This window comes from Passer montanus, unplaced genomic scaffold (genome assembly GCF_014805655.1).
Source record: "Passer montanus isolate IOZ18808 unplaced genomic scaffold, ASM1480565v1 scaffold143, whole genome shotgun sequence".
NCBI lineage: Eukaryota > Metazoa > Chordata > Aves > Passeriformes > Passeridae > Passer > Passer montanus.
This window is the reverse complement of record NW_024361275.1, coordinates 400,502-539,244: the sequence shown is the minus strand read 5'-3', so window position 1 is coordinate 539,244 and position 138,743 is coordinate 400,502. Positions and strand designations below refer to the sequence as shown.

General features: G+C 53.9%; 6 protein-coding genes across 13 annotated transcripts; 1 reads left to right on the top strand and 5 right to left on the bottom strand.

Moving 5' to 3' along the window:
- Positions 1-20,463: 20,463 nt before the first annotated feature.
- DNAJB5 (DnaJ heat shock protein family (Hsp40) member B5) lies at positions 20,464-29,640 on the top strand. The gene is made up of 4 exons (XM_039700718.1): positions 20,464-20,738; positions 20,812-21,056; positions 23,285-23,883; positions 27,991-29,640. Exons 2-4 carry the CDS (start codon positions 20,846-20,848, stop codon positions 28,222-28,224), a joined length of 1,044 nt encoding a protein of 347 aa, XP_039556652.1. The 5' UTR covers positions 20,464-20,738; positions 20,812-20,845; the 3' UTR covers positions 28,225-29,640.
- Positions 29,641-36,356: 6,716 nt separating this feature from the next.
- LOC120498243 (valosin containing protein) lies at positions 36,357-58,876 on the bottom strand. The gene is made up of 17 exons (XM_039700746.1): positions 58,710-58,876; positions 53,879-53,990; positions 53,330-53,502; positions 51,433-51,575; positions 48,274-48,404; positions 46,453-46,584; positions 45,936-46,038; positions 44,078-44,211; positions 43,689-43,824; positions 42,587-42,699; positions 41,827-41,991; positions 41,597-41,719; positions 40,305-40,517; positions 38,703-39,011; positions 37,686-37,841; positions 37,206-37,360; positions 36,357-36,816 (listed from the first exon to the last, which is right to left on the bottom strand). Exons 1-17 carry the CDS (start codon positions 58,724-58,726, stop codon positions 36,711-36,713), a joined length of 2,421 nt encoding a protein of 806 aa, XP_039556680.1. The 5' UTR covers positions 58,727-58,876; the 3' UTR covers positions 36,357-36,710.
- Positions 58,877-60,515: 1,639 nt separating this feature from the next.
- Positions 60,516-70,120, bottom strand: FANCG (FA complementation group G). The gene is made up of 14 exons (XM_039700757.1): positions 70,084-70,120; positions 69,547-69,882; positions 68,440-68,571; positions 67,449-67,642; positions 66,690-66,843; positions 65,427-65,557; positions 64,926-65,072; positions 63,990-64,150; positions 63,708-63,774; positions 62,865-63,202; positions 62,669-62,724; positions 61,954-62,091; positions 61,015-61,147; positions 60,516-60,765 (listed from the first exon to the last, which is right to left on the bottom strand). The coding sequence occupies exons 1-14, from the start codon at positions 70,118-70,120 to the stop codon at positions 60,648-60,650; spliced, it is 2,142 nt and encodes a 713-aa protein (XP_039556691.1). The 3' UTR covers positions 60,516-60,647.
- Positions 70,121-73,713: 3,593 nt separating this feature from the next.
- Positions 73,714-87,693, bottom strand: PIGO (phosphatidylinositol glycan anchor biosynthesis class O). 4 transcript variants are annotated; one of them, XM_039700738.1, is made up of 12 exons: positions 87,199-87,693; positions 86,203-86,696; positions 84,070-84,213; positions 82,851-82,974; positions 81,721-81,880; positions 80,304-80,477; positions 76,915-78,484; positions 76,205-76,408; positions 75,731-75,933; positions 74,901-74,971; positions 74,191-74,307; positions 73,714-73,981 (listed from the first exon to the last, which is right to left on the bottom strand). In XM_039700738.1, the coding sequence occupies exons 2-12, from the start codon at positions 86,693-86,695 to the stop codon at positions 73,900-73,902; spliced, it is 3,342 nt and encodes a 1,113-aa protein (XP_039556672.1). In that variant the 5' UTR covers position 86,696; positions 87,199-87,693; the 3' UTR covers positions 73,714-73,899. The 4 variants fall into 4 exon arrangements, with proteins under 4 accessions (XP_039556672.1, XP_039556669.1, XP_039556670.1 ...); XM_039700735.1 differs by having other exon boundaries at positions 73,714-74,307; XM_039700736.1 differs by having other exon boundaries at positions 73,714-74,307; positions 76,205-76,336.
- A 147-nt stretch (positions 87,694-87,840) lies between these two features.
- Positions 87,841-94,844, bottom strand: STOML2 (stomatin like 2). Its single transcript, XM_039700745.1, has 10 exons — positions 94,725-94,844; positions 93,079-93,231; positions 92,703-92,802; positions 91,738-91,796; positions 91,393-91,494; positions 90,632-90,766; positions 89,364-89,508; positions 88,971-89,050; positions 88,648-88,776; positions 87,841-88,110 (listed from the first exon to the last, which is right to left on the bottom strand). Exons 1-10 carry the CDS (start codon positions 94,773-94,775, stop codon positions 87,979-87,981), a joined length of 1,086 nt encoding a protein of 361 aa, XP_039556679.1. The 5' UTR covers positions 94,776-94,844; the 3' UTR covers positions 87,841-87,978.
- A 916-nt stretch (positions 94,845-95,760) lies between these two features.
- Positions 95,761-134,263, bottom strand: FAM214B (family with sequence similarity 214 member B). 5 transcript variants are annotated; one of them, XM_039700743.1, is made up of 12 exons: positions 134,242-134,263; positions 127,813-127,909; positions 104,472-104,564; positions 104,115-104,312; positions 103,691-103,874; positions 100,862-102,115; positions 99,221-99,279; positions 98,811-98,907; positions 98,224-98,382; positions 97,779-97,847; positions 97,106-97,311; positions 95,761-96,803 (listed from the first exon to the last, which is right to left on the bottom strand). In XM_039700743.1, the coding sequence occupies exons 6-12, from the start codon at positions 101,948-101,950 to the stop codon at positions 96,650-96,652; spliced, it is 1,833 nt and encodes a 610-aa protein (XP_039556677.1). In that variant the 5' UTR covers positions 101,951-102,115; positions 103,691-103,874; positions 104,115-104,312; positions 104,472-104,564; positions 127,813-127,909; positions 134,242-134,263; the 3' UTR covers positions 95,761-96,649. The 5 variants fall into 5 exon arrangements, with proteins under 5 accessions (XP_039556677.1, XP_039556673.1, XP_039556676.1 ...); XM_039700739.1 differs by lacking the exon at positions 104,115-104,312; XM_039700742.1 differs by lacking the exons at positions 104,115-104,312; positions 127,813-127,909; positions 134,242-134,263 and adding an exon at positions 127,689-127,799.
- Positions 134,264-138,743: the final 4,480 nt, after the last annotated feature.

Below are 138,743 nucleotides of genomic sequence, written 5' to 3'. Positions count from 1 at the left end.
AAGTGAGGTGGGAAAGCTGAGAGGATTTGGGAGAACAGAATTGCGATGAGGAGATTGGATTACCCAGAAGTGATTCACCCACCCCAAATCAGGGTCCCTAAGGACACCAGGGCCCTCTGGGGACAGTTGAGGGAGGACTGGGGGTGAGTGGGCTGCGGAGAGGTACAAGGGGCCGTAAGAAGTGTGCGTGTCCCCGCAACAGAGGGGTGACCACGGGGTGTCGCCGCTGCTCCACGCCGGGAGCCGGCGGTGCCACCTGGGAACCCGCAGAAAGCATGCAGGGAGCAGGGATGCAGGGATGCAGGGAGGGGGGACGCAGGGATTCGTTTCAATACCCCGAAATAATTATGTAGGTTGTTTCGTGACCCCCTTCCCCTCCTGCGCCAAACCCAGCTCTGACTCCTACGTCTGCCTCACAGCACCTTCCTCCTCCCTGGTGATGTGCCCGTGGCTGGTGAATGGAGGACCACACCTGCTGCCTGGGGAGCTGGGAATGAGCCCGGGCAGCCCCAGGCTCCTGCAGGGATGGTCTCCATTCTCCGCAGCCCCCTGGAGGTGGGAGACACCGGCCTTTAGAGAAGAGAGATTGACTCAGGGCTCCCTCGGGTCTAAACATCCATTCCCCATGAGTTGCATGGGAAGGTAGAGCCCCCTCCTCTCCTTGTCCCCTGGGCACCACCTCCTCTGTTCAGAGCCACTGCACCCCCCAAATAGCTGCAGGGTCTGACCACACCCGGCACTGCAACCTGGCTGGGAAGGCTGTTCAAGAGACAGAAATGAAGCCGAGCTCTAGGTGTGCTGGCACGGGTAAGGACAGCAATGCCAACCAGCATCTGCTGGGACCAGTCACCTGCTGCTCAGATCCACAGGGCATCTGGAGGGAGCCAGAGGGCACCTGGGTGGGGAAATGACATCCCCTACCCAGTGGGTACCCAGCCCACAGCTGTTGGATGAGCTGCCCCAACAGGACACAACCCCACAGGCACTCCAACATGGGGAGGGTGTGCTCCTCTCCGAGGAAATGCACATGACCTATGCCACCCCCAGGAGCCCACTCAGGGCCTCTGCATGGTTTCCACGCTGTGTGCTGTGCCACCAGCTCCCACCACCCCCACGCTGCTGGCTTGGTAGCCCTGGCAGAGTGCAGGGCTGCCAGACACTCCCTCCTGTTCCCAGCACACTCTCTCCCACTTTCTCCTGCGCAGCACGGGGTGTCTGTGTGGTGCAAAGGGTGCAGAGGAGGCCCTGGGATGAGGGGGGGCACAGCACAGTGCCGAGCATGGCAAGCATCTTGTTCCCACAGCAGCGTCGCTGTGACTCATCCTGGCAACCCACACAGCACTCAGGCAGGGTGTCCAGGTCCTCTCCTGCCTCGGAGCAAGGCCATGGCAGAGCAATGCACTAACAGCACTGGTTGCCAGCATCCTCATTGTCCTGATCCTACTGCCCTGGCATTACAGTGGGACCGGGAGCTGGCCCCAGCCCTGGGCTTCCATGTTCCTCTCTGCACCCCACAGTCCCCCAAGCAGCTGCTACCAAGCACCTGCTGGTGTGGCAGGGACCATTGGGTGCCAAATGAAGCAGAGAGTGAAATTATTTGGGGTACAGTGAAGGGCAGGACCTGCCTTCCACGGTGGTGCAGCTGACACTGGAGCAGCTGCTCATGGCCCCTCTGGATAGAACACTGGGCAGTGCCATGTGTGTCCCTGTGTGCCCCAGCATTCCTCCTTGTGCCATATGTGTGCTGTGCACCCCAGTATCCCCTCTTCATTTAGGATGTGCCCCTGGACCCATAAGACAGCACACATAGTTCTCTTGGCTTACCCTCAAGTCGTGGGACACTGATAAGAAAGCATCCAGTGTGGGAGCTCAATGGGGCCAAGACATACCCTGGTGGCCAGGGAAAGAGGAAGTCAGACAGAGTACCTGGAAAGCAGGGATTTGGATCTGAGCCACTCCAGAAAATGAGCACTGTGCTTGGCACTGGCAGAGGCACCCAGCCCTCAGACGACTGGGGACACAGAGTTCCATCTGGGGTATCTGCCAACCCACGCAGCATCAATGGGGCCTTTCACTCCCCAGGAGCGGGGCCCAGGGCTCTGGCACCAAGGAAGGGAGTAATAAAGGGGGGAGGCACCTCGTGTTCAGCATGGAGAACCCCGTGACCCAGCAGGAAAATGATCCGGGGGCTGGAGTGACTGATCCGCGAGGAGCCGCACAAAACTATATCTGTCTTTCTTGGCTGAGTGATGACTAAGGGAAGGACAGGAGAGCAGTCTGCACACCGCCAGGCAGAGGAGGAATTATTTAGGCTGGAGCATGGGGGTGGAGGGATGGGGGCTGGGAGATGGGTGGAGGGAAGGTGGAAGCTAGGTGGGATGCTCTGGCAGTGCTCCCCCTCGCTGCCTGAGGGACACCAAGTACTGGTGAGAAACAGCTCAAGAGCTGGGGAACAGGAAGCTGCTGGCTCACTTTTGTGGAGAAAATACTTTCAGCCAAGGGAGTGTCCTGCCCTGGCTCCAGCCCCACAGCCAGGCTTGGAGACCAACCATCAGCACTGCAGGACAGACAGCATCTCCCACACATGGGATGCCATGCAGCAGCTGCTGCACAGGGTGGGTCCCAGAGGGTGGAGAAATGGTCCCACTACATGGCATCTGTTCTGTGCTCTCATGTAACCACCTGGCACACAGCAAAAATCAAAGGAAGGAGAAGGGAATGAAAAGGGGTTCATCATCCTCTGGGACCAATCCCTTCTCCCGGGAAGGAAGGGACCTCACCAAATAAGCTATTCCCAAAGCCAAAAGGTACCAAATCTATTTTGTGGGGCCATCTAGTGCTTGAGGAGCTGGCATCAGGATCAAGAGCGGGTGAAGTACTCAGAGCCACAACTTAAGCTAATACTTTGATTGGGCCACCCTGACTCATTCCCCTGAGGGTTGCCACCCTGCTCTCCACTTTGAAAAGATTTTTGCAGCATAACTGTGGTACAAATATCCCAACCCAGCTGACATGTGAAGCTGTGGGAGCCTGCAGGCTGCTCCATGCATGGGGGGCATGCCCAAGTGACCTTTGTGCCCTCCAGACCATCCAGCCCAGGAGGATGTTTGCTAAGGAAGTATTATTTTTAGGTCAGAAAGTCCCCGACACTTGCAACCAGGACTCCCATCAGTTGACCTTAATAGGCTACAAGAGCAGAACCACACCCCAGGATGGTGCAGAAAATTAAATTAAGGAAGAGGCTATAACCCAGCACGACTTCATGTCCATATATTCAGCAGGGCTTGTCAAATAATCCTAGCTTCTTCATTTGATGACTTTATAAATTCAGTGGCTAAAATACCATCATGGACATACCAGACTGCTGTCAGGTCATGCTGTCATGCCAGGGAAGCACTGGGCAATGCCAGGGGGAGCACTGGACAATGTTGTGGAAGCACCAGGCAATATCAGGGGAGAGCCAGGCAATATCAGGGGAGCAGAGAGCAATGCCAGGGGAGCACCAGGCAATGTCAGGTGAGTATCACAGGGCCAGTGACCTGCCAGGACCCGACCCTAGGGACTGCCACCCATCACTCCAGCTCCCACAGGCAGCAACAACTCTGTCACTGCCCAGCACCCTCTGAGATGGTCTATGTCCCTAGGCGGGCAGCAAGGTAGGAAAAAGAAGCCACAGCATCACCCTGGTTTCATCTCCCGTCTTCTCATCTTCAAAGCAGCCTGATGTCCTCTTCCAACACCCTCGGCGTAGCCTGGCAACGGCAGTACCAGCATAGAAACAGCTGTACTGGCATGGAAATGGTAGTACTGGCATGGCAACGCTGTGATAGGGAGATAAAAATGTCAGGCAGATCCCCTTTTCTGCTTCCCAGAGCAACAAAGCTGCCCTGTCTCCCTTGGATACCTCAGAAGGGTTCTGGGCACCAGGCATGATGAACCCTGCCAGCCTCATCTCCCTTCCCCATCGCCCCTCCCCACCGCCCAGCATTGTATGAGATGAGTTGCTGGGTCTCAGCCGAGGTCTCACAGTCCTTCAGGCATTCAGGGCATTCAGGGAGCCGGCAGATGCCCTTTGCGGGTCCCTTCGGGGGTAGAACCATGCCTCCCCACCTTCCCCCTTCCAGAGAAAACACCTGGTTTGAGGGGCACAAATCTGTAAGCCCTGAGAAGAGGGCTCCCGGCTTTTTTGGCTGCCAAGAGCATTCCCCCTACAACCAGTCCCTCTTGCTGTTCAGCGATACCCCTGCGGTGGGGAGGAAAGGCACACGGGACATTAGGACTGCCCTCCTCATCCCATCTGGATGAGGGGAAGTCTCCGCGGCGGCGGGCAGAGAGGGCAGCCCAAGCATCCCACTCTGCCGGGTAAGGAGATCCGGTGGGGCATCGGAAGTTACACAACCCTGCGCTATGCAGACAAGGCAGCGAGAGCTGCGGGGGCGCACGGCAGCCCCCGCAGTGAATTCCCTGACGTGGCAAACATCTCCCGAAGCCCCCTCCATGCCCACCTGCACACGCAGGCAGGAACCCACGCACATACGCAGGCAGGAGCCCACACGCCGGCACACGCCTGCCTCTAAAGGAAAAGCCGAGCCAGAGCCAGAGCTGAAATAGTGAATTGCCTCATTCATTCACCCTCTCCGGAAGCTTTGCCCGTACATGCAAACATACGCGCAGGCAGACATGTGTGGCAGACACGTGCGGCCATCCCTAGGTCCCCCAGGAATTCCGGCGCCACCAACCCCCCCTCCCCCCCCAGCCAACTTCTTCACCCCCCTCCCCAAACTGAAATATATTCTGTGCATGTCCTGCCAGGAGAACCCCAGCTCTGCAGGAGGACAACCCTGACTGAGGCAGATTCACGGCATGGTGGAGGGTCCCATATTCCCTGGGGGAGAAAATGCCCCAGGGAATATGGGACCATATCAATACAATCAATTTTTGGTCCCAAATCCAGAAACTCTCACACAGTACCTATTTCCTTAGCACACACAAAAGCAATCCTAGCCACACTTGTCCCCACAGTTCAGTCAAGACAGGGATGGTACTTAGCAAAAACCCTGACCATGGCCACACAGGTCACTTTACCAGAGCTGGACCTGGCAGAAGCTGTGCAGGGCCTGGCACACGCATGACCACATGTCACATATGTACATGGCAGGTGTGTGAACGCCCACTGACACCTCCACGTGGGATGGGCATGGACAGAAACCTCCATTACTAAGCTGAAAGGTCTGACCCCGGGGCTGTCATGCAGCAAACACTCCCCAGGCACACGGATGCCACAGGTGCCACAGCACACACCCTGGCACATGCAGTCTGTGCCCACATGAGCGTGCACATTCCTGACACACTCCATGATGCTCTGCTGACCCAGCACACACGGGGCACACACAGACATGGCCAGGCAGCAGTGGGGCAGTCATGCCTGCCTGTGCCTCAGCACAGCCCACTCTGCTGGCGTGTCCTCACGTAACTCCAGCCGAGTGTGGGACAAGCCACCGCACCAAGCTGGGAGTTGGAGCAGATTCAGCTCATTACTTTTCCTAGAATAACTTCAAGTCCCTTGAGGTGCCCAAGAAAACATCCCATCTCCACCTCCCTCGCACTCACTCAGCAGCACCAACCTGCAGTGCAGTGGTGGCAGCCACCACAGTGCGTGTGACATCCATGAGCACGTCATCGTGCCCTGGCATGAGACCCTTTCCCAACCCAGTCCCAGGTCACAGATCCTGACAGCCATGATGCTCAGTCATCATGACATATCCCCAATCCTATTCTCCCTCCCCTCATACAGGAGTGATGGATACTGATGCACCCACAGGTACCCCAGGACCTGCAGGACAGGCACCCAGCTCAGTTCCCCCCTCTAACTACACAGACATGTGCCAAAATCTCTCCTGGACAGGGAACATTTCCTGCAGTGGGTACTGTTGCCCACCCCAGAGAGACACAGGGATTCAGATCCTGCATGCCTCAAGGAAGCAAAAGCACCAGCACCTACTGTATGCCCTGTCCCTGCCCACCCCCTCAATGACTGCTCTTCCCATTTGACTTTGAGTATTCCTATTTTTCCTCAACCTTATCTAGAATTTGAGACCAAACATGGGGACTTGTATGTGCTCAGACTGCAGGTTTGTCCTGACCTAGCCTGCTGTCTCCCTTGCTGAACCTTCCTCCTCCACAAACACAGGTCATTCATGTCAGCTTGAGTGACACTTTATGAAGGTGTTTTGCCAAAGAAGAACCCTGCCACCATCACTGTGTGGCATAATCCTGGGTCCCCTCAGTGCATCTCGGCCTCTCTCCCCAGGCCCAGTACATTGAAACTTCTTTGGTTTTGTTCCTTTCCAGCAGCAGCAATTTCTCCTCTCCGCCTCCCTCCCACTCCCCATCCTCTGGGCTGTACTTTCAGTGCCACTGTCCTTACTGAAAGTTGAAACAAAGCAAGCAATCCATTTGGGACTGATTTTCTGAAGCATTAATTCTTCTATCCTGTTCTCATGTGGAGACGCTGCTGCTCTCCTCATTTACTCCATAATTACACAGCACTGTAACTTTTCCCTCTCCATTATTTCTCTCCCAGCAAAACAGAAGTGAGGGGTTGCGAAGTCTGCCTTTCACCCACCACCATCCCTGGCCAGGCTTGGATGCATTTTCTCTCTATGTACTTGATTCTTGGGTACATCAGCTTTATCTTGGGGTCTGGCACCATGTGCCAGGCTGAATCCTGTCTTCAGTTCTCACCATGGGAGATAGGACATGGCTTTGGGAATGAGAGTCCCAGCATTTCACACAACTGGGTCTGTGCAGGGCTTCCAGACACCTTTGCATCCCCAGGGATTTGGACTCTCTGGAGTCCCACTTCACAGGGCTGCTGGGAAGCACGGGTGGCTGCTGGGGAAGGGCCAAACCCCTGTCCTGTCCTTTGGCCTGGGCTGAGAGGAGAATGCAGGGCTTGCTCTGTTCTCAGGGTGTCCTCTCATGTCTGTGTTCAGACAAGGGGGACAAGCCATGGACAGCTCCAAGATCTGCCCCCAAACCTGAGTGATGGAGGTGATGAGCAGGAGCCACATTCCAAGCTGAGCAAGTGTGGAAGTTAGTGGACACCTTCAAGGCCACCTGGACAAGACCAATCTCCTTTCCCCAAGGAGCAGAGCAATGGATCCAGCAAAAACACATGCAGAGAGCAGCCACTACAGACATGTCTGCCAGGCAGGAGAGGATGACTGTGCTCAGCTCGTGATAGGCACCCAGGGAGACCAGATCCAACTGAAACCCCAAAGGACTACCCTCTGAATCAGAGGGACATGAGAAAGCTACTTGACATGCAGATGGCAACCTGTAACACACTGTTAACCACTCCCCATTTCATACACTGCCCCCACACCCTGCCCCATCCGCCCATCCTCTGTCTCCAAGCAAGAAACAGGCAGAGAGGAAAAGCCTCCTTGCCACAGCCTCCAGGCAGACCATTAGATGCTCAGCCAGCCCCTGCCAGCATCCTCAGCTCACTCACTAGCACACCCCCTCCCATTTCAGCATCAAGACTGGCTGGTGTCTTGGGTTCCTGGGGCAAAGCTCTAGGCAAGACTGTTCCCTGCCAGGAGCAGACAGTGACCTGGAGATCTGCAGAGCCATCCCACGACCAGCACAATGCCCCACAGCAAGTCCAAGAGGCACAAAACCCCAAGAGATCAGGTCAAGATGCCCAGAATCAGGCAGCTCCACATGTCTGCTTTTACTTCTGAAGACAAGACAGGGCCACCTCAGCATGCTCTAGCACTCCTGAGGGAGTGTTTAGGAGTCTTAACCCTGTCTTTCCTCCTCTGCCCAGGGTTAAAACTTTACCTGCCCACTATCCATAAGAAGATGAGATACTAAGGAAGCAGCAAAATCAGAGAGATTGTAGTTGAGGGCTGTGGGTAGACAGGTAACCAAACCACTACCACTGCAGCACCATCGGAATCATCTGCCCTCAAAAAACATCACCTGCATCCCTCTAGCACCACCTGCCATGGGGCCAGGGTAGACACAAGGAAGGAGGTTTGGTAGGCAATGGAGAACAGCCAAGATCAAAATAAAGGCAAACAAGCCTGTTCTTTCAGGAAACTCTCCTTGCAGACAATCCCTGTGATATTTTTATTTTTATTCTAGAGGTCACACATTTGGTAGCCCCACAGAGATATGAAGATTCCTACAGCAGTCAGATGGGCACCACTTGCTGTCCCGATGAACTGGTCACAGCTCATTTGGCATGTCAAGAATTAGATGCCAGGCAGATCTGCAAAGGATAGGCATCAGATGGACACACTTCCAGTAGGTGCAGCAGGGTTTGTCTCCAACCTGTGCTTCAGGTTGGAGAAGCTACCCACCTCCAGCTGTGACTTTCAGGGACAGCAGCCCTGCTGGAAGCACCTAGGAATGCCTCCGTCTTGGAAAGGATGTTTCAGGGCCAAAATTTACAAATGATGGAGTGGCTGGAGGGACTAGAACAGCTCAGTGTGCTTGACACCCGAACACAGAGCAGAAACAACTTGGTCAAAATGTAATTTGGAGAGAGAAAGACATTCCCAGGAGAAACCAAGTAAATAGCTTGGCCAAAATGTAACTTGGGAGGGACATGCCCAGGAGCAACCCAGTGCTGCAGGACAACTCTGCTGACGGAAGCAGGGCAAAGGCTGGAAGCTGAAACAGAGCCAACCCAAACTTCAGCAGGCGTCCTCCACGTGCAGATGGGTCCCCAGGGGTGACTGACACTATTTGGGTTCCCTAGCACAGCTGGCCTTCCTCCCAGGGAGATGTGGAGGTCAGAAGTGGGTGGCAAGAAGGATGACAGGGCTGTGGGGCTACTGCTGGCTCTCATCTATTATCATCCTGCCTGGCTGGGTAGCAGCACAACCAGAGTCAAGACAGTCCAGATCCTAGTCCCATGCCTGCAGCTGATTCCCACAGCAACTTGGGACAAATTGCCACATTCCAGCATGCCAAGCTAGGGTGGGGACACTGCCTTCCCTCTTTCAACTGCTTGCATTCAGGGCTGGCAGAAACGGCTCCAGGGGGGCTTTCCCTGCCCACACAATCTGCATGCCCAGTTTAGACCTCTGCGTTGGTGGTTCAGTGAGGGCTACAGCAGGCTAGGTCAGCACAAAACAAGGTGTCCAATCTGCTGAGTGGAACCTTCCTTTTCCCCGGGCTCTACCACAGAAAAAGCACTGCAGCATCCCCCATGCTGCCCTTTCCTCCCACTCACTCCTGCCTTCAGGATTTGGCCCCTCCAGCAGAGCATGAGCACAGGTGGGGACAGCAAGGGGCTGGAGAAGACCCAGTCCTCCCACGCTCTGCCACTCAGAGCCGCTCGCATCTCACCCGCGCACCTGACGTGGGTGGCAGGAGAGCCCCGCTGTGCTCATCCGAGGGGGCTGGCAAAGGTCAGCCCGGGAGATGGTCTCCAGCAAGGGCTGCCTGCCAACCACCCGCTGGGAACCACTCAAGAATAGCGGCAGGAAGGCAAAAAAGAAAGGAGAAAAAAAGAAGAAGAAGAAAAAAAATATGAAAAAGAAAAAATAACCCAGCTGGCAGCACAGACGCTGCCGGGAGAGGAAGCGGCAGGTTGAGACAAGGACATGGCTCATTATGCCACCCCCGCAGGTGCGGAGTGCCGAGCGGAGCGGCCGGCTCGGCTGCCGCCGGCGGCGCTGGCAGCGGGAGACAGCGGCCACCATCCTCATCCTCAGCCCCAGCCGGGGAGGACAAACCGAACACCGTCACTAGGGCTGAGAGCAGCTTCCACCCCCTTCCTCTGCACGCCCTGGGAGGCCAGTGGGGCTCTGACACGCAGCAGCACAAGGACACGGAAGATGCTGCTGGAACGAGCTCTTCTAGCGCCGCAACGACTGTCCTTGGTGGTTTGCAACGTCAGCCTGGACAAAGCCCCAGGCAGCACATGCTGACCTTGTGGCTGATCCTGCTTGCAGCACGAGACTGCTGGGGACCACTCCCCTCTGTTTTACCCCATGGTCAGAGCCAGGCAGACACAAGCCCATCACATGCTGAGGCTACCAACACAGCCAGGGAGCTGGTGAGAGCTGGTGGTTTCCCCAGAGGACAAGCCAAAGGTTGGATGAATCCCCAAGGATGCTAGTTATCAGGTATCCTGGACAGGGTTCCCCTGTATGGACAGCAGCCTCTGTAGGACATAAGAGCCCAGCCTGTCCTAGAAGGTGACCCACCAGCATCTCCTTAGAGATCCACCAAGTTCAGACCACAGCCAGGACAGCAGCAGGTAGGGAATGGAGCATTAATCCCACCATTAAAAAAGAAAAAAAGAAAAAAAAAATCTGAGCATGGATTTTATTTTTTTTCCTTGCAGCCTTTTCCTCCTGCTGCAGCTCAGGGTGCTGGAAAAGGCGGGTGACACCTCTGAGGATGGGAACAGGCAAGAAGGAGAGACAGCACCAAATGCGTGGGTGCTGCTCTTGCCGAGGAGAACAGAGCGCAAACCCTGCTGCTGCCAAGCCCAGTGTCCTCAGATGCATCTCCCCAGCTCACCCAGACACAGACACTGGAGCCTTCCCCATGCTGTACTGAGCAGGGGATTCTGAGCAGGACAAGGGAGCAGTGCAGCAAGGAGCCAGGGCCTTGCTCCTGCCCCATCTGCCCAGCCATGGGGAGATCCAGATGCAGAAGGAGGTGGAAGCAACCTGGGAAAGGTCTTTCTTGCAGTGGCATGGCACTCGGGTAGGTGGTTGCAGAGCTGAGTGGCACCTGCTCCAACCTTCAGACACCAGGTAATGATGTTTTAACAGCGAAACAGCCCAGAGTGTGGTTTCCCATCTCCCCATCACCTCTGGAGGTGAGGCACAAAGCATCAGGAAGGGCTGAAGCTCCAGGTGAACACAGCATGCTGCTCACGCCTGTAGTCTGGGGATTTCCTGCACCAGAACCAACATCAGTGGGCTCATCAGCCCTCGTGGATTTCTCTTTCCAGGAATTTGCTCATTGCCTTTTCATCCCAAACAATTTTTCTACATCTTCACCTAAGGCCACCATTTCCACAGATTAATCCCAAACTGCTTCAGGAAATGTCTTCATGTCCTGAAATGTCAGTGCATATTCTGACACAAGATGCCCAATTACATGAACTCAAGCAACCCCTCCCTGCTCACCTTCCTTCCCCCACCACACAGGATTTTATTATTCCCCATCATGCCTCCCTCAGTCATCTCTTCCCCCAGACGGAAGAGAGCCAGTTTATGTAATTGTTCCATCTATGGAAACGGCTTCATACCTTTAATTATTCCTGCCACCCCTCCCTGCACTTTCCCGGCGTGTCTTTAAAAGGGTGCGGATGTGCCAGCAGGGGAGACGGGCTGCGAAGGAGGCGCGGTTTTGGTTCAAACACCCCCTGCCCCCAGGAGGGGAGGCTGCGCTCCGCCCTGACCCCGCTCCTGCCCAGCGGGGCCGCAGCCAGCCCCTGGCCCGGAGCCCGTGTTTGTCCCCGGGCAGGCTGCACACCAAGCAGATCATTTGTGAGCACGGGCACGGCCAGCCCCAGCTCCCCCCAGCCCGGGGCCTCCGGCGCTCCCGGCGATGAAAAGCCAGAACAAAAGGCATTTTTGCAAGGCCGGGGCATGGGCAGGGCGCGGGACACGCAGCACGAGTCATCCCCCCCGAGCAGCACACGGCCAAACACACGGGCTGCAGTGCGGGCTGGCTCCGCACCGCCGAGACCCAGCCGATCCACGGGCACAGCGGAGAGAGCTCCGACCCTCCCGGCTCAGAGGGGCCCCAGACCGCACTGGGAATGAGGAGCCTGCCAGGGAGAGGCAAAGACTCCTGCCCAGGCAGGGCAGGGAGAGCAACGCTGTCATCAAGCCACGAGATGTGAACCGAAAGAGCCCTTTTCAAACACTCCACCGGTGAGGAAGCACACGGAGGTCACAAAAGGACAGACATCTCAACAGCCTCAGCCATTGACAGCAGCGCTCAGCTGCACCCACGAGCTGCAGCACCTGCACGGCCAGATGCTTCCCCCCTCGGTCCAGGACAGGTGTGCAGGCAGGATGCTGTCCCCGTGTTCCGCATTGACTCGACAGCATCAAGACATGGGTTTTCTTCTCAAGACAGGCAGATCTCCCAGGACAAAATCCAGGTCACTGGGTCCAGACAGCTCCTCCAACCGGGAGCCAGCTTGTTACCTGTCTAACCCACGCAGGGATGCTGGAGAGATCAAGGGGGAGACTGGCACGGCAAAAGCCCAAACACACGCCCAGCTGAAGGAGACATGTGACAGGGCTTTGCAGAGGGACAGTGCTGGCAGCGTGTGTGGCCCAGCTACCCAGCTTCCTGGCTAGCTGGCCACAGATGCTGCGGGGCTGGGATGCACTGATGTCAGAGCAGAAGCTGTTTTAAACACTGACACTGAGCCTCCCACTGGACCAGGGCTTTGGAGTACAGTGGCTTTTCCATGATGACAAGGCATAGCACAGTGTCAGCCCTCACAGTCTAAAGAGTCTCAGCCACTCTGCTTCATAAGGACCCTGGCCCCATCCCACTGGGTGTTTGATCTGGCTATGGCATTGTTCCTGGGGACCAGACACTCACCCATCACCCCATCAGACACCTCAGAGCGCCCCACAGAATCACAGAACCAGTTAGGGGAAGACCTTTGAGCTCATCGAGTCCAACCCATGACCAAACGCTACCCTGTAAAGCGGATCATGGACCAACAACCACATCCAGTCTCTCCTTCAACACCTCCAGGGCAGTTGACTCCACCTCCTGGAGTCCATGAATGGGGAGTCCATTCCAATGTCTAATCACCTCCCCTGTGAAAAAATGCTTCCTGTGTCCAACCTAAACCTCCTCTGGCACAGCTTGAGGCTTTGTCCTCCTCGCAGGTTGCCTGGGAGAAGAGACCAACCCCCATCTGGCTATGGCCTCCCGTCTGGGAGTTGCGGAGAGCGATAAGGTGCGCCCTGAGCCTCCATTTCTCCAAACACCCCCAGCTCCCTCAGCCAATTCTCACAGGACTTGTGTTCCAGACCCTTCACCTGCTCCACTGCCCTTCTCTGGACTCACTGCAGCACCTCAATGTCCTTTTTAAGCTCCTCAGGGACTTGCTGTCCCTCCTGCCCCACCAGTCCCACATGGAGCAGGGCACTCCTCATGCAGGACAGCGCTCCAGCACCTTCCAGACACCCTCTCCTCACAAACCCCACCCTGGATCCAGCCCAGCCGAGTGCTTCCAGGACCTTGAACCCCTTCAGCAGAGAAGGGCGATGGAGCTGGGAAGGGAGCGGGGCACGGCTCTGGTGAGGAGCAGCCGAGGGAGCGGGGCTGTTCAGCCTGGAGGAGCTCCCAGGGGAGCCTGGTCACCCTCTGCGGCAGGCGGGTGTAGCCAGGTGGGGCTCAGTCTCTCTTCGCCGGGAACAAGTGACAGGACAAGGGGACAAAGCCTCAGCCTGCGCCCGGAGAGGTTTTTGTTGGACATTTGGAAGAATTTCGTCACAGAAGGAGAGATTTGGCTTCGGGATGGGCTGCGCAGGGAGGGGGTGCAGTGACCATCCCTGAGGGTGCTCCTGGGCAGACAGCACCTGGCACTCAGCGCCGTGCTGGCCGATAGAGCGGTGTCCGGCCACAGGCTGGACTTGAGCTGCTCAGGACTCTTTTCCAACCGCATTCCCTCAGGGATCCTGCACCACCACAGCCCCGCTGCGCCGGGGCCCTGGGCGCTGCCAGGCCATGGGGGAAGGGGCACGGCCCTGCGCAGCGCCAGCCTCCGAGAGCGTGCTGGGTGCCCCGGCGCTGCCAGAACCACGCAGGGCCGGCCCGGGCCGGGCTCACGGCCCCGCTGCCGGGCTCACGGCCCCCGCTGCCGAGCCCCCGGGCCGCGGGCGGCGGGGGCGCGCACCCCCACGGCCCGAGGCGCGGCTCCGAGGTGACGTAACGCCTTTCCAGAAGATTCCCCCCGGGGATCCCGCCGCCGCCAGCGAGCGCCCGGCCAATCAGCGAGCGCCGGGAGGGCGGTGCTGGCTTGAACTGCCCAATGGAAGGCGGCGACCGGGAGGAACGGGGATGGGAGGGGGGAGAGGCGGGCCGGCGAGCTGCGGGAGCCCGCCTTTTCCCCGCCTCCCTTTGACGGTGCGGCCAATCAGCGCGGCGAGGCGCGGCGACGGGCAGCCCCCCGGGCCAACGGGGGCGTGGCGCGCTGGGACGGCCGCGGGGTGACAAGTTGTCGCCGTGGGGCGGGGAGGAGCCAGTCCCCGTGCCCCGCAGAGCCAAGCGGCTCGCTGAGGGGCGGGGAGGGGGGGGTCATGGCAGCCAGGCCTGCGTGTCGCTGTGGGGTGGGGCGGCACTCTGCGCCGTGCGGTGGCCGTGGGGGTCACCCCGGGGGTGACAGGGGTGACAAAGTGTCGCTCTGGGGTGGGGGCAGCGCCCCTGCCCGAGGGGTGACAGGGGCTCGCTGTGGGACTCAGTTTGGCAAGTTGTTGCCATGAAATTGGGGGTGGGTCGTCATTGCCCCTGCCCTGTGGGGTGGTAGGATATCCCTGTGGGGCTGGAGGGTCATTGCCCCTGCCCTGTGGGGTGGTAGGATATCCCTGTGGGGCTGGGGGGTCAGGGTTCCTGCCCTGTGGGGGGGTAGGATATCCCTGTGGGGCTGGGGGGTCAGTGTTCCTGCCCTGTGGGGTGGTAGGATATCCCTGTGGAGCTGGGGAGGGTCAGTGTCCCTGCCCCGAGCAGTGACAAGGTGTCACTGCAGGCCTGAGGTGAACAGTCCCTCGGCCCGAAGGGGTGACAGGGTGTCACAGTGGGGCTGAAGGTGATTTGCCCCTCTGCCCATGGGGTGACAGCATGTCCCTATAGGGCTGGGGGACCCTAGGGAAGGGGTGCTTGCCCCACTCCACCCATGGGGTGACAGTCTGTCCTGATCTGGGGGCTACACCTCTGCTTTATGAAGTGGCAGGGTGTCCCCAGGGGATGGCAGGATTGGCCTCTCTGCCCCAAGGGGGGACAGGGTTTTGCAGTGGGTCTGGGAGCTTAGCCCCTGTGCCCCTTCGTGGGTGGGGAGCAGAGGGTAGCCACCCTGTAGTGTCACCATGGGGTGACATGGAGTCTCTGTGGGGCTGAAGGTGGGGGAGGAAGGAGTTGGCATCTCCTGTGGGGTGTCAGGGTTTCTTGGTGGGGCTGTGGGTCAGGGTTAACTGGGCTGCCCTAGCTGGTGGCCGCGTGTCCCTGTGGGTCTGAAGAGTGTGTCAGGAAGGGGTTAATCCCCCGTGCCCCGTAACAGAGATGGTGTGTCCAGGTGGGGCAGGGAGAGAGAGGGTAAGACCCTGCAGTACAGCCTTGTGGAGCTGGAGAGGGTGGTGAGGTTAGGGTTAATCCCTCTCTCCTGTTTCACTTTGGACGGGATAATGTGCTCTGTTTGAGCTGTGTGGTGTGGCCTGGAAAGGGTCAGCACCCTTCCACCACTGTCCTGGGGGTACCTCTGTATCCCAGTGGGGCTGAACTGGCTGGTGAGAAAGTTGGTGACAGTAACACGGTTAGAGGGACCAGCACGGAAGGGGTTAACCCGTGTCCCCATTTGAGGTGACAGCGTCTCCTGGGAGGGCTGACCAGGAGGAAAGGGTTAACCTGCTTTCCTCTTGAGGCACTCAGTGGGTCCCAGTGGGGCTTGAGCATGGCGAGGGGTCACCCCTGGCCCCCTGTGGGTCTGTGCACTGGGGCTCAAGGCATGAGGGAACCCCTGTGTGCATGACAGCCCCTGAAAAGGATCGTGCCTCTGGGCTTGGGAGGGGGATAAACCCCATGCCCATGAAGTCAGATAAACCTCATGCCCATGGAGTCGGATAAACCCCATGCCCATGAAGTTCTTAGCCCCACAGTGGGGCTGGGTGGGGGGCTTGGGGTGGCAGTCTGTGCACTGGGGGGTTTCAACGCCATCCCCATGCCATTGTGAGCATCCTGGTGAGTCTGGAATTGGGGTACCCTACACGGGGAGGCAGCATGGGGGGCTTGACCCTATCTCCACTCAACTGTGAGCAGCCAGGTGTGGCTGGAAAGAGGGGAACCTCCTTGGGGAGACACTGTGAGGGGCTTGACCCCATCTCCACCCAAGAGCCAGCACCAGATAGGTCTGGAAAATGGGGGACCCTGTCGGGGGTGATGGCAGGTGGTACTTGACACCATCCCCACGCAGGAGACAGCACTCCTGCGGCTGTGGAGATACGGGACGCTCTCTGGGGAAATTGTGAGCGGGGGTCCTGGTCCGTGCCCACGCAGGAGGCGGCCGCCGGCGGGGCTGGCAGCGGGGGCTGTGCTGGCAGAGGCAGCGAGGGGAGGGTTAACCCCGTCCCCACGCAGGTGCCGGCACCCCAGTGGGGCTGTCGGTGGGGAGGGGGAGGCGGGCGGTGCGTGTGGGGGCTCGGGGAGGGGATGATTCATTGCGGGTAGTCATGACATTGCTGCCTGGTTGCCTGAGACTGCCATCCAGCACGGGCACGGGTGGCTGTGCCTGCCCCGGCGCGACAAGATCCCCAGCAGCTCCCTGACTGAGCCCGGGATACGCTACCATGCCGGCAATCCTGCTCTTCTGGAGCCGCGCCGAGAGGTATGCGCTGCCTCGGCAGCCGCGCCTCGCCGGAGCCACCCGGCTCGGAGCCCGCCGGGACTCCGGCCCCTGGGGACACGGCGGGATGGGGCTGTCGCCCGCCCGGCTGCTTCGCTTGCCGCGGGTGGGATGCAGGAGCTACCTGGTGATATCCCCAGTTCGGCTGCCTAGTTTCGGTGTAGAGCTTCTGGAGAGGATGCTCTCCGTGGCCTGCGAGTGACGGTGACAGACGAGGGGGACGCGGTGGCATTAGCTTTCCTTGGCGTGCCTGAAGGTGACTTCTCAGAAGTAGGTTTTGCGCCGTGGGCTCGGGGGACGCACCGTCCCCGTCCCGCTGCCCTGCCGCCACGGGGAGCCCCGGACGCCGGGCGGGAATGCGGCACTCGGATCCCTTCTGCCGGGGCACCGGTGCCGGGCACCGGTGAGGGGGACACAGGGACCCCCATGCATCCGAACGGGAAAAGCTGGGGAGGTGCACATTGGTTAACGTGACTTTTTTCCATATCAACGCCGCCCTACTTTTCTCCCTACCCGATTCGCCTGGCGGGTGCTCAGCCCTGGGCGTCAGCAGAGTCGTTTCTGGGGACACCGGGGGGCTCCTGGCTGCGCTCCCTGCGCTCCTTGGAGGGGGCTGCGTGGGGGACGTGACGGTACCAGGCGGCTGGGTGCCTTGTGGCAGCGGAGAAGAGGAACGCTGGAACTGACGGGTTAAGCAGAAGTGTCTTAATCTGTCGGTTTAACGAGAAAGCGTCAAGAAACCAATTAAAAGGAAAATTACGGCACGGCGAGTGACTCCATTGAAGGGTCTCTCCGTGCGCGGCTGGCAAGCGCACAAAGGACGGCAGCTCCCCGGCGGCACCGCGTCGACCGGAGGAGCCCTTTCGGAGCCATCCTGGGAGCGAGGTCAGAGCCCACCACGGCTGCCGGGCTGGCGAAGAGCTGCCCTTTGGGTGTGCCGGAGGAGGCGGAGGGGGGGACTCGCCAGCAGAGCATCCCTTGGCGGCGGCGGCATCCCCGGCACGAGCCAGCGCCTTCTGCCCCGCCGCCCTCCTCCCGCCCTCCGGTGCCTCCCGGCCGGGCACGCAGCACCTGCCGCCGCCTGCGGACAGCCGCGATGTTTAAAATAAAACTAGAGCCTTTAAAAATGACAGCTTGGACTATGAATGTGTTCGTAAAGTTTCGGTAAGTGGGTTTCCGCCTCTCGACCTTGTGTCCTCGTTAAACCATCAGTGCCTGAGCCTGGCATCCCGCGGTGACCTTGCACCTCGAGATGGAACAACAAAAAAATCTTGTGCCGTTGCCAGGGTGGGTTTGTTCCCTTAGATGACTGCCGAGCAGCGGGATTATGTCAAACGATCGCTATTCAGCTGGCGCGCTAGCCCAGCGGTTGCTCAGGCTGATGTCATGTGCGGGGCCGGCACAAAGATTTATTCTTTATTTAATTATTTTTTTTTCTTTTGGTGTGGTTGCAAGAGGAGGATGGAGGCTGGGCTGGCTCGGCAGGGCAGGGGAATGCCTGTGGTTTTAACCAAGGCAGAGTGGCCGTGGCTTATCTGGGGGCATCTGATTTGCACGGGTGATACCGGAATGCCTTTGACAGCCTGAAACCCCCCCCCCCCCGCCGCTCCCGAGGGGGTTAAATGGGAAGTCAGGAGAGGATGACTGAGCAGAAGGGGGAGAGGATCAGTGGCAAGGCGCAGCTGATCCCAGAGAGGTGGGAGGGAAGGAGGGAGGCTCTGCGGGGACAGAGTCGTGTTTTACCACCATTGTGCATGTGAGCTGAGCCTCGGGAGTGTGCCTTAACCCACCGGGTCACCCACCGGCACCTGGTCCTGTGTGGCACGGTAAACCGCGGCACCGGGAGGCATTTCGGTACAGAGATTCTCTTCCCCATGCCCCGCCAGACAAAGGGGTCCTTGGTCAGCTCAGAGATCCTCATCAGGCATCCCCACCCTGGCCAAAGACCTCTCGGTGGGCAAGAACAGAGATCTTGTGTGTGGCGACAGCATTTTGCATTTTTGGGATGTGTTTTCGTGGGAAGCGCTGTGGGGTTTTGGCCAGATGAGGGTGTCCCAGTGGTGCTGTCAGGTTGGGCTGCATGGGGTCAGAGCCAGACTCTGTGCTCTCTGGGCAGTGGCAGTTGAAGGTTTGTCAGCTCTGTGTTGCAGGAGCTGGGGTGTGATGGGGTTATCTTTAGCACTGCTTGGTTTGCTCTCGCTGTGGGAGGGTTGGCAACATCCAGACAGGGCCAAATTGTCATCTCAGTACTAGTCTCAGAGAGCCCCTGCCCTCCACTGGAGGCTGCTGTGGGGAGGTGGGCTGTTGGAGTGACCCTTGGTGTGGAGGGTGGACAGGATAGTTCATAGTTCTTAGTTTTCCTGCTGGTTGCTCACCCCAGGGTCTCCTGCAGCTTCCCCGCCACTTAGGGAGGGTAAATGGGGAGGTGGGTGTGGGCTGGGGGCAGAGCATCCCCCAGCACCTGCGTGGGCTGGGTGCTGCTGGCATCTCTGCATGCAGGAGCTGGTATAGAAATGTGCTGGCATCCGGGAGCTGCCACAGGAGACGCTGTCAGATGCTCTTTATGCCCCCAGGGACCTCCTCCTACTTCTTCTGTGCCTCCTGAGCTGTTGAACAGTGTTTGCAGATGCCCCCATCTCCCCTCACTGTGTCTTTAGGAGTGCCTTAGCCCCACTCCCCATGTGCAGCAAAGCTTCTCCTATGTGGCTGGAGGAAAAGAGAGCAGAAGTCGGTGGTTTGGATAGATGTGGCCAAATGTGGGACCAATTTCCAAGGTCCTGTAGCTGGTCATTGCCCAAGGCATGGCCCAAGGCAAGTGTTGGATGCTTGGTGTGGCTGCCAGACTCTTAGAGTAGCACCCAAGCATGGATCTTAGGGGAGCACAGTCACCCTTGACTGACCTGTGTGACCTCCAGTGGCAGCTCATGGATGGAGTAAGGATGGGGAGAACATCTGGTGGCTTGTATGATGGTGAAGAAAAGGGCCAAGGCTCACACCCCATGCCAAAATCCATCTGCTGGAGGGGCATAGTGGGTGGAGGTGGCTCAGGTGTGTTTGGAGCAAGTACAGGGTGAAACCTGGACTGTGGAGGGAGCAGGATGTGGGCAGTGGGAGTGCAGGTCTGCAAGGGCAGCACCTGGGAGAAGCAGGGTCAGCACTCAGTGTGAGAGGGGCCAGGCCAGACCCTGCTGTTCAGGGTGTCAAGTGTTTGCTGTCACATAACCGAAAGTCAAGGAGCAGTGGGAAAGATTCATGGAGACGCATGGGACTTGTTAGCTTTTGCCTGGAGGTGCAGCCCTGCCACCTCCCATGGCTGCTCCCTGGGTGGCTGTGACTCCAGCCGTGACTGGGGGATGAATTACGGCCACCGGGTTTTCCATGCCTTAGTATAGGCATGGGCACGGCCTCAGCCCCCGCGCGATGCAGCGAGTGAGCCCTGAGCTCCTGGCTCACTGCAAGATCCAGTTGGAGGCTCTCGGGGAGTGCAAGTCAGGCTAGAAAGTGTTGGGTTTTTTTTTTAAACAGAAAAAGAAAAAAGCCCTCCCACCATCACAAGATGTTTCTGTCTAACGGCTCCGTTCTCTCTCCGCTAAATACAAATTATGGCTCTGACAGCCGGAGGCGCTTATCTCCAGCTGAATGCCAATTGCTTTCAGGAACAAAATGTTTGAAGTTCCTTTAAGGTGAAGGCACAACTTGGTCCCTGCCACTGCTTTCAGCCTCCAAAACCTGCTGTCATCACCCTGACTTGGGTCTCAGGTCCCCAGCTGGGAGAGAAGCAGGCAAGGGGGTGGGCACAGGCTGGCGGCTACATTTGGACATAGCTCAGCCCTCCTGACTCAGCCGGGGGGGGACGGACAGGGACGTGGTCCTGGCCTGACGTTAGCAGTGGCGTGGCCCCTATAATAGCGTCGTGCCCCGACTTGAGCTCTCTCTCCCTGTCAGCCTCAGAGATGAGTCTGTCCATCCCAGCCGTGGGGCTCAGCGGGATAAAACCAGAGCTGGGATACATTCTGGCGCCGGGGCTCTGACCTCTGTTGGGAAGCGTGGACTTGAGCTGGCTCTGGTGCTGCTGGCCCGTGGGACACAGGGAGCATCGCCTCCGCGATAAGTGTGTGCCAGTCCCGTCCCCAGCTGCCCCTGTGTGAAACTCAGCTTACGAAGAGCTGTCTTTCTCCTTTCAGGAATAAGTACTCGGCTCCCGGCAGCGTCGCCGTCATGGGGAAGGACTATTACAAGATTTTGGGCATCCAGAGCGGTGCCAATGAAGATGAAATCAAGAAGGCCTATCGGAAAATGGCCCTGAAATATCACCCCGATAAGAATAAAGACCCCAATGCTGAGGAGAAGTTCAAGGAGATTGCAGAGGCTTATGACGTCCTGAGTGACCCCAAGAAACGAGCCGTGTACGACCAGTATGGGGAGGAAGGTAAGGGAATAAGCACTGCCCACTGGGAGGCAGGAATGTGGGGTCCAAATCAGTTTTAGAGGTGAGGGAGGGTTTTCACAGAGAGGTGTTTCATGCCTACTCCTGAAATGGGACTGGTTGCTAAAGAATCAGAGTGAAGGCTCCACAGGTGTCAGAAATCACCTCTCATCCTAATCCTCCCCAGGCTGCTTCACTTTTCCAGCAATTTGTCACTTTGCTTCATGGCGTGGCTGGGCTCCCCCTGCCCTCTGCCCCAAAACTGTGGGTGCCTGATGAGAAATGGAAGGAGCTCACCTCCTGGGTCATATCTGGGGTAATTTGTTAGCAGCTCTTGAAATGACCTAAATAACAGAGCAGAGACGTACTGCTTCTGCCCACGTTCCCCCTGCACTTGGGCACTGGTCCCACTGTCCTCCCTGGTACAGGCTGACCTACAGGATTCAAAGCTTTTCCCAATTTAAGTAATAGGCCCTTGTTTTGAAACCAAGTGGCTGCTGTTGTCTGGTGGTTGGCATGGAGGAGGAGGAGGAGGAGGAGAGCCGCTCCAACGCAGGCGGCCTTATTAGTCGATGATGGAAGAGTGCAACCCCATTCGAGGAGAGTGCTGAATAGCATCTGCATTAATCAGCCCAGGGCTTGGGTGCTTAAAAGAGCAGGAGGTCTGGCAGGAGCAGGCTGCTGGGTGGAAGAGACAGCTCCTCTCTCAGGCAGGTGCATCCCCTCAACAAGCCACCGGCAGGATTAAGCAGCAGTGGGTTAATTGTTGACCCGTTAGTTATGTCAGGGCTGTGATGGATGCACGGGCACAGTGATTTGCTGCCCTGTAAAATGAGAAGAGACTCTCTCAAGTGGGAAACCAGCTTTTCCCGGGAGGCCTCAGTGAAATCAGACCCTGCTCAGGCTGGCGTCATGGGATTAAAGGTGAAACCTCCTGGCTGTACAGTCTATTAGGAGTGGGGCTCACTGGGGATTTGGCAAAATCCCTGTCGCCTGCAGGCATCTAAAATAAGAGTGAATTAAGGAAGAGGGTAAGAGCTCCCTCACTGCCCCATCAAGTTAAAGACCATCTTCCCCCATGCCCCCACCATTGTTGAACCTCTCATGTTCCATGACCTTCCCCACACATTTTGTTTCCCTTTCTTTTTGGGGCACTGAAGATCAGCATTTTGAGGAGCTTCAGGGTCCCACATGCTGTGTTGGCAAGGTGAAGTGGGAAAGCCCCTTCAACCCACCCAGAATACTGACTTCAGCACTCAGAAGGGACTCCTACACTTGCCCTGCTGTGGAAAGGGCGTGGGGGGTTGGGACAAAGGACAGCCTGTCAGAAATAGTCCTTCACTGTCACTGGTGTGCCCTGAAAATAGTCCCTGAGCTAGGCTTGGCTTAACCCTTCCCAACCCTGCTGATCAAAAATAGCGTTGCAGAGCATGTGTGACCTCTTTGGGGGGCATTTGTCATGTGCCTTGACTCCTTGGGACTTGGGATGAGTTGCAGTGACGTCAGGCTCAGCCTGGGACCTGGCAGGGGAGTTTCCCATGGGAAAAGTTGCCAAATGATTCAAACCTGGAGCTTACCTGGCATTTTATACAGCCAATGTGCAGGGAGCTGCATGCCAGAGGTCTGCTCACCTCCACCTGCCTGTAGAATCATTGAGGGTGGAGAAGATCTCTAAGATCATTTAATGAAGCACTGCCATGTTAATCATTAAGCCACATCCTAAAGTGCCACATCCACACACCTTTTGAGCACTTCCAAGAATGATGACTCTATCATTGAGCACTTCCAAGAATGTTGACTCTATCACTTCCCTAGGCAGCCTGTTCCTGACCAACTTTTCTGTGAAGAAATTTTTCCTAATATCCAGTCTCAGAGACAAGGCTAAGGGGGCAGGAAGGAGCCTGCTCATGGGGAAAAATGGAGATGGGCTGATCAGGGTAGGTTTTAAATTAAAATTAGGTGAATAGGGTGGAAAGAATCAAAGAGGTCCTTCAGTGGGGATAGAGGGAATGAAGCCTGAATGGGTTCTGAGCTTGCAGGGTGTAGGAGTGGGACTGTGAGTCATGGGTGGAGATGGTGCCTTCACAGTGGTTGAGCTGGAGGTGATCTGCACACCCAGGAGAGGGTGGAAGGAGGAGGCAGAGGCCATTCTCCCACCTGGGCAGTGCAGGACTTGCAGACCATTCCCCCACAGGGAGCATTCATGTTTTCTCTTCCCCCTTCTCTTCCAGGTCTCAAAACTGGAGGTGGCTCTTCAGGTGGCTCAGGGAACACCTTCCACTACACCTTCCATGGAGACCCCCATGCCACCTTCGCATCCTTCTTCGGAGGCTCCAACCCTTTCGACATCTTCTTCGCCAGCAGCCGCTCCCGGATGTTCAATGGCTTTGACCAGGAAGACATGGATATGGATGATGACGACGACCCTTTCAGTGCCTTTGGCCGGTTTGGCTTCAACGGCATTAACGGGGTTCACCGGCGGCACCAGGAGTCCCTGCACACACGGAGGAAGGTCCAAGACCCACCTGTCATCCACGAGCTCAAGGTGTCCCTGGAAGAGATCTACCACGGATCCACCAAGAGAATGAAGATCACTCGCAGAAGGCTCAACGCTGATGGCCGGACCATGCGGACTGAGGACAAGATCCTAAACATTGTCATCAAACGGGGCTGGAAGGAGGGAACCAAAATCACATTCCCCAAGGAAGGGGATGCCACTCCAGACAACATCCCTGCAGACATCGTCTTCATCCTCAAGGACAAGCCTCACTCGCACTTCAAGAGGGACGGGACAAACGTGATCTACACGGCAAACATCAGTCTTAAAGAGGTGAGTACGGGTGGTAAATCCCATGGGGTGCGAGGTGGCAGTGGTTCATGGCCTTTGGGGCTAAGATGGGAGGCAGTCCTTCTCCTGCTCTGGATAGGAAAGACCAGGTAGGTCATAAGAAAGGAGCTGAGAGGCCAACTTGGTCTTGGCTTTGGAGGCACTTGACTTCATGCTGGGTGTGGGACACTGATGCTGCAGTCCCTGCTGAAGACACCTCACTTCTTGGGCCAATTCAGGTGGCTCATTTTATCCGTGTTTTTCCTTCTCCATGTGTCTTGTTTTTCGATTTTAGCATAGGGTATTCACATGTGGAACAAAGGGCACATCCTCTGTAGGAACAAGGGAGAACCCAGGTTGGGTGGCATCAGTCTGATTCCTGCTTTTCCTGTAGCTGAGCCTGCTGTGGCTTAGTTACTGCGTAGGGTTGCACCAGGTGCCTCTTCTCATGAGCAAAGAGCAGGATTATGTGGAGGAAAGTGATCACTTACCCTCCCTGAGTAGTGCTTTAGCTGTTTCCTTGATTCTGGCTTTCCTAGATAAGCAACCAAACAAATTAAATACCTAGGCAATGAGTAAAACTCAACACTTCCAGGCTGCCAGTCCTGGAGGTCACGGCAGGGCTGGTTGGATGCATCAGATCATCCAGCAATCTGCACGAAGGTGGGAGAGGAAAGGGAAGATTACCTCAGTACAAGATGTGCCGTTCGCCACTGCTGCTGTAAAACTACCTTTTAATAAATCCCAGCTGGCAGCTGCATTTAACGTTGACATTTTTGGCAGCTGCCATTTGCTGTTCCTTTCAGACGGTAGACGCTGTCTGTCTTCTTAATGAGCTGATTTTTTTTTTCCTTCCTGAAGGCAGATTTATGTTCTCAAATGCATTGAATAGAAATAAGCTCAATGGGCCAGACCTGAGGTAGGAAAACGTGATCTTGTGAAGTGTGCCAGGAAGTCAGGAGAGCTCTGTGATGGCTCTGCATCCCAGCTCCGGCTGTGACCGGGTGTACTGGGGGCAAAAAGCACGTGGGCCAGGCAGAGCTGGGCACTCCTGAAGCAAACTCAGCTCCACTTAACTTGCAAACTCAGGGATTTCCCTCACAGTGCAAAGTACAGAGGTTTATTCCTGCAGTAGCTGGTTCTCCTGGCCAATCCAGAAATACTCAGGAGAGACTGCCTTATTTATGGAGCAGTGCATGCCATATCTCAGATATTCCTTCTGTTCATTCCTTTTAGCTATAAAGTTAACCCTGACCTGGCTGTGCTGGTGCCCAGACCATGTTAGCGCAAGTTTGTGCACTAATCAGGCTGGAGGGACTCCTGCCTGGAGTTGGCTTTTAGCAGTAACTGGAGAAATGGGCTAGAGAAGTGCACCAGAAGTGTTGGACACCTGTAAGGTCCATGAGCAAGGCCTGCATGCTGGCAGGGGGATTGCACAATGCAGACACAAAGCAGAAAATTGATGGTCCAGGCAAATTCCTTATCTCTTTCAGCTGGAATTTCTGGTCTCTGACCTCCCCCAGCATAAGCCCAACAGGCTGGGCATCCTCATGGAGCTGCTGGTCTGGCTGTCTTCCCCAGCCTGCTGCTTGCCAGGGCAGTGTGATATTCTGCTGCATTTGTCTTCCAGGAAAAGAAGTTCCTTAAGTGCTCTGGAGCACGAGCAGATGCTGGGAGCTCTCCAATTCTGTATGCTACCACCTCAGTATGTGACAGAGCACAACTTCTCCATCTCCTCAGCCTTTGGCTGTAGCCTTAGGTCTCTCCTTGCACCTTCTGCCTTCCCAGGCTGCCTCTTCTAGCCTGAGTTTTAGTCTCTGTGTTGCCATGAGAGAACACGGTACCATGAGGAAAGCTGGCAGGTGATGGGTACTGGAGGGCCCTGCTGGGTGCCTGGCCAGGGCAGTGCAGGCATTTTGCCACCTGTCTGCTGCGGAATCATAGATGTAGGAGTGCTTTTCCAGGGATTCATTGTCTTCCTTCCAAAAATCAGAGGCGCGTGCCACATCAGGGAGCTGCGGGAGGGAGGAGGCACAACTCCACCAGCAGCTGCCTCTGCCGGGAGGCAGCGCTGCCGGCAGGGCGTCCTGCCCTCCTGGCTGCTGCCTAATGCCCGCCCTCGGCAGCATCCCGCTTTGCATCCTTTACCTGGCGTCACCTTCCTCGAAGCATCCGCGCCTGGGCTCATCCCGGCTGGGACGCGGCCGGTGGCGACGCCCTCCCCGGAGCGGAGGAGGACCCGCGGTGACCTAGATAAAGCTCTGCTCGCGCAGCACAGTGCACAAACCCAGGGTGATTTCATCCCCAGGGATAAACCAAGCCTCTTTCTAGGATGCGGGGTAGCTCCCACGGTTACTGGTGTTACTTCAGCAACCGTTTTCCCAAATGCCAGCAAAGTTGAGCAAGAAGAATGAAAAACAGGGACATAAGGCGGAGGAGCGATCGCCTCGGATTCTTGCGTCTTGGCTCTGGGAAGGAAACATTAAGATCCTGTCTGCCTTCGCTGTTACCGCCCGCTTCTGCTCACATCTCTGCCTGCTTTCCCCATCCACGTGTTCCTGCAGGGACTTCTTGTTCTCCTTTCTGTTTAGTGGCTGGAGGTGTCCTTTCTTGGCACGCGTGGGCACTTGCAGCCATGGCACACTGCACTGGGCACCAGCGAGCCGGAGGGCTTTGGCATCCTTGCCTGAATGCACAGCACAAACTCCTTGATGTGGGGAGATTGTCCTTTGTTTTCTCCTCAGCCTGCTGGAGATCAGCCAAGCACCTGCTGCTCACACAGAACTGGTGATGGTATCCTCCAGGCTGAAGACTTCATCCCTGGAGGACACCCTCTCCAGGAGGGGGCCCGTGCAGATGGGCCATGCAAAGGAGATAGGACCTTCTCCCCTGTTCTCTGCTCAGCAGAGACCCTGAACCAGCTCTGGCACAGATCCCACTGCAAAGCCTCTAGTTCAAAGCCTTGGTTCTGCTTGCAGAAGCCCCATCCATCATCTCAGAGCCAGTGGCCAGCATGAGATGTTTCTCCTGGTTCCTGTTGCTACTCTGCCTTTGGAGGCTTTTCCTGGCTGGGGGGAACGCAGAACATTCCCCCACCTACCCCGGAAACAGCAATTGCATCTTTCTCTGCTCCCCTTGCAGGGTGTTTTGGGAGGGCTGGGACCCCCAGGACCCAGTTCAGAGGGACAAACCTGTGCCAGCCCCCACATGGAAGCTCGAGGCTGTAGCTCAGCAAGCCCCCAGCCCCCACCCCCTTCCAGAAGCATCGTTCCGCAGTCCTCTCGCTCAGCTCTTGCTGAAAGCCTGGAGACGATCCTGCCCACATGTACGACAGAGCTGTCTGAGTTATTTAAGGACACAAGGATTTTCTTGCTGCATTCCTGCATCACGTGGCTTGCCAATGCAGGCCAGTGTGCGGCTGCTGCTGGGGGCTGGGGTGCAGCGGGGTGGCACCCCCACACCAGCTCCTGGCTGTGCAGTGGGATAGGAGATGGGAACCAGCCCCTCCAGCACCCCAGCTCCCAGGGAAGCTCAGTGCCATGGCCACACCATTGTGCCATGCTGGCGTAGCCTTGTGGGGACTGTCGGTGGCAGGGATGGGACATGGGACATGGACTGTGCTATAGATAACCCCAAGCACCGGGCAAAGCTGCCGTGCTCTGGAGGGTGACAGCTGATGGGCTGTGGCAGCATCCCATGATCTCAGCTGGATTTTCGGCTGCCTGAGGCTGGGCGACAGGGCTGGAAAGGAGCTAAATTTAGCCTGCGTTGTTGCTGTGGGTGGCTGGGCTCTTGCTGGTGGTGCCTTCTGGGCAGCCCAGCAGGTGGGGAGGGGAGTCCTTCCCCCGATGAGAGCTGGGGCACCCCTCTCCTGGGGCACCCCTCTCCTACACGGCTCCTGCAGCCCAGTTCATGGTGGTTGGACCAGGCTGGTGCCAGCAGAGAGCTGTGCTTGCACTGGTGAGCATCACCCAATGCTCTTGGGCAGCACCCAGAGGGAGCTGGGCAGTTCAACTGGGAGAGCAGCCAGTGGGGAGACAAGGGTGTGGCTGTCAGGATGCTTTGGGGTATCAGCCCCATCTGATGGCCTGTTCCTTCTTCCTTCCCCAGGCCTTGTGCGGCTGCACTGTGAACATTCCCACCATCGATGGACGGGTGATCCCGCTTCCCTGCAACGACATCATCAAGCCAGGGACAGTGAAGAGACTACGTGGGGAGGGGCTGCCCTTCCCCAAGGCCCCCAGCCAGCGAGGAGACTTGATCGTGGAGTTCAAAATCCGCTTCCCGGACAGAATAGCTCCCCAGACAAGACAGATCCTCAAGCAGCACCTCCCATGCTCCTAGAGCCCAGGGACTCTCCTCCAAAGCAGCAATACTCCAAACGCATGTGCCACAGCACCTGGCCTGCAACAGAGCCAAGGTGTCACAGCACTTTTAAATGCAAAAAAAAAAAATAAAAAAACAACCCCTCACACTACTTTTCTCCCCCAAAAAAACCCATCCGACCCACCCCCTATCCATCCTTCTTGGCTGGTTTTTTACTCCAGCAACGGGGAGACTCCTGTCTGCCACAGCTCTCCCGACTGCCAAACCTTTTCTTTCTCCCCAGAGGTCCATTTTTTTGCCTCGCAAGAGTGAGAGCCATGGGCCCTCTGCCCGGGGAGGTGCGTTGTGTTGTGGGTTTTTTATGTCACCTGCTTTTCAGGCCACTCTTCCCACAAGAAGCTGGACTTGTCGGGGTCCGGCGCTGTGTAAATAGGACTCCACAGGATCTGGCATCCCCGCTGCTGGTTTTTCTCTTCCCCTCTTTGACACTTGCTGCTGTTTGGGGTCCCGGCTGCACCGCGGTGCCGATCACTCCTGCCTGCGGTGGCCCCCCCAGTAGCTGGACAATTTCTCACCTTGGGGCCGCGGTTCCAACCGTGGTCCGCTCTCCTGTGCCAAGCCTACACCGAGCCTCGGCCGTGCCAAACAACGGAGCACGTGGGGATGGTCCATCCAGCCTCCTGCCCCTGCCCGGGGATGTCCCCAGTGCCCGTGGGCAGCGCTTGCCTGCACCTGCTGCCCGCAGGGCCCAGCCAGCAGGAGGAGGGGGGAAAGCCCAGGGTGGAGTTTTCTTTTTTCAGATGTGTTGAGTTTGCATTGCTGCTTTGATTTTTTAAATACATATATATAGAGCTCATTAGATAAACTTGGTAAGGGTTTTTCTCTGCCTGAATTGGGGATACTGGCCTGACGCACCCAGGCTTTTTTTGAAAGGGGGATGATTCAGCCACACGAACAGCAAACCCCCGGAGTGGGGTTGTGTGTGCGTGTAGCACTAATCTGGGTGCAAAAGCAGAGCCAAGCGTGAGCAGAGCTGTGGGTTTCACTAGTGTTTCAGGTCAAATTAAGGATTCTAATAAGAAGAGAGAGGCGTGTGTATATATTTTTCTACAGGGACAATTCATTCAGGAGGTGTTTCTGGACATCAGGATGGATCTGGGAGATGCATGAGGCAGTCCGTTTAGTGGCTCCATTTTCAAATACTGTATTTTTTTAAAACCTTTGGATTTCCATCAGGAGAATTTTTATATTTCTAACCTTTCTCAGCCCACTCTGCCTCATGCCATTTTTTTTCCCAGGAAAGGGCTGGTGTGGAGCTGGAGGCACATTCGACCTGGCTTTGTACAGCTCCTCTTTCACCACAGCACTGCCAAGAAAACCCCTGCCAAAATATTCCCCACCCCCCACCCTGGGAATCCTTTTTTTTTTTAATTCCTAAAAAAAAAAAAGTACTGACTTGAAGCGGGGTCCCTTGGGGTGGGGAGCTGTGTGTGGGGTGTCCGTGGGGCTGGGGGTGCAGCTGTACAGCATTACCTGTGGGGCGAGGAGACCTGTGAGGCACTGCTGAATCAATCACCCGCTTTGGCCAGAGAGGGGTGGCCACTGGTTCCCTCCATCCCTCCACTGGTCCCTGTGGAGTTTATTGTGGAGAAATGTGGTGGACAACATGAGCGAGAAGACAGGCCAGCGCGCAGATGCAAGCTGATTTGTTTTTCTCGGTTTCAACGAGACCTGAATGTTTTATAGTGGGGTTTTTTGTAATTTTCTTTTTTTTTTCCTTTTTTTTTTTTTTTTTTTTTTTTTTTTTTTTTTTTTTTGTAATGTCAGTATTGAGAGAAATAAAGAAGTATTTTGAAAAATACACTTTCTCAGTGTGTGTTGTGATGGGAGGTGCCAGGCTGGGCTCCAGCCCAGGGAAGAGGGCTCCGTGCCAGGGTCATTGCCACCACCACCCTGGCCAGGTGCCCTTGAGGCTGGCAGGGAGGGGAAGAAGAAATCTGTTTTGTTTTGGTACTTGTTGCACAGGACCTTCAGGGCCTGCTGATGTGGGGGAGGGGAATGAATACATGACTTGGGTCGCAGGATCCTCCCCACCTGCATGGCCTGAGTTGTGCTGACCACATTGCCAAGGATTGGGAGCAGTGCTGGTGAGGGGCTCTGTCCCCTCAGGGCTCTGGGATGGGCAGTGGGATAGCCAGTGAAGGGCTGCAGGGGGAGGCTGGAGAGAGCAGTGCCCATCTCTTCTCAGAAGGGCCTTGGGGCAGGGCGAGAGCCAGAGGCATTGCTGGCACCCATGGAAAGTCCTGCTGCTGCCAGGGAATGTTTGCACGTCAGGAGCTGTGCACAGGGACAGGAGATGAGAGCAAAACCCATGGGCCTTGTGGCCATCTCTCAAGTCCAGTGTGTGGCTCAAGTGGGTTTGATTTTGGGTGAGAATTGTCAATAAATTAAACTGGATGTTAATTGCCACGTAGCACTGCATACAGTTTCCATGGCCACTAATATGCCCATCACCATCACTGGGCACTTGCCTCGCTGAATTTGGGATCTGAACCCAGCTCTCCTTTGATTGCCGTGTTAATGAAGGATGAGTTTTGGTGAAACCAGCCAAGCCCAGCAGTGATAGAATCAGAGCTGGTTTCTACATGTGACACCACCACACATCATCTCTCCTGCCCTGAAAGACTCTCAGGACAGGTAAAGCCCAAGGTCATGAACTAAACAACTTCAAGGGACTTTAATAGGGCTGGTCCACAGACAGAGAGAACGATGTCATTGCAGAATCAAAGGATGATTTGGGTTGGAAGGAACCTTAAAGCTTGCCTGATTCCAACCCCATGCCATGGGCAGAGACACCTTCTCCTTGACCAGATTCCTCAAAGCCCCATCAAACCCAGCCTTGCACACTTCCAGTGACAGGGCATCCTGTGCCAGTGCTTTACACCCTGACAGTAAAGATTTTCTTCCTGATAGCCAATCTAAAACCCCCCTTTTTCACTTTGAAGGCATTATTCCTTGTCCTGGACTACATGCTCTTGTCAAAAACCTCTCCCCATCCCTCCTACAGGCTCTCTTTAGGCAGTGGAAGGGTTCAAGACTGATATCAAAAGACAGGAGGGGATGTGGTACTGGGAAGCAGGGCACCTTGTATGGTGGTTTCATCTGGGACAGAGTTCACTTTCTCCCCAGTAGCTGGTTTGGTGCTGTGGTTTGGATTCAGTAGAGAATAACACTGATAACACACTGATGTTTCAGCTGCTCTCAGCAGTGTTTACCCTAATTCGAGCCCTGGTCATTTTCCCATGCTCTGCCAGGGCATGGGAAACCAGGAGGGGGCATGGCCAGGAGAGCTGAGCCACACTGCCCAAAGGGATATTCCATGCCACAGAACACCATGGCCAGGGCATGAACTGTGGGGAGAAAGAGTGAGTGGCTGCATGGCACTTAGTGAAACCTCAACAGCCCTGCGTGGGCCCAGAGGATGAAGTAACAATAGATCTGAGCAGAGCTTGATAGAGCAGGTTTGTTATAAGCATTAGTTTAATAATTTCTGGTCACAAAGTTGTTCTGCCTGCACTCAAGTTCCTGTGCTTGAAGGAGCACCTTACTTTGTGTGTGTCCCCTGTTGTGACATTGATCCTCTGTGGGGCCTGGGTGAGCTGCTCTTTGCAGTAGTGATTTATAGTTGTCTCCATGTGCCACATCACCATTCCTGAAAGTTTCCAAGAAGATGTACAGATCTGGTGCCTAGGAACGTGATTTAGTGGTGAACTTGGGAGTGCTGGTTAAATTGTTTGACTCAATGACCTTAGAGGTCTTCTCCAACCTAAATATTCTGTGACATCTTTTAAATACTCCCACAGCCATGGCAGCCTGCTTCAATGCTTGACATCACATTCTACGAAGAAATTTATCCTAATATCCAGCTTAAACTTCCACTGGCACAACTTGAGGCTGTTTCTCTTGTCCTGTCACTCGCTATTTGGGAGAAGAGACTGACTACACTCGCCTTTCAGGTCACTGTAGAGAGTGATCAGGTCCCCTCTGAGCCTGTTTTTCTCCAGGATAAACACCCCCAGCTCCCTCAGCTGCTCCTCACAGGACTTGTGCTGCAGACCCTTCCCCAGCTCCTTGCCCTTCTCTGCACTCACTGCAGCACCTCAGTGTCTTTCTTTTACTGAGGGCCCCAGAACGGGACACAGCACTTGGAGTGTGGCCTCACCAGTGCCCAGCACAGAGGGGCAGTCCCTGCCCTGGTCCTGCTGGCCACACCATTGCTGATACATTCAGGATGTCCTTGGCCTTCTTGGCCACCTGGGCACGCCCTGGCTCATGTTCAGCCACTGTTGAGCAGCAGCCCCAGCTCCTTTCCCACTGGGCAGCGTTCCAGCCACGCTGTCCCAGCCTGGGGCACTGCCTGGGGTTGCTGTGACCCAAGGGCAGGACCCAGCACTGGGCCTGGCTGAACCTCACACAACTGGCCCTGGCCTGATCTATTGGCACAACAGAATCTCCATTTGTGAGACCAATCTGATACAAACCCTCAGCACTGCCATTCCCTCTGTATTTCGGGAGCCATCTGTTGGGAACTGTTCATAACTGCACCTTTGGCCTTTTTCCTTGGAGAGTTAAACTATGGCAGAAACATTTTCCTACATCTGCCTTCTTTCACAGAATCAGTCATAGAAAGGTTTGGGTTAAAAGGGATCTAAAAGCTCATCTCATTCCAAGCCCCCTGCCATGGACTGGAGCACTTTCCACTAGACCAGGCTCTCAAAGTCCCATTCAGCCAGGCCTTGAACATTGCTAAGGATGAGGCATCCATATCTGTAATTCCTTCCTGCCTTCCATCTTTGTGAGCCCTCGTTTCCCCTGGGCTGGTAACAGTAGGCATCCTTTAGGGAAGAGGGAGGAGATAGGGGCACCTGGTGGTTTTACCTGAGAGAATATGGAGGGGACACAAGAACGTGGGAAGGAAAACCTGCATACACCATAGAGAGACAGGTATGGGAATTGCAAAGGAAAACAATCACAAATGAGGGTTCTTCCAGAGTGTTTGCTGCCCAGTCTCCAGTGGGTAGTTTCCCAGGCAGAGTCAAGGTATAGTGCTCCTGATCCTATGGCAAGCATGAAGCTGTGTCAGGGGAGATTTAGGTTGAAAAGGTTTTTCACCCAGAGGGGTTGATGGGCTCTGGAACAGCTCCCCAGGGAAGTGGTTACAGCACCAAGCAAGGCAGAGTTCAGGAAGTGTTTGGACAATGCTCCCAGGCCCATGGTGTGTCCCTGGGGGCGTCCTGTGCAGGGCCAGGAGTTGGACTCAATGGTGGTGGTGGGTCTATTCCAACCCAGGGTGTTCTGTGATTCCATTTTTACAAGAAGTGAGCAGCAAATCCAACGGCTGGGACTAGGAGGGCCCTGCCTCTATCCTGCATCCTACTGTGACCCTAAAGCCATGGAGATGCACAGGGCAGAAAACACCCATATTTCTGGAGGGACAAAGGAACTTTTCGGGGTCCTGTGCTCTGGTAGGGAGCAGGGGCACAAGAAGCTGGGTGGGAGCATGGCCAGGAGAGCTGACCCAAACTGGCCAAAGGGATATTCCATGCCATGGAACACCACGGCCAGTGTATCAGCCAGGGGGGCTGTGGCAGGTGGGGTGAGAATGAGCAGCTGAGCAGCACTGATTCACCAGCTGGGTTCAAACCTCCACAGGTGGGGAAGCCCTTGGAGCAGGAACATCCATAGGGAAGCAACACATGTGGGGCAGGAAATGTCAGTGGGGAGGGCACATCCACAGTGCAGGGGATGTCCATGGAAGAGGGATGCCCTCAGGACCAGGATAGCCATGGGGAGAGGGCCCACATGGCCTGGAGGGCTCAAGGGGAAGGGATGTCCTGGGGGTCAGTGCTGCCAGTGGAGCAGGGATGCCCACAGCACATCCATGCCTGCCTGGAGCAGGATGAGGAGCTGCTGAGAGAAGTCACTTGTGGTCCCCTGGTGATTGGAGCACCTGCTGGGCCCAGAGGGGTTTTGGGTGGTGCAGGAGTCTCTTGGATCAGGGATCAGCCTCTAACCCCAACGCCATGGCCTGAGTGAGGTCTCCCACCCTGCATCAAGTCTGGCTGGACTGTGGCTCCCATCAAGTCCAATGGTCCTGATGGGGCCTGGCTGTAGGGGGTGAAGGGCTCTGGGGCCACAGGTGGAACACAGTGGGGCACAGGGGTCAGCAAAGCAAGGGGATGCCCTCAGCTTCCCCCTCACTAATCCCACAGTGTGCAGGGCATGCCTGAGCCAACACCATCTTCCCCTCTCCAGCACCTTTGGGAGCTGCCCAGTGTCCCAGCAAGGATCTGGGCAGGGAGGAGGGTGCTGCAGAAAGGCTCGTGCCCTGGCAGTGACTGACCAGGGTCTCTGCTGGAGGAGTCCTGAAAGGGGCAGGGCTGGGGCCAAACCCTTGACACCAACTGCTCGCCTGGGGCTGCTGAGGCTCACAGCTGTGAGTGCTGATCTGGGGGACACCCTCAGCCCTCCCACCAGGTCCACACAGCCTCAGAGCAGGGAAATATGCTCTTTGAAATCCTGTGTGTGCTGTCCCCTCACCGGGAGCTCTATGTAGCTCAGATGGCAGGGAAGAAAGGAGGTTTTCCAGTCCCTCTGCTGGATTAAATTAGCATTTGCAACTTGGAGAGGCAGTGGGGAAGATTTGGGCTGCCAGGAGCTGGGCCACCACCATCCCATGCCCTCCTTGTCCCAGCCTCCACAGCAGACAAAGATGCCAGGCTGGACCTGCCCCTCGACTTGCTGGGTGGTGTTGTCCCACTGGCAGAGAGGAAGAAGCCCCTTTCCAAGCTGTGGAAGGCTTTGAGGAGTCCTGGACAGCTCCTTTCCCAGGTGAAGCACCTGGGTCTGGTTCCCTGTGGCCAAAGCAAAGCTGGCATCTATCCCCGCAGAGCTCAGGGAGGAGAATCAATCCTGGAGCAGAAAGGTGATGTTTAACCCAGAACCGGGATGGAGTGAGGCAGGGGAAGCACCAGTCCTCCCAGCTTCAACCCTGCTGCTGCAAGTGTCCCCCCGGAGCCGGCAGGAGCGATTTCCCGGCAGAGGGGGTGAGGACAGGGACGGTGGTGCCGGCAGGAGCTCCCAAAGGGACAGCGCAGGAGCGGCCAGCGCGGCCCCGGGGGCTGCCCCGCTCCTGCCCCAGAGCGGGGTGTGCTGATTAAACGCAGCCTTCCCCATTTCATTGCCTTGCAGCACGGCTCGACCAGCCCCTTCTCACCACGCCCAGTCCTGTCCCTCTGCCATCACATCCTCTCCCCTTAAATACAGGTGGCTTGATGGATCCCTTTGAGATGTGCCAGGCTTTGGGACAGAAACCCCACAGCTCAGCCCCAAGGGCCCAGGGAAACATTCTGCCACACAAACTGCATTTCACCCTCCTTGCAGAAACCCTCAGTTCCTGCATTCCCTAAGAGCAGCTCTGTGCATTCTACTGCCTCAGACCAGCCTCTTGTCCTGCTCCTGCTCCCCAGGACTCCCCTGACATAAAACAACCAAGTACAGCAGTAGCACATTTTCAGTTCACAGAAGGGGAAAATAAAGGAAGCAGCAAGGCAGGGAGGCAGAACAGGTGAAAAGGAAGAAAAAACATGATCAGAACCCAACTACTGAGACTGGGTCACAACACAAGGCCAGCTTTCCAACAGAGATCCAAGACAAGCATCAGAAACTGGGATACAAGGTAACGTGTTGAAGGTCCTCTCTCCCCAACCACAGTGCTGTCACACTGTGCCACAACCCCAGAGACACCCCAAGTGCCCCTCATGCCTGGATGAGATGGGAATTCTTGGAGAGATCCTTTACTGCAAAGCCACAGCAGAAAGAGACCTGACAGCTCATGGCCAGCCTCAGAAGAGCCACAGCAGGTACCAGCTGCCAAGCTCTTCCTGCCAAGTCAGGGCTGGGCAGAGACACTGCCAAATCCATTTCTTCCATTAACAGAGCTAAGAGGTGTTAAGCATGAAGAGCAGCTCTGTCCACAGCAGGGGAACACACACACAGATGGGCTCTACTGGAGCAAGGAGTGCTCACACAGCACCAGACATGGGTTTAGGTAACGCCAGCACCACACAAACGAACTGTCAGGACCCTGCTAGAGTTTTGTGGGATTTTTATTAATTTTTTTTTATTATTTTTTGTGGGGTTTTATTTTTTTTTTAATACAGGCTAGCGTTGTACCCTTGCTAAAGCTGCTGATTCTGCCACATAAACTAGAACAGAAATTTCTCAGAAATTAAGTCAGTTCCCCTCCTTGTTAATTCACTGTCTGCCTCCCAACTGAACACCGCTCTGGATTTGTGTTTGCAGAAAACATTCCCTGTACAAAGTCTGACGTGCAGCTACACTGTTCTGACTGAGGAATGAAGAAGCCAAGAGTCCACTGAACATTGGATTTTTCCCTGTACAACGTGGCCTGATGTGGAGTTTGGTCCACTGGGGACAGCGAGTTAACCGTAGAGATCGTCGTCATTGTCTTCGCTGTACACGTTGCCCCCGCTGCCACCTCCTGTGCCTTGGCTGGGACCAGCGCCGCCCTGGTTGCCTGATGGGAACCTGCATGCAGCAGGACAGGAGAGAAGAGAAGCTGTTTAAAAGCCTCCTTGCAGCTCAATGCCATACCCTCCCTCTGTGCCAACCCCCATCGACAACTAAAATGGGCAAGAAGGAATGGGATGAAGCCTTAGGGAAGGTCTCATGGCTGCTGGCTGTCATCTGAGGTAAAGGAAAAAAGGGACTTCAGGTGTACCAACAGAGCAGCTACAACCAACCTGCAGCACAGTCTACACTTGCCATGCAGTGTCATGGTGTTCTGTGCTCAAGGCTGAATGGGAATGTGCAGTGCAAAAGAGGTTTGCTGCCCAGAACCCACCAGAAAGCTGCCCCAGTGCTGTGCTCGGGGGCTGGCTGAGCCACACTGCCCGGTCTTCACACCCCACAGGTACCTGAAGCTGCCAAAGCCACGGCTCTGCTGTAGGGTCTGTGCAAACATCTCATATTTCCTGATGTCGTTGTCACTGACAGAGCGGCGAGCAAAGCGCATGGCCTCCTCAAAGTGATCCCTGCGGATCTCAGGAACCGGATCATCCTCCTCCACCTCCTGCAGCAGGACAGAGGGGCCAGGTGAGCTGTGTGCCCAAGCTCCATGGGCCCACAGCTGCTCACAGCTTCCCCCCAGGTTAGGAGGCTCCCAACACTCTCCAAAGCGGGGGCTGGAGAGGTGTGCATGAGTCAGGGCTGCAGAAGGCACCTCCTGAGCAATGCTGACCATGAGGCATCCCAGGAGGGTCCTCAACCTCCCACAAGAAGAGAACAAAGTGCTCCAGCTCCACGCTCTGCACCAGAGCCCACTCATCCCCGAGGATGACAGAGGAACACATCACACCTCACGCATGTGGGTAGGGAGAGCTCGGTGTACCACTCACCATGGCAGAAGGGTTGGTTTGCCTCTCACGCTCTCGCCTGATCTCACTCTCGATGGATTCGCGGATGGCCAGTTTGCAGGCACGCTGGCAAATTTCTGTCAGGTCAGCCCCTGAGAAGCCGTTGGTCATCTTCGCCAGGAAATCCAGGTCAACATCCTAGAGAAGAATAAAAAAGGAAGAGAGGCCATCCTTTACACCTCATATCCTCAAGTGACAGAGAGGTGTCTTTACATCCCAGGGTATCAAGGTGCTGTCTTAACTATGGCCAATTTTGGAAAGATCAGCTGTTGAGATTCTTGTTTTCAGGAAAAGTTAACCACATACGAAAGCAGGCTACACTCCTCACACCCACCAAGAATCCACAAACTGGCTGTAAATGCCTCTGCACCTACAGATTTAGGGTATGACTTGCTCAGGTCTCAGCACGAGGAGTCAAGCAAAACACCATCAGACTGGAAATAGAGATGGGCAAAAGCAGACCAAGACAGCTGACCTCCTCCTCTACTCCCCCTCAGTTGAGAGGGCAGACAACTTACTGCTACCTCCTTTGAAACTAAGTAGGTAAGCTTGGCATAAAAAAGCTTGGGCTCCCACTTCATGTCTGTTTTTCTTTGATTAACTCTCAGCTGCACTATTGCCTCTTCCCAGGCAAGAGACACAGCTTTTGCCTATGACAGGGCTCAGCAACAACTCACTGTAACTGCTCCTCTTCAATTTATATTTTACACCCGTGTGTTCTATACTTTTTTTCCCCCAGAGTGCAAGAATCTTTTCCACCTCACCAAAATAGGCTTTTCTGATCCTGCACCACAAGCAGAACCCCATTATGTGACAAAGAGCTGCTGTGCCTGCAGACCAATTTCTGGCTTTGCTGATACCTAACCTCAGAGCTCCAGCTCCCTCTCCCATTCTACTACATGGATGAGGCTCCAGACCTCTGTGCTGTCCACAGCTTCTGAGAAACATAAGCAGCACACAGGAAACCCAAGCCAGTAGTAGTCAGGGTGCAGATTCTACCTTTGCAACTGGTGATTTCCTCAGGTTGGCTTTCAGGATTGCAACCCTGGACTTCTCGTCAGGCAGGGGGATGTAGATGAGCTGATCCAGGCGGCCGGGGCGCAGGATGGCTGGGTCAATGATGTCTGGCCTGTTGGTGGCACCGATGATGAAGACATTTTTCTTGGTGGACATGCCATCCATCTCAGTCAGGATCTGGTTGATGACACGATCTGCAGCGCCGCCGCCATCGCCGATATTCCCGCCTCGGGCCTTGGCAATGGAGTCCAGCTCATCAAAGAAGAGCACACATGGGGCTGCTTGGCGAGCCTGCAGAAAGCAGTGAGCACCATCATTACATGCTAATACTGCCCAACAAGGAGCACGCTGACTTCACACTAAGCCTTCCTCACCATTAACACAGCTCAGGAGTACCAGAAGCTCTTCACAAGCAGAACTTGAAAGAGCTGCTCCAGAGCAGTCTCTTACCACACAACCCCTCCATTAAATTCTCCTGAACAACTAGTTGGATTTCTCTGAAGTGGGAACATTGTGAACCAGGCAGAAATGCAGTAACTCCAATGCCTAGAGTGAAAAACTGAGCTGTTTTGCTGGACAAGAACCCTCCCTGCAACACCTTAAGATGTCAACTGGTTATACAGGCACTGAAGCAGGCAAGATATATCTAATGGAAAGGAGAAATCAAATTATTGTCTTCAGCTACCTAATGCAGTTATAGGGAGGTGGATTTTTATTCACAGTGTGCAGTGGATGGAGGAAAGACCCCAGGTACAAGGAGGTGCCTGCTGCAGCCCTCAGTCATGCACACCTCTCCAGCCTCTAGCCTGGAGGGTGTGGGAAGCCTCCTGACCTGGAGACACAGCTGTGAGCAGCTGAGAAAATCCCAGTAAGAAATAAAGAAAAAAAAATTGTTCACATTGAGAGCGCTCCAACACCAGCACACAGGCCCAGAGAGGTCAGGGATTCTCCACCCTTCACACATGCCCAGAAGTCAATGCACTGAGCTGATGAAATTTCAAAGTTACCTCCCTGCTCTGGACAAACAGCTGAACCGAACAGTCTCCGAGGTTCCCTCCCACCTAAATTTTTCTCCACTCTCCTGCCTACTTTTTTTTAGTAGCACCATCCCTCATCCAAGAGAAGGATTCACAGGATAATCCCTGTAGACACCTTCTGGGACAGGAGATGACACTGTGGGACAACTGAGCAGGAGTGAGCTCCTTTCTAAACTGTGTATATTGCAGGACAAGAACCCATAGGACATTCTGAAAATCTGTAGATGATTACAGTTAATGAGCTGTTAATCGAAGTTTCCAGTGGTGAGCAGCATATATGTGCCCTCCTAACCACAGCCTCCGCCAAAGGCACAGGGGAATTTATCACCCTCTGCTGACAGATGCAACTGCAGTCAGGGAAAAGAGTTTCAACAGCTACGTTGCTGAAGAGGATTAATTCCAACACCAGGAAAGAGCACCTTCTCTCAGTGCAAGTGGGGAAAACACAGAAGACACAAAAAAGAACCAGGAAGACAGATGCAGTGGAGACAAGGTTCTGGGGATACCTCAGCACAAAGACAGCACAGAGAGGAGGAGAAACACGTACCTTGTCAAAGATCTCGCGCACGTTGGCTTCAGACTCACCAAACCACATGGTGAGCAATTCTGGCCCCTTGATGGAAATGAAGTTTGCCTGGCATTCGTTGGCAATGGCTTTGGCCAGCAGTGTCTTACCACAGCCAGGTGGCCCATAGAAGAGAACCCCTTTTGATGGGGTCATGCCAAATTTGAGGAACTTGTCTGGGTGCTCCACAGGATACTGGAAGAGAAGAAAACAAAGACCTCCCATGATGAGTCACAACAGGCTACCTTGGAAGTACAGAATGCTTGTATGCATGTCAAGGGACCTTTAAAAGATCATCCAATCAAGACCTCTGCCACGGGAAGGGACATATTTCTCTGAGTCAGCTTTAGTTTTACCAGAAGCACACCTGAGATTAAACACAACATCCTGCCAGGTGCCACTGCAGTTTCTAAGTGGACACTGTCTTGGAAAGGTGCCTATAACAACCTATTTATCTCTAGAAACTAAGTACAGTTCAGTACCTTCCCAAGTACCAGTTTAGTACTTTCCAGCACACTTAACCTCAGCTTCACTCTGCCCTGCAGAAGCAAAATGGAACAGCTCATTACCTAACCTATTTGCTCTGCTCTCCAGAGACAGCAAGGTGCCTGATGTGAGCCTTTATCCTCAGCAACGAGGTCATATACAAGACAGGTGATGATTTTAACATCAGAAAATTTAGATTCTTTAGACTGAAAATTCAGATTCTTTTATTCACAGTCAGGAGGCTTCTACAGCGCCAGCTGAAAGCAAGAATGTATCCAGTCCAAAGTATGCCAGTGCAGACACCTGGAGTTTCCACAGATAATTTGCAATATCTTGTCATGTTCTTTCCTTTTGTAACGGGCTTCTCAATTACTTCTCACCTGTCCCTGTGCTAAGGCTGATGGGGAGCCCTACAGAAGCTCTCTGTATGAGCACCTTCATCCACTGCCTGGCAGATAAAGCTACCGTGTAGGATGATTCTCAGCAGTGGTCCCACTGCTGGTCTCCACTTAAGAGGCAGAACTGTGGCTGCTTCTGCATGTTGCACAACACCCACATAAAATGCCACTGCAGACTCAGCTCAGGAAAACATAATGCTGCTTCCCAGTGCCTTCCTCCCCAAGTTCATTAAGATGGAACAGCATGGTATTTACAGTCCATTACAAATAGATGCCATAAAGCCTCTACATTTATTCTGTTTGCAGCCCAAACAGGAAACTAAAAATATTCTAGATTTTATTATTATATTTTTTAGCAGGCTAAACAAAAAGTCTGTTGTAAAGCCTTACCTGTACAAGCTCCTGGAGTTCCCTCTTTACATCTTCTAGGCCACCAATATCTTCCCAGGTAACTTGTGGCACCTCCACCACAGTCTCCCGAAGAGCAGAAGGGTTGCTCTGGCTGAGAGCCCACTGTTGTTAGAAGAAATGGTATTATATTAATTCTAACATGTTACATTCTTTTGCTTCAGAGAAGCAATTAATTACAAGCAGAAGAACATGGAGCACTCCTGCATTACCCTGAAGTCATCCATGGTCACTGCCAGAGAGTTCATCACTTCAGCATCAATGGTTTCATCTTCTAGGTCTATGAGATCCATCTTCTTTCTGATTGCCTGAAGAGCAGCTTCTGAGCAAAGAGCAGCCAAGTCAGCACCAACATGGCCATGGGTCTCGTTTGCCACCTGAAAGCAGAGCACTGACCATGACTCACAGGGATACAAGCAAGGGCAACACGTGCTCTGGTCCCTCACTGGGAAGGGAGGAGAGCAACATGAGGGCTTTGCTGCACACTCAAGGCAAGTGCTAACACTCAGGTAAAGACACTGTGCCTTCTACTGCCTAGCAGAGATCCAATCTGCATCTGGAATTTAGAAAGGTAACCCTGAGGACTGCAGTTCTTCATTCAGGACAGAGATGACAGGAACCATCCAGCTTACAGGTGGCACAATGACACCACAATGCTCACACAGCGTGTGAGCTTTTTCAGGGCTGCTATATTTTTAAAGGCAATGACACAGCAAACAAACCCAGGACGACAGTGGCAAGGCACTTCCAGACTGGAATGATACATTTGTTTCACTTAGCCGTGCCATTCCTAACTAGTGAGTGAGGACTTTTGGTCACTGGTCAGAAGGCATCCCAGGAATTACCCATTCATACAGTTTCAGGCTGTCCTAATTGAGCCACTGCACTTGTAAAATCAAGCCTTAAGAATTTTTCCACTATGAAACAGAGCACTGGAAGTGAGACAAGCTTTCCTAATGGCACACTACTCACCTGCTCCAGATCCACATCATCGGCCAGTTTCATATTTTTTGTGTGGATCTGCAGGATCTCCAGGCGCCCGGTGGCATCGGGGATACCAATATCTACCTCTCTGTCAAAACGACCTGGGGAGTACAAGCACACGTTGAGCTGCTGATTCTGCACACCACAGGAGCTGCTGCCTTCCTCTGAATGAACAAAGTGATGTACTCCACAAAATACCAGAAAATGACAGAGTTTTGGGTTTGCCTGCAACATGTATCAGCACAGTAGAAGAGGCAGATCAATGGAGGGGGAAAGGTACCAGGCATTTAGGGAAAGTGAGACTAACAGTAGGACCTTGGGATTATACAGCACAAGAGGACTGAACATTTAGTTACTTTTTCTGAGCTACATTTTTGGGAAATAGGCTCTACTGAACCAACACACCATGAGACATTTTTGTTTATTTCTACCTTTGTGTCCTTGTTACAAGAGTCCAAAAATATTGAGACATTTTATTTTTTAGAACTTTCACAGCATTACCCAAGTGGTGAAACATACGAGGAAAACAGGGCATCACTGCAATATTCATTAAGATATGTACACCTCTATTTCTTTTCCAGCCACAGCTGTGCTTTCAAACAGCTCACTACACATTTAAGAGGCCAGTTTCCCCTGCACAGTTGATAGGTTTGCTATTACAGACTCTACCAACTGGTCACACACCAGACATTCATGTTTTGAATACCTGAGTCTCAGAAACTACTGTACTGTTCATTAATAAAAGAAACCCAAATCAGGTAATTCACAGCCTTCTGCAATCTAATGCATGAACATCCCCTTAGGCATTTCCTCCTTAAGTGTGTCCTGAAATAGCTTGACCTAATACAGGCTAGCACACTTTTCCCACTTCGAAGTATTATTTCTACACATTCACACCTAACATGGCACAGAAAACGACATCAAAGGCTGCAAGCCTGAAAAATAATTTCTAGCAAGGAGCTGGAAACAACTCAATAGTTTATGTAACACATGTTCAGCACGACTTTCTGCTCCATCCTTACGGGGCCCCTGAAGCATGGCCTGTCACAAAGTGAGTGACACACAGGGAAGAGAGGGCTGGGGCGGTTACCGAATCGCCGGAGCGCGGGGTCGATGCTGTTGGGTCTGTTGGTGGCTGCCATCACAATCACGTGTGCCCTCTGCTTCAGCCCGTCCATGAGGGTCAGCAGCTGAGACACGATGCGACGTTCCACCTCCCCGTGTGTCTGTGGGGACAGAAAGCAGCGCTGACACCAGCAGCTCTACAAGGAGCACGGCAGCCGGCACTGCATGGGAGCGGCAGATACAGCAGCCACAAGATGGTAACAAATATCCTGAACTGTATCTAACCCTCCTGGTGCCCAACTGAATTCAGGTGTTAAATAAATGCTGCTTTACTCTGCAGTGAAATGCAGAGACTCATGCCAGCTGCTACCAAAAAAAGTACATGCTAATTTACCTCCTACAGGTTCTCTTTACCTTCTCTCTCTTAGGAGCAATGGCATCCAATTCATCAATGAAGATGATGGCAGGAGCATTCTTCTCTGCTTCTTCAAAGGCTTTCCTCAGGTTGCTCTCAGACTCACCAGCCAACTTGCTCATGATCTCAGGACCTAAAAAACAGCAACGCTGTGCCACTCAGAAGAGAGGCAGCTAGCCCCAAAAACACGCAGCTGAATATTTTTAGTACAACATCCACATGGGACAAGCTATATTTCAAGCCAAAGCAAATACTATCAATCAAATTCACTAAATCTGCAGCTGAAAGGCAAGACCAGCATGCAGAATTAGTTTCTATCATTATTTTGGTGTTTCCAGTTTACTCTAAGAGAATGCAGCACTAGACAATGAGCGACCTTTAGCTGCCTCTTTCCTTACCCTATTTCACACTTGGTGAGCTTCTCTGTAATGTGCCACCACACACAGTTAATGCCAGTCCTAGCTTGCAAGAGAAGCAATCAAATTATAAGGTGATGAATTACCAGGATAGGGAAGGAAAAAGCTCTATGAAGCCATCTTTAGCTTACTTTACACATGTATACATTTACCTCTGTATCATCTTATAAACTAGTTTAAAAAAGTAAAAAAAACCAACCATAAACAAAAAAAACCCACAACCCCCATCTCCTCTCAAAGGTTAAATACAAAACTGAAGTGTGTAAGCACACTGGTCCCAAATGGATGGACAGCATTCCCCTGACATCTACAACTGCTGAACACTAGTGCAGGTTTAGAGATTTATTCTGTTTTACAGATTTTGCTATCATGCTGATGGCAGTGGTAAGGAAGAAAAAATATGCTTCTGAAGGATCCAAGAAAAATAAACCTGGCCCTCGGGCAGAGACAGCTGCCAGCTGCAGAGACACAGGTGTGGGCAGGTGCTCTGAGTACTTTATTACAGGTAACTCACCAGTTCTTATCAGCTCCATCTGCAGCACTGCCTGCAGCTCCAGATTGGGGCCAGCAGGCAGCGAAAGCATGGCTAACTCTGACAGCGTTATTTTTATTATGCAATAGATTCACAAGCATCTAAAGAAACGGCTGGTCCATTAGCATTCAGTGACAGCTTCCACACACTTGAGGAAGTATATGACGGGGTGACATGTGGCTAAAATTAGCCCATTTACATTCACTCTCTTGAGATAAAAGCAAGTCCCTAATCCTACTGCCGGTCAATGCTGTGCTGTGTTATACTGTCCTTTGCCTTCACTGTCACATGATTGAAACTGCAGAAGAAAAGCTGCATTCCTTCAGTAAAAACGCCCTCTTATTCCAGCACCAATTAAAATGGAACAGAAAAGCAGTGTGGAAAATTCAGAATCAGTCCTTACTAGGTATCAATTAGTAGCCACCTCAACAGCTGCAGGTGAGACTTAACAATAGGAGCTCTGTCACTTGTAGCTAAGTCCAAAGGATCTCATTAGAGTTTTCAGGGAGGTTCCTTCCAAATAGTATACTGTGAAACAAAAGAGGTCTTTGTGCTTTACTTGAGGGGAAAGAGGAACCCACAGCAGCAGCTTCTTTTCTGAATGGAACATGGTGGGAGCAAAGCCAGAAGCCCTGTCAGTTCTGCCTTCACCAACAGAAACGGACAGACAGACACCAAATCCCTGTGCCTCAGCACAATCTTCCAATCACTCTGCTACAACACAGTCGAGCTTCAGGGAAGTGCCACTACAGATACTTCCACACAAACGGCTTCCAAGTATCCCCAGAAGTATGAAAGAGGTAAGGAAGGATGTCAGGGCGACAGTGTGGCTCTACAAGCCCTGTTAACACCACTTCTTACCAAAAGAGCACACAGCAGACCTGGGGCCAAAGCAGCCACAAAACTTACCGTTGATCAGGAAGAAGAAAGCCCCTGTTTCATTGGCCACCGCTCGGGCAATCAGTGTTTTACCAGTGCCAGGAGGACCATACAGCAGGATCCCACGTGGAGGCTGAGGACAAAGGCAAGGGACCCAGGTTGGGAGTATAAGACTGCTTTAGCAGATTCACAATGAATTTGTAAGCATTTGATAATGCCAGTCTGAAATTGTGATGCAAACTCATGCGACAGCTGCCATGTCAGCACTGCTATCAACACCCTTTACTACTTCACACAACACACAACAAAAACCCTGCCAGTAACTGGCAGCGCTGATTCAAAGCATCACTCTGCTTTACAAGCTGCCAGTGTTTCACTCTGTGTCCAGAACACGTAAGCAAATACCTTCCAAAGACTAACATTAAAAAAAAAACAAAAACCCACACCACAAATTATTTATTCCCTTCTCCAATACCTCCTAAATCTCCGTCATGGAGAGACATCTCCCAGGGCAAGCCCACTTATCCACCTGCATGTGGGGACATACCTTCACCCCTATGGCCTTGAAGAGAGCCGGGTGTCGGAGGGGAAGCTCCACCATCTCCTTGATTTGAGCCAGCTGCTTCCGGCAGCCACCAATGTCATCATAGCCCACTTCATTCAGCGATTCCTCTTCATCCTACCCGGGAGGAAATACACCAAACATCTCAGTGAAAACAATAGCTCAACAACCCCTCCCAGTCTACAGAAGCCAGGAATATGGCTTTTTAGACATTTCTTGCCTGTCTTGAGATTCTCACTTTCAAGTCTTCCTGATGTCTTCTATAATTGTTTCTTAGCTCTGTCTTCCCAGACATATAAAGAGAATTGCCTGCACGTACTCAGACTTCACTGAAGCCCACCCTCTGGAATGACAGCCTCTGCTGCCAGGTTCCCTACAGACTCTAACACAGAACAAGCTCTGTGACTCTTTGATGGGGCTAATGGAAGTAACAAGAGACAATGTCAGTATAAAATATACTTACTCCTTAGAGTAAATGCTATCTAACTATTTGGCATATTCTAACTGCCAGTTAGTTACTCAGATGCAGTGTTACCTTTTGAGAATCTCTTCAATTAGCAGCGAATGTTAAGGTCCAGACATGGATAAGATCAGTTGCAACCAACTCTTCCCTTACAGTATCCATCCATTTACCTGTCCAAACCTCAACTGGCCTCAGTTATTTAGGCCACACTAAAATAATAACAGCCTAGAATGTCGGAGAGGCTCAGTTCAAGTCCCACTTACTTCAAGCAGGTCACTCAGGGGCTGGACTTAACAAGCACTGAAGGTCTCAATTTTGGAGATTTCTGCCATCTCTGGGCTCTGCTCCAGGATTGGGGGAAACATTTTTCCAAGTATCTACTGGGAATTTCCCTTGATCCAGCTTATATTAGTGCAGCCTGTCATGTTCCTGGGCACAGCTGTCAGAAGAAGCCTAGTCATCTATCCCTTCCTATCAGGCAGTTGCCAGTAGGCCCTTGCCTCTCCTTCTCTAGGCTGCATTATCCCATGATCCCAGTCCTTCCTCCTTCATTCTTGACCACCAGGTCCTCATAATTTTTGTGGCCTCGGCTGAACTTACTCCTGTTTATCTCTGCTGTGGCCTGAAGAGGCCAAGCGGGATGCATGGAATGCCCAGGTGCAGTCTCACAAGGGTCACAGAGGTGTTTTAGAAGGCAGCTTACAACAAACCAGCACTCACGCTATTTGCAGGCAGAAAAAGGTACTTATTCAATGAAGTATGCACCCACCTCAGCTCATCTCCTTCATGTTTCCTACTCTGTACAGTAAGGTCACCAAAACCTGTCAGACAAGCCCCTCAGGCAGCCACAAGGTTGCAACACTCAAGGCTAGACACCTTAATGAACTGGGGAATTTTTATTTTTTTCAATGTAAACCATTTGAGGATTTCAAGTTTCTCTCGGGAAAAGCACCCATTACTTTCTTTTCACGTGGCACGAAATTTAGCACCATTGTAAGCTCTCTCTGCTATGGATCAAGGGAACACTGGAATCAAAGGATGCATCCAAGCACAGTGTGAAATATCTGGAAGCAGATGCAGAACAGCTGCTGCCAAAGCATGGCATCTCATCAGCAAACCTACCCCCTGGTGCTTTCAGCATATGAGGAAGACACTGGAAGTACCTTTCTCTGACTACCTTCAGAGCAGCACATCTCCTGAAACCAGAGTTTCTGACCATTACATTCAGTAGATAAAATGTCAAAAAAGGAACTGCAAACACTGTTGCCCTCAAGCACTGCCCAGAAACAGGCTTTGGACAGAGGAGATCCAGCAGGAGAAGCACATGGCAGGGCTCTGCTCACCTCCCGTTTGATGGGCTCTCCCTCACAATGGATCACTGTGTCCGGAGCCACTATGCAGTACGGGCTTGGATCTGTCTCCACCACTTTGAACTCCACTGCACGCATCCCTCCACGCACCAGGAAGATGTCACCTGAAAAACCCCACACGTCAGTGGCCTGTTGCAACCCACATCTGTAAAATGTCGACCCCCATACAACCAGCAGCCCCACATTATGACATTTATAACACCGCTATGCATGCTAAACTCAAGAGCTGCATCCACTGCAAAAGCCTGAGCATTGTTTCAGTTCTCAAATTTCATCCAGTAAAAACCAGCAAACGATAGAAAAGAATACCCTGCCTAAATACAAAACTCAAAGGCAAGAAATCACTTTTTTTTTCCATTCAGTTTCAATTTAACATTTTTAGAACAGGCAAAAAGCCCTAACTCTACAAAAATTCATTTTGGATTTACTGAAACTAGTTGATACTAGCTATAACTGTTTGTCTCCAGAAGCAGAATAATACAGAACACTGCACTGTGACTCCTGGCTGCACTGGGCTGCAGACCCTGGATAACTTCAACTTGTGCCTATAGTGTACTTTCATCCATGGTACATCAGGAGTATTATGAACACAACCCCAAAAGTGTGCTTGGTTTTCTACTCATCCCCCCAATTATTCCTTAAATTACTCCAAATAAGTGAATTTAGTGAGGGTGCCAGCTGGTATACATGTCCTGGTTCATCTGGGACAGAGTTCACTTTCTCCCCAGTAGCTGGTTTGGTGCTGTGGTTTGGATTCAGTAGAGAATAACACTGATAACACACTGATGTTTCAGCTGCTCTCAGCAGTGTTTACCCCAACTCAAGCCCTGCTCAGTTTCCCGGTCTCTGGCAGGGAGCACAAGAAACCAGGAGGGGGCATGGCCAGGAGAGCTGAGCCACACTGCCCAAAGGGATATTCCATGCCACAGAACACCATGGCCAGGGCATGAACTGTGGGGATTTCACTGGGAGACATCACACGCCGATGAGGGACAGACTGGGCATCAATTAGCAGGTGGTGAGCAACTGTCTCAGGTGTCATGCAACACCTGTCTTTTTAGGTTTCATCCTGTCTTTTCCATTACTACTATTACTATCACTATTTTTTACTTTGTTTCAATCACAAAAATGTTCTTAACTCACAAGTTTCTCCTTTTTCCTGATCTGCTCCCCATCCCATGGCCAGGTGGTGAATGAGTAGCTGATATTTAATCACATACTGGGATCAAAGGACAACAGTCCTTGGCAGCCAGCACAGGGAAAAAGGGTTGGCATAACAACAGATCTGAGCAGAACATGTTAAGCCGAATTTGTTATAAGCATTCAGTATATAATGGTAGCTGGTGACAGTGTTTATTTGTGCTTGTTCTCAGGGTGTGTTTTTAACACCTCACTCGGTGTAGGTGTCCCCTGTGGGGAGGTTTATTGTCCTTGCTGCCTGGGCTAACGTGATCTTTGTGCTGTTCTTTGCAGTAGAGGCTTATGACGAGATGGAACCGCTGGTCCTGAGACGAATCTGAGGAGTGAACTGAGCACTGCCATCGGCCCTGTGCTTCGGGAGCCATCCACTGGGAACCACTGGTAACTGCACCTCTCCCACATCTCCCTCTCGACATCTTCCTTCCTGATCTCTTCAGAGATCAGGCTCATCATAGTAGCATTTGAGCATTTTAAAGATTTTTAATATCCTTTCAATACAACTGAAGCCAGGCTGGTGCTTATCACAGAATTTCCCGAGTTGGAAGGGATTCACTGAATCCAACTCCTGGTCCTGCACAGGACAGGCCCAAGGATCACACCATGTGCCTGAGGGTATTGTCCAAATGCTTCTGGAATTCTGGTAAGCTTGGTGCTGTGAAACAGCATGTTGCTGAATGTGATTCAGGTAATTTACAGTTAATATTTTAAGAACATGACCCACAGAGGAAAGTGTTCAGGCCAGTGACTACCTAAAACATTTTGTCATTTCACTCCTGAACAAGTGTAGAATCCTAAAAAACTAGTAAATATGTGCATAAAGGTGTGCTGTCATGCTGGCAGTTCCAGAGAGACAAATCACTGCAATGTGCTGGGACCTGGCCCAGTACACTGGAAGCCTGTTTCATATAATTCCATACTCTAAGAGGAAAAAAAGGTATTTGGACCTGATGACAAAACATCAGGCACTGAGGCTACTCCACTCCCAGGGACAGGCAAAGCATGGTTTGCAGAGGGTGTGTTGCATCCCCCATCATACAAGAGCCATGGAAAACCAAATGATACAATGGACTGCTCATGACTACATGGAGAGCAAAGCCTGGAGGAACAAGCAAACTTTGGGACACACATTTAGCAAAAGCCACGTGGTGACTGCCCCTCCCCAACCAACACTTCTACATGCTGTAGAAGGAGACAAAGCTCCTGCAGTGCACATAAAAATATGCTGGGATAAACGGTCTGGATCACTGCTGACTTAGGCAAAGGCAAACCCACACATGGTTCCGCTTTTCCACACATTGTTCTGCTTTTCCTCAAGGACCCGTGTGCACTTTGTGGGTGATATGGGAGGATAGAAAAGCCCAGTGTATGGGTCAAGGTGATTTGATTTTAGGTGAGAGTAGGAAATTAACTAAATTTCATTATGCTGATTGTTACGTTATGATCACTTCTATGGCAGCTATATGCATATCACCACATTCAGCACCTCACAGCAGCCCACTCCACTACTCCAGATGTGGAGATCTGAACCTGAGTCCCTTTCAATTACCACATTAATGAAGCATGGACTATGATGAAACTGGATAAGCACAATAATTGATTAATATGCAGGCAATTCACCAATTACACCACATAGTAGCAACTTAGTTTAATGAGATTTTCTCCCAAGTTCCACCTGAGCCTCTCTGGTGTTCTCCCATCTCATATAGCTAAAAAAAATGCAGGAGAACTACCAAATTACTCTGCCAGACAGCAGCAGCCATCACTCCTTAAGATTATGGAAAATTTTAAATCACCACTAGCAAAATCTCATCCTACTGATGCTGGTCTAATGCCTCATGGAGATCTGTGCAAGTTTCTAGAAATTCTCTGTACTTAGTCTCAAGGGTAGCTCACACTTGCAGCCATGAGGACTTCAGTGACAGGCATTATTACCTTTCCTGATAGGTCTGTAAGCTTCCAAGAAGTAGGGCTTGAGATAGACCTCAAAGAGATTCCCCGTGATCCCTTCTACTGTGTCATCAATTGGGAGCACGTGGATACGCTTGCCGTATTTCACATCTGGGCAAGGCTGGATGCTGCAGAAGAAAACTCCAGTTAGTGCTGGACTTACACCTCAGTGTTACACCTGGACAAGAAAAGACATGCCCCTTGCCAGGAAAGAACATCCAAAGATCATCAAAAGCCTCGGTGAGACTTCCTACCCACACAGAAATATTTCAGTGCTGACAAGACAAAATCATCCCCACCAAGAGCTAGTCTTCACAGCACACACTTACCTTCACTCCTTTCAGCCCTGTCCAAGACTACTGGAGAGTTTAATAGCTTCCTCCTACCCTACTGCAGACCCCTTTACCACATTCACACATCTCTAACATAGCCTAAAGACCTGTGAGAGTCATGAGGTAGCTTTTATTTCAGCAAGCTACTGGAGAAGCAGCTGCAAGGAAAAGAGAGTTGGGGAAAACACTTTCTTCCCTCCTCTCTCTCACTACAGTGCCCTAAGTCCCTGTTGCTGACAAAACTAATTCCAAGCAAAAGCTCTCACAGTACCAACCAGGGGGAAACCTTTGCAGCCACGTGTAGGTCAGTCTCAATTTGTGAGGGCTGATGAGTAGGTTAAAGGCTGAAAGCTCTTTCCCCTTTTAAATATGTGCTACAGTTATTATTTTGCAATGTAGCACAACAGCCTACTGTAGCAACAGCTCAAAGTATCCAGCTGTGGCAGAAACTGGCTTCACCAGCTAAGAAAAGCCATGGAACTGCAGCTGAGCACACAGCACAGCTTTTCATAAGTGATATCTGACTTTTATTAGAGACTCCTAACAAATTTTTTTACTACATGCATTAGAGAGGACATAGCAAAAGGGTAAAAGACAAGAGAGACTGTCCCAGAAGGAAAATATTTGACACACCACAATCAGGAAGTGTTTGCATATTAATCTGGATTTTGGCAGAAACCTGGACACGGTAACATTATAAGCAGTTAAACATTGGCAAGAAAATCTTTGAGGGCGAGCGAGTGAAAATTCCCTGACCTCGCAATGAATCAAGACAATTGGTAACACGTTTGGGAAGCTGAGAATCACTACAGACACAGTGCTAACAGAGGAGAGGAGAGCATGGGCTGTCACACTAGAAGAGACTTCAACAGGAATCCCACATCAGGTTAAAGTAAGAATTCATCTCTACTTTAAATGCAAAGACAAAAAGCACCCTTCTGAACCAATTACAGCAGTGTTTAAAACTTGCATTTTTAGAGGTAGAGGGATGGGTGGAACAGACTCATTTCTCTCATCTACTAAATTTGTATGAAACTCATTTTATATTTAAAAATTAATACAGGTACCACTTCAGAAAGTCTAGTGTCAGAACCAGGCTCTCATTTTCTAGAGACAATGCTCAGAAGGAGGAGAAGCTGTTAGCCCTCCCTAATTTAGACCTGCAAACTACCATTTTTATGTTCAGAAAATGCTCATGTGCTACCATTCTACCCACTCCCATCACAGAATGGGACCTGTCTCCTGTAACCAGAGATACATAAGGTCCTTGCAATTAAAATAATTTTATGATTCTACTTCCCACAAGTGCTGCACAACAAAATCACTGCAACATTTTTTAAGCATTCCTAATTCAATAATGATTTTTACAACAAAAATCAGGAGTATAAACATCCTTGGGGCGTTTTTAATCTTGTTACTTGTCTATTCCTCTTTTCTCTGGCATTCATTTCTAACAGGTTTTAACTTGTTTTTGCAATAAGGCAGCTCAGACACTACGAGATAATGTGTGATGCTGCTGATGTCTTCCCCAGGTAACACTGTGTCCTCACCTGATCACGTCACCCAGGCGCACTCTCAGGTTGTTGCGAACAACCCTGTTCATGCGGATCTTCTCATCTGAGCAGGTATCATCTGACAGAACAATGCAGACTGCTTCTCTCCTCTTCTTTCCTTTGAGCAGGACAGTGTCTCCTCTGAACAGCTGCAGTTCGTCCATCTTTGCCTGTGAACAGCAAAGTGTCAGAACAAGCTTTTGAAAAAGCAGGAATTCAAGTATTTGAAGGAGAGTTATTTGACCTTGGAAATTACATCTCAGAAGTGATATACTAAATCCACAGGACAGAGACTCTTACTACAGTAGTCTAGAGCCAATGCTGAAACCAGAGGAAGGGCACAAGCTCAACCGAATCCAACAAACTGACACTCAAAAAGCATTTTATCAAGGAGAAGTGTCAGGAAGCAAGACAGCCCTCCCTCAGTGGTAACAGCTGTAGCTTCTGACGCAAACACTTGTACTCATGTTGCAAAGTTACATTTCAAGTTAACAGACAGCAACAGCTTGCAAATTACCAGATTAAATGCTTCTACAGCTGACGCACCTGGGACAGTGACACAACACTGTTGTCTTCATTGATGGCTTCGTCAACAATTAACCGATTGGGCCTGTTCTTCTGCTTCAGAATAGCAGTTGATAAGTCATCGGCTTTAGAGCTGGGAGAGAAAACATATCTCATGAGCCTGAATGACACTGGCCCTGCCCAGCCACCCCTGGGTTTCATCTCCACTTTCTAAAAGTTTCTTTGTTGTCTTGTCTTTTTTAAACTCTACTTGTTTGTCGCACAAAGGAGAACATTACTTCCCAGGGACCAGTTGCAGGAGTTCAAGGGAGGACGTTTTCTGTCAGTAAATGTAACTACGAGCTTCCAATGAATACAGCTATGAAGCTATCTATGAAAAGACGTGGTCAGTGAGATCTTGCTGACTGTAAGATGTTTTGCCTCAATGAATTAGTCAGACTCATCTGAAATCACATGTAACTGCTGCCAACAAAACAAAAGTTCAAGTCTATTTGGTGTCAAATCCCAGATAAATAGCGGCATTAAAGGACAATGCTGTGGCAACCCTGATAGGAAGAGTTGTAAGAGTTTAGCCTGTCAATGCCTGTTTGTTAAACCCAGCAAGTTGTAGAAATATTCAAGTGCTCATAGAAAATGATTTTGTGCTGGGGGTTTTTAGCCATTTTCCATAACTTCACAAAAGTCACTGCAGCTCTGGCCTATAATGTCACAAGAAATACAAGAGATAATTCACTTCCCTTGACAAACTGGAGCAAGTAAAAGATCAAGGAAATGGAGGAAGGGCAGATTAACTGTTCGCCTTCAGGACCTAATACAGCAAGTAATTCACTCTATGACAGAATATGAATTGGAACCAACTTATTCTGGAGGAGCTCTTGGAAGCTGTACATTAGCCCCCCACTACAGAGGTAGGGTGCTGTAGCCTTCCCCAGTGGGCTGACTACTTTCTCCAAGTGTGGCTCTGCCAATGTCCAAGGTCAGAAGAGAAAATGTAGAAGAGAAGAGCAAACATGCATAGTCTGACACGATTGTGAAAGAAAATAAAGAAAAACAAAGTCTTCCTCTGACCTAAGCAAGCAGCAAGCACTGGCTTTGTGGACAATGGCAGCAGCCGTAACTTTGGCTCCATCTCACCCTTTCAGAGACAGAACGATGAGAAGAAACCAATCCTTGAGTGGAAATGGCAGCACTTGGCACTTTCACTGCATTTTTAAGAGTCCATCAGAGAAGGGTGACATACCTATGGTGTGATGTTACCCAGGTCCCTCTCCACCTCAAGACAGAGGCTTTTCCAAGACAGGCTATGCAGTGCTGGCTCCCTTCTCTGCCACGTAAAAGGGGAAACAATACCAAGCAAGCCTGTGAAAGCAGCCAGCCTGCTTTCAAAAAGGTTTTCAAGCTTCCCTTTAAACACTGGTATCACAGGAAACATGTTGCAAACCACAGGCAATATTATTTTAAGTGAACAAAAGTTGTAAAAGATTTTATTTCCTGGACTGCCAGCACTATTGAAAATTACCTTTTTCCTCTCTTTATTAAAGAGTCCAAGAAGCAAGACACTGCAGATCTATTGTATGAGCAAAAAAGAACACAATAAAAGCTGCTGGATAAATCCTGGAAAGGGCTCATGAATTCCACAATCAATCTAAAAATGTGGTATTGTTGCGAGTCCTAAAAAGCTTGAAATTTCCAGGAAAACTGGGAGAGCAATAAGTAAACTGAACAAATACATTATCAGGGCAGATTATGGTTAAACAGTGCATAAAAACCAACAACCTACTTGGTAAGGACTTTGTCTCCTCTTTAGCTCCTGGACACTGGAAACTAACCCAGCACACAGATTTCAAGATTTCAGCTAAGGGACACCAGGAGACACAATACTCATTATTTGGGTTATCCAGAGTGTGACTGTAACTCCTCCCTCTGCACACAAAATGCAGATCCCAAGGCCTTTTGATAAGAAACCACTGCCAGACTTTGGCTATGTGAAATGCTGCTGAAACTGTCTGTCCCTTGGGGTGCAGGGACTGCTACCACAGCCAAAAAACTAGCCTGGGACACCAGATCAAAAACAAACAGTAGAGGAACTGGTTAACAATTGGAAGCTTTTCAAGGAACACTCTACACAAAACAAAAGCTGCAAAAAACTGGAGAGAAAGTTTGGATAGCACCTGACACACAGCAGTGCAGAAAAACACAGCAAGAACCCACTTGGTTCTGCTAAATAAGAGAAAAAAGTTTTAGTATGGAAGAACTGAACCTACACTTCCCTAAGAACTGAGGGCTGGATCAATATCAGATGCATTTAAGAGTGATCAAAAAGGACTGGAGCCATTAAAAATGGAATAAAAGTGCACAAGAAAGAGCATCCAGGGAGCTAAATGCGCAGGGCCAGCTTCAGTGCTCTGACCCCACGGGTCTGCAGAGGAAAAAACAAAGCTGCTACAAAATTACACGTCACCTAGGCACGGAAATGATGTTATTTCTCCTGCAGACATGGGTGAGGTTTAGACAGACAAGCACTACCCATCTTTCAGCAGCCATTTACAATATTGCTACCACCCCTATTTGCCCTCACTGCCTCTCTCCAGGGGTTCCTCATGCTGCAGGTGAAATAACAGGGCAAAAGAGACTGTGCACCTCAGTCACACTCAGACAAACCCCAAGATTTGTGGGGAGGAGAGCACAAACAAAATACCCAGCAGGAAAGCCTAAGGTGTGGGTTGTGACTCTCTCCTGCCAGGAAACTTTGGGAAAGGCCAGGGACAGAAAGCTAACCCAGGTAATTTTTGAATCTCCCTGATGAGCTCCTGGTAGAGACAGCCTGGTGGAAACCCTCCACATCACCTCGGTGACCTCCCCAGTTTGTCAGCTCCCTCACACGCTTTCCCTTTCTTTCCCTGACTTAACAAAGAGACAAACAGAACACAAAACGTAGCTTCAGAGCTGTTTTGGAATTAAAAGGTAATTCAATGTCTGTATTAAGCTGCTCCTAGACAGAGGCCAGAAGTGAGGACACAATCACCAGCACAGCAAATGGCCAAGCTTGCACATAAAGTGCAAGACATCTATAGAGCTGAAGCTAATATGTATTAGCCCTAAAGGCCAGCCATTAACAGGTTCCCTCAGCCTCCTTTTCCCTGTCAGTAAAGCAGCTCAACAGCCTCATTTCACACATGGGAGGACCAGGGGGACTTTCTACAGCTTACAGAATCACAGAATAATCCGAGCTAGAAGGGACACATCAGGATTACCAACCAACTCCTGGCCCTGCACAGGACAGCCCCGACAATCACACCAAGTACCCGAGATCATTGTCCGAATGATTCCTGAACTCTGCCAGGCTTGGTGCTGTGACCACTTCCCTGGGGAGCCTGTTCCAGTCACTGACCACCTTCAGGATAAACCTTTTCCTGATATCCAGCCGCAGCCTCCCCTGGCACAGCTTCATGGACTTAATTACACCAGTCGGTGGCTTCCCTCTGTGTCAGAGCTTCCCTGGTTCAACAGCTGATAGTGCCCAGAGGCACCACAGGGCAGGGCATGAAGAACAAGGGCAGGAAGTCGTTACCAACCAGTGATCCTTCTGACAATGATAACCAACCTCCAAAGCCCCCGCTAAAGTAAGGAAACAAGCTCTTCCTTCGAGTCCGTGCCAAAAATGAGGAAAAAGCCACTTCCCAGAGAGATTCCAGCTGCAGTACCGAAAGTGAAATCAGCCACGTCTTCTGCACACTGCAGTGACTTTTCACCACCATGCTTGTGAAATCACTCCCCAGATAAAACCCGTGAGCAATTTCCTACCAATCTGAACATCTGACTTACAGCTAAACCGCTTTTCCCAGGTAGGTATTAAAGGAAAAAACATAAAGCCACAAAGCATTTTTATCCCCAAGTGAAGTATCTGAAGTATCTGCGGTGACTACAGACACTGAAGCAAGAGAACCCAGGGGTGAGTTTAGACACATTGTGGAGAAGCCAAGTTTTCAACACTGTTTCAGACAGGCTGGGAGAGGAAAACGGGGATCCCTTCAGAAACCACACTCCCTTAGCTTTTGGAATGCTCCTTGCCATGCTGAGGCTCGCTTCAGCAAGATGGCTGCCAGCAGCTGTGACAAAAAATGGCATCTAAAAAGTAACTGTGTTCCAGCTGCTAACTAACTTTTCCTGCTTCCCGCGTGGGTGAGAAAAACTTTGCTGAAGTAGAAATCCCTTTTTGAAAACACGGTTAACCTCGCCCAGCTGCACAAGTGGGGTCTGGGAATGTCCCTTCCAGGGCAGGCACGGGATGCCTGGCACACTTTGCTGGAACTGACCCCTCAGGGCCAAGCAGCTTCGGACTCCAGGAGGTGTTAAAAAAAAAAGAAAACATACTCAAAGAACACCAAAATACACTAAACTGGACCAAAAGTGCCTCTAGGGAAGTCAAAAAGCCACTTTGGGTATTTCTGGGTTGGGAAAATTTATTTTTGGGTTCTATTTCACTCCGCTCAAAATGCACGTGGGGCTGCGTGCGGAGACTGCTGCTCACTCCTGGGGAGCACGGCAGACGATCCTCAGCCTGAAACCGAGCAGAGCCAGCAGGAGCGAGCCAAGACACCCGAGACGGAAACAGCGCCGATGGCCTCGGCCATGCCCGCCACAACATGTCTGCCTGGGCCAGCGCCGAGTGCCTCGCCAGCCGCGGCTGCAGGGCCGCTGCGAGCACAAGGAGCCCGGGCCGGGCGCAGAAAACAAAGCGCTCCGCGGCCGCGGGCCCCCGCGGGCCGCCCCGGGTGAGGCGGGCAGGCCGGAGCGGGCCCAGGCCGCGGCGGGGCCTAGGCCGCGGGGAGGCGGCGGGGCCCGCACTTACTCGGATCCCGAGGCCATGGCGCTGCGGGGAGGGGGAGAGGGGCGGCGGACGGCGGCTCCTCGGGGCGGGCGGGGAGTCCGGAGGGTCGCGGGGGTCGCGGGCGGCGGGCGGAGGGTTCGGGGCGTCCGCGCTGCTTGAGCCTCAGCGCCGACTCATCGGCGAGGGGAGCCCCGCCCACGCCGCCTCGCCTGCCTAGCAACAGCGTGCGCTGGCCAATCGGAAATTCCGGCCGGCCGCGGTCTCGGCCAATGGGAGAGAGAGAAAAAAAAGACCGAGGGCTCCGCCTGAGCCGCGCCCCTCTGTGCGCCCTGGCCAATCGTCACCAGCCAGGCGCCACTTCCTGCAGCCAATCGCAGCGCGGCCCTCCCTTCGAGCGACAGCTGCCGCGCGGCCAATGGCGAAGAGCCACCGACGGGAACATGCGGGAGGGAAGTCCCGCCTCCACAGCCGCCGCTGATTGGGCGGCTCCGCAGAGCAGGACCAATGGGGAGGGGCGTGGCGCGCGCGCGCGCCTCTTCCCGCCACTGGCGGCGGCCTCGTTCCCGCTCGGGGTGAGGGAATGGCCGCGGCCTCAGCGAGGGGCCGGGCCCGCCCTGCCGGGCCATCCGCTGCCATCCGCTGCCATCCGCTGCCATCCTCTCTCCTGCCCGGCCTGGCCTTCCCCTGCCCCGCCCGCCCCGGCCCGGTCCTGCCCGGCCGCTCACAGCCCCAGCCAGCCCGGCCTCGAACGCTCCCAGTGAGCCAGGGGCAGCCGCAGCTTCTTTGGGCAACCCGTGCCGGCCCTCAGCACCCTCACAGGGAAAAATTGCTCCCTGGTACCGCATCTCACCGTGTCCTCTGCTAGTTTGAAACGGTTATCCCTGGTCCAGTCGCTTTATGTCCTTGTCACAAGTCCCTCTCCAGCGCTGCTGGGGCCCCTTGAAGGACGGAAATCCTGGGGCCTTTTCCAGGCTGAACGATTCCAGCTCTCAGCCTTTCCTCACTCCAGCCCTCTGATCACCTTGGTGGCCTCCTCTGGGCTCACTGCAGCAGGTCCCTGTCCCTGCTGTGCTGGAGCCCAGCTCTGGATGCAGTGCTCCAGGTGGGTGTCAGCAGAGCAGAGCAGAGGGGCAGAATCCCCTCCCTGCCCTGCTGCCCACGGGGCTCTGGATGCAGCCCAGGCTATGCCAAGGTGCTTTCCTGAAGGAACTGCAGGTCAGAGCCCACCCAAAGCCCCTGTCTGTCCCTCCAGCATTCCCAGGAGGCTGCAGGAGCCCCTGCCTCACAGAGTTCTGTCATGCCCTCTCCTCTCCCCTCACTCCTTGGCCTTGCAGCTCCCAAACTCCCTTCCCTCTTGTGGGAGGCAAGGCTTGCCAAAGGCTTGGGTAATGGAGTCAGGGCAGCTTCCTCATCCCAGAGAAGCTCCACCAGCCACAGGGCAGGAACGTGCTCCTTCACCCCTGAGGGTGGGGGCCTGCAGTGCTGGCCTTGGCACCGACCCTCAGGGACATGGGTGTGGGTCTGGACCCTGCTGCTGGTGCAGCATTGTGAAATTCTGACACCAGAGGCGTGCACCTCAGACAAAACCACTCCTCTGGGCTCCAGAGCACAGCGACCGAGCAAGGAGCTGCCACACAAGCACAGACAGGGCAGCCCGAGTGCAGAGCCAGCCCCACCAGGCACGGGGCACAGAGGATGAAGGCACCTCTGCCCTTGATCTCTCACACACCCAGGGCACACAGCTCTCAGTAGCTGGAGGCAGTGTCAAGGCCACGACTGCAACATTTCGCTCTGGAAAAAGAGCATGGGAAAACCCAAAGCTAAACAGAGCTGCGTTTTTTTTATTAGGAAAGGAGATCTATTCTGTTTCAGTCCTTTGCTTCATCACAGAGTAGTCCTGAGCCTTGAAGGAGTCCTTAAAGGCCTTGTGCCAGCCAAGTGCAGGGAGACCTCAGCAGGTCAGCTTGAGGTGTCCTGGGCTGCTGTCCCGAGGTAATCCTGGATGCTTCTGGCAAGAGGCTCACTGTCAGGGAACGCTGCCTGCTCCAGACACGCAGCCAGGTACAAAGGGAGGGGCCTGAAAGGGAAGGGAGCAGGGCAGCAGTGAGGAGCGCAGCATGGCTTTGCCATGCCCTAACACATTTGTTCTGAGGTCCCCCCTCTCTGCCCTGCCCATCTGCTCTGTGTCAGCTCTCCTGTGCCCAGGGGGTCCCAGCAGGGCCACAGCCCCTCGGAGCACTCATCAGGGGAAGCTCCTCAGACACCTGAACTGCCCTCACAGCCTGCCAGACTGCACTGCTCAGACCTCACCCAGCCCTCTACACACCTCCCCTGCCCTTGCTGCTGCCCATCCTCTCCAGGGGAGCTCTGGGAGAGCCTCTGCCACTGAGCAGCCGCCTCCTGCTTTCGGTTCAGCTTCCACAAGGCCTGCACCAGGTAGGAGGCAGCGGCTGGGTCACCTGCAAGACAGGAAGGAGGATCAGCCCTCAGCAGAGGAGGAGCAGGTCCTCAGCACTGCTGTGGGTTGCAGGGTATTACAAAAGAGGCTCAGAAGCCAGACGAGGGCAATGAGTGTAAGGAGAGGTGGTGTAATGGGGAGGAGGCTGTCCTGGCTGTGTCACGGGCTCTAATTAACCCCAGGGCTGGCAGCCAAGGCAGATGGCATCAGCCCTGGGGCACAGCCTGCCACACCTCTCTCTGCACACAGACTGAGGTTCTCCTTGCAGGCACGTCTGCACCCCCAGAGGGAGCAGCCACGGGCAGGACTGGGACCAGCAGGTCTGACAGATCCTGGTGAAGCTCACACCTCTTCAGCATGTCAGAGCACTCAACAGGAGAGAGCAGCCCTGTCAGCAGCACTAGCCATGCCTTGGCTGAGCTCAAGACATGAATGCTCCCTTTGCAGGCCTCTGTACTGCCAGGCATGGACATGCTGCTTCCTCAGGTGAGGAGCAGCTCCTATACCTGCTGCTGCCGAGCTGGGGTTGAAGCTGGAAGTTTCCAAGCTCTCTGAGGGAACAAATTGTTGTCAGGGTTCTGAAATACTCCTCTGACAATAGTTTTGGTCTGTTTCTCCATGGCAGTGAGCTGATCAGGCCCCACAGAAGGATCTCTAGTATGTAATATTGCTAGTGGCCCTACTGTTGTCCTTGACACCTGAATAAATGTGGTATAAAGCATAAGAACTTCCTGCTGAAGACAGCAAAGCAGCCCAGGACAAATTTGTGGAAATCCCTTGAGTTCCTCACCAAAATGAGCCTGTTACCTGGTGAGATCTGCAAGCTGTGCTGGAAATCCAACAGGGCTTCTTTGTTCCTCCCCAGCTCCAGGAACTGCGTACCTCGCCCAATGAGAGAGAGCAACCTGATCTTCTGGAGCACCTCCACTTCTGGCTGGAGATTCTCTGCCACAGGAAGACACACACACCTGGAGACAGCATCCTCCAGACCTTCTCTCCCCTGTTCCCAGCAGGCTGAGCCAGGTTAGCAGTCAGGACAGGCCAAGCATTTACTGTGGGCTGCTCATCCTCCAGCTCTGGAGACACATGGCAAAGCTCAGCCTCTCTGCCAGGCCGGAAGAGGTCGGCAGGCAGCACAGGGGGAGAGTGAAGAATGCCAAGAGCCCAGAATGTTACATGCCTGTGAACAGTAGCCTCAGCAGCAGCCTGGCCTTTGGCTGTCCCTTTGCACCACTGGCATGTATCTTTTCCCCAAAAACTGAACTGGAGGAAGCTTTCCAGTTCACAGCCCCTTTAACTGCTACCTAGGCAGTGAAGGAGGCAGAGCCAAGGCCAAACTCTGCTCCAAAAAACAACAGCCAGTCTCTTCAGAGGCTTCGGCATGCCCCGAGCTTTGCACCCTGGGACAACTGCCTCTTGCCAGAGTGATGCCCACCGCCTTGCCCCTGTACCTGCTGCTGCCAAGCACAAGATCCTGACCCCATCAAGGCCCCACGCGTGTGCTGCTTGTGTGGTGTCCTACCTGTCCATTTGATGCCAGACCCATGAAGCTGGACGCGTAGGAGATCACTGAGGCACCTGTGGGTGGGAGGCCAGAGGAGCTTTGGAGCCACTCCTGGGCTCTCAGGAGTGCCAAGTTGTCAGGGCAGCTCCAGTGCCAGGCTGTGTCCTGCCCTTGCCCCACCATCCACTGCTGCCTGCTGGGGAGGCTTTATCACCTGCTGAACTGTGTTACAGCTTCCTTGCTCTCTCCCAGCCTGGCCCATGCCCAGCCCTGGTGCAGGTATCCAGCTGCTCTCCAGGCAAGGCAGCACAGGCTCTCCTTCTTCTGGGACAGGAGTGCACCTGCCAGTTCTGCCCCTGGCAACGAGGAATCCGGCTGCTCCAGCCTCTCCTCCACTCGTAACACCCGTGGAATGAGGTCAGTTGTCCGGCTGATGACCTCCTCACACACAGTTATGGCATCCTGGTGCCTCCCAGCCTGCTCCAAGGCAGATGCTGCTTCCAGGAACACCTCTGGGATCCTGGGCAGAGCTGAGCTACCATCCAGGGGCACCTGTGGAGCAAAAGTGACATCAGTGCTGCAGAAGTGCAGAGTTCTCTGCCAAGCAGCAGGACTCTTTGCATCCTGGAACATGGAACTGCTGCCCAGCAAAGCTCAAGGCCTCTCCCACAGTCACTGGAGCCTGGTGGAGCAGGCAGAATGGAAAGCACTCACATCTCATAGAGTCAAGGCACCAAGTCCTTACTCTGGAAGTGGAGGACATCCAAAATCAGCTGACAGCTGCTCCCCAGAGGGAAGGGGAAGCTGTCTCTCCAAACAGCAGTGGTGAGTGCTCTCTGGTGTGAATCCAAAGGCAGACATGCCACAGGTCGGGAATGCCAGCCCCCACTTCATTTCCTTTACATCAGCCCCTATCTCATGTCCTTCACATCTCAAACCAGACACTGAAGCCTGGAGTGCAGGGCTGATGCCTGGGCCCAGCCCTTGGGACTGGGTTTGGATCCCTCCAACCCTCATCCTCCAAGTCACCAAGGGAGCTCTTTACCAGGACACCTACCTGCTGCTGCAGCCCCTCCTGAAGGAGGGACAGAAAATCCAGGTAATGTTCCACTGCATCATCCACCCTGCAACAGGAACAGGGCATGTGGTGGAAGGAGAAGTGCCATCAGCCAGGTGAAACCTGGACTGCCAGCCCGCAGTCTCTCCCCCTGCACCACACTCTCCATGCTTTGAGCAGGCCTACAACAGCAGCACTGAACTGGGCCATTTCCAGGAGCACAGGGAAAACTGCAGAGCCCAGACCAGCAGCGTGGTGCAAGCAGAGCAGAGGCACTGTTACCTCCCATCCTGGAGACAGCGCTGTGCCAGAAGGTACTTCACTTCAGAGGGATGGCGATGGCGAAGGAGGGAAGGGAGCACTGGTGTGCGGACAAGCAGCTCTGTTCGCATTAGAAAATGGGGACTAGAGGAAGCAGCTGCTGGAGGGGTTTTTCCCAAAGCCTGTGAAACAGGAACAGAAAAGATGATCAACATCACACTGGTCAAGTCTCAGGCAGCTGCAATCTTTTGTTGCTTCTGACATCTGGAGATGCACACAGGCGAGCAGAAGTGCTGCACTTCACAAGCACAACCACATTGTTCTCACAGTGGCTTCCAGCAAGAGCCATGAGGATCACACAGGGGCAGGCAAACTTCTGTTCTCCACATGGCACCAAGAGATTTGCAAGATCACCCAGATCACCTCGGGTTTTTAGCTGAGCTGCCTGGAACACCATCTCCCATTACAGCCTCAGACCTAGTTAGACCATTTGTAAGGAGAGAGTTCCCTCTCCTCTCTGTATGTATCTGACAGTTTTCAAACAGCTGAAGAGATAATTCAGGGTCTACTGCTGTGACCTCTCCCAGGCAGCTTCACCCAGCTAATGCACTCTGCCTCACTGCAGCCAAAATCTGCCCTTAAAAGTCTCTGTACTATTGCATACTTTACTAAGAGATTGATACTTTCTGACCTGAGAGTTTAACCTCCCAAGCCACCACAAACATGAACTAGGACCCAAGGTCTTGCCACATCCAAACGTGGTGCTGACAGGAATTTCAGATCTTGCTGGACTCCTTCCTGCCCACTCGCTGAAGGCAGCACTGTGCTATTTTGGGGACTCCCTCCAGGGTCAAGCAGCCCCCAAAAGGAAGAAGCTGCTTTTGAAGCTCCGTGCAGGCTCTGCTGGGAGACTCATTCCAGCAAAACTCATCCCAGAACTACAGGAACCAGACAAACCTCGTAGAGTAGGGTCAGGGCCTGCAGCTCTGCATCGGTCTCTCCCAGTTCATGGTACACTGCTGCCACGTGGGACAGGGCAGGAAGGCACTGGAAATCTACCTGGAGGGCCCACTTCAGGTGCTGAAGGGCTGTCTGAGGCTTGCCCTAGGTGGATGGGAAGACATGCATGTTGAAAGCACATCCTGCTGAAGTCTCTAGTGTTTGGTAGGATCCAAATTCTCGCTCTGCTTCCCCAAGAGATCCCCACTAAACAGGGCAGCAATTTAGCCAAAGGCAGCACTCCTCAGGTTGGTTTTTGAGCTTCTCCCTCTGCAGCAACACTTTGCAATCAGCCAAAATCTTGTCATGGATTTTGCAGCCTGTCCAAGGAGGCTGGGGCCACAAGGGCAACTTCTGCTCAAGGTCTTCCCTCCCTGAGAGGCCTTGGATCACACAGAGGCATTGTGAGCCTGAGCCTCCCCACCCCACAGCTGCCTTTCCCCTCTTTGCTGTCATTACCATTCGCTGAGCACAGCAGCCGAGGCAGGTGTAGATCTGGGCCAGGACATTCTTGGAGCAGAATCCTCCTGCAGCTTCCTGAAGGAGGGAGAGGGCAGTGGGGAAGTTCCCAGCCTCCAGCTCCTGCAGCCCTAGGACAGACCCAACATATTGGCTCTGTGGCTCACTATTGTGTCCCACCTGGCCCCAAACAAGTGTGGTGCCCTTTTCTTCCCAGAGCCATAGGGATTTGCCTGATGCACAGCCTGACAGTGCCAAGCTGACATCTTTGCTTTAGTGCTTTTGCAAGAGAACAAGCTACTCAGTGGAAATGTCCAGCAGAAATAACAGCAGCTTCCAAGCCCAACATGTTTTGTTTGGCCCAGAACAAGGACAGGGGCATGTGCTGGGCAGGTTCACCTCCACATTCCTCCACAATGACAGCAGTGCAGATAGGGAAGCACACACAGAACTTCAGATTTTTTTTAGCACATCTGGGTCATTTCCCAGCAGGATGCTTTGGGATATCAATTAATTAATATTTATTACAACTTGTTATTTGCCTTTTCTTCAGTCTTCTTTTCAGGCTGCCCTCTGAGGCTGCTCTCACACAGCAGCACCACACTCACATCTGCCACTTCCCTGCTGGAAGTGCTGGTACGACCCTTGACTATTGGCTCCAGCTCTGTGGGCCAGAGCTCCTGCCCTGCCTCCTGGCAGGAAGGCCCTGTAGGAGCCCAAGCACAGCAAAGCAGGGCTGGCTGTCCCTGGAGCTGCTGGTGTTGTCAAAAACAGTAAAGGAGAGAAAACATCCAGGGTGGAACACAGCAGCCAGAGGAGATGCACTGCTTGCTGTGACACTGGGCTAGAAAGCCTCACAACAGCTTTGTGTGGCTCTTGCAGCACCACAGTCTGACAGGATCAACATGCTTGCAACAAGACAAGTTCCAGAAGAAAAGAAAATCTTCATAAATTCCCTGCCAGCTTTCTGCTTTAAGGTCACTGCAGGGCCCAGACACCTCCCCTACAGTCACAGACAGGCAGAGGAACCCTGTGATAGTGCAGAGAAAGGATGAGCGGGGGAAAAGCAGGGAAGCTTTTTGAATATGGAATGTAAAGGCTGAGATTCAGAGGCTCAGCCCAGAGCCTCTCCCAAAGGAACAGCCCGAAAAACCCCAAGGGCCAGTTTGCTTGGGAAGAGAAACCAGGATAAGGGCAGGGAAAGTGGTCCTGGGACAGAGCAGCAGGAGACTGTGCTGGCCTGAGTTCCTGCCCCCCACAAACCTTGCAGGAAGGCTGCTGCAGTGCAGAGGATTTCCTTCAAGTCCTTGGCGCTTTGTACAAGGGGCAGGGAGGCCCCCTCAGGAGGGACCCGCCATGCCTTGATCATGGAGAGGAGTTTGTTCTGCCCTTCACTGCAGTGAGCTCTTCCTGGGTCCTGTGAAGGCACAGAGACAGCAGGGAATGCTGAAGGGATGCAGGAAACACTGGTCCAAGTGCACAGAGAAACAGGTCCCACCAAACCACTCAACACTGCTCCCTGCAGTGGGAGCAGACTGGGGAGCAATGTCCTACCATCTGTTCCCTTCAGCAACAACCCCCTTACTGCAGTGATTCCTGCCTGGCCTGGGGCAGCACCTCCCCACCTCAGAGTGGGGTGCACCTCCAGGGCCTCCTGGCATGCAGCAGAGCTGCTGGAGTGCATTCAGAAAGACAGGACCCATCAGCAGGGAAGGTTCTGCATCCCACTGCTGTTCCCTACAGAGTCTGCAAGTCCATCTGCAGACCTCTTCCAGCCTGCCCAAGTCTCCTGTCTGACACACAGAGATCCAGGGTCCACACAGGCAGAATATTCTGGGATCCATTAGCACTCTCAGGGCCATCAGGCTGTGCTGGGATGCCACGGGGCAGATTAGTCATGCTGACTGGGCAGCACCGATGGGTTCAGCTGTCCAAGTGCCACAACAACATTTTGCAGAGTGAGTTTTATGACAAACACAGTATTTATGCCAGCTCTGCTGGCATCTGCCTGTGCCCAGTTACCTCAGCAGTGCTCAGGAGCTGGAAGAGGCCAGTAACACTTCCCAGCTGGCTGGCTGCCAGCCACCAGGCTGCTTGCAGGGCCCCGAGGCGGTGCAGAGGTGCCTGCAGCTCCTCCACGGTTACCTCCTGCAGCACCTTCTCCCACAGCTCCTCCGTGCCAAGATCCTGTCCGCAGGCCCCACAAACCTCCAGAACTGAAAAAAAAAAAAAACCCCAAGCAAAAAGACCTAGAGCTGTGAGACAATGCATTGGTGCCCTGTGACAGACACTCTGGATGCAAGAGGGAGAGAAAGCCTCAAACAAGCACAGGCTCCTCATAGTGATGGAAAGAATGGGATTGCAGGGCTGGCCTGGCCTCAGCAGAATGGAAAACAAGCTCTAAGAGAGTGGAGCTGATGGCAGCACACTCAGGAGACAAGACACAGCACAACTCAGAGCTAGACTCCAGCTCTGCCGAGCCCTCTTGGAGTCATTTGCCCTCAGGTAAGCATGTGCCAACACTGCAGATCCACCTCTGAACTGCAGCCTGTTTCAATGAGCTTTCTTTGAAGCTAGAACACCGTAATTAAAGAAAACAGTAATTTTCTACTGTCACTAAAACTTTGCTAGAGACTCAGAACCTTACACATTAAAAGCTCTTGTTTCCCTTGAAACCTCCAGCCCATCCCTGCAGGCAGCAGCAGGCAGGCAGCTGCACAGTGTCCTGGCCACATGCCACTCCACCTCCAGCTGTTACAGGCAGAGCCTGGATGTCTGCTCACAGTTCCCCCATCTCCAGCCTTTCCAAGCACAGCCAGGCGTGCCTGCCCACAGTTTCCAGGTGGAGCCAGGCATGTCTCCTCTCAGTTTCCCCCATCTCTGGCCTTCTCTAGCAGAACCAGGAGTGTCTGCTCACAGTTCCCACACCTCCAGACAGTCACCAAGTATCTCCAGAGCACAGAGAATGCTCTCCTCACCCCGAGAACTCCCCAAAAAAACAACCACATCTTACCCCTGAGGAGCCCCTGGCGTATTCCTTCTGCTTCTCCATTGATGGCAGAGTCAGATGCTCCCACAGTGAAAAGCAGGGAATTGTAGAGGACAGTGAGTTCCAGAGGCAGGGCAGGGAGGGCAGCCGGCAGCCCTGTGGGCACAGCCATCCCAACAAGAAATTCAGCTGGCTAAGAATAAACAGCTGTCTGTGCCCAGGTGGCAACACCTGGCTTGGCGACAAGAGAAGTGGCTTGGCAAGAAGGTTTTAGTGACTGTGGTGTGATTTAGCCACCTGGGAACTGCAGTGCCAGACAGAGAGCATGTGTCAGCACTCCAGGTGCCAACACTGCTTTAGACATCCATCCCCCAGCCACCAAAAAGCTGCAGTCCTCCAGGAGTTAGGCCTTTCAGCTGTCCCAGAAGAGCATCAACAGCCTACTCTGCTCCAGTACATCTCCACCCTTTCACACACTGTGTCTCTCTCCTTATCACAGAGTCTCAGAATGGGTAGGGCTGGAAGGGACCAGAGTGGCTCATCTGGTCCAATCTCCCTGCTCCAGCAGGGCTGTCTCAGAGCATGTGGCACAAGATTGCATCCAGATGGTTTTTGAGTATCTCCAGTGAGGGAGACTCCACAATCTCTCGGGAAAATTTGTTCCTATGTGCAGTCACCAGGGTAAAGTTATTCTTCATGTCCAGGTGGAGCTTCCTGTGCATCAGTTTCTGCCCATTCCTCCTGCCTACCGCTCAGCAGCACCGAGCAGAGCCTGGTGCATCCTCTGACCCCTCCCTGCAGACACTGACAGGTATTAATGAGGTCCTCTCTCAGTCACCTTCGCTCCAGACTGAACAGGCCCAGATTGCTCAGGCTTCTCTCGTAAGAAAGATGTTCCAGTCCCCTAGTTATCCTCATTTCCCTCTGCTGAACCCTCTCCAGGAGTTCTGTGTCTCTCTTGCATTGAGGAGCTGAGAAAACTGAAAGTAAAGCTGCTTCATGTTGGGGTTTCTCTGCACCACACCTGTGTCAGAGAGCCTCTTCCCTGACTTCCCACAGAAAAGAGTGTCTGACTTTTGTTTTACAGAAGGGGAAGGGGGCGGGGGGGAAGGAGGAGGAGGGCGTGCGCACCGTCCAGCGCCCGACCAGCGCCCGGCTGTGGGCGGCCCAGGCCCGCAGGCAGCTCGGCTCCCGCTCCGGCTCTGGCCCCGGCTCCCGCTCCCGCTCCGGTCCGCGCCGCCGCTTCTTGGCCGCCGCCATCTCCCGCCGCCGCCTTTCCCGCCCTCGCCGCTGATTGGCGGGAGCGGCCGTCACCAAGGCAACAGGGAAGCGCGGGGCCGAGGAGGGACAAAGCTCGGCGCAAGGCGAAGGCGGCAGCCCGGGCTGGCGGGGACCGCCCGGTCAGCGAGTGCCAGCCCTGCCTCCGTGCGGGAGCCCAAGGAGCCACACGCGTGCGCTGCCCAAGCGCTTACCGAGCCCCGACAGGCTTCTAGCTGAGACCCCTGCCCTGGGGAACCTGTTCCAGTGCCCCACCACTCTCCTGGAGAAGTCTTTTCCTGAACCCCGAGAGTCTTGGACCCCAGTTCAACTCCCCCGACAGGTTCAGGCCGTTCCCTCGGGTCCTGTTGCTGGTTCCTGCAGAGCAGAGATCAGAGCCTAACGCCCCACCTCCCCTCAGGAGGAAATTGTAGATGAGTGTTCCCATGAAGGAGACCCCAGACGGGTCGGGGGGAGATTTGGAAGAATGAGATGACACAGCTCCCCTTGGCTCTCGCCGTTTTATTTGCAGACATCATTTTCACAGCTGCCCAAGCCCCGTGCCACCCTCGGACAGCAAATCGCGCCTCCCCCCTACTCCCGATTAACTAATTAATTATGCAATTTAACACCGGAGCGCCCCCTTCCTGGCTGCCTTGCCAGGGCACCAGGTGAACAAGCACAGCCAACTTGCCTGTTTTGGAGGGTTTTTTGGAAAGAAGAAGGCTCTGCTTCCCTCAAGCAGAGACTTGAGCATGGCTTCCACCTTCCAGGTGTAGCTGCTGGATGTGAATGAAAGCATTGACAGCCAGATATGTAGATACCCAGGAAAGTGTAGCACCACGCTGCATGCAGAGCTCCCAGGTTGCTTTCCACAACTGGGCTAATCCCCTTTTTTTTTTTTTTCCCCAAATGAGGGACTGAGGTACAAAGAGGTTAATAAAAAATTAAACTACAATCTTGCTCCAAGCCACATGGTGCTCTGAGTCAGGGTTCAGAGGAGAGAGCAGGGCTCCCCAGCCCTGCTCCCCACACTGGCTCTGCTGCTTCCTGAGGGGAAGGGGGGCATGCACACCGAGACTGGGACTGTGCCTTGGCATAAAAAAGCAGCCTGAAGAGTTGAGGGAAAAACAGGGAGAGGTGGGACAGAGGAATGGCTGTGGGAACAGAGCTGGAAAGAGCCCTGGGCTCCCCAAACAGTGCCATCCCTTGGGATCCATGTTAGCCCCACGGACCAGAGCTGCAGGTGCTCCCAACACTCACAACTCTTCACAGTGGCCACAGCTTTTGGTCACTATTTTCTAGGCAGCAAAAAAGAGTAACAAGTGAATTTTTGTTCTGTCCCAGGACCATGGGACACACCATGGGCCTGAGCCAGAGCAGTTTCCCAATGGCTCTCCCCTGCCAAGAAACACACGCACAACGCTTGCAAAGCCCAAAGTGCAGAAAGATTGTGGAGTGCAGGATGAAAACTGCTCAGCTGAGCACCCTGTCCCCTGTCACACTCAGCACAGGGACCAGAAAACCATAAATAAACTGCCTGGAGTAACTCATCTAGGAGAGCCAAGTGGGACCCTACAACAACCTCTTTGGAGGGATGAGGGGCAAAACAACTCCCCAGCACTCCAGATTTCCCAAAAAGCTTGGTTTGGACTAGGAAGCAACCCCCTCCTGGGGTTTTAAATCAGCAAACACAACCCTGTCTGCTCTAGCATCAGCAGCATGATCTGCCTCCAAGGTTGCCAGGCCCTAGACTGGCATTAACTCTGTGATCCCCATCAGAAGAATGGCAGCCAAACAATCAGCTTGAGGGCAGCTGAGGAAGGCTGACAAAGACTGAAACAGTCAATGAAACAAAGCAAGAGCATCTCCAGCCCTTGGAAAACTCATCTCCATGAATCTGAAATCTTTGGTGTGGCAGCCAGTCTGCTGTGTCCGAGCAGCCAGCACTCCATGGCATCTCTGCAGTGACAAGGATGCAGCTGCAGCTCCTCTACTGCAAGTTTTGTTTAGTCTCTGGCAAGATAAGTGTGTCCTTTGATGACACAACAGCTCTGCTGTTCCTTCTGCTCTCCCTGGCCTCCCAGGACCACGAGCCCACACGTGGCAGAGGGGTGGCATGCAGGGGTGAGGAGAGGAATCCCAAGCCCCGTGTGAGTGCTGCAGCCATGAACACTGGGCATGGGAAGGCTCAGCTGCACTGGAGTGACCAGTGAGAAGAGAAACAAGTCCCAGAGATGGAAGCCAAGGGGCCTGGGTGGCAGCTGCAGGGACATCAGGGGCCAGTCCTACATTATCAGTGGCCACAGGGACTTCTGCCAGCACAAATACAGGCAGGCAGAAAGCTCCTGACCAGGTCATGAGGTTACAACAAGTCCAATTTGAGCTCCAGCCTTGAGGTTTAGCAACATGTGCTAGCCAGATTAACCTCACATTAAATGAAAATTTACTGGGTAACTGCTACCTCCACCCCCTTCCTCCTCCCCCTGTTCCTTCAGAAGCACACCTTCAGAAGCACATGGGCACCAGGGAGTCAGCTTTTAGCAAATAACCTATTTTTAAGGGTGTGCCTAAGCCCATTTTAATTGTGGGGTGATGCATTCCTGTAGCTTTCAGCTTCCCTCACTGTCTTTCACTACCCCATCCTTGTGCTAGCACTGGTGTTGTGCATCCAGGCAGTGAGGCAGGCCAGGGTGTGATGCCAGCTACAAACCAGTCCCTGCTTCTGGCAGGTGAAACTGAGCAGAGGACATGAGAGGCTGAGGTAGCAGAGCACAGCCAGCAGATCAGGAGCAGGCCAGGCAATGGAAACCTAATATAAGAACAGTTTAAGCCTTCCTGGAATTGCATCTGAACAACTGAGCAGGCGTTTTGCAGGGGTAAAATGCATAATTCCACCTGCCCTCAAGAACCACAGCAACCGGGCACTTGGGAAAAATGGCAAGAAATGAAATCATGAGAGAGATTTTCCCTGGGACTCTGCAGGGCAGAGGAGAAGAGGAGCCTGGAGTTATGCTAACAGTCTGCAGTAATGAACTCAAACAGGGGCAGTCATGGTGCATGAGTTAAAAATTAATGGGATCAGGCAAATATCATTGCAGAAATCCCAGGCATGCAGTCCTTGTCTCTTTCCAGAGAGGAAAGAGACAAAAGGTTTCATAGCACCAAGTAATGCCACACAGTGGTTCGGGGCAGTAAGGAATCCCAGCTCCAATGGAAACTGAAGGAAGAATTGAGCTGGGATGTGGCCAGGCACCATGGTCACCACCCTCTACCTATGCCCATAAAGAAAGAAACACCATGCCTCCTGACTGTGAGCAGTCAAGGGCATGTTTGGCATAGCTTACTTGTGACATGAAGTCTCACAGAGAATGCCAAGGCCAAGAGGGAGAAAAGCCCCAAAGATGGGATCATGGATGTGATTGACTGCATCTAGTCCACAGCACCCAGCACACACACACAGACACCAGCTGAGCTAAACCACTTCCCAAAAGAATTGGTGCTAGCTCCAGACTTTCAAGTAGCTCTTCTCAGGCTCTGGAGCTCACACCAAGGCTACTCCTGCAGCTGGGACACCTACTCCAGATTCCCCTTTCCTGCTGGCCAGGCCCAGCAGGGTGTGAGCCCACATCCTGTCACTACATCCTCCTGCATCTTAACTGCTCACAGTCAACAGCCAGCATCCAGCAGCACACAGCCAGGAAGAGATCAAGAGCACTGGCTGTTACCACCCAGCCCAGAGGGACCCTGACAGTTTGAGAACAGAAGTGGAGAATTTCTTGGTCATGCACACAGCTGTCCCTGCTACCACTGGCCCAAGCCTGATGTACAAGGCAGCCCAGACTGCTCCCCACTGCACTGCACAGGGCTGAGGGGAACCAGGGAAGTGGGACTGAACTGAGTGTAGGGCAAGAGAGGCCTCACTACGGAGCAACTGACTGACTTTACAGAGGAGTAGCTGCCACCGAGGCTCCAGGAACCATCTGCATGGAACCATGTGCAGTGTGATTCCAGCATGAAAACCAAGCGTGTGAAAACAAGTGGGGGCTGTGGGACATTCCCTCCCCTTCCAACCTCCTCTCCCCTCCTCAGCCAGCTCCATCCCGTGAGTCTTTGCACAGTCAAGGTGACACCTTGCTGGCCACTGAAGCCTACCAGCTGCACATTGTGGCAGGTGTCAGGAAAGTACCAGCAAGATCCCTGTTGGTGTTTCTCCAGAGGAGCACTTCAGGACTCTTGCTTCTTGGGCTCCTGCAGCAGAGTCCTCCTGCTGCCAGCAAAGGCCCAGTGAGAGCTCTGACCTCCTCTGCTGAGAAACACCATCCCTGTGAGCCAGGAGCAGTTGGCTCCAGTCCTTTTGTTCAGCACAGCAGCAGGGAGCTGGGCACAATCCCTGACTGCTGTTGGCAGGCACTGGTTTGCTGGCGGCTCGTGTGTCCCTCACAGCCCAGGGAGGCAAGGAGACAAGCACAGCCTGGGCCGACGAGCAGGTCAGGCTCCCCACGCCTCCAAGGCTACCTCAGCTGAAGCTGGCTGAACCAGGTGCTGACGGCACAGTCCACACGCATCACCAGGGAGATCCCCAGCAAGAGGCAGATGCTGCTCACCACAAAGCCCAGCGACTCAAAGAGGAACCTGCAGGCACAACACATGCAGTTGAGGATACAAGAGCCAGCACGACTACAGAGACAGGCTGCTACCCTCCAGCTGACTGATTTTCCTGACAATGAGAGGCTGGTAGCATCCTGCATCCTAAAACCTGAATTACATTCACTCCCCAGCAGTTGCTGCCTGTAACCTATAAGCCAAGCACTCCTCTGATTTAGAGGCCACTCAGGACACACTGAGCCAGGATTGTGAATCCCTCACAGGCTGAGGCTACCCTTCACACTGACTAGTTCCAAGGTTTGCTGGTTCAGCATTTCTGGGTTTATCACTTCTGGTCTGGTATCCTTACCTCTGACTCTCTGACTACAACATTCTCAGCTTCCAGGGGGGCTCTGTGTGTCCTTGGAAATTTAGATGAAGAGAAACTTCTAGGCTCTAGTTCAAGTCTAGCTTCTGAATTTCAAGCAGGAGTTAGTTAGGGATATTCCTACAACCAGTACTAGGCAATGAGTCAGAAGATCAATCACAGGGTCCCTTCCAAAATTACTGTCTGTGAACTCTAGTCAAGGTGTCAGGGACATGAGTCTTAATCCAGCATCAGAGCAACTTCTGGGACTTACTTTGGGGCAAAGACCTTCCAAACCATGAGGTGTCTCCTGAGGATCATAGCTGCACAAACACAGGCCAGAAGCTGTGGGGAAGATCATGAAAAACAAGTTACAGGTGACTCTGGAGAGACCTCCTGGGCACTAGGTTCACATCTGAAGGTGGTACTAAACTGCACCTGAGAGGCTGGCACAGCACACATCAGGAATGAGCATCCTAAGAAGGACTCCCTTACATGATGTCCTCAAGTCAGGAAATACAAGCATCTTGGGGTACATGAAGGCCCTTGTGGGGCCAGGCTGGGGCAGCACAGGGGGAGGGCTCACACCATGGCTAACCTGACCTATTTCATTGAGTGGGGCACTGCTGCTCTCTGCTGCAGGGCTTGCCCCTTCCCTTGCACTGTCTCTGGTCTGACAAACAGGAGAATGATTTGAGGAGATAAATTCCAGAAAACTATTCACTTCTTTCACAGGATTAAAATTTCTGGTGTTTAGCTTCCTGTATAATCACAGCACATATGAAAACCAGAGCTGCTGAGATAGGAATGCTAAGGATTACAACCCTGCAGCTCCTGTGCAGACACTCCCACTCTGGGCATACAGGTATGAAAAGCATCCTAATCCATATGGCAGCTTCCATGCTGGAGCCCTTCCCAAAGCACAGAGCAAATGGCATGGCTGAGAAGGGACCTGCTCTTCCACCTGCAACTAGACACTCCACCCCAGGGCCTGTCTGTGTCCTGGCTGACCCCTTTCTCTCATCAGAGTGCCCCACAGTTATCACAGCACACCAATTTCCTCCTAGACAACCCTTCCCACAGCCACCCTGCCTCTGCCTGTACCTGTGCCCCAAGGACAAAGAGGTACTTCAATCCCAGCCGCAGCAGAGCAGTGGAGAATTCCTCTGGAGACTCCCGCAGCCTCATTTCCATCATGTGCTCCTGCACCTCCTGCAGCGCCTCCCGGGACTCCTTCTTGGGCTTCTTCCTCTGTGAGCTGGACATCTCACACACAAAGGGCCACAGCAGGAGCAGCGGGCAGCCAACTACCTCAAGGACAAAGGCACATGAAGTTATCAGAGCCCAGCAGGCGAGGAGCAGTCTAGGCTCTGCCATCCTGCCCTGGATGTGCAGGAAGCACATACCCCAGCTCCAGGCCAGGCTGCTGTGGTCCCACAAGGGGAGCAGCAAGGATGCTGTTGCTCAGCTGGTGCTGGAGCCTTTACTGCCCCGTCCTCAACCTGCAGAGCCCCAGGCAAGGCACTGCACTGATCTGTGTCTGCTGAGGCTCCACAGCCCAGGAAGAAATTGATTTACCTGCAAAGAGGATATGGGAGGCAAAGGTGTTGGCTCCCACCAGGACAGCAGGCAGGACATTCATGCTGTGGTCGAGGTGGAAGCCAACAAAGGCTGCATTCCAGTGGATGGCTGGGAAGATAGGCTGGTGGCCTGTGGAATAGAAGAACTGTGAAGCAGCAAGGAGCCAGGAGATCACTGCATACCACGGCACTGAAAACAGCTCTGAGAGAATAAAAGACAAAAACAGAGGCAGGGGATGGGGATATCAGCATCAAGGAACAAGACAGATCCATGGTGAAAAAAAGCCTAGTGACCTTTTTTCCAGGTTCCCTTTTCATGTTGGCTCTTTTAGAGACAAGAAACAGTCAGCTCCCCCCACAGATACAGCAAGGGGCCAGCATTCCCTCTGCTGGTGCCAGTAGCCTTGCTACTGCACTCTGTCAGAACCAGTGGAGTTAGGTGACTGTTCACTCCCTGGGAAAAAGAGAGCTCCTTTCCCTGACCCCAGACACTCTCCCCCTCCCATGTTCACATCCCTGCTGCATGCATCTTTCTGCTACCAGAGGATTTAAGCAGCTCTAAAAAAGCTAGTATTGTGAGGATCAGTGCACCACTATTTCCCAAGACTAGAAACTAGATCCTGCTTCTCCCACTGTAATTAAGGCAAGGTCACTGCAGGTTACCCCAAGTAACACATCCAGTGGTTGCTCTACTGAGCCCAGACTCACCAGCATCTCCAGCAAGGCCTCTGGCACACGTGTGGATGTGCAGCAGCACAAAGGCCTCCAGGAAGAGGAGCAGGAAGGCAAAGCTCAGCCGCTCGCTGTGCAGAAGCATCAAGAGGAAGGCCAGCAGGGTGAGGGCTATGACCAGGGCTGCTGAGTACACGCTGCCCAGCCCATATGCTGCAACAGTGGCCCTGCAGCTGCCCCGCTCCAGCCGGCTCTTCTGAGACTCCTGCATCCTCTTGTAGATCTGAGGGATGACGTGGAGGAAGTCGACTTCAGAGCCAGGGACCCCCAGGTAGGGAGTGACAATGGATCCTGCCGACTCCCGTGTGTCCTTTGCAAACACTGTCATGGGATTGCACAGCAGGAGCAGCAGTCCCATGGATGCTAGTCCATAGACAGCCCTGGGAAAGACAACAACTGCAACCTGCACCAGCTCCTGCAGCTTGCCAAGAGAGTCATCAGCACTGGAGGCAACGGCCCAGTAGCAGGCAATGCAAAGGACCACCAGTGGGAAACCCCAGCGCACAAAGAGCACGAGGGGGTCTGAGCTGTTCAGGTTGCCATAGTGCCTTAGCCAGCTCTGCACTGCATACACCAGCCCAGCCAGCAAGGCCACGCACAGGAGGTAGAAGAGGTTCTTGGCCCGTGTGTTTCTCAGGCTGGCAAGTGGGGAGAGGAAAGCAGAGGGCCGGCACTGAGGGATTTCTTCGCGGCACTGGTGGAAGAAACTGGAGAGGCGCACGCAGACCAGGAGCATGGCCACGAGGCACAGCAGGTACCAGATCTCTCTCCGGTAAGAAGAAACGCCAAGGAGCTGCTGCTTGGGACCTTCTGGCACAGTCAGGTGGCCATCCCAGTGGAGCTTCCCTACTAGCAACATCACCAGGGAGGCCAGCAGGAACGGAGCCACCCGTGCCTCGGCCACAACAAAGCTGTCGGAGAACATAGCTCCGCAGCGGAAGAACAGAATGCCCATGGGGAAGGCCAGCCCCAGCCATGCTCGCAGCCTCTGCCTCAGGCCACCACTGGCCAAGGGTGGCTGACTGCCTGTCAAACGGGCTCTCTTGAGATGCTGGCCCCACCAGTGCCAGAAAAAACCCAGCTGAGAAGCAGCGGCTGCCCATGACGACACCAGGAGCAGATCCAGCTCCTCCTGGGTGAAAACGTGGACCAGCCATAGCAGAGCAGCCCCCACAGGGCCCCAGAAGAGCGGGTACAGGAGGCAGCTGCGACAGAGAGATTGTGAGGACACGGCCAGCTCTGAGGCCATGTAGCAGAGCAAGCAAGAGGAAGCAATAAGGATGCAGCCCCCCACCATACGCAGGGGGTGGAAGCGGGCCCAGGACTGGGTGCACACAGCCCGTGCCTCCCTCAAGTAGCGCTGGAAGCGACCGATGAGGCTTCCCAGCCTTGGCTTGAGCTCCGGAGGCACTGTCGTCCCCTGCACCTGGGTCAGGAGCTGCGTGTGCTCCTCCACAGCACTGGAGAAGAGCTCCTGCAGGTGCTGGAGCTGCTCTGCTGGCAGGTCCTGAGCCACCAGCGAGTAGGACTGCAGGAAGCGATCCACCTACAGGAGAGGAGACACAGGATCAGACAGCAGCACTGGAAAACTGGGAATGGGATTCAGCGCTTCATGCTGCCCCTTCATAATGGAAACAACTACAATTTACAAACCCTGCCAGGGCAGAGTTGCCCCCAGCCATATCACCCAAGGATGTCACCATCAGGAAACTCAATTTCTCTGCCAAAATGACATCCCTCTCAAGAGATGCATCCTTAGTGACAGCCATGACTCCTGCAGCTACAGCTCTGCTAATGCTGTGCATCACTAAGGGCTTTTATGGAGTCTTTGACAGCAATTAGGCAAATGTCCTCCAGAAGTCATTACTATAAAAGACTTGTTAATCTGCACCCCATGTTGAGTTTTACAGTTTTGTCTGAGGAAAAACATCACATTAAAAAACATCCACATTAAAAAACTTATAGTGGATGAATCCAAACTGCTTCCCTTTCTTCAATAATAGCACATTAATACACTGCACCATAGTGTAAGAAAAACTCATTATTTTTGCTTTCTACTTCAAGATGACATGAACAGAGGCAGCTATGATCCCAAAGTCATGAAAGAAGTGTTACAGGGGCATTAGCAGGGCAGAGAACCTGCACACACATAAATCTCCTTAGATCTCTCCAGTCCTGAATTGCACCTGTAACTTCACACACCTTCCATTTGCCTCAGAGCACAGTCAGAATCAGTCTGCCCCTGCCCATGGATGGCACACACATGCACTGGCTCTCTCACGGGCTTCCCTGGAATGCCATGGCTTCTTTAATACCACCATTACCGAGCCAGAAACCTCCTCAAACAATGAGTGCAAATATTTAAACAGGCACAACTTGATAATGCTAATTCCTAACAAATGACGATTGATATCCTCAGTGATTAATGGACACTAACACACAGTATGATCTTTAAATGTCAGAGCACTCTGCTGCTCTATAATTACAGAGCTGAGTATTTCTGTCTTCCCATCAGCAATCATTCTCTCCAGCTCCTCACTGGCTTGCACCAGTGGTGTCCAACTGGCACTCCAAGGAGCTGGTTGGGACCAGAGGAGTTATTCCTGTACTCCCAGGAATCCAGAATCCCTCAAAGGCAAACTGGCCCTTAGCTGAGATGCATGCCTTGCAATGCCTGTGGCAAATTTGGCTCTGCAGCATGACCAGAGCCACAACAGATGGAGCTCACATCATCCATAGAGGCTCTCACTTAGCCGGCTCCACTGCCTAGGCTTCTTTCATACCTGATGTAGAGACTCATTCATATTTCATCAATCTGCTCCCGGGGTTCTGTATTTTGTTGCACTTTGTGTAAATTGCTCCTTCAGTATCCTACCTTAGTATTGCCTATTACATGGTTAGTTTTTTAATTTGGTCTTTCATTACTCTTTTCCTTCTTCCACTAATCTAGAATGGTTTTTTTGTTAACACTGTTTCTCCTTCAAAACTGAAGCAGCATCAAAATCTCCACTTCTACTTTCAAATCTCCAATCACAAGACTTGCCTCTGGTCATCTTCAGACTTGAGGAACCAGCATCCCCTATTACTTAATCCACTTCTGACCATCTGGGTCCAGCCACCCTCCACCTTCCCAGACAGTATTTTCCACACCACAGCACTAAAAGCATGGCTCTTATTTCTCTTTAGGGAAAATGGGGCTGTCTTTTACTGGAGCAAACACTGCAAGGATGTAATGCTTCAAAGTAAGTTCCCCATGAAGATAACAGCATGTCACCATTTCACCTCCACCAAGCAGAAGAGGTTTGTGGTTAAAACCCCATTCCTTTTCCCCTCTAGTTCAATGGGAGGCTTACCACAGGCCATACCTGCTTGGCATTGATGTGGTAGACTGAGAGCTGCTGCAAGGCTGCAGACACAGCGTCACCGTCCCCAGCGAACAGCTCGGCCATCACCTCCCCAATATTACTGTAGGGGATGGGCACCCCCAGCAGCAGGGCCACAGTGGGCACCAGGTTCACTTGGGGAATGGTTTCAGGCTCCTGGAAAGACAGGGGAGGAATCAGAAATTCAGAGAGAACACAGCGATGGAGTTTTTCACTCATTTGAGAGGACAGTGGGGAAGACATCCCTGTTCAAACATTATCCAGGCAGAGGCACAGCTCTACTCTCCCCAAGGATTCTCTGGTGAGAAGCATGCCTGCTGGGAGCTGCAGGTTGACAGGGAAGGTACTGGCTGTCCAACAGCTCACCTGGCCCCACACAAGCACCCCTCACAGCTGTAGTGCATGATCTGAACATGCATTCCAAACACTTCAGTTCTCTGTATGCTGTGTCAGCCCTTCCACTGCTCTACAGACAAGGTGACAGACCTCCCACTCCTCTCAATCAAGGTGAAAAGGCTGGATATCAGCACCATGGAAAGAGACCAGGAGGTCCTGGTTGATGGAAAGCTGAATCTGAGTCAGCAGTGCCCTGGCAGCCAGGAGGGCCAACCCCGTCCTGTGAGGCATCAGGCACAGCATCAACAGCCGGGCAAGGGAGGGGATTGTCCCACTCTGCTCTGCTTGGCCCCAAATGCTGGGGGCAGTTTTAGACACCAGAATATAAGAAAGAAGTTAAGCTATTAGGAAGCATCCAAATGACAGCCAGGAGGCTGATGAATGGTCTGGAGGGGAAGCCGTGTGAGGAGTGGCTGAAGTAATTTGGTCTGTTCAGCGGGAGACGAGGAGACTGAGGGGACACATCCTGGTGATCTTCAACATCCTAACAAGGGGAAGAAGAGGGTCAGGCACTGATCTCCGAGGAGACTGAGGGGACACATCCTGGTGATCTTCAACATCCTAACAAGGAGAAGAGGGTCAGGCACTGATCTCTTCTCTGTGCTAACCAGTGACAGAACCTGAGGGAATGGTCTGAAGTTGTGTCAGGATAGCTCTAGGTTGGATAGTAGGAAAAGGCTCCCCAGGGGACAATCACGCACTGCAACAGGCTCCCCAGAGAAGTGTTCACAGCACCAAGCCTAACAGAGTTCAGGATGTTTGGACAATGTTCTTAGGAACATGGCACGACCCTTGGGGGTGTCCTGTGCATGGCCAGGAGTTAGACTTGATGATCCTGATGTGTCCCTTCCAATTCAGCTTATTCCTTGATTCTGTGACAGACTCCCCATCCCTCTCAGTCTAAAAAAAGCCAGTAAAACTGTCACTCTCTAATCCTCTGTAATCCAGGATGCAGTTTTCAGGCACCAACTCCGGCAGGGATAGCTAAGAGTCAACTCCTCACCTCTGGAGGGCCACTGCCAAACAGGGGTGTCCTGCTGTACACAAACAGTGCTGCGTTGACTTCCTTCTCGCTGTCGCCACCATGGTCTCCAGTTTCTGTCATGCCATGGTCCCCAGCCACCAGAAGAAGAGTGTCATTTCCCAGGTGATCCACCAAGGACCTGCCACCAAGACAAGCAAGGTCAACTCCTCCCTGGGCAAGGGCCCTACTAGCCTAGGTGGAAGAGGATATCTCTCCAGCAAGCCTGCCTGCACCACAGAGGTGAAGCTCACAAAAGGATATGAGCAAAACTGAATGCTGATGCAGAACTGTAACAAGCCAGGGTCCAGGGTGTTTTAAATTGCTGCTTTAAAACCAAACTGAAAATTCAGAGCCCTAAGACAGAGTGGACCAATCTTGCTTGGATCCCCAGCAAACAATACCTTCAAGGATTGTGACAAAAATGCAATTCAGAAGAAAGGCTCCTGATAAAAACAAAATTTTAGGCTGCTTCTATTTAGGTCATGTATCATGTTACGTGAGCCATCTCCCACTTCAAAGGAAAAAAGCAGGGATTAGTTCCTGAAGGATGCAGTAGGTATGGCACAGTATATGCTGCACTCTCAGATACAGCAAGTTCCCAACTCCTTCTAGCAGCAAAACTTCAAAGCAGCCCTAAGAATCAAAAGCTGCAGCATTTTGGGCTGAGACACACCTGCATTACTGAAATTTCTGTATCCCATCCTGTCCTTTGTCTCAAAGGTGCAGCTCATGGTTCTGTGTGATAAATGCAGCAGCACTCATTCCCTAACCAGAGTCCTCCATCTGCTTCTCAAATGTTAGCCAGACCTCAGTGGGACAATGTCCATGTTAAAGATGGAAAGAGACAGGCTCAGTGACACTCCAGCTGCACTATCATCTCATGGCTTGGTAGAGAAGCAACACCTGAGGGCAGCCTTACTTATGAAACCAAACCTCTCAACACTCTATGCAAGCAATACTGCCCATAGCTGAGGTTCCAGCTGCTGCTGGCCAAAGCTGTTTTGTAAGCATTCCCTGTTCCTCTGCACTTGTAAATTCCCTGGGAAGGTGCCACCAGCCTGGCAGAAGGAAGAGGCCAGCTAGCAACTCCTCAGTGCCATGCTGATCACCTGAGCATCTCATTCATCTGGGTGAGCTTTTTTGCCATCTCGGGGTGGTCGGGTCCGTGTTTGTGCCCACAGTGGTCCACACCAAGGAAGTGAGCAATCAGCACATCCCATTCACCGCTGTCCACTGCAGAACAAAAGAAAACATATCAAGCACCAGCCTGGAATTCTAAGCCTGGATCTTCCTGCCAAAATTTCCTGGTTGCCTGTGGATATTGCTATTTCTGCCCCTCCTGCCACCGCCAGCTCTTGGGGAAATGGATGCAGGCTTTAAGTCAGGCATAGTCTTGGCCAGAGGTCCCTGGGTGCAATGACACAGGGACCTCAAAGCCTTGCAAACATGCCAGGATCCCTGTTTTTTCTCCCCACCCCTCAGGAGGAGAACAGTACAATGCCACCCAAGTCATCTTGAACTTACCTCAAACTGCCACAGACTGAGCTCAGAAAAAGGAGAACCCACAACTTCCATCATTCCCTGGAGATATTTTAAGTTGGACCCATCAACATGCCCCTCTGCATCCCAGTACATGGGCATGACACACCAACATAGTCCCTAGTTAGAAAGTTACCCTGGCCTCTCCCCTCTGCTTCAGGGCCTTAACACATGAAAACCAATATGTTTGAAGTTAAATTATGACCTGTAGCTCTCACACAAGGCATGCAGACTTGCCCATGAAAGGCCACCACACCCATGAGTTGTTTATATTCAGACACAGAAAAATGAATGATCTTGTCCCTTGGTCCCAGGATCTCAGGGAGGTGGAAATAACCTATTTCATGCTTCATCTTCTTCCCATGACTAGGGAGCACCAACGCTTTGCTGAGAGCAGTGCTGTGTCTCAGGCTCCTAACTTGTGTTTCCTGCATTGTGTGCAGGAGCACTGTGTGCTTGCCTAGGCAGCCACATGTCAAAGTTAAGGTGCTCCTCTGTCTCCATCCCATCAGTGTATTTTGTAAGACATATGCAGAAGTCTAACCTCACCCCAAAAAGCTGAATTCTGACTCAGAGAGAGGAAGGGTATCTACAGAAATGGTCTGTGGGCTCCAAGAACTGCCTTATCTGTGGAAATACAGCTAGAGCACTGTAATCCTAGGGCACCAGTGTGTAACTGCCCAGTGCTCCTTTGTAAAGGAAAAAATCGTCCAGCCCTACCTCGAATTTGCAGTAGGTCTGCCATATTAGGCCAAGGTTTATCCATGCCCTGGTGAAAGAGCTACTTACCAGTTGGATAGAGATGCTGCAGGATCCCATCATCCACAGTGTGAAGATCCTTCACATTAAAAGAAGGGAAGAAATAGGAACGGAAGAACTTCTTTGGGAAGAGTCCTTCCCACGTGTCATCACCCATGAAGACCACTCTCCTTCCTGAGCCAGAAGAAAGGAACCAATGAGAGATGGAGCCCTCCTGGGTCATGCTGTTACCACAAACAGCCTGAGCAGATCCAGGTCAGGATCTGGAGCAATGGCTCCTGTCCAACTAAAGTTTTCACTTAAAAAAACCCATCTGTCTGTAAATGACTTTGAATAGAGGGAGGAACCAGCCCATAAGTGCTCCCCACACCAAAGCCACTGCATAACCTCAGGACTTATTGCTGATCTGACACATCACTCCTGCAGGAAGACTCCTGGGCCACCACAACACAGGCGGGTGCACAGGGTGCAGCATGAAGCAGACAAAGCCTCACCTGAGGCCTGTGACACCACTGCAAAACTCAAGGCAGCAGGTGATGGAGAGAAGAAGTCCTGAGCTCTGGCTTTTAAACACAGTGGTGATGGTGTTCCAGACATGGAAAAGAGAAGGCAAAAGCACTGATGCTTCCCTCTGCCCTTTCTCTCCTTGCCTTGCCTGCCATCAGCCAGCTGTGTTTCCACAGAGTCTCTTCAGCCTGGGAGCAAGGAACCTTTTTCCTGAGACTGCTGTTCTGCCACAGGATATACTGTGATCATCATTTTACCTCAGATGACTCACTGCATTTGCCCACCTTGCTCACACAAAGTCATGTTGCCTTAGCACACTCTGAGCCTTGGAAGGAAGTTTCTCTGGGTAACAAACCACTGTGGCCTGTCCTCTTCCCTCTGTTCCATTATCCCACCATAACAAGCCCTTTACGTGCACTAAGCAGCCCCAGCAGCACCAAACCACAACGAGAATGGGATGAGGTTGCTGCCTCATGGCTGCGGGCAGCTGTCCAGGCAGGCTGGCTGCCTGAGGGACACCCCCACAGCACACCTGGCACCACCTGGCACACCTGGCTCCTCCCTGTCACGTGCCTCACACAACACAACCTTGGCAGTCCTACAGGCACTCCTGGGGGTGACCTTGGGACAAACGCCACCCGTGCAGCCACTTTCACCTGCCTTCTCATCATCTTGGAAGATGATGAAGATGAAGTCATGGCCACAGCTACTTCTCACTCCCAACCCAAGCTGGCAATGTCCTGCCTTATGTAAATGATATTAGGGTGACCTTGGGACAAACGCCACCCGTGCAGCCACTTTCACCTGCTTTCTTGTCATCTTTGAAGATGATGAAGATGAAGTCATGGTCACAGCTACTTCTCACTGCTAACCCAAGTTGGCAATGCCCTGCCTGCATGACAGCCCTGCCTTAGGTAAATGTCATTTAGCAGGGAGAAAGAATCAGCTCACAGGGGGGATCTGCTGCAAGGAATACCCTTCCCAGGGAGAAAATAATCAAGATTTGGAATACAGGTTTAACTGAGCAGAGGATTGCACATGCCCTGTCCCAGTGGGCTGCTGCCCTGCCCACACAGAGTCATAGAATCACAGAATGTTAAGAGGTTGGAAGGGACCTTAGAGATCATCCAGTTCCAAGCCCCCTCCCATGGACAGGGACACTTCCCACTAGATCAGGTTGTTCAAGGCTTTATTCAGCATGGCCTTGAACACTGTCAGGGATGGGCCATCCACAACCCTCCTGGGGTTCCAGTGTCTCACCACCCTCATAGTAAAGAATTACTTCTTAATATCTAACTTGAACTTCTCTGTTAATTTGTACCCATTGTTCTTCATTCTATCACTACAGTTCCTGACAAAGAATTAATTTCCAGCTTCTCTGTAGGTCCCCTTCAGGTACTGGAAGGCTGCACTACAACCTTCTCTTCTCCAGGCTGAACAGCCCCAGTTGCAGAATCATGAAGGTTGAAAGACACCTTCAAAACCATCCAGTCCAATCACCCACCCACCACTACAAACCCTAAACCACACCACCCAGCACAAGATACGAAAGCCTCTTAAGCACTTCCAGGGCAACCTATTCCCCTTCCTGTGAAAAAAAAAATAAATTATATCCAGCCAAAACTCCCCTGCCTGAGCTAAAGGCCTGGAACCCACCGTTCTGCACCAGCTGTGCCAGCAGGTTGTCCTCCTGGATGGCGTAGGAGGCGAAGTTGTTGCCCACGTCGATGAAGGTGGGCAGGGAGCCCGTGGTGAGGCCCTTGATGCGCTGCATGGTGGCCGTGGGCGGGTCGGCTCGGAAGCGGTAGAGCCGCGCGTGGCGGGGCTGCGAGGTGGCCAGCTGGTGCAGCACGCCCAGCTTGTTCTCGTAGGGCAGCGGGCTGGCCTTGGCGGGGTCAAAGCGGGCGAACTCGAAGTGCAGGGCGTCGATGATGACGAGCACAGCCTTGGAAAAGCGCTGGGGAGCCCAGCAGGAGCCTGGCGGGAGGCTCTGCCTCTCCCAAAGCGGAGGCACGAGCGGGTCTGAGCAGGAACTGCTGCTGGCAAGCTCGATCCGGGTGAGCAAGAAGCCGCTCATGAAGAGCCCGATACCAGCAAAAAAGAGAAAGCAAACCCAGGCCAGGAAGAGCACCACTGGCCACCGCTGCATCCTAGAGGGAAGGACAGGCAGGCTCAGCCCCAGGCAGGCACCACTGCCTCCCCACCATCACCCGTCCCTGGCCCAGCACTCCCACACCCGCCCGTCCCGCAGCCCCCATCAGCCTCTCGACTTCACTCGTCCCGCTCCGTGTCCGGCAACTGCCCCACGCACTTCCCTGTATCCCCTCCTGCACGGGAGCCGAGTCCTGCTCCCTCCCGACTGCCCAGCGCTGCCTCGGCACGCCCAGCCCTGCCCCGGTATCCCCATCCCCTGCCCGACACCGCATTCCCCTTCACACACCCCCAGCCCTGCCCCGGTATCCCCATCCCCTGCCCGACACCCGCATTCCCCCTCACACAGCCCCAGCCCCTCCCCTGCACCACCGACTCCCGGTCCGCCACCCCACACCCGCGCCACCCTAGTGTCGCCCGTGCCCCAGACTCCCCTCCCGGCCCCCCAGCCTCTCACGTCCCCTTTTTGAGCCCGCGGACCCAGCTCCCGTCCCGTCCCACCTGCGGCTCCCGGCGCCCGTCGCTCCCGGAAGCGCCGCGTGTGGCGCTGACCGCGCTAGAGCGGCACCGCCGGCAGTGCCGTGGGGCGGCAGCGCCGCCTGGCGGCCCGGAGGTCCCAGCGCGCCTCCCGGCAGCCGAGGCACACTCACAATGACAAAGTGTTGTTTTAATTAATCAAGTAATTAATTCATCGACAGAGGCGCTCCCCGCCCTGTGCTGGGCGCTGTGAGGAGCTCACTGTAGAGAATGCACAGTCACGCACTGTAGGGCAGCTTCTGGGAGCTGACAGAGCAGCTCACGTTCCCAAAGAGGTGACGCACTGGGAGGGGTCTCCAAATTCACAGAATCATAAAATAGTTTGGGTTGGAAAGGTGAAGATCATCTAGCTCCAACCCCCCTTCCGTGAGCAGGGACACCTTCAACATGACCAGGTTGCTCAGAGCCTCATCCACAACTTCCCAGAACAGCCTGTGCCAGTGCCTCATCACCCTCACAGGAAGAATTTTTTTGTAACATATAATTTTCCACTCTCATACGTCACTGCATGTCCGTGGCAGACCCTCAGCAGGAGCCTGCTGAGGAGGATGATCCCCCTTTGGCACTGAATGCTGGGGTCAGGCACCCAAGCACGAGGGAAGGTGCTGCAGCAGCACTGTTACCATTTATTACATGATTTAAATCCAATACAAAATAGGGACTAAGGGAACAAGAGCGGCTGCCTGCAGCAGAACAGGACTGCTGGCAGGCCTCGGGAGAGGGTATGAGATCCTTCCAGCCCTGTTAGCTGGAGCTGCCCTGCTCTGCCTTCAGCACTTCCGTGGCAGGAGAGGGGGATTCCTCGTGGGCTGGGGGCATCTCATCTTGGGTCTTCACAGCTTGTGGCTTGGTCAGTGTGGTGTAGATCCCCAGGGCCTGGAGGGAAGTAGACAGTCACAGGGAGGGAAGGAGAGGAGAGGGCCAGGCCCCAGCTTGGTGCCCTCTTCACCTCCCTGGGGCAAGACTCACTTGGGTGAGAGCCAGAACAGCTTGGGTTGGAAGGGATCCTTTTTCACACCCCTCCACACCCTGCACTGGAGCAGGTGGTTCAGAGCCCCACTCCACCTGACCTTGAACACTTCCCAGGATGGGGCATCCACAGCTTCTCTGGGCAACCTGTGCCAGGGCCTCACCACCCTCACAGGGAAGAATTTATTTCTAAAATGTAATCTCAACCTACTCATTCAGTTTAAAGCCATTCCTCCTCATCCTATCATTACATGCCCTTGTTAAGCACCTCTCCATCTTCCTTGCAAGCCCCTCTTAGGTATTGGAAAGTGCTACTATGTCCTTTTGGAGCCTTTTCTTCCCCAGGCTGTACAATCCAAATTCCCTCAGCCTTTTCCCATAGCAGAGGTACAGAATCCCCTCCCTGCCTCTGGATGCAGCCCAGGGCACACGGGCTGCACTGACCTGTGCGACCATGTTGGTGACGTCGCCGGTGTTGGCGGGCAGCAGGACGGTGTTGGATTCTTTGGCAATCTTGGAGAAAGCGTTCACGTACTGCTCTGCCACAGACAGGGAGGCAGCAGCATTGCCGTGCTGGGGACAGAGGGACAAGTCACATGCCAGCAGCAGCTCACCCCTGCCTGTATCCCCAGCCCACCCTCACTCCCTGCTGCTGCCGAGGGTGCCAGGGAGTGTCCAGGAGAAAGCCACGCGCCCCCCAGCCCGCAGTTGCACCTCCCCCAGTGCCAGCACCAAAGCAAAGGCTGCTCCAGGCAGCCATCACTCACCTGCTGTGCCAGAGCAGCTGCTAGGAGCTGAATTGCCTCTGCCTTGGCTCTGGCCTTGACCAGCATGGCGTTGGCTTCTCCTGCAACGAACCACAGCAGGGTGCACATCAGAGCCACGACAAAGCACTTGCAAGGACTGAATCCCGACCATTTCAGGGAGTGAATCAAGACAATTTCAATGCATGCGTGGTTGTTTCTTCCCCAACAGCAGCACTATCACAAGCCTCCTGCTGCCAGGAGGCTGGGGCAGGGCAGCATCAACTGGAGCTCAGCCTGAGGCCCCAGCAGGGAAGGATCAGAGTGGCTGAGGAAGCCTGGCTCACAGCGACGCAGCCTCTCCCCTGTAGCACCACCCCTCAGTCCAGAACCCCATGGTTTAGCCCCAGGCAGTACCAGCAGCTTTGTTGATTTGTTCGGCCTTCTGAGCTTCTGATGCCAAGATCTGGGCCTGCTTCTGGCCTTCAGCCACGTTGATAGCTGACTCCCTTGTCCCCTCTGACTCCAGCACTGTTGCTCGCTTCCGTCGCTCTGCCTCCACCTGCAAACACAGGTCAGACACCAGCCTGCCATGGCTGTGCTGGGGAAATCCCACCTGTGGGGCAAGGACATGCTCCTCTGCTCTGCTGGGGGGAGCACGGCTTAGCAAAGCATGAAAATACAGCTACAGAACACTGTGTGGTCTTGGTGAGGGCTGGCTCTGCTCCTCATGCCACACAGCCCTTCCCAGCCCCATTCCCACCTAAGTGGACAGTTGCTTCCCCCAACTCCTTCTCCCTTCCAGCCTAAATATTTGGTGTCCAGCTTTTCTCAAGGGGAGACCTTCAGCTCTGAGATTTGCTTCTCCAGAGCCCAGAAGGGATTTCAAAGGGACGTGGCAAGGCTTGTATGTTGCAGGTGGGGGCCACCACCACAAAAATTATGACAAAAATTATAAGTAATTATAATTATTCAGTAGCTGTATATCGGCAGCCAAAGTGCCCTCCTGATGTAAGGTCTGGGTGCTGCCAGCTCTGGACAGGTAACAATAATGAACCACAGCCTGTATCAGCAATAGTGTGGCCAGCAGGACCAGGGAGGTGATTACCACCTTCTGCTCAGCCCTGGTGAGGCCATGCTTTGTGTCCTGCGTCCAGTTCTGGGCACCTCAGCCCAGGAGGGACATTGAGGTGCTGAGTGTCCAGGGAAGAGCAATGGAGCTGGGGAAGATTTGGAGCACAAATCTGATGAGGAACCCTTGAGAGAGCTGGGGCTGTTTAATCTGGACAAGAGGAGACAAGGTCTTGAAAGACCTTATAACTCTCTATAACTACCTGGAAGGAGGTTGCAGTCACACAGGGGTTGGACTCTTCTCCCAGGTAGTCACCAACAGGATGAGACAACACAGTCTCAAGCAACACGAGGGGAGGTTTAGGTTGAACATTAGGAAGAATTTCTTCACAGAAAGGGTGATTAGACATTGGAATGGGCTACCAGAGAAGTGGTAGTGACAGTGTTTGTGGAGATCTTTAAGCAAAGACCGGACATGACAAAGAAGCGTTTGGTCATAGGCTGGACTTGATGATGTGAAGTCTTTTCCAACATTACTGATTCTGTGATTCTGTAATGCATTACAGAAAGGAGGCTCCCCTCTTGTTCCAGATCTCCCTCCCAGAGAGCCTCACCTGCATCTGCATGGATTCCTTCACACGTGGGGGCACGTGGATGTCCTTGATCTCGTAGCGCAGACACCGGATGCCCCAGCAGTCTGAAGCCTGGTTGATGGCATCCACGATGCTGGCATTGAGGGACTCCCGCTCCTGGATGGCACAAAAGAAATGGCAGAGAGCAGAGAAGAGGGGCTTAGCATCAGAGAGGCGTCAGGAGGGAAACAGACACCTCCCTCAGAGGCCAAGGTCTGCCAGAAAAAAACATCTCCACAGGTTTCGGGAAGGCTTAGGTGCTTCCTGCAGCTGTTGAAGGGGTCACCATCTCCTAGGGAGAGCAGTGACCCACACTGAAGCTGCTGGGATACAACACTTGGCATACATCTGGATACAAGAGAATGCCAGCATCTCCAGTTTCTTCCCAGCAAATGAAGTAGAAGGATTACAGTACCCCATGACACAGGTCAGGGATATTCACCACTGGGGCTGAGTAAAGAGTCACTGACTCAAGAAAGGCAGCTCGACCAGCTGGGTCTGGGCACATACCACCCATCATCCCCTCCAAATAACCCAGGGCAGGGCAAAAAATAGCTCCTGTTAAAAAAAACAACTGAAAGAAAACCCATCTCCAAGGATTCACCAATAGGTCAACTGAAATAGAAGCCATAAGCCCTCTAAGCAAAGGGTATTTTGCTGTTAAGCACATCAGCCTGGCCATGCAGGCTGTCCTGGGATTTTGGGAGACACTGTCAGCTCTGTGATCCACCTCCCCAGCTCACCCGGAAGACTCTGTCGAGGGAAAGTTTGCCAAGTTCAGATCTCATGGTAGTCTGGGCCAGCTGGGTCACTGCATACTCAGGATCTTCCACGCCATAGCTGGCCTGAAGAGCAGAAGCACAAAACAGAGTGAATAGGAATGCCAAGAGGGACCCTGAACAAGACAGGAGAGACAAAGAGCACTAAAGCAAGAAATCTGCCAGACACCCCTGCTGAAAACGTGGAGCCTGGAGCCTTGGGAGTGCCCAGCCCACCTGCCAGGCAGGACACAGAGGATGGAGCACACATTTTGGGGAGCAGGGAGCTGGCAGAACCAGGAGAAAGGTGCCCAAAGGGCAGGGATGTACCTTGTAGGGGTCCATAACCCGCAAGTAGAGCACACCATCGATCTGCAGGGTGACGTTATCTGTCAGGAGAGAACAACAGAACCTGATCATGAAGCAGCACAAACAAAAGACAGAAACCACCTCTTCCACAGCACAGCTGGGCAGGCTCATCCTTTTTCACCCTGACATAGCTGCATGGCACAGAAGAGGACTGGCTGAAATAGATCTTCTTATCTAAAGGCTTTGTAAAAAGGACCTTATGTTCCCTGAACAACACTGTGATGTTTTAACACACAACAGGTCTTGACTTTCCCAACAGAAGCATTTCACACTGTAGCTCTTGCAAAGAAAGATTTAAGGAGAAAAAAAACCAAAACAAACCACTTAAAACTGGAAATATAACAGAGCTGTCCATTAACATCATATCCATCAACCTGTTCTAAAATGTTTCTAACAGAAACAGAATTTTCTTTTGTGGTTCAATACAGGAAAACACCTGAAAAATTTATTTCTGGCCAGGTACTTTCAACTTAGTAAGAAGGGGCAGCTGCAGCCCAGAGAGAGCAGACATGGAGGAATGGGACAAGGAGGAATGGCCTTAAGCTGATGGAGGACAGGCTTAGATTAGATGTTAGGAAGAAGTTCTTTACTGTGAGGGTGGTGATGCACTGAAGTAAGTTGCCCAGAGAAGCTGTGGATGCCCCATCTCTGGAAGTGTTCAAGGCCAGGCTGGACAGGGCTTTGAGCAGCCCAGGCGAGTGGAACATGTCCCCTGTCCATGGTACAGGGGCTGGAATGAGACAAACTTTAAGGTCCTTTCTAACCCAAATCATTCAGTGATCTTGTGATCTTATGGCCAAGCCTGGGTACCAGGGGACAGGGCTGAGTGCAGGAGCCTGGGACAATTCCACTCATCCTCACATCGTCCCTCGCTCACCCCAGGTGCAGCAGAAGGAAAGGGGCAGGACACAGAAGCTGTTCCTCACCCAGTGTGACAGCTGACTGCTCTGGGACATTAATGACGATTTCCTTGAGACTCTGGACATAACGAATCCGATCCAGGAGAGGGATGAGGAAGTTCAAGCCCTGGGAAAAGGGTGGGATTAGATGGCTGATACACTAGAGAGAGTCATGCAAACAAAGCCCATGCCACACACTGCAAACACGTTTTACACACAAGGAATTTGAGTTACGCAGTGCTTTTAACACCCCACCAAGGAAAATTAGTCCACAGGCAGCCAAAAGGATTTCAGCCTGGGAAACTGAGCCCACCACCCCTCTCGGATCCTCGTGCAAAGGACGCGCCTCGCTACAGCTTTAGGAACCTGCTGAATCCAGAAGGGGAGAAAAGCTGCTCCTTACAGGCTCGAGGATTCGGTGGAACTTGCCCATCCTCTCCACCACCCAGGCCTCCTGCTGCGGCACAAAGAGCACCCCGATGTTCATGGGCAGCCCGGAGTTCCAGCGGCAGGGAGCTGGGGCCAGCCGCGCCGCGCGCTTCAGCTGCTGCGAGTGCTGGGGGAGGAGAGGGAGCAGGGCTCACACAGCTGCTGCCACCTCAGAGCCCAGCTCCACACTGCCTCCCCGTCTGGGCTCGTGACCAGACCACGACAGGAAATAATGCCCCAGACAAGCCCATGCTGCAAGGCTGCTCCCACAGGGATGAGGCCTGGGCGCCAGGGACAGTCTTCTCCACTGGTGCAGGGGGGTCAGTCCCATGCCAGAGCTTTCTGCACGTCTCCACTCCTCTCACATCCACCCTGGAGAGGGGAATGAAGCCTCCCTGCCACCGTAAGGGCAACGAAGCTGTGTGCATGTGGGTCTCTTCTGCTCCACTCAGCCCCTATAACCCATCAGGCCCACTCCCCCACCTCAGCCCCAGGCCATCCCTTTCCAACAACCTGTCCCTCCCCAGTGCTGGCTGCCTCCAGGGCTTCCCACAAAGAGCTGTCCTGTCTGGGCATTCCCCCACCCTCCTCCCCTTGGACACTCACTCACACAGCTTCCCTCAACCTCCCCCCATCCCAACCCAGCTCACATCTCCACAGCCCCACACATCCATTTCTCCTACAACAACCCAGACCCAGCTCACCACTGCCCATGTTCAGCCACCCCACACTGTCCCTCTCCACACCCGTTCATCCACAGCCTCCTTTGCAATGCCCCCCGTACCCCAATCCCTGCCCAGTTCAGCACCACCATCCCAGCACCCACAGACCCCCAACACCCCACCAGAGACCCCTCTCCCTCAGTCCCCCTCGTACCCCCATTTGTCCTCTGCATCCCTCCTCATGCACGGTGCCCCCCAAACCCTCAACACCACCCCCCCACTGAACCCTGAGTTACCCCCTCACTCGTTTGTGCTCTGCACCACACCCCTCTCCCTCCTTACTCTATGCCTGTGCATCCCGCTGCCCACATCCCAGCTCTTCCCAGCCCCAAACCCTCCCTCGCTGACCACCCAGCCTCTCTGTACCTGTCTGTTCTCTACACCACCTCCCTGCCCCTCACCTCTCCCGGCTCCCCCCAGACCCCCACACTGCCCGCCGCACCTTCCCCCGTGCCTGCCCGGCTCTCCCGCACACCGCCAGCCCTCCACCGGACCCCGAACACCGACACCGAGCTCCCAGCGCCCCGTACCCGTTTATCTTTGTCACCCCGCCGTGCCCACACAGCCCTGCTCCTCACCAGCACCCCAGCACTCTGCCGGGGCCCCAGCCCCACAGACCGCGGGTCTCTCCTCAACCCCCACACCCATTTCCCCACAGCCCCCCGTAACCCCAATCCCTGCACGACTCCCCCTCGCCTCCTCCTGGGACCCGCCGTGCCCTCTGTCCCCGCACACCGCCTTACCCCACCCCTGCCCACTTCCCCAGCACCATCGCCCTCATCCCGGCGCCCCCGATCCACATCCCTTCTCCGGGCCCCTCCAGCATCCGCTACCCGGACCTTCCCCACGTGGGCACCCCCCGAACCCCCAGTTCTCCGCGTTCCCTGCCCACCCGCACCTGCAGCAGCCCGAGGCCGGGCCGGGCGCGGATCCCCGCCCGGGACAGCATCGCCCGCCCCGCCCGCCCCGCTCGGCGCCGCCGCTCCCGCAAGGCCCCTGCGCCGCGCCGCTTCCGGGTGCGCCGCCCGGATCGCTCCCTCCGGCTCCTCCGGCCGCGGCCCCCGGTTCCGCCCGCCCGCCCTTCCGCACCGCCCCCCGCTCGGAGCGCGGCAGCCCCGCTCTCGTTCTGGAGCTCCAAACGGACGTTTATTAAATTAGAAACAAACACGAAAAGTACCGGCACGGCCTTCGCGAGCCCGCAGGGCCACGGCGAGAAGGGCAGCCCCAGTGACCTGGGGGCGAGAGGGTCTCCGGTGTCATGGCGGCCCCCGAGAGCCGCCGGCCAGGGCAGTGGGGGAGCGGCCCCGGTGTGAGGGGGGCTCAGATCCACGGCTTGGGGAATCCAGGGCCCCTGTTTGGGGGAGCGGCCCCCGGTGTGAGGGGGTTCAAAGCCTCCCTTCGGGGGTTCAGGCCCCGCTGTGGGTATGTGGGCAGGCTCAGGCTGCCTGACCCCAGAGCAGCAGGGCCGGAGCCCCTCGGCCGCCCCCGGGCAGGACCTCGCCCCCACAGCCCCCAATGCTGGGCTAACCCCACAGTGAGTGCCAGCCCCAGGGGTGGGAGTTGGTGGGGTCGGGCCAGCCCCCCTCTTGCTCTCTCTGATTCAGGGACTGAGGATCCCCACAGCCTGGGCTGGCAGGGGAGCCTTGCTGAGCCCCTCAGAGGGCAGGGAGGTGATACAGACAGGGAATGTGCAAGCTTGGTTTACCCTTGGCCCTGTCCCTCTGACTGCCCCGGTCTGGATTCTCCCAGTCCCGCTCCTGAGGAACCAACCCAACTCCCAGAGTTTGATTTCCTCTGTTGCTTCCCCGTTTCCCTATTTTTCTAAGCTGGGGCTCCTGACCATCCTCCAGCCCCCAGTCACCCTGCCGGCAGACCCTGCCCAAAGCTGCCTCCTGCACGGGATTCACCCCCAGCCACAGACAGTGCAAAGTTCCTTTTTTTTTTTTTTTTTGGCAATCTTCTCAGATTCACAGCTCACGTGCTCTGGAGGCTCTTGCCCAGAGGGCTATCCCCATATTCCTGCAAAGAGCTCCAGGTCCCCATCCACGTGGCAGCTGTGTCTCTTACCTTCAGGAACCTGGCAGTGGCCCCTTCCTTGACAGCCATAGGTCTCTTGGGGTCTGGCTTACCCTAAAAGACTCAGAAGATAAGCGCAAGCCTCCCCAAGCTGCTTGGAGTTGGGCTGGCCCTGCAAAGCTGGTGCCAGCGAGGCTCAGCCTGTCACTGGGCTGAGAGTTGTCCCTGATCTGGGAGCTGCGCCCTGTGTGGGCACTGGGTCACTCTAACTTCCATGGGCTGAGGCCTCACAGTCCCCACAGCCCTGCCCGAACACAGGCAGCCTGGTACAGGCAGGGCTGAGGGGAAGAACAAGCACAGCACCTCTGGTGCTCTGCACGAGCCCCCTCTGCGCTCCCAGCAACAATAAATACTAATAAATACAAACTCTTCCACACTTTCTGCTCCCAGACCCGAGACCAGTGTGGGTGGCCTCAACTCACAGCTCCAGTCCAACTCTTCACTCCACACCCACCCACCTCAGCCACAGCCAAGTCTCCAAGCTGGGAGCAGTGCCAGCAGAAGGCTTGGGCATGTCCCTGGGGTGCCAGGGCATGTCCCTGGGGTGCCAGGGCTGCTCCTCAGCCCCTGCCCCTCTTGGTGAAGCCTGCTGGGTGATCCCAGCCCTGCTGCAGAGCGTGGTGTCCGTGCTGGTCAGGAGGGGTGGCTGATATCTCAAAGCAGTGCTTGCTGGCCCTTTACTCATCTCTCCCCAGCGTGCAGGGCTGGAGGCTCCCCAGTGGCCCTGGGGGCGGGGAGTGAAGGAGGTCAGGCCCGGGGTGAGTAGCAGGGGTTCCGCGGCATCTCTGTGAAGGATTTCAGTTCGTAGGGGATCCCCGAATCCACCTCGATCGACTTGCGCGAGAAAAGCAGCCGAATGTCGTCGTGAAGGTAGATCTTCCCTGACTTGGAGCTGTGAAACCTGCGTGGAGACGAGCAGGGCAGAGGGACCTCAGGCTCCCCAGGCAAGGGCAGGGCACCCTCAGTGAGGACACAACCCCCTTGACTGCTTTGGCCCCTGGTCAATGTGGCCACCCTCTGGTTGCCTTCAGAGGGACACAGACAGCTGCCCTTGGGCAGGGTGGCAGCTCCAACCTCTCCAAAGGAGCAGCTGCTCCCTGCTCCTCCCCACTCCCTCCTCCTCTCTTGCAGGCTTGGGACAAGACAAGAGAGGAGCCCAGGGATGACCTTGGGGCAGGTGCCTGTGCCCCTGGCATGCTTTACCTTAGATGCATCAGGTAGCAGAGGACCCTGCGGGGAGGGCTGGTGCCCAGTGGGTCACTGGGGGCCACTGTGGACCCCTCTTCCTCCCCCACGGGCACCAGGAAGATGCGATGGCGCAGGAAGGTCATGTGGTTGGCCGGCATGTCCTGGAAGTCGTATGTCACCAAGAACATCTTCACCACAGTCTTGTTGGGGTTAAATAAGGTCTGGGGGCAGAGGGGTAGGGGGTGAGACTGCGAAGGATGCAGGGCAGAGATGGGGCATCTGGGAGCAGAAGCTGCTGGGCCAAGGATGAAGAAAGCCCCACACAAGTCCTAGAGGGCTTAGCCTGAGTGCCATAGGTGAGTTCCTCCCACCCACCTTCACACCTGTGCTCCTCTTCCATCACATCCCATCCCCACTGCACATAAGCACTTTCCTGCCAAAACCCTCACCCACCTCTTCCTTCCCTGATTCTCCCATCACCTTGTCTCCCTGACAGCACCCTAGGTACCCTGTGCTCCCCTCTGCTATGCTATCTTGGTGGCCACGTAACCTCTCTGCTGGAGACACCCCTATCAGCTGCGGCCCTGCCTAAAAACATCATGGAGCATATCCTCCTGCAAGCAGGGCAACCAGAGCCCAACCAGCCAGTGCAGGCCAGGGAATGACTGCAGGCCAGGGAATGACTCACCACTTGGATGGTTCCAGCTTTGGGGACACTGTAACCCTTCTTTCCCAAGGCCTCCAAGTCAATCACTCCCTGGGGCAAAAGAAACAGAGTGTGAGAGAGGGAGAAAGCCAAGGGAAAGCCCAGCTGGGAACCAGCATGGGCCTGAGACTCCCTCACTGGGAACACGTGGCACAAGTCAACAAGAAAACCCCCAGCTCAGCCCCTCTCCAAACCAGGAGAAGAAACAGAGAGGTGGTGACTAGAGAGGTGATGACAATGACAACCATGAAGCAGCAGGGTCTGTGTATGTTCCCTCTTCTTTCCCTTTTTGCTTTTTGGGTTAAAGACTGCTCCTGGCACAAGCAGCCACCTCCACAAGCAGGTGGTTGCTTGAGCCACCCTCTAGAGTGAGGGGCTGCCCCAGGGTGTCAGGGCACAGCCCCCCGGCTCCCCCACATCCACATACCAGGAAAGGCGAGGGCACGCTGTGTTCAGAGATGTCGAAGTAGGTGACGTCGACAGGCAGGGTGACATGCTGGGGACAGTAGGAGCCACTGGCACCGATCTCTGCCGTGAAACCCTCGATCCTCCCCGATGGTGCAAAGCGCCCCTTCAGGATGGACTCCTGAGAGGGAGGGAAGCGTTAGGGAATCTCAAACACCAGCCCTACCCCCCGCCTCAATGCTCCAGGTGAAGCCATCCCCATCCTCACTGCACCCAGCTGACTGCTTGCTGTGTGTGCCCAGAGACCTCCCTCTGAGACAGACCCACCCTGAACTGCTGGGATAACACCAACCATCTAACAAGGAGAAGCAGTGAGAGTGCCTCGGCTCAGTCTCACAGCACCTATCTCAGCAGGTTCCACCCAGGGATCTGCTGGCTGAGCCATGCTGCTGGTGGGGCTGTGTGGTGGCGACTGCACTCCAGGCCTTTTGGAGACTATCAGCCCAGCCCCACAGCAGGGCTCCCACCAGGTTCAGCCTCTCATACTCATTGCTAGCCTTGCAAGGAGCCCCCAGGACCCACCTCCCCCCAGCAGATAGGCACCATTACCTCAAAGTTGCCCAGCAGAGCATGGCTGACAGTGGTGGTGGCCCAGGGCACTGTGGGGGACCTGGTGCTCCTCCGGAGGCTGGTCCGGAAATGTCGCCTTGCAGTGAGGAGAGAAGACTAGTGTTGGACTGAAGAGCACACAGCCCTGGGTTGCTCATGTCCCTGGGAATGTGGATCCCTCTCCAGGTCCCCTTATACTCTTGCTAGAGGTTGAAGCTACTTTCCTACTTCCCAGAAGAAGAAAACCCACCCCTCACTCCCAATCTGTGGCCTTATGGAGGGGAGATACATGGGCCAGGGCAGGGCAGGGACTCAGCCCAAGGTGAACCTCCCATGGTGCTGCAGGGCACTGAGGTGGGCAGGCACCCTGAGCCCCCACGTCCATCCCACAGGGCTGCCAGGACACTCACGATTTGAGACGCAGCCCACTCTTCAGCCTCCTCCCGACCGCAGTGCAATCTGAAGAGCTCTGCAGAGGACACGAAATGGAGAACTGTGTTAGGGCAGCAACCAGGGCCCATGCACCTCTGGGAGGTGCCATTGTCCCTTGCCTTGCCCCACATTCCCATGAAGGTTCCAGCAGATGGAACAGGCTCCTGTCCTTGGGCAGGACAGCGGCCTCAGGAGGAGTGGCCAGCAGAGCAGCACAAGGACTGGGGTGTCTGGTGGGGAAATGGGGCTGCCCAAAACCTGAAGTGGCTCAGCTGGGAATGAGGGTGCTGGTACCCAAGGGTACAACACACTGTTCCTTCTTTACAAAGCAGGTCTCAGGAGCAGCTCCAGTGGCAAGACACCTGTAGACAGAGCCATGCAATGACACCCTCTTACACCTCCCAGAGACTGGTGACACCTACAAGGACACTCCCCGACCAGCTTCTGAAAAGTTCTGTCCCCTGGTGATTCATGCAAAGTTCTCAGCAGTGCCACCAGGCAGAGAGGTGTGTTGCCAACCCCTACCCACAGCTAGGATCCTACAGCTGTGGGGTGGGGGGTTAAAGCCACAGTCACACTGCAGCCTCCTTTTAAAGACGTCCCTTTTTCAGGGGCTTTCCCTTCTGGAAGCCACACAAAGGGTAGCATAACACAAAGGGATGATGGAGCTGGCTGGCATGACCGGGCGGGAAAACCCAGGGAAGCTGCTGGAGGGCTTCACTCTGCAAGGACAGTGCTGGGGGCAGCTGGGCTGGGGGACAGTCATGAAAAAGGCAGGCAGCAATGGAGCTGTGTGCCGTGGATGGTGTGTCCCAGCTCCAACTGCAGGAAGCCAGGGTAGCTCTGACATCTGTTCCTGTGGGTCCCCACACCATGGGATGCCCCAGAGAAAAAGAAGGTGCCAGGTCTGGCCTGAGCCTGCTACAGCCTCAGCTGTCAGGACAGAGTGAGGGCAGGAGGCTGATCAGAAGGGCAGGGTAACAAAGAGGGAATCAGAGGCAGCTCCTGAGCTGCTAGGGAGGGTTGCAGACCTGTGTCTGCACCATTGCTGACAGCTCGTGGCACTTTGAGAACATGCCACAAGCACCTCACAATGACAGAAAAGCCAGTGGCATCTCTGTACACAGCACTGAGCTCCTTGGTCAAAGCATGTTCAGTCCCACTGGCTGCCACTGGTCACTTGCTCTAATGGGCATCATGGCCAGGAGTTCAAGCCATCCCACACATCTGCCTTCCTCCTCATCAGGCAGGCAGAGGCCAGCCCTCCTCCCAAGCTTGCTGGTATGTCATGGCTTAACATGAAGCCATCAGACACCAAAAGTGGCATCATGGCATGTCCAGCTCTCACTGCATGGGGATGTTGTCTCCTGTCCAATCAAGCCTCTCCAGGAGAAAAAGCCAGTTGTAGGCAGAGGATCCAGTGATTACAAGATGTCAAGAGCTGGTTAAAACAGACCATGTGTGCCAGGGCTGTCAGCTGCTGCCTTGCTCACACCAGTACTGCAACTCAGGGACAGGACAGGGCGTGTGCCACGGTGGACCACACTGCCCACAAGCACAGTCCTGAGCTCTGGGCATCCCCAGGCCATTCCCTGCTTCCCCCCATGAGCAATGCTCACCTTGGCTGCAGGAAGCAGGTGATTCCAGAACGGAGCTCCCTTGGCATCAGTGCTGCGGCAGGCTGTGGGCACAGGATGGCATGGCAGGACCCTCTTCTTCCTTGCTGGTGGGGACAGGCTCTCATCCTCAGAGCAGGAGTCGGCCATAACTTCACCAGCAGGCAGCAACTTCCTTTTGGCTGGGCAGGTGCTGCTGAGCTGGCTGCTCCCACAGGGTGTCATCTCCTGGGAGCTCAGGCTGCTGGGCTCGGGGCTGAGCGCTCTCTGTGCTGGGGACTCCCTGCACCCATTGGCCACTGCTGGCCCTTCTGCCTCGCCAGCCCTGCTGCTGTGAGCTGGGCTGCTCCCTGGCTTCTCTCTCTTCCCACCAGGGTCCAACTGGGTTGTTTGTGCAATACTGTGCAATTCAAGGTGAAGTACATTGTGGCCACTTGCCGGCTCCCCATTCTCTCCATAGTCTATGGGCTGATCCCCTGATGAGACAGGGCAACTGTCTCTCATGTGCAAAGTACTGCAAGCAATGTGCCGGGGCCAGGAGGAGGAGGAAGAGGAGGAGGAGGAGAAAGAGGAGAAGGAGACATCCTGCGACTTGTCCTCTCTGCTGGCCTTGGGGCTGTGGCTAGGGCTGCCCTCACAGCGGTGCTCCACCACCCGCAGCCCACTGTGGGAAAAGTGCTGGGCAGAGCCACAGAGGGAGAGCTCCTCCACCAGCAGACCATCCTCAAAGGTATCGTCATCATCCAGGGAAGGCTGCCCAGAGCCCCCATCCACCCCCCTGTCACCCCAGTGAGTTCGTTTGGGATCTCGCCCCCCCTCCGGAGTTCTCTGCTCGGGGTATCCCCTCTTGACAGCTGGCCGGGTGCCTGCCCGCTGCTCCGTGCTCTCCGAGGAGCTGGAGAGATGGGAGAAGATGGACACCTGGTAAACCTTCTGGCGCTTGATCTCTGTCTCATTGTAGCCCATGAGGATGCTGCGGTGGGTGCAGCACTGCGAGGAAGGCTCCAAGGGTGTCTCCCCCCTGGGCCGGGACAGGCTGGGCTCCGTGCTGCGCTCCGGGGGCAGAGACGTCTCTGTGTGGATGTGCCGCATGGAGCCTCACTTGCTGGGACTCCGAGCGGAGCCCATGCAGCAGCAGGAGGGGGACTGTAAAGTGCCACAGGTCAGGGTGCAAGGGCAGGGGGTGGGAGCTGGGCCCCCTCTCACTCAGGATCTCTGTGTGAGCCCTCTACTATGAGGTGCTCTGCAGCATGGCATCTGGAAAAAAAGAGAGCAGAAGGATGAGGATCAGCCCTGGATCTCTCAGGCTTCTGGCTGCAAGGGACCCACTGGGACATGGCTCCTTACACAGCTCCCTTGAATCTTCCTCTCCAGGGACAGGAAGAGGAATGAGGCTGATGTGCCTTTCTGGGAAACCCTGAGGTATCACCCAACTGCAGGTTCAGCATGCACTTCCTGGCTCGGGCAAGGAGAGAAGTCTCCAAACAGGCAGGATACACCTGTGGACAAGTCTGGACAGGCGGGGAGGAAGAGCCCTGCCCTCTGCCAGGGACACGCTTGTGCTGTTGTGCAGCACAGGAGTCAGGCAGGTCAGACCAGTCCCAGGGGCTCAGGCCTGTAATCACCCCTTTGGGCAAGAGCAGCAGCATCTCCCAGTGCTGGCCAAGACATCCTGCCCTGGCCACGTGCACTGAATGAGGCAGGGCTGGTGCCAGCCCCACGACAGTGGGGACAGGAACCTGGCCTAACGTCCCTGTTACCTCTCCCAGCTTGGACCAGGCATCTCCAGCACTCAATCAGCAGCTGGGAGGTACCAGGGTCACCATCCCCCCACTCCTGCCAGCTCCACGGGCCTGCCCTTCTCTGTGCAGCATGGTGCCTCACTTTTGATTTTCAGTCTGGTTTGAGAGCTGTGAGAATCCTGTCCACATGTTGGCTTGTTTCAGGCATGAAAAATACTGAAATGGCAGCAAGAGCTGAGGAGATGCAGGAACAGTCACCTGCAGACTGAGGACAAACTGCACGTGCCTGGCAGCTCTGCCATTTGCCAATCTTTGCAGCTGTGCCTGATCTTGTGGAGCAAGGGCTTAGGGGCAAGTGAGCAATAGAGAAATTTGTTCTCCAAGTGGATCAAAGCTATGTGGAGAATAAGCCTGCATATGCTACTTTGACCCTGCTGGTATGTGGACGTGAAAATGGCAGGCCAAGGTGCTTGAGACCAGGGAGTCTGTTTAAAAGGAGTGATAAAAGGTATAACCATGGACCAGGATATGTTGGGGACTGACTGGCTGGAAAGCAGCACAATAGAAAAGGCCCTGAGGGTCCTGGTAGGTGCCATGTTGACCATGAGCCAGCAATATGCCCTTGCAGCAAAGAAAAACAATAGTGCACCAGGCACAGGAATAACAGCAGGTTGAGCAAACTGATCCTCCCTCTCTGCTTTGTGCTGGTGAGGCCACATCTGAGAGAGTGCAAAACAGGGACACTAAAAAAATTAAGGGAATGGAGCATGTGTCCTGTGAGAGCTGGGACTGCTCAGCCTGGAGAACAGAAGGCTCAGTGAGATCTCATCTAGATATCTAGATAAGAAGTTCCCTCTGAATATCAAAACACCATTTTGTTTAACTGTGACCAAGCACTACAACCAGTTATCTAGAGACACTGCGGAATCTTCGTCCTTGGAGATATCCAGAAGTCATCAGGACAAAGTCCTGGGCAGTGGCTCTAGGTGGGGCTGGTCTAGATAACCTGCAGATGTCCCAGCTGACCTCAGCCCCTCTGTGCAGCCCCCACCATTGCAGCCCTTGCTGGCTGCCCCCCACACTGGCTCACCCCGTGTGTCTGGGTCAGCCTGGGTGCCCTGCAGCAGGTGGTTGTTGGCACAGCTCGCTGAGGACGCCTGCCACTCAGGCACCCCCCAGAAGCGGCGTGGCTGCCGTGGAATGGCTCCCACCATCACGGTGTGCCTCCGAACCTCTGCGACGTCCTCTCCAGCTCTTCAGTGTCCACGGTGGCTCTGAGGGCAAGGAAAGGGGCAGATGCAGGGCTGGGGTGATTCAGATGCTTCCTGGGAGAAGGGCAGGAGGGTGCTTCCTGTCTGCAGGGTCACGCAGGCAGGGAAAGCAGCATTTAGGCTCAGCCTTTCCCAGCCTCCCAAATCAAAGGCCACATACATCTCAGCCACCTCAGGCAGTGCTAACACCTTGATTTCCATTTAAACCACAAATATTTTAAGCTAAGCTGTGAACTCTCATACCTGGCTTGATTTTACATCCCTTTTGCATGCCTTCCTGTATGAAACCCTGTGCAAAGGAACAGATTCCTCTTTCTTTCTGGCGACCATTTCACGCCTTGCTTTCCAAGACACTGCAGCAACCTCTGGGCCTCCAGCTAGCTCCTGGTCTCATGTTCACCTCCTCCCCCTTCCACCCACAGCACAGGACACTTTCTGGCCCTACAGATAAGGAGAAGAGCTTGGAATTGTTTTCTTCCAATATGAGATGCCTGTCAGGGAAGGCAGAAATGAGGAGCCTGACAGCCCTGAGCCGTAATGGCCCCCCACCAGTTTTCCCCAGCACAAAGACAGCACTCCTTTCATGTGCACAGCACTCACCTGTTCAGATGTGCCCTTGATGCACAACAGAGATTTGCAGATGCAACACAGCTCTCCTGTGGTCATAATCCACGGGCACTACAGCTTTGATGCCTGGAAGAGGGTGTGGAGAAGAGTCAACTGAAGCAGCAGCTCATGGTGCAACACCTTCAGAGTGTGCAGGAGCCCCTGGGCACCTCCACCCTCAGCACCTCTGTGGCAGAGACAGCCCAGGCACTTCCAGCTAAAGGAGAAAATCGTGCCTATCCCTAGGGATCATGCCCTCCCCACCTCCCTCCTCAAGCATTCCTCAAATGGGGACTCACTGCAGCACCCATCCAGCAGGACATTACTGTGTGGGCACCCCAAGCCAGCAGTGAGTACTGCTCTAAAGGCTGGACACAGCAGGGCCAGGCAGATAAACAAAAACCCCAAATGGATGCTCAGAGGCAGCAACACTCAAGTGCAATCCCCTTCTGGCATCCTGGTCTGGTCTGGCAAATTCTGCATCCCTGCAACTTGCACGTGGGAAGCCAGCATCAGCTGAGCTTGCTGCCTGACCTCACCTGCCCCAGAAAACAGGCTGTTCTTTCACTACATTTCCAATAAGATTTGTAATTACAGGCTGTCATGACCAGTCTCTGAGAGCTGGACAGCTCAAAAGCCACCACCACTGCTGGAGAAGGGCACTGCCAGCAACCAGCCAGAACAGGACTTGTTGAGATACAATACAACTGCACCCAAGGAGCACTTGCAGCAGGGTAAATCAGTGCTGCAGCATGACAAACCATAGGTCTAAAACCTCAACAAAAGCTTTTTGTAAGGAACAGAAAAAACAGCTCCTCCTGGCACCCCATGAGGTCTGCACCGAAGCAGATAGGAAAGCAAGTGAATGCCCTCAGTTGTGGGCGGATGCTGAAGTGATAACATGCTGTGCTCTGCCTGCCTGGAAGGTTGCTGTGTCCCTCCTCCATCTCTGAGGGACACTTGTACCATGACTTGTGTGGCACTATCAACCAATGGGAAGCAAAATCAGCAACCAACAGCAAGAATCAGCCTGGTGCAGTGGAAGAAAGAGTGTGTCCAAGCCAGAACAAACACACAATTTTCACCTGCGTCCTTTCATTCTCTTCCCCGTGTCCCACTGAAGTCACAGCCATTTTCTCCCTGGCAACAGCTGCCTTTCAGGAGAATGGATGTATAAGGACAGGCTGACCTGCCAGCACCACAAACCCCTCCCAGCTGAGCTCTCAACACCAGTCACCAGGTGCTGCCAGCCCCAGCCACTAGAACAAGGGGTTGGCACCACGTTTTGCCAAGCCCAGATACTATTGTTTGAAGCATCGTGCTGGAAAATGCCAGCCCCACGCCAGGGACAGGAAAGTATCACCCAAAGTGTCTCCAAGTACATCCTGAGATCTCCTTGAACATCCTCTGGGAGGAATGCCCAACAGCCTGGGATGGGCAGCAGCTGGGGCACAGCTCTGCTTCTCACCCTCCCCAAAATGCAAGGGGCTGTATCCCAGGGAGGTTCTCTTGGCAGTGCCAAGTGCCTCCCAGGGCAGTTCCTCCCTGCTGAGAGCCTATCCAGCTCACAGTAGGGCTCAGCCTCTGACAGCACCAAGGGAGCCCACCACCTCCCAACAGAACAGCAACCCTGGGACCACGGCCTCCTGCACTCCAAGCAGGCACAGGCAGAAAGCACCTGGTCACCTCTGCCTTCTCCTGCCCTTGAGCCAGGCATTGCCAGAGCCCTAACTCTGGCCACGTGGATGGGACAGAGCCCGGCCCAGGGCTTCACCAGCTCAGCTGAGCAGCACAGGTACCATCCCTGTGGACACAGCTCCATGTGCCCATACCAAGGTTTGGCCCCTCCTAAGACCACATGATGCTGATTTTTTTTTTTTTTTTTTTGGACAGTGTTTCAGTCTGTGCTGGTGCCCTAAGATAAGACTCAAAGAGCTTTGCCTCTTAAGGGAAGCCCACTCGGAGCTCTGCCCTGCTCCTGCCAAGGCCCCTTCATTGCTCAGAAAACAGGCAGGGCCCCATGCTTTTGCCAAGATCTCCCAGCACCTGGATCTGGAGCTATGCCAGGCACAGCTTTCCTCTATTTCTTTGCCTGGGGAAGGGCACCATGCTTCAACACCCAAGAAATACCCAGTGCCAAATGACCTGCAGAGAGGGAGCATGTCCCAGGCACTGGGGCAGAAACCCTGTGTTCCTTGGGGACACCAAGCCACCAGTGGAATAACACAGCCAGGCCCAGTGGCTTACCTGCTGGCTCCATTCCCATTAGCACATCCAGGGGGAAACCAGGATTAACAGACCATGGTCTCAGTCTGGAGGCACCAGAGGAGGATGGCGAGTGAGGATGGGTTCCTGGCTGGGCAATGCAGCAGCAGTAGCACATGCAGGGCTGCAGCCTGCAAAAGGAGCTGTTGCTGTTTGAGCTGTACTGTGCCAGCCACAGAGGAAGCTGGACAAGTGTGGGGCAGGGAGGTTATCTGTCATGAGGCAGAGCCCTTGGGAGCCTGGCAGGGCTAGTAGCACAGCACCAGTGCAAGGAAGAGATCGAGAGCTGTGCCCAAAGTTGCCACCCTTGTCCAGGGGAAATCCAGTGGCTTCCCAGAGCAGCAGTGCCATCCAGTCAAAAGGGACACATGCCAGCGGAAAGAAGCTTTGACCTGGGCACTGCTGCCTGGGACAGAGCACCAGCCTGGTGGCTGGCAGGGCCAAGAGGGGTCTGCAGAATTTAGACCACAAAAAACCCCAAACCAATGCCTAAGTGGCTTTTGCTGCCTTCTCTCCTGCTTCCTCTTATGGGAAGTGCTGTGGAGAGACACTGGTGGCCTCACTGGGTGTGAAGCAGGAACCACACAGCCAGGAAGGAGAAGGGCCATCATTAGAAGAGGCCAAATAATCATCCTCAGAACAAGCAGAGTACAAGGCAAGAGAAGAGGCAATAGAAACTGCTGGAAACAGACTGTCTGGAGAACAAATCATTACTCTATTGGTCCTATCTGAACCCAAGGAGAAGAAAGGAAATCTAAGCAGTGTGAGCACAAACCCAGGAGCTCCCTGGCACAGGCTAAGAGCAGAGCTTGTGAAGTGCCAGCAGGCAGAAAGTTTCTGTCACAACCCTGAAGGATGGCAGCACTAACAGCAATGCTGCCACCAGAGAAGGGCTCCTGCACAGTCTGAAGATCAGGCATCTCACCATCAGGAGAGAGCCAGACACGTGAGGCTGGGGACTACCTCCAGCACTGTAGCAGAAGTGGCAATCCCAGGGAGAAGCTGACTAATGAGATGCTAGAGGAGCAAACTGTGCCTGAAGGGAAAAATGACCACTGCCCATGGCTCTGGCACTATCCTGGAATTCTGGCTGGGGAGGAAGGAGCTGACACTTGAGAAACAAGAGAGATGAAGAAAGAGAGGGAGGGGGAGTGGATACAGAGGGAGGGAGCTTCCTTGCCCCACTGCAAGGGCAAATGCTGCTCTCGAGGGTTCTCAGGAGGCCTCCTGCCATGCCAGATTTATGCAGCTGCAGAGCTTCATTCAGTGCTAGCCCCTGCTAGGAATGGAGAGGAAGCCTGAGCCCAGAGAGGAAGGATGGAGCAAGAGGTATTGCCCACGTCACAAGTGCAAGCTCCTAGAAACCAGACACAGCTTTTGCAGAGACAGAGACCCGACACCTCCCTGTGCCCACAGCACCGTGTCCCTGAGGTGCTGCTGCTCCCTCCCATCCCTCGGGAGGCAGCACCGACGGGGTGCAGGAGCCCCCAGGGACAGAGCAGCCCTCTCTGCGGGGCATCTTGCTGGGGCTCCAAGCTGCAGCAGCCTCCTCAAGGGCTGAGCTCTGCCCAGCACCATGCAGTGCCCCCCCAGCCCCAGCACCACGCTCAGGTGCCGCAGGGACTGAGCCTTTCCGCTCGGCCAAGTCAGGATAACACAATGAAACCTCTCCTGGGAGCTGGGGGAGCCGGAGCAGAGCTCCCAGCCCAGGCACTTACCCCTTCCCTCTGATGCCCCTCGTCCTGGCACGGATTGCCTCCGCACACCTTTCCCAGGTGCCTGGCTCGCACACGGCGATGCTGACAATAGCCTGCGGCCGGGAAGGGGGGCTTGCAGGCTCTGCAGGCAGATCCCACTATGCGACAGACACCTGTGTAAAGCTTTTCCCCACGTCCAACCCCCTCCCCGCCAACCTCCCCTCCACGCACGGCTGCCCCTCTTCCCAGGAAAGCGCAGTCAAAGAATGAAAAGCAGCTTGAAATCCGGCAGGACAATCGGGCAGCTCTCCAAGGCCGGCAGCACCCCCTGCCCACCCCAGCCCAGCAGGTTCAAACCTCTGCGACACAGCCCACGGCCGCCCAGCTCCAGTGCTCGACCGGGAGCCCAGGAAACCTGCAGCAGGCAGGGCAGGGAAATCCCATGCAGCAGCCGCTTAAGGGGAGGACAGCCCAGGTTGAGGACAGACCTTTGTCTCTGCCTGCCTGTCTCGCTCGCTCGCTGCCGGAGGAGGAAGAGGGGGGCGGTGGGGGACAGCGAGCAAAGATAACACCCCTAGGAGGGATGTCACAGCCACGTTAATCACTTGGAATTCCAGCCAGCGCGCCGCAAATATGGGCAGCAAATGGAGATGCTCAAAGCTCTAAAATAATTGGATCCTTTCACAAGAGCCGAGCCCAGAATCCAGCACAGGAATTCAGTCCCTGCTGGAAGTCGAGAGATCAAATACATGGAGAGGCAGGCGCAGCACAAGCAATCCTCAGCCACCTCTGTATCCAGCTCCATAGCCTTTGGCGCTGCTTTAATCTCAGGTGCCTTCCCAGCGGGAGCGAGGCAGGACCACAGCGGAGAGCCCGAGTGCCCAGCTGAGGACCGGCCCCTTCCCATCCAACTTACTCGACTTGTGGCAAGGTGCAGAAGCGCTGTCAATGCAAAAGAGGGTTTTGTGAGGGAGAGCAGCTGCCTCGAAGCCTTGCTCGACCAGAGGGCCGGTCCATGGGATGGAGACCCCTGGAGCTGCTGTTTGGCCTCCGCTGCCCGGCAGGGGATTGGCCCGGCCCGGCAGGATTCCCAGCCCGCATCACATTCCCGGCGAGACGCACACGCGGCACATGCAGGCTCCTGCTCGGCGCCTCAACGGCAATGAAAAGGCACAGAGGCTTCTGCCAGAAAACAAAGAGGCAGCGGCAGAGCTGGGGGTGGGGAAAACTCTCCGCTGCCCAAGAGGATCCCTGCAGAGGCAGCAGGATGCTGCTAGGCTCCACCACAGCTATTCACCCCCATCAGCCCGAGGTGGCACCCTCCTGCCGGGCACAGAGTCAAGGGTGGGCAAGCCCCTATTCCCCTTCCCAAGGCAGCACCGGGTGAGAAGTGCTGGAGGACACAAGCCAGGCCCAGGACAGCAGCTGTCCACAAGCAGCAAATTTCTCTGTGCTGGCTCACATCATAAAAAGCCGTGTCTTTCCACCTCGGGGAAGCTGCTGCACAGGGGAGGGTGCAGCCAGCACCGCACCTGCCAGCCCTGGGGAGCCCCATGGCACTGGACCTGGGGCAGCACAGTGGCCTCGGCGGTCACCTTGTGGCAAGAAAGAATGTGAAAGCAATCCTCTGGCCACCCAGGCACTGGGACATGTCAGCCAGCTCCTTCCAGCCCTCCTGTCCCTCTTCACGGGTGGTGGCCCGAGGAACAGGCCCAGGGGACCTCAGCCACTGATGACCCTGCAGACTGGATGTTCCAGTCCAGAGCTTGGTGCCAGCTGAAACCAATGGAAAATTTTCCACCGTGTGATTACCAAGTCACATGCCTGTGCAGCCAGTCATAGAATGGCTTTGAGAAGGCAAGTGGATCTGGCCAAGGGCAGGGACCACTTCTGGTCTGCACTTGCGTGAGACCCGAGGTCTCTGGCCATGACCAAGGCACCAATGCACTGCCACAGTTCAGGTTCAATAAGGATGTTTGTCCAAGGGACGCATTCCTCAGGCCCAGTCTGGATGAGGCCCTCACCATTCTAAGTGATCTACACATTTTAGCACCAAGAGTCCCTTTTATCTGATCTCCCAAGCAGGAGGAATAACACCCTGCAGCTGGTGTCTGCATCAGAAGCCCTGCAAACCATATACTAACGTGTTTAACTCAACTCCAGTGGTAAGACAATCACTTGCAGTAACTCCCCTCCTGCCAGCTCCCTGTCCAGGGCTGGGCACCATAGGAAGCATGATTAGGTGTGCAGCCTGAACAGCCCAGCCCCTTTACCAGCACTATTAGCTGGGTAGAGAAACAGGAGCCTCTGACAGAGAGCTCCAGTGGTGAAGTCATGTTTTGCAAGCTGGGAGAAGACAGCACAGATATCAGCAGGTGATGGCAGCCCTGTTGCTCCCAGCTCTGCCATCTCCTCTTCTCCCTCTGTCACCACTGCATACAGCCACGGGCATCCAAAGCCTCCTTACCAAGCCACCTCCTTCTGTACCCTGATGCCCTGTAGCCATTCACAGTGCCTAAACCCAGATGCACAACACTGCCCCTTCCCCACATCCTTCATCCTTCCTTCCCCATGGCAGCTGGGCTCTGCATCCCCACAAGTATGCTCCTGCTCATTCTCACCCTCAACCACCATCACACCCTGTCCTGTTTCCACAAACCCCCAAGGCAAGCCCCCAGCTCTCCCCTGTGCTCTGCTGCCTCCTGATTGCTGCAGTTCATACCTGAACTTACCCCCAGTTCCTCCCATCCCCGACTGTCACACACCCACAGCCCCACAGCCCAAGCCTCCTTGCACACACTCCCCTGATGAGTCCCTGACAGACCCACAGCACCATCACCTTTCTGTACCTCCCCAAACAGTCACCAGGCACCTCAGGGCAGTGGAGAAAGTCCCAGGGATGCTGAACTGCTCTGATCAGCTCCGGGTGTCAAAGCTACGCGTTTGAAGAGGGAGAAGGCAAATGGCTCGCAGTGGGGAGGGCAGCAAGGATTGTGCACTGCAGCATTTGCCCCGTGGGAACTGCCCCTCCCCAGCGCAAGCCCTCTTGCAATACACTTCCCTTTACTGTAAGAGCCCTCCAAGGGAGGTGCTTGAGCACAGGCACTCGGGCCTCCTGCTTGGTTACCAAGCTGCAGCCTGCAGATAAGGCTGCAGCAGCTGTGGGGACATTCAGCATCTTTTCCACTCCCTGTACTAGACATGTACGTGGCACAGGGGGAGGAGATACCACACACACGCACAGACACACACATGGCTGTGCACACCCACCCAACTCACCCATTTCCAGCTGCGATTTAGGAAGGCTCAAGTCTAGCACAGGCCAGAGTGATGACATGTGCTGGGCAGGTCTTTGGGCCATAAGGGTGAGGCTTTGTCCATCTTGGATTTTAAGAAGATTGACACAATCAGGGCTACTGCAGGGAAGGAGTATTTTCACCATGAATTGAATGTCCTGCACCTTGTCATAGAAAAGGAAAGCCTCTCTTTCCTGTGGGACTGAAGGTGAAACACCTGGCTGGACTTAGGAAAAGGGTGCCACAACAGTCATCTAAACATTCACAATGTTGCCCATAATGAAGCAAACAGTGTAAGCAGAAAGGAAATACCGGATTAAGGGGACTGTAGGTATATAAAAGGCAGCAGGAGACACAGTCCAGCTCCTATTACACCCCATGAAACTGCAAACCGCCTGGTCCACACACAGGGAACCACTCCTGGGGCCCCACACACAGCAGAGGCAACTAAGCCAAAAACATCTTCAACCTGGTGGTTGATCCATGCCCTGAGGACACAGATGTCCCTCTAGACCTGACCCTCCTAGGGAGACAAAGCCTGTGAGAGACCTAAGAACTCTCCATGGCCTACCAGAAACCAGCTCATCCCCTGCCACTTGCTCCTGCAGCTGGGAACAGACCTCAGGGACCTCTTGGCCCAAACCACCGGATCCTGCTGCTCCTGATGTGCAGGAGGGTACTGTAAAAGGGATATCCAACTAAAGCCAGCATGCCCAGCAGTACTGAGTTACGTGTGGGCTGCCAAGGAAGGAAGAGCAGAGCACACAGGGTGATGGCAGCCCAGTGTCAACAAGCCCAAGGGAAAGGCTGCAAGAAGCAACTTCAGAAGGGATCTAGGAACTAACACGCTTTTTGAGTGTTCTAGACCTTGAAAACTCACATAAAGGGACTCAAACATCCACCCAGCCTCTGCCAGATGAGAAAGCAGATGCAGCTACTGCTGAAGGTCAGCTCAACCCAGGCACCAAGGCTATGACAGGCCCCTTTGCTCTGGTTCATTACTCTTGCAGACAGGATGGGCCAAACACTGTAAACACCCTCTGAACACTTACACACCAGACATGGGCTTCTGCAGCATCAGACACCAGGTCAAAGCTCAGAGACACAATAAATCACAGAGCAAAGTTGTTCCTGAAGACAAGGCTCATAAGACTGCCAGCAGCCAGCCTTGCAAAAGGACAGGATCAGGAAAAGAGCAGCCATGAGAATAAAAGGCTGGCAAAGAAACAGGAAACACTGGGAGCAAATAATTCTTTCCAGACAGTCCTTTGGGCTCATCTCAGCGTCCATCTGCTGAGGATGGTCAAGCAGCTGGAACCTTTAAAAAAGCTACCAGTGACTTCCTTTCCAATCACCACTATCTCTGGGACAGGCACTATGGGGAAGATAAACTTTCCATCTGGAGGGCTGGAGGCCAGAATCCTCATGAGCCTTCCAAAACCACCAGCACCCCCCTACACACCACAGCTCTGTGCTTCCAGCAGAGCAAGGAGGATGCTTTACATCCTGTGCTTCACTGCCCACTGGTTTCTTGTGCTCATGTGGGAAGCAAATAATGCAGACTTACAGAGAGATGGGTGCTCCAGCTAAGAGAAGCTGGGACAAGTGAATGAGCTGAGGAATGCTCCCAAGGCAGTGCCTCCATCTCCCACCACTGCTAATAACATACAGATGAGTCCCAGTGAGAAAAGGACAGACAGAGCAAGACCCTGAGCCCTCCATGTACCTCCAAGCTGGTCAACCCAACAGTCCATGAGATATGACACTGCTAAGCAACCTGAGAACTGCAGATCTGAGAAACAACAGTGGGAAGGGACCTCAGAGAGTTTGGGTCCAATTGTGCTAACAGCAGGGCCAAGTTCAAGCAAACTGCTTGGGGTTTGCACATGCCAGGGGCTGAAAGTCACCAAGTGTGGAAACTGCCTCCCTTCTCTAGGCCCTACTCCTGAGTCGAACTGCCTTGCAGGGAAATATTTTTCCTAATATCTAATTGGAATTTCCCTCGTGTGCCATTACTTCTCATCCTGCCCCTGGGCACTTCCCAAGAGAGCCAAGCTGCAGCTTCACTGCAAACCCACAGCTTGCAGCAGCAGTGAGAGCCCCCTTCACTGCCTTCCCTCCCCCAGGCTGCACAAGCCCACCACTCTCAGCCTCTGCCCCCTGCAGCACACAAGAAGCCAGAGCTCCAGCTCATCTCTGGAGACTGCTGGAGCCTGCTGGGCTCCATTCTGCCCAGCCAAGGGTGCCACCAGGGAGGATGGGAGGTACCTGCACTTGCCTGCCTTGGGGATGTTGAAAAAAGAGACTCATCTCAACCTGGGATCAGCAGAAGCTGCTTGTGTTCAAGTACTGATCCTTGTTCTGGATGGTAGCAATACCACTGCCTGCTGCAACACACCTACGTTATTCCAAGACAGAATTCCGAAGTACCTGCTCCAAGAAGTTTGGCCCTAGACACAGAGAGCCTTGTTGTGCTGCTGTAGCTCTGATACCAATACTCTGTACACCATGCCCACGAGGGACCTGTCTGCAGGAGTGATGAGCAGGACAATTAGGAGTCCAACTCAGCAGGGACCAGCTGTGCTAGATGGAAACCCAGCAGTCCAGAGCAGATGAGAGAAGCAGCCATCTGCAACTCTGGCAATACCCTCAAGGGTCTGCAGCAGAGCTCAGGTCACACAATGGGTTTTGGAGCCAACAACCACCCATGCCCACAAATCTCCAGTGTATTATCTGCATCCCAGCTCTTCCTCCATGCTGTCTTCACTCATTCCACTGCTATTTGTTTATCATTCTCTGCCCAAACAAGTATCATTCATCTTCCCATACTGCATCTGCTCTCTCAGACAACTGGGCAGGATCTGACCAGTACAGAGACTTGTTCAGCTTGCCTAGGGCTGGCTGGACACCCCAGTGCCTGTGTGGGGATGAAGATCCACGTGATTCACTGGAGGAAGGCATACCTGGTCCCTGCACTCACTTGCACTGCTCCTCTTTGGGAAAGCCTCAGCACCAAGGATGCCCCAAGACTCTCCAGGAGAGCAACATACCCATAGCTGGAGTTCAGCATGTAGCTAAGATCCTGGCCTGTTCCCAAGGCACAGGTTTTGCCTTTGCCTGCTAAGCCCTGTGGGTTTCCCAGCTCTCCTCTGGCAAGCTCAGCCCATCTCCCAGGCACTCAGCATGAGCTGCCAGACCCTTGGGCTCCCTTGAAGCCCTGTCCTGCACGAGCACCTGCCTTCTGCTTCACACTGATTCATTCCCCTGTGATTCACCCCCTCCTGACTAACTCATTTCTGCCACCGCCCCATGCACAAAGGGAGTGAGAGTGTGTGTGTGTGAATGCAAAATGGGCAATTTTGCACAGAGAGACACACACACAGGCTCTGCAAGGCAGCAAACTGGTCAGGGAGCCCAGCCTGGCATGCCAGAACCCTTGACCCCACAGCACCCAAGAGGGGCAGAGGTGACACCACTGGCTCAAGCCCATTTTGGGGAGAAGGGGCAGAGGCAGGCTGGGAGTGCTGCCAAGATAAGGAGCAATGCTAGGGGAGGGCTTCCTCCAGGCTCCGAGGCTGCCTTCCAGGCAAACCCATTCCCTTTATCAGCCCAACCCTGCTGGCTGTGGGAGGCTTAGCCAGCACTGCCACAGCTCAGACCCACAGGCAAGATGTCTGCCAGCTAAGCTGCCTTTGGGTACAGCCAAACATGCTCCTCCAGGCTGTGCCTCTTCCTGGTTTCACTCTCCAAGGTGGACAGATTCCTGGGAGACATAAAATTATTTCTTCTAAGCATGGCTACAGTCAGCTGGCATCAGTTAATGCTGCTGTGCATGCAGGGCCCACGGGCTTGGCCAGTTCCTGAGTGTGGACAGTGCAAGTCACACACATGGTCTGTGTACACACAGATCCTCTGCAGGCTGCTCCTCTGACCAGCAATTCCCTAGTGCTTGGGGCTGAGGCTCAAACAGGCTTTGCCCCACATCCTTTCCCTCCCCTCTCTTCCACATCCTGGCCTGTTCCCAAGCCACACACACTGCCTGCACCTGCTAAGCCCTTCCAAGGGCTGTGCAGGTAAGCTCAGTCTCCTCAGTGGCACCAGAGCAGACAGAGGTGACAAGAGGAAGATGGCACTGTGCAGCTGTGCCAAGCCCAGCGAGAGCTGTGGCACACACGGGGCTCTGCACGCCCCTCTGTGTGTGAGCACAGGAGAGCTGTGGTGGGAGCACGAGATGCTGCTCCATGCAGCACCCCCGCTCACAGACCTGCGCCTCTGCCTGTCGGAGCTAGAGGATCCACCTCCTATCGACTACAACAGAAAATTACAGCATCACACAGGCTCTTCTCTCACTCTTTCCACATCACATGGGTCACAGTCATGCTGACAAGGGACTCTGGTCCCTTCCACCCAGGAGCCCTTGGCCATCTGCAGCATTTTGCCTGCAGCCACACAGGGCACTTGGGGCAAGTACACTGCAACAGAACAAGTCAATCAAGCATTATGTCTTGAGCAGGGTCACGCAGCCCCAGCTTAGACAGAAAGCCCTGACAAACAGGAGTTAAGGCCAATGTAAACCATATTTTGGCCAGGGAGCGAGGGACAACACTTTGGGCTGGAATGTCACATATTAATAAGCACAAAGAATGATTTTCTGCCAAAGCTTAGGATTGTATGCCAGAAATGCTGCTTCTCCCTGGACGTCTAAATTTTTGATCCTTACTATGTATACACAGAACCTCTTCTCAGGACAACAAAATAGAAGTTTTTGTCCCATGGCATCCTTATGGGCTCCTGCAGCTTCCCCTGCACAGCACCTCTCCTCTCATCAGGATGCTCCAGTACTTCAGGTCCCTTCTAGGGAAGCAGGGGGAGATCCATAGTGCTCAGCATGTGTCAGCAGAGCCAACACCATGGTCACAGTGTCACTAAGGTCACAGCAACTGGGCAAGCTCCTGAATGAAACTCAGCAGCCACCAGCAGGATGGATCCAGCAATTTAAATGCACATGCTTAAATCAGTCCACCACCACTGAAAAGATGGGCTTGTCTACAAACTCTGGGAGTCCCTGAGAGAGCAGCAACAAACCTGTATGAGCTCTTGCACGCACATGGTCAGCTCCCTGACATAGCCCCCAAGCACAGGGGAAGCAGAAGGATTGCCCTACATCCAGTTAAGCAGCTGGGGACTGATCCAATTTAAGCCAGACTGACTGACTTTTGAGCCAGACTTTCCTGCCACACCCTTCTTTGTGACTAACAGAGGGGTAACATCCCATCTGCAACACCCCTCTCCAGCTGGGATGGGAGAAGGAGCAGAGCTGAGACAGCTGAGCTGTTCCTGATTCTGACATCTTCCCCACACCAAGGGGAGCTCTTGCAAGTGCCTCACGTTCCCCTTCTGCAGTCCAGGTGGCTGAAAAGAGTGGCAGAGTGTTCACCCAAAATACAGTGAGTAGACTGCTGTTTTCAAACAGCACATTCCAGACCACAGCCTGGAACTACCAGCAGAGAGGAGCCTAGTTATCCACCTTTATGTTTGTGAGTGGCAAGCTTCTGCAGGTGATGCCAAAGGACAGGGTGAGAAGAGAGGATCTGGAGCAACAATAAGTGAAGGAATTCAGGCCTTCTCAAAATCAATGCTAAACAGCAACTAATCCATGAAACTGATGCTTCTGCTGAAACAGTTCCTGGTTACTGGGACAGACACAGAGAGAATGACCCCAATAAAGGCTGCCTACCCAGGTGAATGGATGTTTGGGTTTCTGAGAACTCCAAACTAAGCCCCCCTTCTCATGCAGCTCTGTGCTCTCACAGTCCTACCCTTCTAGTGCTTAAAATGTAGAGAATCCTCTAGGCTGCTAACTTCAATGGTGGCTGCAGAGACCCTCATGGGATATTAACTGGAATCAGCTTTCATCTCCCAGGCAGAGCCCAAACAGTCCCTTGCTCCAAAAATCACACCTGAGGTCACCTGAAACAACATAAAGATCAGAAGTGGAATTACTTTAAATAAAATATCAGATGGGGGAGCACACCTCTGCCAGTGGACGGAGCTGAATGGCCAAATGCCTGATAAGCTGGTACTTAAAACCTGACAGTTTTCAGGATTAAACCACTAAACCACGTTTTTCCATATGTCTTGGGTGTGTTGGCTGGATGACTTATCCTATTCAAAGCTCAAGATGGAAACTACCTGTATCCACTCTTCCTCTTGCTGCAGGAAGGGAAACAGAGGTTTCTGCCATCCATCTTTTCCCTAGCTCCTTTTGCTGGACCCTCTGCTGCTGTGCTCCATGGACATCCTGAGCAGACAACATTAAGAAGAGGGGCTTGGAAACCAGCTAGAATTGGGCTTTCCTGCTTACCTACACACGAAAAATCCAGGTCTAGCTCAGGTGGGTATGAAACTTCCCCTTCTGTCAAGGCAAAATGTCCCTGAAGGCAGCAGAGACTCTCCTCTTCTGCATTTTGGAAAGGTCCTCCCTCACAGGCACTGCCTTTTACCCTCTGCTGCCTTCACCAGCCCTGAGCAGGCTGGAGAGGCCTGCCCAAGTTCTGGGTACACCAGAGGTGCTGCTTATTCAGGTGCCATGTGTGGGGCAGCTGTAAATGCAATAGGAGGAAGGGGGTGGAGCAAAACCAAACTACCCAAAAATCCCAGGGAGACGGTACCCAGCCTTGTGTTTAGTCATTATTTACCCCAGGATACAGTTCCAGTTTTCACCTGGTCTTAAAGCTCTCCACTAAGTTGCTCTCACTGACTTTCACAATTTCTTTTCTCCCTGCCCCACTTCCAGCAGGGACCTCAAAGGCTGCTGCCTCCCAGCAAAAGGGTCTCCATGACCTTTGTAATTCAACACACTGGGAAAGGCTCAATCAACTCCCTCTATTCCTAGGCCAGCACAGACCTTAAAAGCCCCTTTGTTCCTGTTACAAACCCTATCCCACAACCATGGCTTAACCCTTAGGGCACTGCCTCAAATGAAGAGTTTCACAGAAGCAGGGCAGTTTGCAGCATCCAGGGGAAGCTGGACCTACCCTCCACTTACAAAAGGGCTGTACTGAAAATCTGCTGGTGGCTCAAAGGAAACATCAGACACAAACAATAAGGTGGGAGGGATGTCTCTGGCCATGCTCATCATCATTACAAACTACTGTGTCTCACACTGCTGCAGCAACACAGGCAGGTTTTGGGCTTACACCTCTTTTGCTTCACCTGGTTTTGCTCTGCCTGCCCTCAGTTCAGCAGATTTATTACAAAACATGCTCCATGCATGCAGATTTGGGGTTACACAGAGGAATAGGGATGAGGAAAGAAACAGCTGGGACTGGGCACCTCCATTGTCAGTCTTACAAGGACTCCTCTGCTCCTGTCCCCAGGCAGAGCCATTGCTCCAGGAGCAAATCAGAGCCAGCAAGGGATGCCAGGCTGTCACTACACAGCCTGCACGCTGATTCTTGCCTTGTCTGAGATAAGCTCAGACCCACATCCAGACCAGCAGCCCCAAGTCACAAGCTGGGGAAGCAGTGCTATGGGATGTGCATAATTATACATCCTGGACATGGGAATGCAGAGGACATGGAAGGTACAGCCAGGTCTCACTTCCTAGCATGATCCCTGGCACAGGAAAAGGCAGTATGGAGCAAGGGCTGCCAAAATTGCCAGCTCTGCAGCTGGAACAGAGCTGCCCAAGCACACCTGAAACACCAGTTCCATGGCAGACAGAACCAGCTTGTACCACTGCACCCCAAAATACCACCCTGGCAGACAGGATGGGTAGGGCCACCTTGCAGCACCCTAAAATGCCATTTCCTATCAGCTGCTGTAACTTCCCCTCTGCCCCTTCCTGGTCCTGCTCCACCCCCTTCCTTCTCCTCAGGCTTCAGGGAAACTGAGTCACAGCATGTTGACCCTGCCCTGAGGAAGGAGATGGGTGGGCAGCCCCCAGCCCCTGGCACAGCGTGGGGAGTGGAGCAAGAGTGGTACCAAGACCTCTGAGAACCCCAGCAACAGGGAAGGATTAAAAGGTACCCACATATTCTACATCCAGCACTTTTCCTAATTGTGAATCTCCTCTATTCCCACCTCTCTTAAAGCAGGAGTTGGCCCCAATCTGCTGCTGGCCACATGGATTGCACCCAGCTCTCGGGGCTACACGAACTGACCCACAGGCTCTCTGCCACCAGAGAGGACCAAGACATGCAGTAACTTAGCAAAGCCCAGGAAAAAAAATAAAATTAAAGACCGGGATAGAGTGTTATAAATCAGGAGAGTGCTGTAGGTCTCAAAAGGCTGGTAGGGGACTGGATGCTTCATTGAGAACAAGTCATTGCATTCTCTACCTTAAAAGATTCATGTGTTTGAGTAAAGACTTGATACTCTGGTCCAGCTCTAGGAGCTGGTAGGCTTCCAGGTACTGACCTCAGGCTCTCTGTTTTTATCACACACCTACAGAAACACTTTTGAGGATCTGCTAACCAGTAAAGCTTCCCAGGACCGGGTCTATAGCAGTGTACACCCACAGCAGAACCCTTTAAAATCCCTGACTGGTGCAGTAACAAACTACCACTCATCTGCCTGCCTGGAAGACAGGTAAGTTAAAGATTTGTTAGTTCAGGCTCTGGGACAGACATATCACAAATGTTATTAAAGTTATGGTTTCTTGAGTATGTTTCTCAAGATTGCAGTGAGGTCAAGAGCCCAGCACTGCCCAGTTCAGTGGGGATGAAGAATGGGAAAACCGAACTCAAGCTGCAGAAAATGCACAGCTGTTACACACTGCTCATCTGTAAGCCTCCTGGCATCTTTTCTCAGGCTTCTGTCTTCTTGATTGCCTCGCTCCACCTTCCTGGGGACTCTCTGAAAACTGACCCTTTCACCCCTCCCCGGGAAGTGTGTTAAGGTGGTATTTGCTGTTATTGTCATGCAAAGCATAACATTATTGCAATACCCGTGCCCCAGCTCTATCTCCCAGGACAACATAACACTAGATGAAATTCATTATCCCCTATCACTTTATGGTACTATCTTTTAATTTCTCTGTTAACACACATTAGAGACGTATCAAGTTTCAGGCCAGCTCACTCCAAAGGAAATTCTCTTTTGCCTGACAGGGATTTGCAAAAACGATTCCTCTTCAGTACCAAAAAAAGCCCAAACCACCATCAAAAAGTAATTAAAAAACCCCAACCCACAAACCAAAAAAAAAAAAAGAGAAAGAAAAAAAAAAAGAAAACCTACACTCCAAAAATAGCACTTGAAGGTTCACTTAAGGACAGAATTTTCCTTTTCTCTCCAGACCACCACTTTGGTCAGACCTTTCCCAGGCTCTGGAGGGCAGCATTCTCACTGCTGCTCAAACAGCTTCATCAGCAATGTTTGGAGTCCTGTAGCGAGGAAGCTTTAAGGGTGAGGTGCCTGTTCCTTCCCAAAAGTGCCCAGTACACCAACACAGGCATTTCCTGGTAAACTCTTCCTCCTTGCTTCCAGCCTCTGCTGCAGGGGTGGCCTTTGATAGCAGCCTTCCTCTGGAAACATCACTGCCTTTTGCTCAGCTACTCCAACACTGTCATATTGTAGGGAAACAGAATTAAACAGCTAAAATCTGTAATAAATCATTCCTACTGAGCTGCCAGGAAAATTTCTGCCCAGAAGAAAGAGAAGAGCCGTAAGTCTGTTTCCTCAACAAATCCAAGCCACAAAACAGCCTTTGGTTACAGGGAACAGGCAGAGCAGCAAGAGGAGCACTTTCAGGGTGGTAGATTGATGCCACCAACTTTTCTGTTCTCTCTCTCCATATTTATTACATGGCCAGAACAGATCACTGCAAATACCTTAAGATCCCAGACACTCAGCCTAGGAAAGAGGCTGGCAGACCAGACCCAGATGAAAAGCCTGAGAATATTCTAGTTCCTCAAAAACAGCTTATATTTTTAGCTTTTGCTGCTGTTAAAAGATGAATCGAAAGCAAAGCTCAGACTCCCTACTCGATGCCATAACTGCTTTATTTTGCTGGCAGCCACAGAAGAGAGGATCTTGAGAATTACGCCCTTTGTCCACTGCTGGCCCAGCTATGCTAATCTCATCAGCAATGCAAACGCTGGTATAGAAAAGGCTGAGTGGCAGTGCTGGCCTGACAGCTCCAGCAGCGCTGACTGGCAATAAGCAAACCCTGGTACATGGCATCCAGGCATTTTCTCCCGGCCTGAGTGGAGCTCAGGGTTGGCTCTTGCAAGGTATTCTTCATGCATCTTCCAGACAATTTGTACAGCACAGCTACCTTCTCAGAATTTAGGGAATGCAGGTAGAAACACCCACAGAGTCGAAGTTTCCACTTGGTCTCACTGATCTATCAGCTCTCTGCTGAAATCCCCACCACTCTTCCCACAGCAGCAGCATGCAGGTTGGTCCTGATGTCCCACAGGGCACTGTCCAATTTTTAAGAGTGACACTGCTCAGGATGGTGTTCCCACCTGCTTACAAGTAGGCATGCATGTCCTGGACTTGCCTCAGGTAATGGCAGAGGCAAAGCAAACAGCATGTAACCCACACAATACTCTCCCAGCTTCAACACCAGGCCTCAGCCAGGGGGAAATCTCTCTTGGCTGCCTCTCCCTAAATGTTTATTCCAGCACTGCCTATCTTAACTCCTCTCCAAATTGACAGCGGAGTATATGACCCACTACCTTTGGGCCTTTTTTTGGTACTCTGTGCTTAAAACTGTGTAGTGTGAACAGGTAAGACAGAAAAAAGGGGGGCAGCACTCCAGTGATGACATGGTTCTAACTCATGGGGTCACAGCACCCAAGAGACTGAGGCTTGGGCAGCGATCTTGGCAGGCAAGGTGTTTACAAATTATAAAAGAGAAAACATCCTCTGGCCTAGAAAATGGTAATTCCCACCCCAAAACACACATATGACCCAGAGCTTCATCTACCGGGCTCTGCTTCACTCCATGATGTTCCACAGCACATCTTGGGGCTTTGGTCCAGAGGAAAGATGAGAAACCACTGGCTGTGAAAGTGGGGTCAGAGGGAAGTACAGTGTGGCTCTTTTACCACGCTCTGCCACCACCTGCACCCATAATAAAATGTAACACCAACTCTCACACAAGTGCTGAAGGTCACATATATGGGAAGCAGCGCTCGAGCTGCTGACCCAAAACTGCCTTCAGTGTCAGGTACCAGTGTCCCAGATTCCTCCATGGGAAGGAAGCTCCAGCCCCCAGTGCAGAGGAAGCTGCTCCCCTCTGAAAGCAGAAGGAACCTGTTGGAAGCGAGAGGGAGGAAGCAGACTGCTGTCCCCCACAGGCGGCTTTCCCAGAGCCTCCGTGTTCCAGGTTCCACCTCCTTGTTTGCTCTCCCTTGGGAACACCAGGGTCTGGAGTCCAGGGAACATTGTGCAAACAAGTCTAGACTATTAGGGACTTTTAAGATGACTGAAACTGCAGAACTGGAGAGAAGTGGGCAGTCCATACAGATCTTACAGTAAGCCTCCATCAGAGAGGGACACCAGGGCATACTGGAAAGAGTGAAATGGTTTCAGGGCAATACATGAGGCCTTGTACCCTGGAAAGGAGGGGTCACAGCTCAGGCAAGGATTATGACATTTGTGAGTACAGATCTACTTGGGTAGCTCACAGGCATCCTTTCCCATCCATTTTTGACTGAACACCCCAGTCCCAGACAGACTCTGGCCACAGGCACCAGAGCAGCGTGTGCCACCCCATGGCAAGCCCACACCACCAGCCTCCATGCATCTTCAAGAGCATTGTTCCCCTCTCACTCTGGGCTGGGCACAGAGCTGTGGGCAGGCTGTTGTAGCTCGCTGCCAGCAGTGACCTTTGAGAGGTGTAATGAGAGAGGTTTACAGCTCACACAGCCATCCATGTTGACACGAGCAAGCTGTGCTTGCCGCCAGCAGGTCCTTTTCCCTGGCTTACATCCAGGCCTTTAGGCATATCATGGATGACAGGTCAGGTCTCAGTCACACTCACATTATGGCCAGGCTGGAAATGGCTTCCTGACCCACTCCCTCTGCTAGTGAGTGCATGATTGCCCCTTCACCAACAGGAGCCAGCTCTCTTACCAGTATCTGGTAAGGGGTCTACCCAAAGGAAGCTTCAAAAATGTTTAACTTCTCCTCTGCCTGCCCCAGAGGCCTGTCTTAGACCATATCAGAGGGGTCACAAGAGTGTCTTCTCTCCCTGAGTACACTCACCCTGGAGCAAGGCAAACTGGCTGTGCAAGGTGGACGGAACAGCACAGCACAGGGCCAGGCATCCTGGGAAGCTGCAGTCCTGGCTGGAGCCACTGGCGTTGATTAACTGGGGATAAGCAAGGGCAGCAGAGTGACTCGCTTTCTTCCATGGTACAGTGAGAGGGATCAAGAGACTGGTTTGTTCCTGGCTGGGCCTGCTCTGCAGCTCAGGGCTTTAAAACAAACAGGGCTGTAAATGGGAGCTGCCTGCCCACACCCCAGCAGAGGGGCGAAAGAGGGGAGAGGATGGACAAAACACCCCTGACCACTCACCCTGAGGCTGCTGCCAGAGGAGAGCAGCTCCAGATGCCAGACTGTCAGGCAGGAGTCCCGGGGTGCCAATCCCATGGCAGAGCTGGGACTGGGCTGCACTGAGGGCTGTGGCACCTTCCACATGTGCCCGACTGCCTTTCTGCCCTGTCAGTGACACTGCCAGTGGCAAGCTGCCATAGCAATGGCAGCATGCTCCCCTTTCTCCCTGTCTCTGTTCCCCTTTGCTTGTCCTCTACTCACACATGAAACACCCAAAAGCCTCAATATACTCCTCAAAGGAAGCACCTTCACCAAGGAAGTAAAAGGGGCACCTGTGGAAGCCCACTCTCACAAGCCCTCATCCCTGCCCACCTCAGGGGCAAGGACCCTCCTCGGGACCCAGGTGCATTGCACCCCACCTTGTCTCTTCTCAAGGCAAGGCACAGGAGAGCCACGCTGACAGATTTGGGGAATAGAGGCCTTTTTAACTGCATCTCCTTCATCCTGTGGCAGGCAGGGATGCTTCAAGATCCTCAGCTGTCCCACAGGGCCTGCTGCATGGGGGTGACATGCAGCCCCTCTCCAGTCCAGCCCAACACAGCTGCCTGCAGGTCAGAAAGCCCCAGGAGCTCTTTCTACAGTAGCACCAGATCTGATGGGAATGGGGGTCACAGACTCTTCTTGCTGCATCCTGGCAGGCACTCCTAAGCCTCTGCTCTCCAGTTCCAGACAGTTTCTACTTCAGGCAGGTCTGTACTGCTGCATCAAATCTCACTGTGGCTTGAATCAGAGACAGATCCTCTGTCTTGTTTCTTGCCTTAAAAACTCTCCCCTGCTGTTGCTATGTGCCTCTAAACAGTTACCCAGCCTGGTGGTAAGCAGAGCTCTTCTCCCTTTCACCTCTCTCACACAGGCACAAGACAGAAGACATAAGACAAAGGACCCTCTTGAACCACACTCAGGAGTAATACCTATCAATATCTTTCACCATGTAAATTCAACAACTTTGTAGACAAGCAAAAAAACCCAAAAAACCAAATTCTAAAAGCTCTGCTTCTCTCTCTGTTCTGCCCTTTCCCACAACCAGTTACATCACTTGAGGGTTATAGCAGAAGCTAGCAAAGCCTCGGTCCTGATCCAGGATGAGTCATGGAGCTCCGGAGGCCGTGCAACTTCCTTCTGATACCATCAGCCATGCCTTACACAGCTAAAAATAAAGATGGGCCAAAACTGCAGAGCCACATCTTGCCTCAACATGAAACTCAGCCATGCTCAGCATTGCTGAAAAATTACCTGAGCAGGTGGAAACCAAAAAGTGCAGGGAAGCCAAAAGTCTTGGGTGTACTGAGAAGGAAGAGGGCAGGAGGCTCCACCCTGTGCCACGCTGGAGGATGGTGGTGGCAGATGGCAAGTAGCCATCCAACCATACAGAGATGGCCAGAACCAGGATCTCATCCCACTCAGCCGTGGGCTTTGGAGTATTTCCATGCCTAAGGGTTTTGTGGAAGACTGCTTTCAGCAATACATGCTCCCATCTGAGGCAACAGGAATCAACTGCTGCAAACAAGAATGATGTGCATTTCTGGCAGGAAAAAAATTGGGAAGCTGCAGCCTGCTTCCCACCAGGCAACACGTGGGCATCTGCAAAGCAAGGTCCAAGGGATGTTCAAAGCTAAAGGTTAGAAAAAGGAGTCACAGATACAGCTGATATGGGTTAGAAGTTGAGGTAAGTGAGGAATTCAAAGTTCTTCCTAATCCCTGGGACACTGTGGCCAAGCAAAACCTTCACACATGAGGACACAGGATTCTCACACAGATCTTAGCAGGAAGCTGTAGGATTGCACACAAATAGGAGCTCAGAGGGACACCGGCAGCATTCAGAAACCTAAAATAGCCTCAGCAGATGATCCTCTGCTCCAATCTATGGCGCAGCAAGAATTGAACAAGGATCCAGCTGTCCCAGCACTCCCATGAACAGGATCTTTGAATGCCCGACCTATTTGCAACAGAGATGGTAGGGCAAATAGGGGATTCCTTGCATAACTCCAGTGCCAATATCCGCAAGGAACCCAGAGCTCCAGTTCTGAAGGAGGAAGCAGCATTTTCTTGTGGTTTTCAGTGGAAAGACGATCCAGTGCTACATCAGCTGGTCAGACTCTGGGGCAAGGGCAGCCTACACTCACCAAGAGATTCCTGGAGGATGTTAGGCTGACTGCTTTCTGTTGAAGATATAAATAACTCCACTTTGCCCAGTAGTTAGGTGTCCCAGCACAGGGTCCCACCCCATTCCCAAGAGAGGCACTGCAATTCTGTCCACAGGTCTGCAAGTTGTATCAGTTTCCAGACTACCGCCAGCTGCACTAAACTGAACCAAAATTGCTAATTCAGCCCAAATATAAGCTCACTGATATCACCTGGGTAAGGTGATATATGAACAGAGATATAAAATCCCACCATGGAACAGGTACTAGTGAATGCCACAACCCTGCTGGATAAAGGAGCTGCTCTGCTCTCACTGCATTGTGTGATTGGTAATCTGCAGCACAGGGCACTGGCAGGAGCAGAGGACTTCTTCTTTCCTTCCTTTCACCTTCACAGGTAAATCTATCCCTGCCTCACTCACTGTGGGTACCACTTCAGCATCAGGCTGAAGGATGAGATGGCCTGAAGCCCAGTTTCCAGCTGCCTCTGGATTGGTCCCAGCTTTCCTGGCAGACACTTCAGAGGAAGATCTGCAGAGCCTGGGCAGCTATGCATCCTAAACTATGTCTTCCCCATATAATCTCTCCTGGCCAAATCACACCTGGGCTCTGGAGTGAGAGAAGGGTTCATCCTGCCCTGCCATAGCACAGTCCTGATGAGGGCTCCCTTTCAGGTGAGAGCACACCTGCAGGTGGGGCAAGCACTGCTGGATTCTAGGCAGGCACACAAGCATCCATGGACAGGGCAGGAGGTCCACAGCCATCTCAGGCTGCTCCAGGCTGGCTGCCTTGGAGCAGGTAATATTTCTTGCCAGTGGCAATAAAAAAAACTGCTGATCCTCCTGAAATACTTCCTCTGAGCCTCACGCATCAAAGCCAAGCTACAAAATCATGGGAAAATGCAGGAGAAACCCAAATGCTAATATTAGAGAACACGATTACATCTGCCACAAGTGCTGGGTAAAGTCTCAGCTGGGTTCAGGTGAAGGACAGCAGGGGCCTGCAGCTGGGAAATGCTCCCAATTCAATTCAATCCTGCTGGCAAGCAGAAGAAGAAGTGTGGCAAACATCACAGACTGCAAGTCCCTAAGAACACATCACCCTTGAGCTCCTGACAACTGTGTACATGGTTCAGCACTCTTAGCAGCACTGGTTCCACACATCTGGGTTCCCTTTGCCATGCTGACAGCCAGGTGGGATGCAGGAGTCACCCAAAAAACCTTGGCTGTGGGAGAACCTCACCTGGGTGACATCTGCTTTACAGAGTTATCCCTGTGAGCCAAGGGAAGGAGAGCACAGAGTTCCCTGTTTCTCCACACAGCCCTGATGAGGCAAGGGAAATCAGTGACGTTTGAATGTTGCTAACCTCAGTGTAGGGCTGAAGCAGACAGAGAAGGCAGCTCTCAGCTGTCAGCCCTCGCAGTGTGGCCTTGAGATTGCTTGTTCTGGCTGTCCTGGGTCACCTGGAAAGACAAGTCCACATGCACAGGTTCAGTTGGAGCACTGGGTCGGCACTAACTGCTCATCCAAGCCAAGTGAGTTGGTGGCCTGTGCACAGAAGTGAGAGACCCCAAGCACCCCACCAGCTCAAAGATCCCACCACATCTTTTACCAGTGCTGAGGCTGCCCCTCCAGCTGCAGCCCTGACCCCCTCCTGGCTTCCAGCTCCCCCAGTTCCCTGCACGACTCCAGGTGGGTGCACAGTTGGCTCTCCAGAGAGAGCTGCTAAGGCCACATCCACGATATCCCTGCCCAGATTTCAGTGGAAAATAAAGGCCTTTCTGTGCCTTTGGCTTTGTTCTTGTCCACCCACACAGCTGTAGGTTTCCCCACCACACAGGCTCTGCTGTACTCGAGTGGGTGCGCTGGCATATGGTTTATCTGCAGAAACAGGCGCTGGCTGTGGTCCCCACAGGCCACCTGCTCAGCCACCCCATGGAGACACAGAGCCAGGGCAGGGAGGGACAAACTCCACTGCTGGAGAGACACCCCTCCCAACAACCCAAACAGACCAAGACAAATCCAACACCGCAGCGTTTCCCAGGCTACAGGGAAGGGAGAGAACGACAATTGCTTAATAGAAATCTCCGAGAAGCCTGCCAACACCATCACAAAGATGTTGTTTAATCTCCTCCCCAGGATCCCAGGGCTTTAATTGTAGACCGCTGGAGATCACATTTTGTGGGGGCTAGGTCCTCGTGCAGAGCAGGTCCTGAAAACCAGGATGGTATCAGGCTCCCCAGGATCAGGTCTGACCTTCCCCTGGCCACAGGCATGAGGGGCAAAAGCTGCTGTGAGGCAGTCCCTGCTCCTCAGCTTGACCATCCACACAGGCAACCACGCTGCAGCACCACCAGATCACAGCCCAGCTGCAGTGCTGGGGAGCAGACAGGCTGCCAGGGCCCCAGAAGCACAGCCTTCACACCCGGGTGCAGAGAGGCAAGGCCATTTTACCCCGCTGGGGCTTCAGCCCTTAAAACTGTCCTGAGGGCACCCAGAAAGCCTGTGCTTAACGACACCTGCACTGCCAACCCTGGAGAAGTCCCACCCAGAAGCGGTACCAGCTAGGCACCAGGACTATTGTTTTGGAGAGCTTATAAGCAGAACAAGCCCCAGTAAAAGCAGCATGTGTAGATGTAAATATACATATATAGAAAACCCTCGACCAAGTCCCTCCTCTAGCACACTGTCTTTCAGAGAAGGCTCAAAAGGCACTAAGCCTGAGCAGTGACAAGAATTGCTTTGGACATGGCTGAAGCACTGCCACCCACATACTGCAGCAGCACAGGAAGCAATGGCAATGGATCTGACAGGGATGGGTTGAAAACACTACCCAGGAAGAATGCAATTACCCCAAATGGACTGAGGCCAGGAGATCTGGATTACCACCTCAGCTCATGCATAAAGGGCTTTGCATCTTTGTTCACATCTAACAAGAATCTCAGCGTTGACATCACCCCTGGCCCAGGACATGGATTTGTTACTAAAAAGCACTTCCAGTTGAATCACTAACTTCCCATTTTGCAGCACACAGGACTCCTTTGAAGATTTCCCATCCAAGTATTGTTCTACCATCATGCTGCTCAGCTGGGGTGTTGTCCAGGCCACAGGCAAGTATGACTGCAACTGCACTGGCCAGTCCTGAAAAGGCTCTCTGAAATGCAGAGCATGTGAGCCCAGCTGCTCTTCATTCAGGATTCACAACCAGCTGAAGATGCAGACGGAAACAGGGGGAAAACATGTTAATTGGCAGCTGGGTGTCCACAGGCCAAGCAAAGGAGACTGTGAAAGAGAGGGGCAAAGCCAAAGGGAGGATGAAAAGGGACACTTCCCTGTCAAAGAAAATAATTTTTAAAGCAGGCCTCAAACTTTGTGAAACCAAGGGAGGATGAACAGGAACACTTCCCTGTCAAAGAAAATAATTTTTAAAGCAGGCCTCAAACTTTGTGAAACCAAGTTCTCTGGAGGTTTTGTTCACCTGGCTCACTTGATCACGACCAAAAGCAACATGAAATAACAAAGGAACCGAGCTGGTCAGAAAATAGGATCCAGGGAGCAGAGGTGCCAGGTGCTGCAGACAGAAGGAAGGATGGCAACATGGCATTACCAGGACACAGAGACCCACACAGCTCCCTGGAAGAAGATGGTGCCTGGGAATTATGTGAGGTGGAGAGACATCAGGCAAAAGCCTCTCAGAGAAGACTCTCACAAAGTAACCTGCAACAATCTCGTAAGTAACCTGCAACAAACCATCTGCCACCATACAAATACCTCCTTTCAGGATTTCTCCCATGCTGCCCTTCACATCTGTCCTGTTTCAAACCCGACTCATTAATTCCTCCAGCTACCAAAGCCTCTGATAATTTGATTACAGCTCCATTGACAGCGTGCTGAGGACACCACTTTTCTAACCATATGGCTTCACTTTCTCTTTTCTTGTCTGTGGTCACATACCTACCAACAACAGGTTTTCTTATTCTGCACCAGGAAGTGTCCTGGCCCCCAGGCATGGTGCATTTCCACACAGCACGCGATGGTGCCAACCAGATCTAGCAGAGGACAAACATGGGCAGGCCCAGAGCAGTAAGAACAGGTAAAGGACTTGGGAAGAGCCAAGAGTCTTTGACTTTGAAGACTCAGATCAATAACCATCCCCTTCAATCACCCTCAGACTCAAAGACAAAAGTTTGGGTATCTCTGGCCTCTGGCACTCAGCACAGTCATGCACAAATGTGCCAGGGCAAGCAGCCTGTAGCAGGCAGCAAAGAGGAAGACCAGGGGCAAAGATGTGCTTCTCTGCCCTCGCAGGTCCCTTGAACATAGGGAGGGAACTTCCTCCTCCTGCTCTGCATGCTCAGAGAGAGAAGAGAGCTGAGGGCAGAGAGGCTGAGAAAGCTCAGCACCAGCCGAGGGGGGGTGTAGGGGCTGCAGCCTTCATCTGATTTGGAGTGAAAGAACAGCCCTACCAGTAAAATTTAAATTATCTATAATTCCCTAAAGGCCACTTCTGGAGAGGGCAGACATGAAAAACAGAGCACGGAGAGCTGCTCTGCACAACTTGCTGCAAAAGCAGGGAAGCAAGGGAGCTCCTCAGCAAGCTGTGCTTCTGAACAGCAGAGTTCCCACAGTACAGAGTGACCCCACCAGCTTTCCTTCTTTCAGTGGGTAAGAAACCTCTCACATGGGGAACAGAAACAAGGTGGGCAAGTGGCACAGCTGAAACAGCTCCAGCACTGCTCCAACTGTGGCTGGACCTTGGTCCACAAGTCCGGCTCACCAAGGCCTGGTGGTGACAGCAGGGCTCTGCTGTCCTGACCACCCTTGGCTCCATGGGAAGGGACATGTCCAGGCCTCACTGGAGTCAGCAGCAGTCCAGTGCTATGGTTAAATGTTATGGGAGCAGGGGCTGGAGGTCAGGCGAGGGCAAGCTGACTCCCTGGCAACAAACCCTGTGGCAGCAGTGTCCCTGGGAACCAACCCCACCCGAACCCCTCAGCCCAGCCAGCTCCCACCAGCGCCCTGCCCTAGTGCAGGGACTGCACGCTGGGACATGCAGAGTCCCATCAGCGCCGAGACCCGCACCTCGGGAAGTGCTGCTGTGAAACAAGGCGGTGACCAGCCTTTACAGGATGACTTCATTCTCCCCGTCCCCAACCTAAGGCCCAGCCCTGCCAGAAGTAACTCCAGCACTATCACGTTGGGAGTTTTCTTCTGTGTCACCTGCCGGACCTTGTTCACCTCCTCGTGCTACCAAGCTTGCCAAGACACTGCTTTGTGTCAGGGTTCAAGCCTGCTACACTCTCCAGAATTTCCCAACCTCCCCTCTTTGCTGATGCCAACAGACACGATTCAGGGAGAGGGCAGGTCTCTAAGCAGATCTCTGCTTGTCTGATGTTTTCAAAAAATGCAATGAGTGGAAACTACTTTTAAAATTTAAATTTAGAGCACAGCATTCCTCTACCATACATTTTCCACAGCAGCTGCAAATTCCACACTCCTTCTTTCAAAGAAAAATAATAAAAGGAGCGCGGAAACCCCGGAGGTGTGTGCCCCTCGTACTGATGGATTATGTTCCCGGGTGGGTTGTGAGCAAGCCCACCTCCCTAGCACCCACCACGCAGCCATTCCCTCCGACTTCCCTTGCACCTTTCCAAACACGACACCCGGGCTGCCGAGCGCACGCCGCCTGCGCGATTCCTGCACAAATCCCGCTTGAAAACCTCGCCAGGTCGGCAGCTGCTGATTTCGGGTGGGTGACTGCCCCCGACGGGCCCTTCCGCCCGCGGCTGGCTCTCACCGGAGGGCGGCGGATGCCGGGGTTCACATCCGCCCCGGCGCCCACCCCGCAGCCGCACGCCGGGGCCCGGCCGGGGACCCCCGGGGCAGGTGCGGCCCGAAGGGCTCCTCCCGGCCCCCGGGGAGCCCGGCCCCACCGGGCAACCCACCGCGCCCCGGCTGGGCTGGAGCTGATGCCCGCGGGAGGAAGAAACAGAAGCGGAGGAGGAGGAGGAGGAGGAGGAGGAGGAGGAGGCGGAGGAGGCCCCACGGTGCGGGCAGGGCTGCAGGCAGGCTGTCCCTGCCCATGTCACAGCGCAGAGGACGTGGCCCTGGTGGGCGAGACCAGGGGCAGCGCAGCCTCCCTAAGCTGCCGGGGATGTGGGAGCCAGGATCGGGGGCACCCCGCAGCAAAGCCTGCACCCCGTTTCGGTCCCTCCCACACCTGCCTCTGCCAGACACAGCCCACCCGCAGCCTCAGTTCCCCCGGGCACCCCCCCGGTCCCCCCGCCCCAAAGTCGCTCTGCGGTGACACGGCTGCCTGCCCCCCGCGCCCCGGCAGCTCCTGCCACAGCTTCCGCCGGTGCCAGGCCCCTTGCCGGCCCAAGCGTCCCGGCTGCAGCTCCCCACCTCGGTCACAGTCCCCCAAACTCGCCGACCCCCATCCCGCTCATGATGTCCCCAGCTCAGAGACCCCCATCTCGGCCTCGGTCCCCCCCGCCTCATAGTCCCCCATTCCTTTTACGGCCTCCCCCATACTACCCGATCACGGCCCCTCCTGGTCGCGCCTCCCCCAGCTCCCGCTCGCCCCTGCGGTCTGGGCCCCCGGTCCCAACGGCCCTCCCGAACCTTCTGGAACCGGGGGATGGCGGCGGAGATGGGGCGCGCGAACCCCCTGGCACGCCGCAGGGGCGGCCCGTCCCCGCCGGAGCCCGGCCGTGCCCCGCGCCCCCCGGCCCTGCCCGCCCCCTCCGCCGCTGCCGCCGCGGCCCCGACTGTGCGCGGCTCCTCCGCTCCTTCCGGGTGCCGCTGCGGACACGCCCCCCGCGCCCGCCTCCCGCGCGCTGATTGGTGCTCTGGGCGGGGCAGGGCGCGGGGCGGGGCGAGCCGCTGCGCCGCGCGGCCAATGGGCGGTGAAGCACCGCGCCGAGACCCCGCCTATGGCCCGCCCCCTCCACGTGCGGGAGTGTGATGACAGCGGGGAAGGGGCGGGCCCAGGCGGGGTGGCGTCTCATTGGCCGGCAGCGGCTGCGTGGGCGGGGCCTGGCGCGGCGCGGGGCGGGACTGCCGCCCCCGGACCCTGAGGGCTGAGGGGGGACCCAGGGCCCGCGGCGGGGCTGGGACACGGGCACGGCCCCGCGGGCACGGCATGGCTCACCCACGACTACGGAATGTCCCACCACACGGCCCCACTGCCCCACAGGCATGTCCCACCCAGGGACACGGCCCGGCCCACCCACGGCCCCACGGGCACGGCATGTTCCACCCAGGGACACGGCCTGTCTCACCCACGGGCACGACACGTCCCACCCACGGCCACGGCCTCACAGGAGCAGTGGGCCCCACCCCACGGGCACGACACGTCCCATGGGCACAGCGTGTCCCATCCCACGGGCAGCCGTCTCATCCGTGACACGTCCCGTGCCCCCGGCTCCACCGTGTGTCCCACCCGCGCACACGCCCACGGGCACAGCGTGTCCCAGCCCCACCGTCACCCCTTCCCTAGCCCCACGAGTGCCACATGTGCCAGCCCCAGAGACGGCCCTCCCTGGCCCCATGGCTATGGCCTGCTCCAGGTGAGCCCCCCGCGGTGTCCCTTGCCTCATGTCCCGAGTGGGGTGAGCCTGGTGTTCCCCACTCCCCAGGCTCTGCCATCCATCCATGCTGCTGGGCTGTGCCAGCCTGTGCCAGAGCCCGCCGTGGGTGCTGGAGCCAAGGAGGCAGCTGCCCCTCGGGATATGGATGCTCAGAGATACTGGAACACCCAGCAGCCAAGGGGCACCTGGGCACTGCCACCCACCTCTGGGGATGCCAGCAGGACACACTGCCCCGAGGGGAAGCAGCCCACGGCTCACCAGCCTGACCACGGGCCATTCAGGCAGGGAAGAGATGCCTTGGCTTCATCAGTTTTGGGTGAAGTTCAGTAAAGATCAGTCCCCCAACTGACTCACCTCACTCCTCAGAGAGCCGCAGCTGCAACACCACTCTAAAAATAGTGGGGACCAGTATCGTCAAATGATAAATATAACCAAGATCTTGTCTTCTGACAGTGTTAGCATGCAGTGAGCTGGATGTGAACCTGCAGTGCGCTGGCTGCCGAGTCCCAACACACCCCTTGCCTTGCTGCTGATCCTGGGGCATTATTTTCGGAGGTGCTGTCATGGATAAAGCTGTTCTGGTGCTGTCTGGGAATAGCTGTGAGCAGGACAGACGGTCCCCTGACAGCCGTGCCCTGCACGTGCCTCTCTGCAGGGAGAAATAGCAGCTCAGTGTCCTACGGACAGCTATGTGGCCATGGAGCAGCTGCCAACACAGGACCTCATCTCGTCCTGGGGCCTCACATTGCTGCTCTAAGAGATTTCTTGCTAAATAACCCCTGGCTGTCCCCAGACTCAGCCTGTGCACCACTAAAGGGTATTTAATGTATGGAACATTCTAATTTCTGAGTGTAATGACAGGAACATGCCGTTCCCCAGTGTTCCTGGTAACTTAGGAGCTGCTGCCTCAAACTTCACGTGTGCAGGTGCTGGTGTCAGGAAGAGCCCAGGAAACTCAGTTTCCCCACATGCCTGCTTGTCCTTGACGGTGCAGGTTTCCTACAGACTTCCAGGGCAAAACTTAGCTTTTCTGCCTTTTGACCCTGCATGTCATCTCTGCTGAGCTTGCAAGAAGCTCTGGAGTCCAACCAGGAAGGCGGCAGAGGCCATGGAAACCAGGGATGGGCTGAAAAAGGCTCAGTCCCCAACACACAGCTGCTTCCACAGGCTGTGGTTTCCAGTGTGAACTGGCTGAAATGAGTTCACAGTTAAAAAATGGTTAATGAACCTTTATTGGCCTGAACAGGAACTCAACTGGAACAACATCAGTCAAGCTGAACCCACTGTGGAGCTCAATCAAAAAAATTTGCTGGTTCAGCTCCTTGGCTGGGGAGAAATATGGGCTCCTTTGTCCTTGACAAGAATAATACTTTTCTGTTTATTGTGTGGGCAGCAAAGGATTAATAATATCCCAAGTTATTTACCTCCTGCTTTTGAGTGCTGAGGGTTTGTGAGCGATGTCCCTGCTGAGCACACTGTCCCTTAGCAACCTCCCCTGATTTTTGAAATATGTTCTCGCTCCAGAAGCAGGATTAAGGAGCAGGACATAAAAGCCCCTTTTAGCAGTCTGACGGGGTGAGGCTGTTCCCATTGCTCTTCCCATGGGGCAGAACCTCAACCACGGCCATTTGCTGGGCACAGTAACACAAGCTGTGGTGGTTTGGAGAGCATCTGGAAAAACTTCCAGAGGCTCGGGAGGGTTGGGGATGGGGCAGACTTACTGCACAAGCTATACTACTTTGCAGAGGGGCCCACCCTAGGCCTTGCCAGGAGTAGGCTTCATCTATTCCTTACACCCTGGGGGCTTGAAAAGGGCTTTACAAGGGTTGGTGAAGGCAAACGAGGGGTTTAAGCACATTAGGCATGGCTCTGCACCACAGCTGGCCACTTTCCAGAGACTCGCCTGCCAGGAGGGCCGGGAGAAGGGTGTTTTCCCAGGAAGATGAGGTGTCCCAAGCAGCACATGTTGGAATGACGTCCTTCCGTCTTGAGCCTTTCTGCCTGCAGGCCTTCCCTTTGAAGGGTGCCCTGGTGAGGTGACTGAGTGGTGGTGAGTTCATCCCTGGGTTACATCCTTCCTGGAGCTGCCAGCGCTGCCCCAACCTGCCGGCAGCGGGCTGGGGCTGTTCAGCCTGTTTGCCAGGCTGGCTGCTCCCACTGGAAAGGCCGTCATGTGCCAAGCTCCAGGATGCTGAGGAGCTGACACAAGCAAGGCTCCTGCCCCACTTTTAATTTAATTTAATGGTTTTCATCATGGAAGAGTGACAGCCCCAAGCACACACTTGTTTTGTTGGTGTGGGTAGGTTTCGCAATCGCAAAAGCACCTTTGAGAAGTACATGGATCATGTCCCAGTGCTGATGGGGCAGGATGTGCCTCTATAGAGGTGATGCTACCCCTGCATCACCTGTATGCTCCCCGTGGCAGCAGGCTGTGCCATACTATGCACGTCTGATCCAAGTCCATAGGTAGGTAAAGCAATAAAGGACCCGTGTGCAGAAGTGAGCCTGGAAAGACCTGGAGTCCTGCCAGGGAGAGATTGTAGGGAATTTTAAAAGGACCTTGGAGGAAGCTGGTGGAAATCAGCTGTCACGTTGCTTTGGGGCCCCGGCAAGTGGTGCCAGGTTGGGTGGGGTGTGGAGGAGTGGCAGGGCTGGACCAGGCACTGTGTGGTGACTCATGGCCTCATCCCAGCTGGCAGAGGAGCTGCAGAAAGCCGAAAGGACAGGTGTACTAGAGGAGCATTGGGTGTCACTTCCATTCTTAATGGTGTGTTGCCACAAAAAGCTTGTTTTTTTCTATCTCTCACACCCCCAGTACTAGGTGTGCAGCACAGACTGTATCTCCTGCAGCGCCTGCCTCTGGGGGGGTTTCATGCTTCTTGTCCTCCCTGTGTTTTGCAGCTAGAGGAGACAAAGACCAAAGCCTGTCCCTCTTTCCCTGAGACTGTCACAAGGAGAGGATGCACTGTAGTGCCTCATGGTCCTGTGTTGGAGGCAGGGAGTGTTCCTGGGGGAGTGTGAACCAGTGCTGCAGGACCTTTCCCCTGCCAGAACCTGTTTCCATGACGTGCTTGGTTTACCTGTTTGACTGAAATGTCTGTAAAACTGAAGATAAAAATCAAACTTGGAGAGTTTCCTGCTGGAGGAGCTCTAGTGCTCTCAGGGGTAGAGATGGCATTCCCTTTTGGATTCCCACTGTGGGAATCCCTTCTGGTACAGCTCCAAGCAGAGCTTGGGATCACAACAGAGATGAAATCACTGTGGTATGATGAATGAGTCCCAGTGCCCACCAAAGCCTTATCCCAAACTGTGTGTGTCTGATGGAATTCAGAGTCCTGATGGGAAAGGAAGAAGTGAGAATGATGGATCTGAGATCACTTTAACAAGCACTGGGTGGTAGGGCCAGGCAGGGCTACTCTTTTCCTCCCATACCCACATTACACTCTCAGTTCCAGTGTTGCCTCTCCCATCAGCTGTCTCCCAGCAGCTTTCTAGAGGAGGGCAGCATTGTGACCCCCAAGGGACCATGGTGGGCCTTAGAGACCAAGGAACAAAGGACAGAGGATCTGGAGCCTGATGCAGGTCATCAACCCGGTGCTACAGCCACCAGACTTTGTGTATGAGACACACATGGGACTTCCCAGAATTAAACAGAGGTCTTGGCTATGTGCAAAACTCAAGAGATCCCTCCTGGAGCTGCTAGCAGACTGTGTTCTGAGGGATGAGGGCTGTTGGCTACAGCTTGGCAGGCTGAAGGTGCTCCACAAGAAGAATTTCTGTGCAGCCCAGGGACAGGGATCTCCAGACCCGGGGATCTGAAGTACAAAGCCATAACAAATACGATGTTCTGTTGGTAACACCCTGCTGTGATCAGGAGATCAGATTCGGGATCCTATATCAGCCCGGGATGCCACCCTATATCCAGGGCTAGAACAACACCTAGGGACTGTATGTGCCTGTTCAGCACCAGGGAAATAACCCCTGCTCTCTTTTCACTGCTGTAAATGTAGAGCTCCAACTGCTGCCATTTCACCCCTCGGGGTCACCCATTGTCCTGGACAGTTCGGCTTCACTTAATGGCCCTCTGCCCTAACTGCAGCTGGGGAGTTGTGGGAGGGGCTGTGGATTTAGGGTGGCATAAGGGATGTGCTCTGAAGAGGATGCCAGTGATCTGGGAAGGCTCTGGGAGGAGAAGTGCCTGGTCCCACCACTGGATGTGTGAGTGGTCCCTTCCCTCATTCCCTTTTCTTTCCTAAGCCTCTTCCCCTACAGCTTCCCTGCACAAATATTTCCTTTCATTCATGCCTGCCTTGAAAATAAAATAATAAAAAAAAGAAAACCTGAAGGAACTGATAAACTCCGTTTACCCACGCAGATAACATCGGCTCCAAAGAGCCGGCTGGTGTGGGCTGTGCCAGGTCTGGTGCATGCCAGGGCTGCCCGAGCTGGGCAGTGACGTCTCAGCCTTTCTGTTGCCCCCCAACTGTCCCGTCAGCCTTGGCCGGTGACAAGTGTGCAAACCACCGCTGATAGCAGAAGGCAAAGGTCTCCTTGGCATCACCTTGGTGAGGTGGCAAAGCCTGGGGCCACCCAGCAATGCCACTCAGCACTGCAGACTGCACCAGCAGGTGAGGCTGCTCGTTCATTGCCTGCACCTACGTTTGGGAATTTTGGCATTTCTCCCTGGTCATGCTCGGCATTTGGG

Bases quoted from the DNA above. Each gene is read 5' to 3' on its own strand.
- DNAJB5 (XM_039700718.1), top strand. From the start codon at position 20,846: ATGGGGAAGGACTATTACAAGATTTTGGGCATCCAGAGCGGTGCCAAT. The intron at 21,057-23,284 runs GTAAGGGAATAA...CTTCTCTTCCAG, and splicing joins CGACCAGTATGGGGAGGAAG to GTCTCAAAACTGGAGGTGGC. The intron at 23,884-27,990 runs GTGAGTACGGGT...TTCCTTCCCCAG, and splicing joins CAAACATCAGTCTTAAAGAG to GCCTTGTGCGGCTGCACTGT.
- LOC120498243 (XM_039700746.1), bottom strand. The intron at 42,700-43,688 runs GTAACCGCCCCA...TGTACTCCCCAG, and splicing joins CCCCGCGCTCCGGCGATTCG to GTCGTTTTGACAGAGAGGTA. The intron at 41,992-42,586 runs GTGAGTAGTGTG...CTCTGCTTTCAG, and splicing joins ATGATGTGGATCTGGAGCAG to GTGGCAAACGAGACCCATGG.
- FANCG (XM_039700757.1), bottom strand. From the start codon at position 70,120: ATGGGAACACTCATCTACAATTTCCTCCTGAGGGGAG. The intron at 62,092-62,668 runs GTAGGACACCAC...TTCCTGTGGCAG, and splicing joins GTCTGGCATCAAATGGACAG to AGAATCTCCAGCCAGAAGTG. The intron at 60,766-61,014 runs GTGTGTAGAGGG...CTTCCCTTTCAG, and splicing joins CAGCAGCAAGGGCAGGGGAG to GCCCCTCCCTTTGTACCTGG.
- PIGO (XM_039700738.1), bottom strand. From the start codon at position 86,695: ATGCAGCGGTGGCCAGTGGTGCTCTTCCTGGCCTGGGTTTGCTTTCTC. The intron at 74,972-75,730 runs GTACAGGCAGAG...TCTTCCCCACAG, and splicing joins TCTTTGTCCTTGGGGCACAG to CTTCTGGCCTGTGTTTGTGC. The intron at 74,308-74,900 runs GTAAGTCCCAGA...TTGTGCCTGCAG, and splicing joins TGGAAGGTCTTTGCCCCAAA to GTTCCTCTTTGAGTCGCTGG.
- STOML2 (XM_039700745.1), bottom strand. From the start codon at position 94,775: ATGCTGTCCCGGGCGGGGATCCGCGCCCGGCCCGGCCTCGGGCTGCTG. The intron at 89,051-89,363 runs GTACTGCCTGGG...GGTTCGTTGCAG, and splicing joins ACAAATCAACAAAGCTGCTG to GAGAAGCCAACGCCATGCTG. The intron at 88,777-88,970 runs GTGAGTGATGGC...CTCTGTCCCCAG, and splicing joins CAGCTGCTCTGGCACAGCAG to CACGGCAATGCTGCTGCCTC.
- FAM214B (XM_039700743.1), bottom strand. From the start codon at position 101,950: ATGCGGCACATCCACACAGAGACGTCTCTGCCCCCGGAGCGCAGCACG. The intron at 99,280-100,861 runs GTGAGCATTGCT...TGTCCTCTGCAG, and splicing joins ACCTGCTTCCTGCAGCCAAG to AGCTCTTCAGATTGCACTGC. The intron at 97,312-97,778 runs GTGAGTCATTCC...CTCTGCCCCCAG, and splicing joins AAGCTGGAACCATCCAAGTG to ACCTTATTTAACCCCAACAA.